This window comes from Haemorhous mexicanus, chromosome 1 (genome assembly GCF_027477595.1).
Source record: "Haemorhous mexicanus isolate bHaeMex1 chromosome 1, bHaeMex1.pri, whole genome shotgun sequence".
Classification (NCBI taxonomy): domain Eukaryota; kingdom Metazoa; phylum Chordata; class Aves; order Passeriformes; family Fringillidae; genus Haemorhous; species Haemorhous mexicanus.
In genome coordinates this window covers 48091762-48235940 of record NC_082341.1, presented here as the reverse complement: position 1 = coordinate 48235940, position 144179 = coordinate 48091762, and the positions used below count along the sequence as shown (strand labels likewise).

The 144179-nt window shown below is 40.4% G+C and overlaps 2 protein-coding genes across 3 annotated transcripts; both read right to left on the bottom strand.

Annotated features, from left to right (window-relative positions):
- Window positions 1-21031: 21031 nt before the first annotated feature.
- Window positions 21032-51615, bottom strand: DCLK3 (doublecortin like kinase 3). Its single transcript, XM_059849036.1, has 5 exons — window positions 51414-51615; window positions 36518-38406; window positions 28281-28413; window positions 27216-27383; window positions 21032-26263 (listed from the first exon to the last, which is right to left on the bottom strand). Exons 1-5 carry the CDS (start codon window positions 51472-51474, stop codon window positions 26067-26069), a joined length of 2448 nt encoding a protein of 815 aa, XP_059705019.1. The 5' UTR covers window positions 51475-51615; the 3' UTR covers window positions 21032-26066.
- Window positions 51616-76603: 24988 nt separating this feature from the next.
- TRANK1 (tetratricopeptide repeat and ankyrin repeat containing 1) lies at window positions 76604-127973 on the bottom strand. Of its 2 annotated transcripts, none has more exons than XM_059849015.1 (24): window positions 127708-127973; window positions 117823-117957; window positions 116662-116785; window positions 115346-115496; window positions 114248-114366; window positions 110742-110825; window positions 107382-107520; window positions 106807-106938; window positions 104912-105079; window positions 102986-103141; window positions 102366-102617; window positions 101316-101492; window positions 97067-99943; window positions 96268-96467; window positions 95656-95793; window positions 92696-92836; window positions 91813-91969; window positions 90873-90961; window positions 86882-86985; window positions 85148-85280; window positions 84158-84303; window positions 80079-83155; window positions 78411-78512; window positions 76604-77468 (listed from the first exon to the last, which is right to left on the bottom strand). In XM_059849015.1, exons 1-24 carry the CDS (start codon window positions 127956-127958, stop codon window positions 77356-77358), a joined length of 9165 nt encoding a protein of 3054 aa, XP_059704998.1. In that variant the 5' UTR covers window positions 127959-127973; the 3' UTR covers window positions 76604-77355. The 2 variants fall into 2 exon arrangements, with proteins under 2 accessions (XP_059704998.1, XP_059705007.1); XM_059849024.1 differs by lacking the exon at window positions 127708-127973 and adding an exon at window positions 127420-127580.
- Window positions 127974-144179: the final 16206 nt, after the last annotated feature.

Sequence of the window (144179 nt, the reverse complement as noted above, 5' to 3'; positions counted from 1 at the left end):
TTCCAATATGTTAATTAGAGCTGATGCTAACTGAGAAATTTATTGGAAAGGAAGAGGAAATACTTCAAATGAGCAAAAATTTGCAGCAGTTTAGAAAGCATGATCCTCAAATAAGGTTTTGAAAAGTAATGCCACTATTTCACATTTTCCCAACTGGCTAGGGCATGAGGGTTTCAAAACATTTCTAACCATTAAGATCTACAGGAAAATTAAAACTGAACTGTCAGGAAATATCTAGGACACTGTACGGAAAACTGCGTTTAAAGCAAGTTGCTGTGCTCTCCCTGAGATTCCTGTGAGGGCAGAAAAGCCATTACAGAAAACAAAGAAAAATAATAAAGAGGCCCAGCCCAGATTTAACAGAGCAGAGATTATATGCTTGTATATTATTCTTGTATTATGCTTCACATATCTGCTGCAGATATTACAAGTAGAGCAAATCATCCTCCTTTAGAGGGCCATGGCATTTTGGCCATGGGTGGCATCACTGGACCAATCTTGTACCTCAAGAACTTTGCCTCTACCATGCTTTGCCCAGGGCAGTGGAAGAAGGCTGCAGCACACTCTCGATTACCAAAGCTCTTTACTCTTCCTTCTTGACCCCTTTTTCCTCCCTTCTTTCCTTTTTTGTGTCTTGTCAGTCCCTTTTCACTCCCTACTACAGACTGCAGTGCTGTGCCAACCCCTTCCCACTCACAGGTTTTTTTGGGGGCTAACATATCATCACTGCCTTCCACAGGGCAAATTTTTACTCCTGGGGTTGAAGAGCAAAGGAGGAGGAAACTAAACACAGCCTCTGATGGTCACACACTGGAACAGGCCTCAGGCTTCCCTGGTGGTTTAACTTTAGAATTGTGCCTGGCAGGTCCAGGAGCAGCCAAGGAAAACAATGGAGGCTTTTCCTAAACATCAATAAAAATGCATCAGCTTCTTAAAAAAACATTTTGGAAGATTTTGTTGCTCTGCAGCCCTTGTGGCAAATATAATATTGCTGTTTAATGCACACATAGCTTGCTAAGAACCACACCACTTTTGATGGTCATGAAATTAGGTCCTTCCAGAATTTTTCTTTGAAATATTTTGTGTTTGTTCAAATAATTAAAAAGGTTATAGCCGTTGTAATAATTATCTCAAACAGAGGCATTAATGAATCATTCATCAAAAGGAAGGGAACAAGTCTTATAAAAAATGCTCTAGAAAACTTGCCTTTGTTCCAGTAATTTAGCAGCTGGCAGCTGCCTCATCTTTATACACACACACACAGAGGGATTAAAATAACAAGAGAAAAAATGGACTTAGAGGTTTAGAGGTATCATGGACAAAGGCTAAGGAGTTAAATTTTCAAAAGACTCTGTGTGGTTTACACATTCATATCCTACCCAAGAGCACAACTTTGAATTTCCACAACACTTTTCTTGCAAAATTGTTGGCACTGCAGCCCCAAGGCACAAGGGATACAGGGGCATCCCCATCCACAACCATGCTACACTGGCCCAGGAATATGGGACCTTCTCAGAGACTGGTCCCTACAGAGAAAGACCACTGTGACTGCTGTATTGCACTAAATAGTTATTTAGCACAAAAGCACCCCATGGCCACAGCTGCTTCTCCAGGCTGAATGTGAGAGAATTTCAATCCGATACTGCAGCTGAAATGCTCCTTCTGCCAAAGGGTCAAAGCTGTCCGCTTATCCAGTCACGTTTCTTGCTTCATACCTGTGCTTTATCATCATTAGCTGGTTAAACAGAAGGCAGATGGCTGCCATTGTGCTGGGCTGGGGATTTTTCCATTTCTCTCCTAAGTGTGATGGGTAGTGTGTTATTGAATAAACAGACAAGACAGAGCCTGGGAAAGGTCAGAACTCATTATGAGCAAGAGGAAACAACTTATCCCCCACATGCATCTAATTGGGCCTGACTTCCATTAACACCAGGCAAACAGGCAGCTCCCAACTGGGTACCTCGAGGCAGTGCTCTAAAAATAGCTGCAGGCTCGATCAAGTTTATTCAGACAGGAGTGAAGGCTAACACAATAGCTAACAGGGAACCACAAAGGAGATTAGGAAGATGTGCAAAGCAGACTGCAGGTGATTGCCTGCACCCCACACAAATATTTTCTCCATTTTTGAGCCCCCCATTCATTGCTAAGTCCCCCAGCTCAGTCTGGAAGGAACAAAACTTGGAATCTTCCAGCTATTTTCACCACATCTTTTGTGAAGATCTGATACTGAAACAGTATCTTTTGTGAAGATCTTTTGTGATACTGAAGCAGTATTACTTCTTCTTGCTAATACCCACACGTTTTTGACGTTATTCTTTCCCTGCTGTTAGTTTTCAGACAGCCAGAGTCCAATTCAGTAGTCAGTATCCCAGGAGGATCAGCTGGTGAGATGCCTGTTGGCTTTTGGAGAGCAGGAGCACCAGCATGATTGATGCTACAGCCAACCTTCCACTCTGGTGGGGCAAAGGCAGTTGTAACTGATGCCTCCCAAAAGTTAATTGAAGTCCTAGGATGCCCCTGGGGAAGATAGATGATGGCAATGTTTCACCAGCATATTTCTGCTTTGAACTGAGACAAAAGGGAGTGAAACTCAGGCATGACTCACCACAGAGTTTGCAACGTACCCAAATCCAGCTCAGATCAGGCTAAATGCACTATTTTAATTCCCAGGATAAACAGCTTCACCTGCTTAAGCTGTTTTGATTTAAGTTTGCTCAGCAGATGTTTCAAAACAGTGCAAGCACTCTGTATAGTCAAATCAGCCTGGCTTTGTACCAACACATCAGAACCATTCTCACCGAGAGTTATTCATGGGAGGACAGGGAAACTCAGTGTCAAAGGTCTGGGCTTTTCCTGGCATTCTCAAAATCTCTTCTGCCTCTCCACTGATTTAATTTGGACAAGGACAAATGCAGTAGACTGGATTTTACTCTGCATGAGTCAGAGGCACTGCAGCTATTGTGATGTGATATTGTGGGAATTGTAAGATCACCCACTTCCCTGGGCATAGAAGTGGCACCATTGGAAAGTGGAGGCACTAATCAATTTGCAAGACTGGTAATTACAATTGATAAAGAGGGTGATAAAATGATGGGAATAACATAAAAGTCGTGACTCCTATCTTAGATACTAAAGGGAAGATTCCCAGCATTGAGAAAGCCAGATGAGAGCTTCCTGCAGGTTTCTTACTGATAATAGAACTGGTAGGTTGGAGAAAAAAAAGTGTGTGTGTATATATATGTACATATTATACATATGTACATATATATGTATACGTACATATATATATATAAAATATTTCAATAATAATATATTTTTAAGACATATATACATATGTACTATATATATATGTACATATATATATATATATCTGTCTTACAAAAATATCATAAGAAATCCAACACAATAGTCTGCCAATGGTAATTGATTTGAAATATTACTCTGCCCTCCAAAGCACTTAGGTAGCTTTCCCAAGAGAGCTGTGATTTTTTTTTAATCTTTAATGACTCTCAAGTCACATAACAGGCAGTGCATGTAATTCATTAAGTTACATTGCTGCTTGTCTTGCCAGCAGCAAGCAGAAAAACACAGGCTTGCCCTTGCTCCATTTCTGTGCCTATTGATTATATCATTAGGTAAGCAAATTGGTTACCTCACTTCAGACTTGATGCTAAATTACAGTCACTGAGGTTTGCTATCACCTTAATAGGGTATTGACTGCCATGAAAGTAAAATGTTGAAAATCTCTGCATCCCAGGAGAAGTGATTGTGAAGGATGCTCCAAGCTCAGATACACTCTCCAGCATGACACACATTGTGATAAGTTGTCATTTATATCAAGGTCAAAATTCAAGTCATTGTATTTACTGCAAGTATTCATTTTAACAGATCAAGTAAGCTACCCATCAAATAGAGATTTCCCTAATTTCCCTTAGTTAAATGGCTCTGCCAATGGACAGGACACTGGCCTCTCTGCAGACAGAAGCTCTCACAATGTGCTAGTGATGGCTGAACATTCCAAGAGACAGAGATATGGCAGATTTATGGGAGCCTCCATCTGCAGGGATGCTTCTCTGATCCTGCAAGTCTGACTCCTGGGTTTTATCTCCAGCTCTGCCACTCCCTTTACTGAGGATTTTCAGCTCTGTTCACCTCTGTCCTGGTGAGACAAGGGGACTGTACTGCTTTCACCCACCTGTGAAACAGTCCCAGTGAGGGGAAAAATTGGTCAAAGCGACTAAACCTTTCTTAGAGGAGTAGCCTAACCCCAAGTCTGGCTCTTCCTCCTTACAGAGTGCATGCTTTGAGCTGGAGATATAGCCAGCAAATAATCAACTCCAACCAGTCCTCAGACCCAGTTTTCACCTTATAGCACGGATATAATGGGACCTTTTGGTTTTGGGTTTTTTTCTAGTTTGAGTTGCTTAAAATCCTTTAGCAGCCCCAGAAGGATACAGCAATTCTGGGCTGAAAGCACATCCTGACTTCAGCCTCAGGAAAAGCACATTGTCATTGCTCTGCAGAATGCCCCAGCCTGTACTAAAGGGACAAAGTCACAAGGCCAGTTTGTTCAGGTTCTGAAAGAAGAAAGATGGGCAGAGATGGCTTTTGCTTGGGCCATAATGATACCCGCACCCCAGAGGTAATGAATGTCTCCATCCAATGCAAACACACACCCTTCTTCTACTGGGCTCATGGTGAGTGAAAAAGTAGAAAGTCTTCTGTGAGGACCTCTCTGTTAGTCACAGAAAGTGTTCATTGATTTCCATCAGCTTCTAGATTAGGCCCTTAATTATTATTAACTTTGGCTGGGGATTGCAAAGCAACTTAGCACAGCAGCTTAGCAGCAAAAAGGCTGGCAAATACTCAAACTGCCCTGTCCCTTCATGTTAGGCTCAGTTCAAGTTTGGGGCAAACATACAGGTTATCACCTGCTTAACCTAAAGAAAACAGGTTGTCTGCTTTCTGGCTCTGTTGTGTAAAAAAATCAGCATTCTTTCTCCATGTACATATCCATGTACAGTTTTCCTGGAGTTTTGCTGTACAAGGGAGTTAGCCATTGAGTTGTTTGCATTTCCCAAGAAGCAGCATCAACAGATTGTAAACAGTGACACTCCTGCCTTCATCCTGTGATTACAGTGCATCCCTGAAGGCTACACAAGCAGGTCATATGCCACAAACCCCACAGAGAAAGCAAGATGTAGAGGAAAGAGGTGGACATGGAGAACTTTGCACAGCTGTGCTACTAAGCCTGGAGGAAAACAGCCCCTTTGCCATTCTCCAGGATCTCAGCTTCCTTTTTTTCCAAGAAAGAAGCAAAGATGTGATTTTGCCCATGCAATTAGAAAAATTGATGGAAGACAACAAACAAGGAGCTCCCACCATGGGAGAGGCCACATGTCCAAGGCAGGATGTTGAAATGAATATACCAGGGAGGTGCCTCATCCCCTGCAGCTTCTCCCCAAGCTCAGAACAGACATTAGGAAAATCCATCAAGGAAGGGCCTTATCACAACTACATAACCCCTGAGTAGCTTATTGCAGGATAAATATATCCTTGGCTCTCTGAAGCACAGAAACTGGATGATTATAAGTATAGTTTCTTTGTAAAGGTATTAAAAACTCTTATCATCATCTCAGGCATTGAATCCAATGAAAGATTCGCTCAAGCACCAACAAAATTCTAAAAAGCTTCAAGGAAAATAGATAATTTAGAAGACCTGACCTGGACCACAAGAATTTAAGAGTTTGAGGCCTATTTATTAGTGGAACATATACTCCCAAAAAAGTAACCTAATGTTTATTGAACTTGTGTCTAAATAGCTTTATCAATACTGGGTGTATTTAATGGATATCTTTTATGATTAAATTTCCAGGCAAGGATCCTGTCAGAAAACAATTCTGCATGTCAAGCTGACACATATCAGATGTGCTTATTTCCCTGACATTTGAATTTCAAAGGAAATTTATTTTACTGCTCTTCATTTTGTTTGTTTCCATATTCCCAAGAAGTTGCAAAGCTCAGTGCTTTTTCAGGCAGGGCGACAGCCCAGAGCAGGGAGAGTGACCTTCATGCAGTCTAGAAAGGAAAATTGCAGATTGTCTGTGCAGACAAGAACACCTGCACAGACAATCTGCAAATACTAACTTCTCTCTTAAAATATAGCAGGAGACAGCAATTGTAAGAAACGTGTTGCTGCCTGGGGACCTGATTGTTCCTCAGGCTCTGTGCCTGAGCCTGAGTGGTTTTGTAAGGAAGCCATCTCACTCACAGCTCTTGCTGCCCTGAGGAAGATTGCAAGGACACTTAACCCACTAATTGGGCACTAGCATGAGCAATTCATCCCTGCAGGAATGTGGGCCAAGGCTCCCTGTGTGCATGAGTGGTCATTCTGCCACCTGAAACAGTGGTTTGCATGAGCCATCAGTGGTCTCCATGAATCCCTGTTTGCAGTGAGGAAACTCCTTCCCCAGCTCCAGCCACAGGACAATGCTCAGCTCTGGCCAGGCTGAGCTGCTTGTCTTCCAAGCGCAACCTCTTTACATTCCTGTGTCAAATGCTCTAGGATCCAACATGTGCAGTGGGCTGATGGGCCCACAGCTGAGCTTACAAGACCTGAAGCTGCACATTCTTCATGTATGCTGAAGAGTTCACAGCATTTTTCACTCCAGGTGCTCTTTGCTGAAAGAGTCCTTAGAAAAAACCAGTCAGCAGCTTTCTCAATAGCATCTTGGGATGTTGAGTCCTAGTTTCACAAAGTGACATGATTTGATGAGTCTAGGCACTTTAGGTGTTTTAGAATTCTACATCAGGAGATCTTTTTTTGCTTCCAGTTTTAGAAAGAAGCAGAAATCACAGCAGCATGCCCCTGAATAACAAGGAGTGATGTGAAAAGGATGCAGGAGTAAACAGTGCTTGCAAGTAAAATCCTGAGAACCCTGTGCTGACACAAAACTCACATTCCCAGGAGATAATTAACTAGAGTTCACAGAGTTTGCCCAAGACCACCATCAGATGGATCAAACAGAAATGGATGGGGAATTCTGTAGATACTTGAGGAAAGGCATCAGCTTAGAATCAACTGTGAAAGATTCATGAAAATTTGCAGGACTGGGGAGAGAATGGTAACAGCAGCAGGCAAACCTCAGTTCAGCATTGCCAGAAAGTTACAAGGGTTCATTATAAGAGGAAGTTTAGGCACTTTTAGACTCTAATTAGCATCTTGAAAGTATCTAGTCTCATGGTTTACCTGTTGTAAACCTGCTGATACTAATGCCCACCAATTGTTGGTTTACTAAATAACTATCAGTGCTTTGATCCTGATTTGTTTTAAACCATGTGACCTAAACAGTTGTTCCCTACAACACACCTGAAACTTTCCTGACTGCAGGGGATAGCATAAGAGGAGGACCAGGCTTCTGGGTCCAAATTCCAAATCCTTAATAATTTCTGAAAACATGACTCACCCAGCAGTAATTGTCCCCATCATCTGGAGGTTTAGAGCACCATTTCAGTGCTTCATGGAGTGCTTTGAGATAAAAGATGCCATATAAAAATATTTATGTTTAACACTTTGGCAAGTGTGACATTCCATCTCATAAAGGATAATCAGAGTGGTATGCATGATAACATATTACAATTTTACCTTATGAGTCACCCAATCAGAATTCAAGTGCTTATCTAGCAAATAGGATAGAGCAAAACCAGAAACAACCCAGAAAGGTTTTTTTTTAATGTTATATATAATTCCCTTTCAAACCCACTTTTTAATTATTTTTTAAGAGCTGAAAGAATATGATATGTAGAATAGATATGCAAACTCAGATGTTTTTTCAAATGTGAGCAGATAAATTCAGAGCTCAAATTTTAAAACCTACAAAAACGTTAGGGGTTTCTGGAGCTTCAAGTAGAACCATATCGCCATTTATGCTCCATTCATGGCAAGACAGATGCAGTCCCAAACCCAAAAAGGCTTGGATAACACAGATTGCTCCCATTCAGACATTTTCTGGACTTGTGCTATCAGCTGTTTCTCTAACAGAAACTACTTGGCAGCCTTTTTTAACACACATAAATGACCCAATCCTGAAATTTTATTCTTGTGAACTTGTGAGTATGGCTGATCTCAAGCTTCATGACTATGTGTTGAGATTCTTTTCCTTCAGTTAGTTTCTTACTCTCAATATTTTGGGTGGGTTTTTTTTTTTTTTTTGTTAGGGTGTATTGTTTTGGTTTTCTTTCCAGGGGATTTATAAAACTAGCATTAAAAAAAATAAGGAAGAGAGAAATTTGTACACATAAGGCAGTGTATCCACTAACTGTCCACCCAGATTTAAAATGTGGTGGGAACCAGTAATATCTGCAGGTTTTTCTCTGTTGGAAACAAACTACAGGAGAAACCTGGCTCAAAGCAATGTCTGCAACACAGGGGCAGGGATAAACATTGGGAAAGCACAGGAGCCTCTGGTTTGTCTTCTGAAGTTTCTCTATCTCCTTCGAGGATGTAACCAGGCCGCAGATAATGGACTGCAACAAAATTTGTTTGTTCCCACAATTCTTTCTTAAATTAAGGCCAAAAGCTCTACAGTCTTGGATGCACTTCCATTGAAAAAAAACAAAGCGTCTTTCCAAAGGCTTCCCTCCAAAATGTCTTCCTTGGCTTCTTACACAACTGAATGTTATGCATGGTCTATAAAGCTGGATATCAAACCCACCTCTCAGTGGAGAACAAAAGGAGCAGACCCCCTACTTGCTCACAGATCATGTATGTACACAAATGCTCAACGCATTGCCAAACCCAGTACAGACTCAGGGCCTGAGGCATGAGCACTTCCCAGTGTCCTGCAGGGCACTCAGGACTCTGTCCTTCAGACACTGCCAGTGCAACAAGGGCTCCAACTTCCACCTACAGGTGAGAAAACATAAAGAAAATTAATTTCCATTTTACTTGATGCTTTCATAGAACTTCATCTCCCCTTGCTTACCCCTTATTTTTGAGACAAGTATGTTCACAAGAAAAAGAACTACCCATAAGGAGTGTTAGAGACCATGGTCCACCTCAGGTCACAATTCCCTGCCTCTGACTTCTTCACTCCTACATCAGACCCCTTCCTAGTGCAGGGTTTCCACCAGAAATGTTGATAGTTCAGGGTCTTGAGTTCTGCTTTTTGGCACATGCTAGAGCCAGCAGCAAAGCACTAGGCAGAGAGATGCTGAAAAAGCAAGCAGTGTATTTGAAACTGCTTACAACCCAAACAAGTTCCAGCTGCTGCATAGCCAGCAACACTGTCGTTTTGGTAGTTCAAGTTTGTGGGAATAAGGCTTTTTGTTTTTATTACTGTTGTTTCTGTTGTTGTTGCAACAGAACAGTACACTTAACCCCAAGAACTGGAAATTTTTCATCTCCTATAAGAAGGAGAGGGTCTAGCAGATCCCATAACCTATTTTCTTTCCAAGCATGATCACTTCAATTCCATTTGATTCTGAAATCTAACAATTCTAACAGTATATGTTGCTAGAAGAGATGGTCTATGAAAAGAAAAAAAAAAAAAATCAGAGTAATGTACACATTTTCACTGTCCCAGTCTGGCACAATTTTATGTATCCAAAGGATTAAAAAAATAATAATAATAATCTGCAGAGGGGCTGCCTCATAGCTGAACTTTTTCTCAGCAAATTCATCTCTCCTGAGCTTTGGAAGACAACAGAGAGACCTCTTGTGAAAGAAGGATGTACTGCAAGCACACATGCCACACCTTCTAGGCAACTTCGTTGTCTTTTCCCTCTTTCCTTACTAATGGGTTCTTTAAGTGAACAACCCACCACAGTCTTGTCCTCAAATTACAGAAGGAAAAAACCTCCTGCTTCTCCCTGTCCTGCCCATTTGTTAGGACATCCCTGGAGGATGGTCAGTTTAACTCAAGAAGGAGAATGGAGTTTCATCCATCATAAAAATTTAGACTTATTTCAACAGACTTGAAATCAGATCCACGTACGTTTGTAAAGTGCACCCTGCCAAGCCCAATGAGGCCATTTCTGATACAGACTCAAACCCTGGATTCAAGAGCACTCAGTGTGGGACAGGGACCTGCAGTCTGTCCCTCAGTTCTGCCCTGGAGCAGCAGTAGAACAGCTGGAATCCATAACTTGGGTGATCAGGTCCCAAAACTTTGGCTAAAATAACGCAGCACAATTCCTGACATGGTCCAAATAATCAGGAGCCAGAGGTGGCTGTAACTGTTTTACTGGACATTGCAAGGGAAATGTGCATGCCTGAGGCTCCCCAAATACACTCTGGAAATAAAGAAATAAATTTGTTGTCAGACTCTGGCTGTACATCAGTTAAGAGCACTGATGAGCCATTAAAGGATGGCTTCACACAGATGGTTTAGTGTTTCATGCTGCTGTCTTGTTTGGTTTTGTTAGCATCACCTGTTACAACACTAACACCAGTGACTGATTGGTGTGGTTTGGTTTTTGGTTTTTGTTTGTTTGTTGGTTTTTTTTTTAATATAGGGGCAGCTGCTTCCTCCAGTAATTTGGAGAGGCCAGTGCTGTTACAGCACCTGTGGCATGCCCAAAATGAAAGGTAGTGACCACATACTGGGCTGCCAGCAGGAAGAGAATTGCTCACCAGCACATCAGAAGGTTTTGCTCTGCCTCACCTTCTTGTGAGGGTGCTGGAGGCTGTAAGAAGAAACTGAGTAACTTGAGAGGAACTTGAAGAAGCAAAGGGCTATAAAAATTCAGTATTTCCCCCTCGGAGAAGTAAAACATCAGGTGAAAAAAAGAAAAAAAAAAATAGCTGAGGAAAGGGAGGTGGTTGCTGAGGTCCCAAGTCCTGCTCTGACACTCTGCCTGTCAACAAGCCCCCATTTCAGCTGACTCCTGCCTATCCCAGCAGTTTCAGCTGCTAGGGAATGGCTGGTCAAGAACCAGCGTCTGAGCTCCAGCAGCAGAGGTCAGCTTTAGTATAGAGGAACAAAACTCCTCAGCTCTGACTCAGAGGAAAGCAAACAGCCCACACTGCTCAGTAAGACAGAGAACAAAATAACACATTTTATCTCCAGCATCTCCATCCACCCTCAATCTATTTGTCACTTGGGGACATGACTTACAAGACCGTCCCCTGTTCATCTCCGCTTGGATCCTTCTTTGCATCCGACAGTGTCAGATGGCACATCAGTGACAACAGCCCTACTCATCTCAGCCATAGGCACGAATCTTGGATTTCATCTCCAAAACAGACAAGCTGAATGGGAGGTGAGAGCAAAACAGTGGCCAAAACAGCCAACTCTTCAAATTGTGAAAAACACAGGGTGCCATTTGCTGCCAAAGGGTGACTGCTACAGGAACGGTTTGCAATGGGAAGCCGTTACAGAAAAAAAAAAAAAAAAAAAAAAAAAAAAAAAAAAAAGGGATGTAGAGTTTTCCAGCAGGGAAGACTTAAAGAACTCTCAGTAGGAAAAGGAGAGAAGACTACCTTCATTCAAGGTGTCAGCCCAGCTCCCACAAAGGCAGTCAAGGGCTGTAACAATGCTGAGCAATGGCTGTTGGGACAGCTGAGTCATCCCTGCTCGGAGCTCCCCCAGGGCAGACCCTTGGAACCAGAACACGAGAGAGCTTTCCCAGGGAAGCAGGCAGAAGGAAGACATCTTTGCAGTTTTCCCCTGGGGAGATTTAAAAAAAAAAAACACCAAATTTTCACACCTACTGCCCACGGCAGCTATGGTACACAAGACAAAAGCTATGCTAGCACAACTGATCTCCCAGACTTCTCTTGTGCACAAGCCAAGGCATCATCAGAGCCATCCTCTGGACCACACTCTTTGCTTAGGGGGTGTCAAGAAGATTCCCATTTCAAAACTTGTGGGTTTTTTTCCCCTTTGGGAGACATGGTAACAAGATGTCTAAATTTAAAATGTTTTTCCTGGACTAATTTCAAAATCGGGAAACTTTTGTGCATCCTGGAGAGGAACAGCTGTTGGTGTCGAAGTTCATTTGTAAATTTTTTTTTCAGCCAAGCCCAAATCTTCGCACGGAGCTCAACGCCGTGTGGAGAGCATTATCCCGGGCTCCCTATTTCTGTGCCAAGAGCACCACCCGGTGGCCTCCCCGGCCACGGCTCTCTACCTCAGAAACCGTGATAAAACTGAAACATTTGAAGGGGAAGGAAAAATCAGAAGCCTATAGCTGCACAGAGAGCTGTATGGATTAGGTGGGTATAAACCCTGGTGTGTTTATTGAATGGAACCCAGCCAGTATAAGAGCAAATTAAAAAATCCTGCATTACAAGTGTCTTGAAGAAGAGGAAAGAGTCACAGGGTGGGTTTTGCTGGGACCAGGTGAATGTGCAGAGCTGCAGAGGCTTTGAGAGAGCAAGCCTGCTATGGCTGGCACTTACCTCCTCCTCCTCCAGCACCTCCCCAGACAGCAGCCCTGCTGCTCGTGGGGGGCAAGTACCAGCACCCCAAAGGTGCTGCATTGTGCAGCTGCTGTCCCTGCTCCCTGCACACCTCCGTGCACCCTCAGCAAGCCACAACAGCTCTGGGATTGCTGACCTGGGCAATGATGGGCCACCACCTCCCCTTTCCTACCCTCCCTTCACTATCAGATTACTTCTACCCAGTGTGTCTAACAGGGTCACATCAAGTTTTTGTGAAGCCTTGATGACACTGAGGCCTAAAAGAGAGGATTTAACACATGTTCATGAGTAATTTTCCATATACTGCTCACAGGCTTTGGCTGCAGTTGTGCACTCATTGGGTTCCCTGGGGCATGCTCACCAGAGAAGACCTCCCTGAGCACTGTGGGATTTCTGTGTGCATCCTCCTGCTGCCTGGAGCAGGAATGCATTAATTAATTCAGTTCTGGCAAGGAAGACAGCCCTGTGGGAAACAATTTATAAAAGGGTTATTGGCTGTTAATGGGAATCTTTGGGAAGAAAATGTACACTTCTATTTAGATGAAAAAGGAGCATGTCCATTTAACAAATAATTCCCAGTAACTATGCCTTGAGGCCCATGTGCGAAGGATAAGAAAGGTCCATTGCTTTTAGTACTCTGTTCTGAAGGTTTTATATAAGAGTTGAATGGATCAGAGGGAAAATTAAAGAGTGTTGAAAAAAGTCATGTTCTGCCTGGCACTAGAGACCTTATCAAGCAGGCCAGTGAACTCACCAGCTACCTGAAGTATTAACAAATAAAAAGAGCTCACAACAACATGAGCAAGAAGGAGGCAAGAGTTCAGACATGTCTAATTTGAGAATGAGCAGCCTACACCAAAAGCCTGTGGGCCCAGCCTGGCAGTACAGCCCAATGTGTAGGATTGGTCACCCAAGGCACCTTTAGCTCGCAGGTCAAAATCCTCCTGTCAGCTAAGACAATCCTTCACCTCTCTTCCTGCTCTAATTTCTTTTTGCTTTCCTGTCCTTTCTACTTTCATTTTCCTCATGAGTTTAGGAAGAGCACTTTGTCGCCTCTGCAGACAGACCAGCTGGCAGGTCACACAGCCGTGGCTATGACAAATACTCCAAATGTGGGATGAATACATTCAGCATATACTTGTCCTGCTTATCTTCTGCATGTCACTTTGTCTAAAAACAGCTGCATCAAGAGAGGTGTTTTCTTGCTAAAATATCAAAACTGCTTTAGTAAAGACAGAATTGCCAAAAAGTCTTTTCACTTCCAGAGACACTTCAAGACCCCACAGCACTGTAAACCTTTATCATTTTAATAGAAAAATCTTCTCAATTGCTGTGTACTGTGAGTGGTATATTTTCTGGGACAAGTCAGCATCACTGGAAAAAATGAGGTAAGTACACATGCATGAAGATTGTTGTGTAACAAAATGTAGTGTCACTTTAATTTCCTAAAATTGCAAGGGCCCAATTTTATTGAGAGACACTGGAAATTAAAGCCCACACTAATTAGAAATCCAGAGTGATATTGCCTGTGTACATACTTTTTTCCAGGTTTACCAGATGTTTGATGAACATTATCTAAATTATCTGTCTTATGCTTAAAGCTCTTTGGAAATGTATTCAATTATTTTGTTTAACCACCCTTCCTTTGTTCATAAGAAATGGGTTAACACAAAAGGAACATCTGTGTATAAAACATAGTAACATTATTGGATTTTACTTTGACATAAAGATTCTTAAAGTTACAATACGCAAAGCTGCATTTTTCACCTGTTAATACAGCTTAATGGGTCATGTCCTATTGTAGACATCCTCTTTCAAATTTTTTCTTTCCATCTGAAATGAATTTCATGTTGCAATCCTTGTCAGCTTGAAACTACAGCCATATCTTTTTCAAAGCTGTTTGCAGATTGCAGGAAGGGGTGCAGGCAAGAAGGTTTCTCTGCAGCACTTGCAAAAAATTACCTGCTGTCTACTTTCACTATGGATTTCTACAAGAATTGCTTTCAGTAGTGAAATTTTGAAGAATGGCATTGGATTTTTTTTTTTAATTGCTTCCTTTCTAAGCTGCTTTTTAGATTCTACTTCTACATCCCCCACCACAACAAAGGAGGTCTCTGGATGCTTCTCCACAGAAGGTATTTTAAACAGTCTTTGTTAGACCTCCTTATTCTTAAACCTTATAGCACTCATCTAAGAAAAGTAGCTAAAGTATTCATAGTAAGTACCACTAAACTCAGTTCGCAGAAGTATTTCTCCAGCAGCAATATCCCAAGCTATAAAGGTTTGCTTGTGCTGAAACCACACAGAAAGGAATGAGACTGGTGAGAAATAGGAGGAAAGACCAGATCTGGAAAGTGTTTGTAGCTTACACACAGCTCTGTAATGAGGCACAGACAGTGAAGAAGGATGAAACACGAATTCCAGCATAGACAGCAGTCCCACTGCTGCCTTGATAGACACAAGCCATTGTTGATAACTGAGAAGAGGACAGGATCCTTTTCCTTAAGCTTTTGAAGATCAGGCTTGCCAGTGGCCATAAGGAATGCCGCAGGAATCTTACATTGGCAGAAGATAGAGGTGTGACTCCCTAAAACACTTTCTAGTCCCCTGAAGTGTCACAGAAAATGCCTGGAGGAGACCATAGCACAAAAGGAGATCACTGCACAACACCTCTTTGAGCCTGAGGGTTTCCCTTTGCATCACCAGTCAGCTCAGGTCTCCCATTTGCAACTTTTTCCCCTCTCCACACGCCCATGGCAATGTGGGCCTGCAGCACATTTAGACACTAACTAACAATACCACAGTAAGAAGTGTTGTTATAATCATAGAATGGTTTGGGTCAGAAGGGACCTCTAAAAATCATCTAGCTTCAAAATGCCAGCCGCCTGCAAGGTGCAGAGGGGAGCTGTCATTCTCTAGACAAAGTGCAGATGTGAGAGTGGGAACTCATGCACAGAGTAGCATCCCTCAGTGCCTCACTGCTCTCCTTGATTCTGCAACTCATTGCTGCTACTAGGGATTTTCTCTTTGAATTTCTCCTTTTGAAACCAACCCATTTACAAAGACTGACTGTTTAATTCTAGGTTATTCGAGCCTCTTTGAAAATACTTTGCAGCAATGAAAAAATAGCTCCTGTCTCCCCAGCTGCTTTTAAAACCACCACTGACAGTTGCCTTTCCTTGGCTGAGGATTTCCTCTTGCAATGTTTTTCTCCCTGCATAATTGTCTTCCCCAGGCTAAACTTTCTTAAACAGAACTTACTTGAGGGAATCTACCCAATTAGACATTTAAATCAATTAGGCTGATTGACAGGAGGATTAAGTCTAGCATATTCTTGATTGCAGACACAAACACTCAGCTGGAAGAAATACCTGCCTCATAAGGACTTGCTGAGGCCTAATTAGTTAATGTTTGTGAAGAGCTTTGAACACATTAAATGCTTTCCCTGCTTTCCCTGCTATGTTCCTAGTAATGGAGACTTCAAATTTGGACGTGGCAAAAACAAGGATGGAAAGAGGAACCTTGACCCAATGCCACTGGGGACCACAGCTGCAGGAGAGGACAGTGATGTCTGGCAGGGCTTTGCTCTAACTTAAACTTCTCTGCTGCTCTGTGCTCAGGAAGCCTCTCTCATTTCTCTGCAGGATGACAGCAGCTCCTGACCTCCAGACCTCACATCAGGACTTTCCCCCACACTGGAACAACACCAGCATCAGATCAACAGACAGGGCATGAGTGAATTCTAGATCTCAGTTGTTCTGCATCCTATTCTCCAGCACTCTTTCCAGGAGGAAATTCAGGTTGTCTGTGCTTTTAAAGTGTCATTCACTAAGGCATCAAGGCACTCACTCAAATAAACAAGAGCTCAAGTTTGTGGAGGCCTTTGAGGCTGCCCAAAAGCAGCACTGGTATTATTGCCTGCTAACACACACCTAGGAAATCGTCACATTTACAGAAAACCTCCACACACCTCAGCAATACAAAAGATCTCTTTTCAAAGAAGCATACATAAAGTGTCACCCTGAAAACCTAAATTTCTCTGATTATATGGGGTTAAATAGAGATTCCATTTTGCAAGTTGTATGCTTCACCAAAAAAGACTACACCTGAAAATCAGTAATATAACTAAGTAAACTAATTAATATACCAATGTGTCCTAGGGTGACTGTTATCCCCATTCGTGTGTGTGTAATTTATGCTGGATATTATGTTCTGTGCCTTTAAGACTGGTGGAGTGAAGGTTTTGTTTTGGCCTCTTATCAGCCACTCGGCGGGACATCCAGATAGCACCAGTGCATGTTGCTGCTTTTTGCTTCTTGCCGCTGCTTTTGCTCTTCGCTCTTGCTTCTGCTTCGCTTCTGCTTTGCTTGCTCTTGCTTTCTTTCCCCCTGCCATTAGTTAATTTAGCTAAACAGTCCAAATTCCTTTCTGGACTGTTCCCCCCACCCCGTTGGACCTGTCATCTGCTCCGGACTGGGATTTGGAACACGGAGAGAGAGAGTTTACACCTTGTGACTGCAGCAGCTGCCTCAGCGCCGGAGGGACTGATAACAGAGCAAACCCCCAGGAGAGACTTTTCTGAATTTGTCATCTTTGTCAGAGCAGTGGAAGAGTGGTGTCATCTGGTACTGTTCATTGTGTGTGCTGGGGGGTGCTGTGCTTATAAAATAAACAGGTTCTTTCCACTTCTCTCCGAGGAATTCTTCCTGAACCGGTTGGGGGAGGGGCGTGTGGGTTTGTTTTTTTGGAGAAGCCCTTTTTGGGGATTCTCTCCCAAATTTGCCCTAAACCAGGACACAATGCAAATAAGTAGTTTTTTCAGCCCACACAGAACTGTCTTACTCTAATTGCAAATGTGTATGCAACTGAAAATTTTAAGTTTGGGACTCACAAAATATAGTTTGGACTGGCATTAAAATAAATCCTCAGAATCCAACCATTGTAGCATGCCAGTAAGGAGGTTTCCATCTAAAATACAAAGCTGTCCCATCCTTACCCTTTCTCCGTCAGCCCATTTGATATTGAAAACAAATTGAACAACAGTCAGTCCTGGTGCTTTACCTTGCCAGAATGAAGCTGCTGAATTCTTTGTCTGTTCTCCTCCTAGAATCCCTTGTATAGGTGTGGCATTCACATTCTCTGAAAAATCCCTTTGCCCAGGATTTTTCTCCTGGGAAGCTGAGAAGCCTCAGAGGAAAAGAAAACAATTCTTATCTCATTTGCTTCTCCTCTGTTTTGCTCATGTGGAATGTGTTTGGAGATTGTTTACCAAGAGATGATTGTTTCATTGGTGTGAGTTGTTTTGGCTCTTTGGCCTATCAGGGCCAAGCTGTGTCAAGACTCTGGAAAGAGTCAAGAGTTTTTAGTATTATCTTTTTAGCATTCAGTATCATTTCTGTATTCTTTAGTATAGTTTAGTACAGTATTCTTTAATATAATATAGAATCATAAAGTAATAAATTAGCCTTCTGAGAACATGGAGTCAGATGCATAATTCCTGTCTTCATCAGGGCATTCCCAGAAAATACAATATACAGGATCTGTCCAAAAGTTCATCCAAAGTCCCCCTGATGAAGGCTGTTTAGGTTTGGGTAGAATTCATAGCAGTCCCATCACTGATTCATTAAAACAATGACCTGAAGACACTATCTTTGCCAGCGCATTTTGAATAATTGCTGAGGATTTTTTCTGCTGTGAGAAGAAGTAGTAAGGCTGGCAGATAGTCCCAAGAACCAACACAAAAGAGGGCATGCACAGAATTCACATTTATACTATTAAAACACGTGTGCACACATACAAGCTGTAAACCTGAAAAGCCTCAAGCAATTATTATTTCCAACTAAGGGAAAAAAGTCTCCATCACCAGCTCTAATCAATTTAAACAGAGGAACGCCCTCAGAAACACCAGCAAATGCTTTAATGTCAAAACATACATTTTTGAAGATGCTCATGAAGGAATCTTTGCTACTGGCAAGTACATAGGAACTAAGTTTAGTGTCACAGAAATACATCACTAAATGTTTGTTTTCCTTAAAACCTGGATTAGCAAGCAGCAGAAAATATTCTAAACAAGGGTGGCATTTTCAAGGCAAAAGCATAAATTGCACCATTGTTTCACAGGAAACGATAATCTAAACCCCATGTTTGTCTTTTAAGATTCCCACCATCAAAGCTTAAAAAAAATACTAAAATAAATATTCTATCATAAAAGAAATACAGGTTCATTTTCAGCAACCATCACACTCAGTGGTTTCTTCTGAAGTTTAGAGGACAAATTGTTTTTCCTGGTCATTAAGGGATTTATCTGAACACCTTTGTACCAGTTTTCCTGCTATAGCCTGCTGCCTTTCCCCAGGTAAGTCTGCACCTAAACACAGGTTTTGGAATATTCTGATTTTGTAAGTTTACCAGTTATCAGCCAATAATTCATGTAAGGGTTCAGCTGTTAGGAGGAGTTTATTACTGTCACATTCTAACATCCACCCCTAACTTCTGTCCCTTCAACATTAACTGTGTGAGTTATGAAAGCTGTAAAAATAAACTTGCATAAAATTCTCCTGCAGATGAATAATTGCTCAAATTTACTTACATGGTGGAGCAGTTTTGCTCTCATTTCTTTTAAGGTATTCATCTCCTATCCTGTCATTAGAAAATTATGATCCAGGCGAGATAATCCAGTGGTTGCCATAGTATCTGCTTGGAATCAGCTATTCCCAGACACACAGAAGTAACTGGGGCACCACCACAGAAATGTCACACACCAACAAGGTAGACATATTTTATTTCACTCATGAAGCTCTGGTAGATTTTTCTAGAGCATTGATTTACTTCAGAAAATAAAACATTTTAGAAAAAAGTTATGTTTTCCTTCAGCTTTTCCTCCTGTTTTATTTTTCAGTCCTTTCTTTCAGAATCTTGCATGCTTCAAATCACAAGGGACTATTTAATATGGTGTCTGTCCCTCTTTCTTTATTTGAAGAAATACCTTAACAGGACACATGCTGGCTGTTAGCCAAACAGCCAACATGCTCCCATTTTCAAGAACAATTTTATGCTTTCATTGGAAACACTGGCCAATAATACATTTTTCATCATCACTCACCATGTGAACAATATTTTGGCCAGTATGTTTCCAGGCAAGCTGAAATTATTAAGATGTATTCAACCCGTTTAGTTCTGCCCTCATGCTAGGCACAAAAGTTTCTTCTGAGCTGTTAAATAATACATTTTTATGCTGTAGCAGTGCAGTATCATTGAAACTCTCAACATTGCAAGCTGGGTAGTTGCAAATACTTAGGTTCACAAAATTGAACTCTTCTTGAAAATCCAGCAATAAGGTTTTCTTGACAATTTACCATAGCAGTTAACAATCACACACTTCTATTTCTAGGCAAATTATCTTCATTGCTGAAATCCTTTATGTTAAACACTATCTAAAATGTTTTATGCTGCAATTCTTCATGGGAAATGCCTTCTTACAGTACAATGCTTGTCACTGAAATTTAGAAAGCTTTAAAAAGACAGCAATGACAATGCAGGATTAATCTTTTATGTGATTCAATACATTTTTCCAGTGGTTATAAGGAGCACCCCTTTTTCAGACCTACACTCATCCAGCAATCTCACACAGCTTCAGTCGCAGCACTTGCTCAGCCCTACCAAGGTACTTCATAATCTCACTGCACCAAATATTCTTATTTCTTTAATTGCTGAAACCCTTTGGGAATAATTCCTGTATTTCTCTGGTTTTTAAAATGCTTCCACAGTGCTTCATATCAGTTTCTGAATTTGGAAAACAAAATATATTTCCAATGACACTTTAAGGTTGTTAGCTTTACTTCTTCTGATTTTCCAATTGCTACTTTGTCAAAACAGTTCTAATTAAAAAAAAAAAAACTGCAAGAATACAACATCTGATTTTTATGATAATCGCACAAATTTGTTGCACTGTGGGACTCTGCCTTCAACTACCTCTGACAAAGAAAACACATCTGAATCCCACTCCTAACAGCAAAGCATTAAATCAGATTTAATTAGCTGCCTATACAAATTGTTAAAATGAAGTGCAATAAATTTGTGTGATTATCATAAAAGTCAGTCATTCCAAAGAGTTTACTGTTATTCTTAGAGTAATGAAGAGGCTGCAATGTCTTTAAGGACCAATATGCAATAAAATTTTCTCACTGGCAGCCACTTTGTCACACATGCTCACATGCAGAGAAGGTAGCTTCTTCAGAAACACCATCAATATCCAAGACACAGTTTTATTTCCACTGCTTCAGGAGATGCTGCAGGTGTTCCATTTTTAATAACAGAACTGAAATATACACAGGCTACTAAGAAACAGTCTCCTTTGAAAAAGCCACTATTTGCAAGCAACTCAATTTCAAATAGAATGCCTGTTTCCACAAAGAAAGCAAACCTTTTTCTAAACAAACTTGAATTTTACAGAAAAAGATTAAATGATGGGAGAAATCAGTCCTGTGTGCATTAAGCATAAATGAATCTAAGTCTGCTTGTCATGATGGCTCTAAGAACACAGCACATATGAATAAGACAATATGGGGCAAAAAATGGTGGTAGGATAAATCTCAACTCCAGTTCTGCAAAGATTTGTGTCGGTTTTAATGGGATTACATGCAGCAGCAAAGAAAAACACAGCTGTAAGTATTCAAAGGACTGCAGCATTAAAACGGGTTCTGCTACTCACAAATGAAGGTATACACAATACTTACTGAAATTGCAAACCTTTTAAAACAAGCATTTCCAAATAGATACATTGCCAGAAGGTTAAAAAAAAAATAAAAATACTTGGCCACACAATTGTTTCCCAATTTATCGAAAAGAACTAGAACATTATGTTTACTGTATAATTTACTTTTATTGGAAGAACAGGGGGAGGAATAACAACTTTTCTGCTGAAGTCTACAATGTATTTCAATTTAGAAAATTCCACCTTCAGCCAAGTTACAAATAAACCATATTGTAGAACAAACAGTGCCACTATACACTGTCAGCCCAGTTAAAGTGCCCATAATTCCTTCCAGGAACAAGAATGTCAACAGTGAAGTATTACTCGTGGACTTAAAAAAGACAGAAAAATGCATGCCCAGAAACATAAAAAGCATTTTCCTTACATTGCTTAAATTAAAAGAAATCCAGGTGACAGAAGAAATTATAGGAAAAATATTTAAGAGTGATATGTATGTGTCTTTGGGAAAATCACTTTATAAGCACAGCAAATTTACTATAATTTCAAGCAGATTGAATACCTCCCCAAATCTGGGTACTTGCCAAAAAAGCAAGCAGTTGACTCCTTAAAGTTCAGTTTAACAAGAAGACCAAACCCCAAGAGGCCTAAGCTCAGGGGATAACATCCCACTATCCCTCCATCACCCTACAGCCAAAAATTGCAGTAACAGAGATGCAGGAAATCCACCTATAATTCCAGTCAGAAGCAAGGTGGCCAATTTGATGGTGTTTGAGTCCAGCTATTCCACACAGCTGTTAAACAATCTTAGATTAAGAAGGTCCCTGAATAAAAGTCTGTGTCTCAGAGGAAACAGTCTCTGCTGCACTGCCAAGCTTCAATTACAGGTCTCCTGGGCACACATTTTTAAATATTAGGAGACTAAATATATGAGCAATGACCAAATTTCCATTGTTCATTATCAGGAAGTTATGCACCATGCAGTGTGAAGCACCAGTCTTTTGCTCAGTTTCACATGCCTAAACACTTCCAAAATTTTTTGCTCATTCCCATTTTTAATGCCAGAATATCCTGAAGAAAAACATATTAACATGTGAAGATTTCACCATGTTTCAATAATGGGAGTGATCCAAGGGGATAAGAGGCCAACGACAGGAGGCAGATGACAGATGATAGAAAATATGTAGGTGAGGTCTAGGGCCAATGAAATGTAATAGCATACGGGAAAGTGAAGAAGCTGACCTTGGTTGCAAACGGAGGGGATATCCGGGGACCACTTTATCTTCAGGCAGCCGAAAAGCTAAAAAAGCAGCTCTGTCTATTAGGCATGGGTTTTACTACAAAATGAAACACTGATGACTCAATTCTATATGACTGGATCTTTGTGCTTGCTTCAAGTCTGAAGACATGAAAATATGCAATCATGCTTAAAGGCTGCAACCAACTGAAGAAGAGCTAAGTCAATGGTTAAAGATGATGGAGAGTCTCTGGTTTCTAAAATGAGAATATTTTTTGAATAGTCAATACCAGACAGCAAAGAAATAACCCTAGAATAACTTGATCAGGATCTCCATTATGACCTAGGAACCAAACAATACCTTTTGAGAGGCATGAAAGGATTCCTACTCAGCTATTTGCTAAAGCTTGCAGCAAACAAACAGGTTTTTGCCTTCTATTGCCTTAGACCCTGCAAATCCTCAGGAAGTAGAACTTTCCTGTTGAAGTCTGCAATATTATTAACTAATATTGTGCACTTAGATCTTGGGGGGAGGGTTGTTTTTTTTGGTGATATATTCAGACTCTCTTCATTGTTAGTATTTAAAGACATGAGGACACCAAAACTTGTTTTATTTTCAGTGGAATATAAAGCCATATGAGAATCTAATCCACAAAGACTTAAGGAAGGGGGCAAGAAGGGATATTTCTTCTTCCTGTCAATCAGCAAGAATTTGCTCTGAGTCTATAATCTCCCCCAGCTTTGAGCTTCCTCAGACATGATTTAGAGAAAGGAACCAATCAAGAAATGAAAATATTAAGGGGAAGATGACTCCAGAAACCAAGGAGACAATATACATTAGAAAAACCTCAGGAAAGGAAGAACAGTGATAATCCTCAATCACAGAGTGTGAACATGGTTCATATATTAGAAACCCTCTTACAGAGCATAAAGATCAGGTCTGCATTGGAATGTCACACAGAGCTAAAAGAAAAGCCTGACAAAAGACTGGAGGAGATGAGAGGGGATTTTCACCATTTCTTTTCTTAGTCCTGCCTAATATTACTTTCAACATCAGCAAGCAAAGCTTGAGGCGGAGCCCTCCAAAACCATATGGGATTTCATTGCTACAAGTAAATTAAAACATAATGTTTGGGGACCTGGACTCCCTTCGACAGTACAGAGACAGAGCAAAAACACTGGAAGCAACAAGAGAAAAGGAATAATGAAGTAGGAGAGAAAGAAAGAAGTAAAAACCCTGAGAAGCACCTGGAAGCTTTTTCAGCCTCCAACCTGAAGGAGGGAGGGCCTAATGCCACACATCTTGTAGCAACAGTGACAAACCTGTGCCTAAGCACTGCCACAGCAGCATCTGTACTTACAGGTGCCATGCAGTGACCACCTAGCACAGTCCATGTTTAGCCTGTCTGGAACACAGAGAACGTGAAAGAAAAACAAAATAATTGAAAAAATAATTACTTTTATAATTTTACAAGCAAATTCTTCATCTTCTGCACTATGAATAAGGCTGCAGACAGGTTCTTAAAGGTGCAAAAGACAACTTGTAACACAATCTCCAAACTTTCAGATTCACTGTTGATTAAATATTTTTGTCACTTCAGACTTTATTCCTAAACAACTATATTAAAAATAAGATAATTACAAAATATAGTATTGCACATCAGAAGCTATTTTTCCACAGTTTCCTATCCAAAATAGACTTAAATTAACAGAGGATACATTATTACTAGTACTCAAATACGATGGAATGCTTTTATAATATTAGGTTACATTAGGTTCCCTTAACTCAGGGAAGCACTTAAATCCATTCTTTTTTTCAGGAAAAGAAAAAGTCTTCCTGACTCAGACTCCAAAGCAGAAGTATGACATATCACAGAGCTACTACTTGGGCATACAGTAAAGATTTGATTGGTTTGTTTCACCAATTCTTGAACTCCACAGCAAGTCTTATTCCAGTAAGTATAAGAAATAAGCTAATTCAATTTAAAGTGCAATTCTTCTTTAAGAGTCAAGTGATCTCTACTTTTATACATAATTCTTGCAGAAAAACAGTCACAAGAAGAAACAGAAACATGATGACAAGAACTCTACACTTTTTGGTTATTCAGCAAGTTCACACAAAATATTAGCACTCACCAAAAAATAATATTCTGGTTCATATAGTTGTGAAAATGTTTCACTGATTCTGAAATGCTTCTGACATTCCTCACTATGAAATACATAGGCAGAGCAGAGGCTCTCCAAGTGTAAAACACCCTCCTTCATTTCTACAGGCTGTGTATTCAGTGCCAACACCACTGACATTCTAACACCAATATTATTTGCTAGCACATAGAACTTGAGGACAAAGAATTATAAAATGGAAAACTCAAGTGCTTTTTGTATTTAATTAATTAATCAAAAGTTCTGAGATTCAAAAGTTCTGAGATTCAAAAGCTGGTCTAGGTCATGTCCCTCTCTCTGGGCTGTAATTTTCCCTCACAGGATTTCCTTAAAACTGCATCCAATAAAAATTTTAAAAACCACATGCAATAGAGCATCTGACGCTTCCCCTGGGAGACCTTTCCGCAGGCAACAAATTGTTTTTCCTCAAGTTGGGATTTTCATTTCATTTCATCCCATTGCCTATTCTCATGGAAGCAAGGAGAAAAGGTCACAGCGAGGGCAAGAGATGGAAAAACCCAACCAAACAAAACAATCGCTAAACTACACTGAAAAAGTATGTTGATGAAAGGGAAACTGTCAAGGCAAGGGTTAACTTTAGTCACAATTTCCAAGCTTTTTCTTCTCCATTGGCATGGAAAAGTCACAGATGCACATGGATGTCTCCAAGAGGGGAAAAAACTGAATATTGAAAAATGACTGAAAAATTACCACTCCATAATTATGATTTTGGGATAAAAAGCAAAGCGCCATTGGAACTGCTTAACTTCCTACTGCCCAGAGGAGGAAGAAAACCTCTTTGAATCTTGTTATTATTTGAATCTTGAAAAGGTATCAGCCATATCTTCCACCTTCTAAAAACAAATGAAACCTACATAGTACACAGCACCACCTTCTTGTAACAGGAACATCGCACCATCTCTTACCCTGAAAAACCAATGAAAGATGTCGCCAAGGGAGATATCATAAAATATCAGATTTAGTCAATAAGTGTTTGTATTCCCTCACAACCTAATAAATACAGTATCTGGCTGTTTATTTCATATATCCTACAGCTAAACATTTTATTTACCTTTTATTCTTCCTTCTCTGTGGCTAGAAGGAATTAGTGAAAAGACTCTTTAAAAAATTAGTGTAAGACGTGTATGCAGACAGCTATTTTGAAAACATTACAAACACAAAACTCCTGTAGAATATCATACAAAAAGGATGAGAGAAGACTCACCACTAGTGTGAGTCACAGAAGCAAACATTTGTAAAAGATGTAAAAGTCCAAATCAGTACTTAAAGAAAAAGAATAGACACCTTCTAGAATTTATCTAGTCCCCACTGCTTTCAACAAAGAGACTGCCAAGTAACATCAGAAGAGGTGAATGTGAATTTGATCTCAGTCCTTCAGAATCTCAGAATCAAAAAAAAGGCATGGCAATAGCCACCAACAGCTACACATTAAATTCCCAATTCATTTAGAAAAGAAAACATAACTGATTTGTTAATCAACAAAAAAGAAGACAAAATGAGCTTGAAAGATTTCATGTGCCCTCATCAACAACTTCCTTTCGGCGCTGGGCCCGGAAATGGCGCTCGATGTTTATTGTCACTTCCCTCTGCAGATTCCGGCTGTTAGTTTTCCCAGCTGTTCTGATCCAAGGGTGTTGAAGTACCTGACGTGCTGTGTAGCGCTTCTGGGGATCCACTATCAACAGCCTGGTGATGAGGTCTTTTGCTGCTATTATGGAAGAAAGGAAAGGAGAGAGGGATGAAGCACAGTGGTGTGCAACATGCTCTCGGATGTGCAATCCTGTGCAATGTGCTCTAGCACAACCCTGCTTGAGCAGGGTATTTGAAACACATCACCTACCATGACCATTTCCAACCTTACCCATTCTGTATGGTGACAGTTATACCTGCACAAAATGCCCTTCTTAGAACTTTTTTCATTAGTTTTACCATGGTTTTTGTAACTATCCCCAGGAGTTATTCTAACAACTGCAGTTAGAGTTAGTGACAGAAAATATTAAATCTCCATGACTGATGTCATTCTCCCCTTCAGAAACAGAGGAGAAAGTGAAGGGAATTTAATCTCAAAAGTGTGCTGGAGGCATTGGGCTGTGTTCACATTCATAGGAATGAGCACTGGATATCATCTTATCTCTTATGAGGCATAAATGTTGTAAAATGCTGTGGAACAAGTCCTTTAAAAGACAGTATAGGGATTAAAGGAGTTCTAGGGTTTCTGATTTTGAAGAGTGCACAAAAGACACTGAACTAGCCTGTGAGAAAGAAAAAACTACTACGTGCCGACCCCACTGTCAATAGGAAATTGACACTGTGTTCTGCAGGGCAAGGATTTCATTCTCAGCTTTTGAGATTTTTTTTTATAGCATCTTTGCAATCTAACATAGCCCTTGAGATTATTTTGACACCTTTTTCTGCAGAGACACATAAACAAGATGAGAAAAATCCTTGCTTTTGCTTACAAAGGGAGGAATTGAGGACTCCATTAAAGCATTCTGAACTTTTGACAGCCGTTGATAGTACCAGTGCACTAAATTCACATTTAAAGCACAGATTCTCACAGGAGAGACCCATAAAACACCCCAAGTTGATCAAGCTCACTGCCCTGAAAAAGGGGAAGAAGACTGCCACTTCTCAGATCTACTGTAAGTGCAGAATCTTACCTGCAGAAATATTGTCCCAGTAAGGGGACAGGAACTCGTAGTGACCCAGCTGTATGATCTGAAACAGCTCCTCTTGATCACGGTCCTGACTGCGGAAAGGGGGAAAACCGCAGAGCAGGATGTAAAGAATCACACCAGCTGCCCACATGTCTACTTCAAGGCCATAGCCTAAGGAAGAAGGGACAAACCATGTCTTGTTTTAGAAAGAAAACTCACAACTGCAAGGAAACTGTTTCTTGGAAACAGAATGAAAAAGAAACACAGAATCTCTGCTCAGTTCCTCAAAGAGATGAGGTGAGCAAAAGAATGAGTGGCTGGTACACCATGCTTACAAGCTGCCTGTTAGCTACAGCTCTCACAGAGTCTCTCTTTTCCGAAACATCTTTCACAAACACTGTCTCACAAGGCCAGTTTCAACTGGAGACTAATTGGGAAAACAGGGCACGTATTTCTAAAATAGTAATCCTCAGATTCCCTTCAAAAAAGAACTAGGAGTGCCAAGTTTCCATTGAAATTGGATATAACTGGAGACGTGCAACCCAGCTCCACAGAACAAAAGCCAGAAATAGATTTGTTTGAGTCACCAACAAAACTCACTTCTCTCCAGGTTTTTGGAGATGAAATCTTCAAAATTCCTTGTGATGCAAAACATGTTTTGAAATGTTAAATAGTTTTAATGTACATGTTCACAATGATTTTGCATCATCAGGGGATTTGGAAAGTTGTTTGGATTACAGTAATGAAATGGGGCTGGCTACTCTTACGTTGTAATATGAACTTTTGGTCATTTGCCCCCCTTCAGCTATTATTATCTATGATATTTTATGGCTTATCTGCTTGGAAGTCAGTGATGTATTAGCACAGACACTAATAATGCAAATATAACTGATGTCACGCTCGTGTTTGTTAAAAACTAAGAGGTTTCCTTTCCCAAATTACACTGCTAGCCAACCTCCTACCCTGAAAAGATATTTCAGTATGTTGAAACATTCTGGACTACTTCCATTATTAGAAAGTTCAGCATAATTGAAGGATTTATGAGAAATTAAAAATATATACACTCACCCTTCTCAGCAAGTATTTCAGGAGCAACATACGTTGGTGTTCCACAGACAGTAAATATGGGTTTTGTAACCTGCTTAGCAAGGCCAAAGTCTGCCAGTTTCAGTGTAGTAGATTTATCTGCATTGTGCTGAACCTATATCCAAACAAAATACATATATATGTTCAGTCCAGATGCATTTTATAACAACAAAATATAAAGGAAGCAGAAAATTAAACAGGAGGAAGTTCTAATAATAGTACTAATAATGGAAACAGTCTTCAGAACATGGCTCTTTTCCCCCATACACAAAGAGGATGCATTTATTTAAGAGGATAAGCAATTATGGAAAAAAGAAAACTTTGCTCTACAAACTCTGGCGGACTGCAATTCCCAAGAAAATAATAGAAGGAACACAAAAAATAACCAAGAGTCAATTAAATACTATTATTTCCTCTTGAGAAAATAAACTGTTCTTTTTCCCTGGGAAAGCAAAGAAGAATGCTGTGGACTTCAATGCAATGAGCCCATGTAAGCTACTGATTTTGTGTTTTAGCTCCAGATAGCAACTAAGTACCACACAACTGTTCAGTCACTCATCCCCCATCTGCCCACAGTGGGATGGGAAGGAGAACCCAAAAAGCAGTGGGATGAGATAAGAAAAATTTAATAACTGAAATTATTAAAGTATAATAATAACAATTTATTAAAGTATAATAATAACAGTAGGAATGTCAACAACTAATAATAATGAGAAGGGGGGACAGGGAGAGAGAACAAGAGCAAGAGCAAGAGAAAGGAATAAAACCCAAGAAAAACAAATGCTGCACAATACAATTGCTCATTGCTCACTGATGCCCAGCCCATCCCCCAGCACAACCCAGCAACTCCTGGCCAACTCTCCTCAGTTTATTTACTGAGCATAATGTTCCATGGCATGGAATATGCTTTTGGGTCAGCTGCCCTGGCCATGCTCCCTCTCAACTTTTGGTACACCTGCTACCTGGCAGAACATGGGACACTGAAAATTCCTTGACTTAGGATAAGCAATGCTGAGCAACAACCAAAACATCAGTGTGTTATCAATGTTATCCTCATACTAAATCTAAAATACAGCACTGCACCAGCTAAAACCAGGACACATGGAAAGTGTATCTCCATCATAGTGGTCTAACAACAAAATAGAAACCAATAAAAGCTTTATGTTCTTTCCAAATTACTCTGCTACTCTACCTGCTGCCCTGAAACTAGGTTATTAATGGTCACCATACAGCGAGAGTTACAGAAATAGGTTCATGCAGACTGACCTTCGAATTGGGTCTTTTCAGCAGTTCCCATCTCCTACATCCACCTGGCAAGTAGTCAAAACACCTTCTCCAATTCTAATTTTGTATGCACTGGTCTTTAGTATTACTTTATAGGCAGTTAATGAAGGGTTATTTTAAGAAATGCAATGTTAATGACATAGACAGTGGGATTGAGCACACCCTCAGCCAGCTGGCAAGCAACACCAGGCTGAGTGATGAGTTTGACATGTCTGGAGGATGGGATGTCATCCTGAACAAGCACCTGAACAAGCTCAAGAAGGTTGAGCCTTGTGAGGTTCAGCAAGGACAAGTGCAGGATCCTACACCTGAGCTGAGGCAATCCCTGGTATCAATACAGACTGGGTTATGGATTGAGAGCAGCCCTGAGAAGAGCAATTTTGGGTAGCTGGTGGATGAAAAACTGGAATGAGCTGGCAATGTGCAGTTGCAGTCTAGAAAGCCAACCATATATCCTGGGCTGCATCCAAAGCAGTATGGCCAGCAGGCCAAGGGAGGGGATTCTGTCCCTCTGCTCTGCTCTGGTGAGACCTCAACAGGAGAGCCACGTCCAGCTCTGGGGTCCCAGCACAGGAAAGACATGGACCTGTTGCAGTGAAACCAGGGGAAGGCCAGGAAAGAGGGATGGAGCACCCCTCCTGTGAGGAAAGGCTGCAAGAGTTGTGGTTGTTCAGCCTGAAGAAAAGAACGTTCCAGACAGACCTTACTGTGGCCTTTCAATAACTAAAGGGGGCTTAAAAGTAAGATGGGGACAGGCTTTTTAGCAGGGCCTGTAGCAATAAGACAAGGGACAGTAACTTTAAACTGAAGGAGAGTAGATTTGGACAAGATACTAAAAAGAAATATTTTATGATGAGGGTAGCAAAATACCAGAATAGGATGCCCACAGAGGTGGTAGGTACTCTATCCCTGAGAACACTCCAAGTCAGGCTGGACAGGGTTCTGAGCAATCTGCTCTAGTTGAGATGTCCCTGCTCATTACAAGGGCTTGGGCCAGATGACCTTTAAAGGTCTCTTCCAACTCAAGCCATTCTAAGATTCCATATTCAAAGGCAAAGTCATAAACAATGAAGCAGTATAATTAAATAAATCACTATGCTTAAAACTAGTGACTGACACTCAAATATTCTTTGAGAAGTAAAAAAAGTCATTAATTTCCTTTAAATGAAAAATTGTTTGTCCCTGGAATTATGGGGAACAGATCAGCAGCTAAAATGTCTACAAAAAAGGCAAGTAAACCTGGACTCGGTTTTGAATGGACAAACTGGAATATAATGTGACAGGTATACTCCGTGCTTTAATATCTCATACTTCACCATCCTGAATTAAGAAAGCCATGATGGCTTTCTTAATTCAGGATGGTCTCTATTACCAGATAACTAAAGACACAGATGTGACAACATTTGCTCTTATACATTGCAGTTGACTAATCTTTATGGAAACTGTAAGCATGCATTCAATTTTGATTAAGCAAAATGGGTTCAGTTCCAACTTTGGTGGGTTTTTTCTTCTTCTTTTTAAGAGACAAAAAAGGATTGCACTACAAAATAATACAGTAAAGCCTACTAATCCCTTTTAACCTTTTTTCTTTTTAAATGCACAAAACTGGGAGGAGTGACGGATGCCCCAGAATGTTATGTGGCCATTTAGAAGGGTCTCAACAGATCTGAGAGACAGGCAGGGCAAAACCTTTTGAAATTTAACAAAGACAAGTGCAGGCTCCAAAACCTGGGCAGGAATAACCCATGCATCAGTACAGGCAGGGAGCTGACCAGCTGGAAAGCAGCTCTGCAGAGAAGGAGCTGGGGGTCCTTGGGGACAAGAAGTTTTCCATGAACCAGCAGTGCCCTTGTGCACGCTTCTAGTTTTGATTAAGCAAAGTATTTTGGCCTTTTTTTTTTTTCTGCTCTTCCATGTAAAAATATTTTTACTTGAAAAAGTAAACTTTTTCAAAGTTTACTACAACCATGCAGTCAAAACTTCTGCAAGAAGCAGCTAAAATGCCACAGCCATTTTCTCTATTATATTAGGCAACTATGTAACAATCTTTTGCTATCATACACTGTGGACACAAACTGACAAAAATGACAAAAAAATTATAAAAATAACACTTGTTTTGTAGAACAACATCTATCTATAGAATTTATATTCTACCAATAGGGGTAATTGTAGTAAGATGTTCCAAAAATTCACAACTGAAATGCTCAATTTTATATGCAATACAAAAATAGGAGCATGAATGTATTTTCCTATTCTATATATATATATATTTTTTTTTTTTTAATTCTATAAGAAAAGCATGTCACATGGAATTTCAACTACACTGCATGCTACTGTACTAAGACAAACGATACTGAAACTGTTTATATATATTTTTAGAAAACAGCAGGGTGGTGGGAAGGGTGGAGAACACAATGGTCTTAATCCCAAAATCTTCACAATTTTGCTTTGTAAAATGCACTGTTGCACTTTTTCTTTTCTAAAGATGCCAGACTCCTAATCTCCCATTACAGCACAAGGTGGCAACACAGCACCATCTGTTCTTTCAGGACAAAACCACTGAGCTCCCACTTTACTTAACAAGGGAGCAGGTAGGAACAGCAGGCACGGTGGGTAAATTTTCACAACTTTGTGACAATCACTTCAGAGACAACATGTAGCCTGTCAGCAAGCCTGAAAATCTCACCCCAGAACTCAGCAGCTTCACTAACACTGTGCTCAGAACAACACAGTCAGCTCAGAGAATTCCCTTCATCCCCAACTTCCTACTGTCTGGTCTACCTTTCCATCAGCTGACATCATCTTGAGTATGCAAGTATGCTTCACTGTAGAAACAAAAGCTTCTCAGATTCTTTTTCATCATTCCCAAGGCCAGGCTACTACCTCATAGAAGTATTACAGAAATGCACAACCTGCTCAAGAGAAATCAAACCTCTGACATCCACAGCATGTATTCCATGCAATGGTGAGAACAAAGCAAAAAAAATGCTGCCTGCCTATAGACTAAATTGAGGTAAGAAGGACCAGTACACTTCATACACTTGCTATAGACAGACAACTTAGGCCATAGAAATACAGCGTCTGGTGGCCTTGGACTAAAGGCAGTCAAGTCAATTGCACACTACTTACTCAAATATAGATGATGTCAGAATATTTAATATTGCCTGAGGATTTCTAGCTATGCCAGCCATACAACCAGAAGATTATAATATAAGGGCAAATTCATTTTCAAAGGGAAAAAAAAAAAAATCTGTCTCCTTCTGTCCTGTCTGTGGATGACTCCCAGTAATTAATGGTCTTGTTTGATTTCATATTTACCTTGTAAAATCCATCAGTGTGCTTAGATAATGATTTAAGACATTAATAGTTCTCTGTACGCACATGTATATAGCAGTACAGATTCTTGTTATGTTCATCATGAAAGCCAGTTAACCCATGTGACATTTTGTATATGGGAAACAGATAGAGCTTAAGAAAAATTACTGCTTACACATTTGAGTTTCAGACATCCCTTGCTGCTAGCTAGAAGAATCTCTATGAAAAATCTTACAGAAAATTCTGAAAGTTATGACAGGTAAGCGGTTAAACAGGAGTTTGACTCACATGCACTCAGGAAACTGGCAGTGCTTTGTATAAATGTAAATAGTGTTGGAAAATGGACAGTCCTTTGTATATATGTAAATAGTGTCACAAAGTTCAAGGGCAGAAAGGCTATACTTGAAGTTCTCACACATATACAAAAACTTGAGAGACAGAAAAAGAAGCAGGGGGGGAATCTCAAATGCATAAAAAACTATAACATTTATGAAGTTGACAGTTGAAGAACTAGCACATTAGCATGCGAGGGAAATGTACAATGAGATGAGTACACAATGACAAATACAGCCCTCTCCCTTACCCCTAAAAAGGGGTGACTTTATGTCTTTTACAGCTACAACATGGAAAAACAACTCCACATTTTGGGCATTAATTTCTCACTCAAAAGTGAAGAAATGCCAGCAGCTGTAGAATTAAACAGTCCCTTAACTAAAAACCTTGCCAGAAAATCTTGCTCCATGAGGTAGCATGAAAGAAGTGACTGGCTTCACTTGTGAGACCAAACACACCACATTGCCCATCCTTGGCAGCAAAGGTTTTCTTGCTGAACACCTAGTCCTAGATGAGGTGATTCTGTTAGCAGATGGGAGGGAGTCGTAGCAGCTGTCTTCACACCAGCTGTCAAACAGATTTTGTTTTTGTAGCGCAAGTCATCACCCTTCTGCCTCTCAGCTATGCTGCGAGGAGCCTGATCAATGCAGGCAGACACAGTAGTGAAAGAGGGAGGGGAAAAAGCAGGAAGGATGATGGTGGCCTGGCACAGAAGTTTATAACTAGAGAACAGTTCCATAAGAGAAACTGAAGTGCAGTGAAGTAATAGCTACATCAGGTTTCCAACTTTCTCTTGTGCCAATAATTTTACAAGTTACTAGACATCAAAGTATATTTCTATCTTTTCCTCTGTGAGGACAGAAACTGTTTTCCTTCTTTCCCTAATGGCTTATTTTCATGAAATACTTTTTCCCAGACTGCTGCTTGTCATCTCTTATGACAATTAGCCAATATGTTTAAAAGTCATTAGGAACAGGGTTAGATTCTCACACAAAGCAGGTTCAGAATAGACATACACATTTCCTTAGTAAAATAGACCAAGGATCCTTACTCTTCCACTTCCCATTTTCTTGAAGGGGAAAAACAGTAGATAAAGATTAGAAGATCACCTGACTAAAAGATGACCCAAAATAGGACAAAAAAGTCAACAGCCTAAAAGTACATATTTATATTTTGACATTTGTGTAAAAAGTCTAGGAAGACTAATTCAGATTTAAACATCCTCAGTGTAAAAAGAGATATCCCACAAACAGGGACATCTCTGCAGGATGCTGGAACTTGAAGCACTTTGCTTCATCTCCTGATGCTCCGGCTCCACCAACAGTCAATGAACCCATGAAATTGCTTCAATGCTGTTTGTTACTGTTCAGTACTGGCTGATGGAAAGATTAGTGGCAGCTCTCCTTCCAACTTTGCTGCACCAGGCACTCTAAGGACACAGAGGCAGCACACTAAAAAGACAGAAACCCCAGAATCTTGCTCAAATGGCCTGTCTTCATAGGAATACTTATTAGATAGCAGGTGACCTATTCAATACTATCAGGAGCATGGTTGAATAGACTTGCTTTTCAAAAGTGTACTTTGTGTACATGGTATCTAATACAGGTGCGCACAGAAAATTAACAGCAAGTTGAAACTAGAAGAGGTAAAATTTTATTTCCTTCAGTGTTTAGGTAACACTGTTCTTGTACCAAAAAATACCTACAGTCTGGGAGCTGCTCTGTCCTTGAAAATTGTATTCTGACTTTCAGAAGGGGCAACACGATTATTTCAGAGCTACACAATGCTGCCACTGCCCAGCATTCTCTGTTTTGCAGTTTTGTGAACTAAATGTGAAAACAATCGGAGCAGACCTTTATCTTGCCCTTCTTTGCTTATCTACATCACTGTGATGATTATGTATTAGGGAGGAAAATGAAGCATCAGATCTCAGGTGTTTCACTGAGCACTAGCTTATTTTCAGCAAATAGGAAAGAGCAGGACCTGGTTCATAATGGAAAATCAGCTTCTGAAAAAAGCCATGCAGTTCTATGTGAAGTTTTGTTCAACTTTGTACAAATGAAACACAAAGTCAGGGCCCACAAGCCCACTTCTTCCTGCAAACAAGCCAGTTGCATTCACTGCATTCAGAGTTGCATTCATTCCTTAATTTACACAGAGATCACACACAAAGATTTACATTACACACCAAAGATTTTCATTAAACTAAGCAGGATTCATAGCAGGACCTAATAAAGATGCTATTGCTAGTTTAAAGGTTTGGGAGCAAACTGTTCCAGCCCAGCCTTTTGCAGCCTCTGCATTATCCTTGAGGCTACACTGCTGCTTTTCTCCAGAAATTCACACTGATCCCTGTGCAAAATTAATTTTCTTAAAAGCACTGAATGGCCCATAGGACTAAATCTATTATTTTGTTTGGCTAACCTTGAACTTCCAAAAAGCTGATAAAATCCAATTTATTAGAGACTGGCAAATACTTGTTATTTATCTGTTTATCAGGAAATTTGGAACCCTAAAACAAAAGCATAACACACACTTAGCAAGGGAGAGTTGTTTACTGTTACAGTCTACAATGTGAAGTTCTGTAATTGTGAAGTGTCAATATTACAAACATTTCTATGCGTATTCACACATGTCAATAACTCTATTGACTTCAGTGCTGGATGCAAAGAATACAGCCTCAGAAAGGTGATGGAAAAAAGAATTTTTCTCTTTGGCATGAAGTTACTATTTGAGCTGACTTTAATGCTGTATTCACCAAAACATCTTACTGTCCGATTATTTCCATCAACTGCATAATATTTCTGTTTCTAAGCAAAGAAATTGTCACAAGATAGAAATCACTATATTAGAGGACTAGCACACTAGTCTGCAAGATATACAAATGCAGTGGACATAAAGTCCAACAAATAAATAAGATAATTTAGCAATTTTAATAACCTTTAGTATGCAAGGAAGATGCTTTATGATTCATCCTTGGATGCCTAAAAGTCAGATGCTAAGTAACAGATTTGACTTCTGAAAAATACAAATGCTCACTACCTGAACATCTGATGATTTTTACTTTAATTCCTTTCTACAACCACTGCTATCTGCAATGCACAGCAGATCTATGTAAAACAAACTGCAATTGTAATTTCACTCCAAAATTGTACCCATTTTTTCAAGCAGTCCTGCCACAGTACATTATTTCTGTATGGGATTTGCTTAAAACAATTCAAAGAACTGTAATTGGAAGGAAAATAAATTCAATTCCTGCACAAATGCAAATGTTTGACAATACTTACCAAGAGATTCTCTGGTTTGAGGTCCCTGTGGACAATATTCTTGCTGTGAATATAAACCAGGGCTTCACACAGGTCAGCGATCATGACAGCAGCATCATGCTCTGTGAACTTCACACTTTCTATAATTGCATCAAATAAGTCCCCTCCTGGAACATACTCTAAGATTAAGTAGATCTCAGCTTCTGTCTCATACACCTCAATTAAGCTTACTATATTGGGATGAGAGAGACTCCGAATAATGAGGATTTCACTTTCCATCATGTCCTCCTTCCCCATCAGCTTGGATTTATCAACAATTTTCATTGCATAGATCTGATTGGAATCACAGTGGCGACATTCCTTCACCACTGCAAAGTTCCCATCCCCAATAGTTCTGCCAATCTCATAGTGTTTTTCCACATCAGTTCTGCTTTTAATGGCATGCCTCCGGCTTGTGCTTTCCAATCCCTGAGTTTTGTTGTCTTCTTTATTCACTCTGCGCTCCCCTGTTTTTTCTCGTCGCGTCATGTCACTCTCTCTACATGTGCCATTCCCCTCTCTTCTGGCAGTTTCCTCTTTAGCCCTTTGTCCCTCTCTGCCCTCTCTATGTGTTTTAGACATTTTCTCAGCATCCCTCAGAGTGTCTTTCTTTAGCCAACCACTTTGGTTCATTACACAGCTACTTCCATTATCTTCCTTCACTTCATAAGATAGCTGGAGCCCTTCTACAGCATTCTTCCTGATTTTTACTACTTCCTTCCCATGGTTTTCATGCTTCTCCACATCCCTTTCTTTCTCAGTGTTCCTTTTTTGCTTCTCCAGCCCTTCATTAACAATCCTATGTAGCGGCTTCCACATCCTCCTACCGCAATTATCTTTCCAGCCAACTTCCTCACCCTCCAGACATGTGTCAGGAGACTTTCGGTTGTTCCTGACTTTTGTATTTCTTTCTACGTGGTACCTCTGACACATGCCTGTGTTCAAGTCTCTATTCTCAAACGAGGCCTCAGCCTGCCTTTCCCTCCGTAACTTTTCTCTGGCCTGCCTTTCCTGTTCGCATTTCTCACACCTCGGCACCTCCTCAGAACTCTCTTCTAAGCCGTCCTCAGAACTCCTCTCATGCTTAAGGTACCTTTCACTTTCCCGTGTGTTCCTAGAAGGTTTCACTCCATGCTCACCACCCCAGCTCTCTCTAGTCCACTTTTTTTTGGTTCTCATTTTTTCCTCTTGTTTTGTCTTGGCTTGACTTTTTCCTTCATGTCCACCTACCAGCTGGGAAGACAAGCCATCGCTGCAGTTCTTGGTCATTTCTGTCTCATCAAAGCCACTGTCTACTTTCGAGGCCTTGTCATACAGCCTGCTCTTCAGTTTTTGGGACTGCTCCTCATTTGTCTGAATGGCAGCAGTGGGAGCATAAGGATTTTCAGGATAAAGTTCTTGTAATACCACCTCCAGGTCCTTCAAAGTGAGGGGCTCCTTCCCCATAGCAATGAACGCATCACCTTCCCTGAAGAACTCAGAAACACTTCGGATCTCTCTGCCTCTCAGATTGTATAGCTTTCTCACACGGTCATTCTTCCAACGAGGAAATCCCAGAGCTTCTGAAATGTCAGCCATCAGCTGCTCAAAGGTCTGGACTGATCTCCTGTTGAGAAGCAAGGTTATCCTCCGGAGCGTGCGTCCCCCAGGTTTCACCACTGTAATTATCCTTGGCTTCACAGGACTGTGCTCTGAATGTATCGTGTGAAAACCATTGTGGGGACTGAAAAATGAGGACCTGTGGCTGCTTTCACCCAAACATGGTTTTTCATAGTTTCCACGACCAACAGGAGGACAAGTCCCATGCAGTTTCCTCTCTTTTACTTTTGAGCCTGCTTTGCGTGGCGAATGGTCCAATAAGCCTTGGCGTCCTAAGGCAAACAAAAAGCAGGAATATTTATCATTTTGCATCAACAGACCTCTTGCAGCAATAGTTTTCTATGTGTCAGTGCATGTGATCTCAGAGAGTAAGGGTAGGTGACTTCAAGGTTTATAAAGAACTTTTAATTACCACTAAGGAGTATCTCTACATAGTGTAATTCCGGCATTGTCAGTTTGTGAGAAAATCTAAATTCATTTTGTGACAGGGGAATGTCATAAAAAAAATAATAATATTGAACAGAAATAGGTATTTCTTCTAAATCCTCACATCTTTTAGAAATCCTCAAAGAACAGCAGAATTGCATCCAGATTGATTAGTATTCTTTTATTAATACATCTTCCATAAACTCACTCAATTCCTTTCTGAACCCAATTGCAATTTTGGCCTCTGTAAACCCTGTGGCAACAAGCTGCAGAACTACACTGCATGAGTAAGATAAACTAATTACTTGTGTTTTAAAATTACTACCAGATGGCACTCTATATGCAACCTTACATTTTTACAAATAATTATCTCCTCTTCATCTTCCCTGGACCTTCTATAACAAGTTAAATAAATTCTTTTTAAAAAAACTTACTTTTGCTATAATTTTTACTGTAATTTTATAGGTCATCTAATAGCAATGTAATTTAGTCTTTTGCCTTAAAGAAAGGCCATCTTATTTTGGTTTGATAATTGGAGTCATGGTTTTCAATATTTTGGGTTGACTTTTTTAGTCTAAAAATTATGTGAAGTCACACAAAGTTCTGAGTATTCTCTGGGGATAGCGACATTTCATCTTAGAACATCATCAAAGAAAACGGCACCATTTGTTACGCATAATTGCGAAACAGAAGAACTGAAAACATAACATATGGTTATGGACAAACCAAGCTATAACACAATTCCCTGCCTATCAACAATAAGCTCATGTCCCCCAAAAGTATTCTGAGCTGCTGTACTTGCTAGGATTAAAACCTGCTTACAATGCATTTATTTTCAGCCTCAAGAAATGTACTTTCAGAATGAGATTGCAGAGTGTTTCTGCCTCCATTTAATAGCCTTGCTCTTCAGCTGGGAATAAACATTCAATATATACAAGCTAATATGACCAGGACAAAAGGATGGTTAACGAATCATTACAAGGAAATTTCTGTACACCAATGGCTTATCCCCCAGAAAATCAGGTCCATTTTCACAATTACTGTGATTTCATAGTCACGGTGCAGTGGCCAAATCCTCAAAGGAAAATCTGCACGTATCAGCATTTCTCTTGGTGTTAGGCTCATGCCTACTACATTTTGGGTTTCAAGTGTGAGAAGCCATTTTGGGTATTCCATGCTGCATATTTTTATTTGTCCTTTCCATCAAGGCATAATAGAGTGAAGAAGAAATACAACTCCTTTCCTAGAACAACAAACAAAAGGGAAAACTGCAGACATGCTGCAGCAGAGCATCCACTTGCTCTGCCTCAAGAAGTACCCAACAGGCCAGGGTCTAAGTGTGGAAAGCACAGGAAGAGACACAGCTATGGAACCCACTCTGCTGTTGCCTCTGCTTGGTGCAGGATGATGGACGCTTCTTGGTTGTAATACTCTCACCAGCTAAGCACTGGGCGCCCCCCAGCATGTCCCTTAACTCTTGGCTTCATTTTCTTCCCCTGACAAATGAGATAGATGCTTCTTCTGCAAACAAATATTACAAAGAAGCCCAGCTGCCAGCATGCTGACTGAAGACGTAAGCATTATATAAGAGCTACGTGTGACTAATGCTTGGTGGTTGTACAGGTTATTTCTGTCTTCATTCTGCTTTTTAAGGATGATCTCTTGTTATCAAAAGATGACTACGTACGTGCTAGTGATTTCTCAACATTCACATACTTACATTCCACCCAGAATAAAGCTTGCTGTGAATGGAGGGAAAAAAAAAATCAGCTGTAATAACAGTTCTCTGAAATCTAAATCAACTCCACAACATGTTAGTTACCAGGAACTGAGGAAGCTCTGAATTTAATCAACATTTCCAGGTTCTTGCATACCCACTGTCATCAAAGCTTTATCTTGCTAATGGGAACTGTGAGTGACATTTTTACTGCTTATAATCTTGGTACAACATAAAAACAGTGGTGCACCAATAATGACTTTTCCCACAGATTATGTTCCTCCCTGTTATGCTGCTATTATCATATCTTTCAATAAACCATTGATTTTAAGTGCTTGGTTGTAGTGTTGATTGTTTCAATTACCCAAGCATCAATTATGTTTCCTTTCTTCACTAAATTGGCTAAGCCTCAAGGAGAAGACGAGCTTATTTTTTAATTCTGTAACTAATGGAAAAAGAGCAGTTTTATGTCATTATTAAGAACAATACAGGAATGCTTTGTTCTTTCTAAACTAACTTGATTCCTAGCCAAAAAAACTTTGACAAAGGCTTGATATATAACAATGTTCCTTATAAGGGTACAATTGCATATTCTTCTACTATGAGAAAGGCAATAACTGCTTAAATCATTGCATGACAGAATCTTCTAATATTTTGCAAGAAAAGGGGAAGTGTCAAATTTTGTCAAAGTGGTGGTCACAATGACTACATATTACATACAATTAAAAATTCACTTCAGTTGCCTGTTACAACTATTTCAGTCATAATTTCTGTTATTTTCCAGTTATGCTATATTTAACTGATACACAAGAAGCAAGCCTCAATCAGTCAGGAAAGTGCATATGCTTAAAGCAGTAACAAGCATTTCTAGAAAGCTTTCAAAGGTCACACACATACCCAAATCCTATAGCTACAATTTATATTGCTTCAAAATCTTGTTTCCATATTTATATCCAAGTGGGAGAAGGAGGAAGAAGGAGGTGGTATGAGAAACACACTTCAGTGAGTTCAAGCACAGGCAAATTATACCTCTGTGAATAAAATGTGCTTTTTCTTTTGCTGTCCTCCTGAGAGCTAACGATTATTAAATATAATTATTCCTCAGAAATGTTAAGATGGATTGACGAGTGTGTCTGATTTTATGTGCATACATATCTATCCATATATTCTAGTGTATTATGGATTATCAGTGGTGCAGCATGGCCAAGGAGGATGCTGAGGCTGCTGCTGTGGACAGGCGGGGCCAAGGCAACACAGGTGGTCAATGTCACCCTGCGCACCACCTAAACTGTGCACATGGGCACAGGAAAACCAAAACTAGAACCCATGGAGCAATACAGAGCTCCATATGATGAAGACATGATGGTCTTGCAGGGCAAACACCGACACCAACTCTCTAGAGAAACATGGAGGATGGAACAAACTGGGATTTGGGGGCTCAAACAGCAGAAACAAGAAATTTAGCACCTATGACCAAAGCACAGATGCTCTCTACTGAGAAAATGTGTACCCCTGCAGGGAGCACAGCTTCTGTGACTCATTTTTAAAATTTACAAATCATTTGTGATCACCTCAGTCCATCCCACTGTGGGGGTGGGGAGGGTGGGAAAACACAGGGAGAAATCACAAAAATTCCTCTAGAAGACATTTCCTCAGAGTGTTTTGGATCATATTCTGGACATGGAGAAAAATTAAATGAATTCTGAAGACTTAAGCTCCAAAGTTGTGTATACATCAACATCTATATCTTAAGGAATTGCCTGGCTACACCAGCTAAAACAGCAGAGTAACAGGGTTTGCCAGAGGTCACCCACTGCAACTAAATATGTATTGCTGCCATTTGTCTTTCAGAACTTATCCTTTCCCTTGGCCAGTCCATAAGCTTTTGTTCATTAATTAAAATATTGCCCCTCAGCTTGCATTCTTCTTGGCTCTCCTGCTGGAGATCCCAGTTTCAGTAATTAACTGAATGGTTCACCATTCTGCTATAAAGTCACAGGTTGAACGGAAATTAAATTTTTACAAAGAGTTTTACAACACAAAACAGAAGACAGCAGTGGAAAAGGATCTAGGCATGGCATTCCTGTGAATAAGATGGTGTTATCTGAGCCCTCCAATTTTTTTACAAGGCTTCCACTTACAAAGCAATTATGAAAATGCCCCAAAACATTAGCAGCAACTAAACTTGCACATGACAGAAACCATGTATCTGGGATCTATTTTGATACACTGGTCTCAATACAGGATAAACAAAACACTGTTTAAGTGGGCAGAGAAAGGACAGCAGTACAAATGCCTGTTTTTTCCTTAAGAAAATTCCTGCTGAGGGCATGTAAAACAAAGACCATAGGGGGAAAAAAAGAGAATGATCTTACTTGGTACAGAAAACATTTGATTCATTTCACAGTACTAATCTTCAAGTACTTGAGTATGAAGAATGTCTCTGGCACTGAACTCGGAGCAGCCGAGTACGTAGCTCACACAGGTTACCAGTGTGCATCAGCAGCCAGCTCCAGGATGCAATCCAAGTCCTCTAGAAATGTGCCATCTTTATCTCCTCTCTTGCTGTAAATTATTTAAAGTTGCAACTTCCAGGGCTAGTGCACACTCTTAGTGCCCAAGACTGAAGCAGTAACATGGCAAGTCTTAGTTCACGAGATCAGATGCACAAAAACAAAACATGATCACAGGCATCCTTTTACAGCAAGTAAATTTTACATTATCTACAGCCCCACTGTTGGAAACACTACTGGTGAACTTCTCTCTGAAGAGCCATATCCTCTCTTTCCTCCCCTGCCATGTTTTACATCGTTTTAGGACAGAGATTTTGTTTGAGTCAGGACTGGTGGTTATTTCAGCAACAACACTGCAGGCAGACACACTGCATCAGTTTTGACCAGATAAAACCCTGAGTAGAAAAAGAAAGTCAAATTTCACAAGGGCTGGATGAAGACAGTGTCATATGTCTTGTTACTGTTGCTGTTAGTTGGACAGTTGCTGTTAGTTCCAGCCTGAGCAAGCTCCAAATACTCACTCAGCTCAGAGGTATGGAATTGAAAATGGAAAAGGAAACCTAGTGAAGAACTGGACTGTGAGGATAAGAGCAAAGAGGAATCGTGACAGACTGCAGAGAAGGAAGCCAATAGTGCTATAGTCAGGTACTGTCTGACACACAGCAGTTCCTACAAACTTTTATACCTGCTGATAGAAATTCCCCTGGCCTTTACTGACACAGTTGAAGCAGATGGAGACTGTAATAGGGAAGCAGTAAAACATAAGAATAAGAGTGGATCAAGAAGTCAGGTAGAATGCCAAACTTAGACAAAGAGATGGGACTGGAAGTCAGCAATAGAACTATCCTCACATGGTCTCCTTCTCTGCAATTCTCAATAAAGAACATCTACCTGCTTTTGTTGTCACTTGCCATATTAGCTTACATTGATTTATATTTTTTTAAAATAACAGGAAGAACTACATACACAGAAAGAGGGGAATACATTAACAGAACATTAGCAAGGTCCTCAGTGAGACAGGAGAAAATTAAGAGTTATCATTCACATCCTGCATCCCATCAAAAGCAGCGAGGCCAGCAAGTGAAGGGAGGTGGTTCTCCCCTACTTTTCCATTCTCATGAGACCTGGAGCGCTTCACACAGCTCTGGGGCCCTTGACATATGAAGGATGTGGACCTGCTGAAGCAACTCCAGTGGAGGGCATGATGTTGATCAAAGGGCTGGAGTACCCCTCCTGCGAAGACAGAGGTGGGGTTGCTCAGTCTGGAGAAGGCAGCAGCTCTGGGAATAGCCTTTAGAATGGCCTTCAGAATGGCCTTTTAGTACCTAAAGGGACCTAGGAGAGAGCTGTAGAAAGATTTTTACAAGGGCATGGAGTGATAGGACAAGGGGGAATGGCCTTAAACTGAAAGAGGAGAGATATAAGGTATAAGATTCCCCGGCTTGTAGTAGAAGGCTTGGAACTTAGATGATCTAGGAGTGACTTCCAAAGCAAATAATTTCTTTTGTGAATTCACTTCCTCCCTGCATACAAGACAGTTTAGATATATACACAGTTTTTCTTATGCCCACCCCAGGGTACATTGGACCCTCTTTTTCAGGCAAACTGGATGAAGGACTGTGTTGTAGAGAAATATATGTAACCAGGAGAACTGAAACGTTTGTGAAAAAATAGAGGAAGATCAGTTTCTCTACTTTAGGCACTGCAGCCCTGAAGAACTGGATTTTGTCTCAAACAATTCCATTGAGTTTCAAAGCAATCAACTTAATCTATACTTTCCAGAGAGGATCAGAGTCTGGTAGTCAAAACAACATTCTGAGACCTGGTCCACAAACCTGCTCAGTGCTCACATCTGCAAGGGCATATACTGGAAGAGGTACTTCAGACCACAAGATAATAAAACACAACACAAAGTCATCCCAAAATTCAGGACCTAAGCATCTCAAGCTGCTTTCTTGCCCAGATTAAAGTACTTTTGACTTTATTTTCTGCACCTTGGCTGCCACTGAATGCAGTACAAGCCTTCCCTTTGGAGGTATCACAGATATGCTGATTCGTATTTGTTACTCTAGAAACAACTATGACAGAAAAGCCCAGAAGCTAATAAGCCTGTATTAACAGCAGGGCTCAAAAAACACACAGCAGAAGGCATGAAGAGCCAGGGTAAACAGTAGAGTAGAGGCTCATTAGGAAAGCTTTGTCCATCACATACACTGATGGAGACAGATTCCCTGGGGATAAAAAAAAAGCAGCATCTGATAATGCAGTAATGCATATATCTTAATGCACAGGAACACAGGTTGGGGGAGCAGCAGTTCTAATCAATAGTCATAAAAGCTTAACTTTTTAACCTGCATAATATTAGATTTTACCTACCTGGCCTCATAGAAATAGATTTTTTAATACACTGAAGAAATACATCAAATAAGCCCTACATGCTCAGAATACATTTGATGGTAAGGCAGTTATAAACTATACTAGGCAATAAAATATTATTGTAAAGCATATGGTATTATAACCATGGTTTACAAAACAAAATAAAAGAAGCACAACACAATAAAAGAACAAAAATTTTTTAAAAGTCTTTTTAGACAACCAAAGTGCATTTTATTCAACTACATTAACTGAATTTGAAAACAAAACAAACAAACAAAAAACAAAAACGAAAAAAACCCCACAACCAAACTCAATGGTATTTGCACTAATTCTTATCTGCATTTGCTACTAAAGCAGAAGGAAAACAAAACCATGTTAAATATCATTTATCATCTGGATTCGTTCAAAAACAATTTTAATACTAAAACAATGAAAAAAAAAAGGGGGGGGGGGGAGAGAGGGATCAGATTAATTTCTATAACATCCCTTCTGCTCCCCTAATGGGCCTTTCCAGTCATACTAACGCCAGCACTTCCATGTGTGATATGCACCAGTATAGGGGAGATCAATCACTGACCCAGTCTAACCCAATTTGTAGAAAATGAAAATCACTCAGCAGTTCAGACAGTGTTCTAAGTTCACTGAAGAAAAACTAATTTGGGCTCACATACAAAAAGAAAAAAAAAAAAATCAGAATAATATCCCAGTCTCATAAATATACAGTCTTAGCCCTAAAAGATCATATAAAATTAATATGATGGGATTCCAAGTTCTTTATCTTTCACAATTTCACATCAAGCATGCTTAAATTCGCATGCAATAGTATTTTTCCTTTAACTGTCAGCGCTGCAAACTCAGCTATATGTCAAGTTGGGTTCCTTCTGTCCCACACGTCACCAACAGAACTAAAGTTTCTCCCGGCCAAACGTGTCTGCTCCCATTAGGTGAGTTTCCAAAGCGTCAGCTGCAAAGAAAGAAAATGTTCTTAGTGGCTACACCTGGACTGCAGGACCATGGGAGACATGCACCTCTGGACCCACTCTGTGGCCTCATGAGGGCAAGCAAGAAGACTTCAAAACTTTGCATTGTACACCTTATCTTCAACACATCTGCTTTTTATTTTAAGAACAAACACACATTGTGTTATGCAAACTGCAAACCAGAAATCCCCAAATCTTTCAGTCCCATAAGTGTCTGTTCTCATTCTTCCCCAGTCTCTCACACTAGAAAGAAAGAAGTGAGACTACTCTCTTCCCCCAGGTCATTTATCTCACTCCCTTTTTGGGACACAGACCTCAGAGTTAATGGGAGACCCTACAGAACAAAGAGCACCAGAGCAGCTAAAAATCAGGTAGATGTTGCAGCAAAGAAGTTCCTAAGATGAGAAGGACTGTGTAGAATGACAGTCTGATGGAAAAACTTTGCAGCTGGCTGGACTTCAGCAGAGGGAGGGAGCCTGAGGGATGTCCACATTGGAAAACCCTCCCTTGTGGCTAAGGGAGCTCTGGACTTTTCCATTCTGAGAATGGATGGTGCCTCTGTGACACCCTCAGCCCCAGTGTGAGTGTCATCCCACAGCAAAACACTTGTGGGAGGCTCAGCATGCTACGACATGTGACCATATTTACTGTATGAGAATCACGATGGATCAGTGACATTTAGCAACCATCTTTCCTTATTTCTCCTCAAAGATAAACTTAGAGTTGGCTTTGCCTTAGTTCCCCCCCCCCACCCCCTTCTCCTTCACTAAATGTTCAGAGCCCCTTTGCAGTCTGTGCTGGTGTTCTACTGTCCAGCTCCTCCAAGAAGGGAGCATCAGGGACTGGACTGCTGCAGGGCAGCCTGGGTTGCTCTCTGTGCTCTCCTCCTTCCAACACTGTCTCTGTGCTTGGGCAAAAATTATCTCTTCAGGTGCTTATCTTCTTCCCCTGCAGGCCCACAACCACCCCACTGTACTGCTGCAGGTTTTCTAAATCAAGCCATTTGTAATTAAAAAATAAAATATTTACAGCAAACACAGATGGTTACTGCCATGTGTTAGTGTTAAACTGAGCTGAATCACACCCAGAGCAACAGATGAAGGTAAAGATTTCATGGAGACTGGTAATGACTCACAAGTGCCATCATATTTACTTTTTTTTTTGGAGCAGAACCCCACTTTCATTATCTTCTTTCTGACATTTTAAGGGTAGCAAATTAAAAGGCGAGCATAAAGAGAAGTCTTGTAGAGAAGTATACAGATGCATAATCTGTAAAGAGCTATGTGAAATGTAAGACTGCACGTGAAATGAATCAGTGCCTTTGGAGGTGTGAGGCTTGGTTTAAGCTGCATAAAACCAAAAAAAGAATATTATGAAACTGCTCATTTATTTAATTTCTTTCAAAGATGACAGGCTGTGTATTTTATTGGGAACAGCCATGGCTGCTTTCTGCAGTTTTCCTGCTTTAGGGTCTGCCCCAGTAACCAGGGAAGTCACCTCTGCAGCCCCAGACTTTGCATCAAGGATCTTTCAGGAGAGGGATAGAACTGACAGAGTGAAACAAAAACATCTTACACAACTGTGGCATTTGCCAGAATCCATCTGGCAAAGCCCTCCATGTGCTTCTTAAGGCTCACTGTACAGGGAGCTCTTGACTGTTGATGTTCTTGACTCCTGAAGTACCATATATTTCAAATTAATTATTCATGTTTCATTACAAAGTAAGCTTTCAACTGCTTTTTAGTCCTCTTAGCCAACAATGCTTCAGTCAAAGGAGCAGGATTCTGTTTCTTCTTGTGCGAGACATTATTCACATTGCTTCCTAAATCTCAACTTGATGACTAATCAGTTGCAACTGAGCAAACACAGTGAAAATAAGAGCCTGCAGAGGTGTCACTGAGAGTTTAATTAAGCTTCCAGATCCTTTACTACCAATAACCTCGTTGCATAACTAAAGGAAAGACTCGCCAGAGTCTGATTCTCCATCTGGTTTGCAAAAGGGGAAATCACACAGAAGTTTTATTTGTAAATATAGCACATTTAAGAGACGTTAACTCACATACAAAAGCAGAATTCCCAGCCCCATTATTACAGAACTACTTTTTCAGAAGATTCATATACTGGAGGCAACACTGCAAAACCAATTGTTTCACAGGACTTACAAAGGAAGATGGATTTCTCAGGGAAAACTGTAAGCCAGCACTAATTAGACTCAAAAGCATGATGTCAAGCAGATCATGATTTTCACATCACCAGACATTTCCCAGCATTTCCATTAACTACATTATTTGGAGTGATGAAAAAACTAAAACCTGGAGAATACGTGCAGGCTAGCACTATTGATGGAGTGGGAGATGGTGTTTTCAGAAGGTCTGCTGAGAGCTTCCTCCACGAATACGTGGCATAATTGTTTTGCATTCTTACAATAATTAGACTGTGTAAACAATGCTAGCAACAGAGAGAAGATGGTAAACACACCTGACTTTCATTTGCAGTGAAAGCCAACTACTGCTAGGTAAGATGGACAATGTGCAAGCATTACCAAAACTCCAAATTTACATCAGAATCAATCAAGGCAGTAACTCCCACTCTTTCCTGATTGGTTCCAGAATCTAGTGAACGCTCCAAAAGGACAGAGCCCATACCCTGAAATTGAGAAAAACATGGAAAACAGTATACTGTTATGAAGAGAAATGTCACATTCACCTCTTCAACTACCATATTTTCAGCTTTGATCCAAATTGCAATGAAGCTAATTAAAAGTTTCACATTAGCTTCAGTGAGATCTGAGGCAGCTGAAATCACCATACTGTTCTGATTCTAATTATATTTACAAGAAAGATTCTAATTTTATTTACAAGAAAATCTATGTAACACTAATTTCAAATGTTGTTAAATGTCAAGGAATCATTAACTTAAAGGAAATGAGAAAATCAGTGACAGAAACCAACTCAATTCACCCTAGAGCTGTTGGAAGAGAAGGAAGGACCACAAACCTCCCTTATTTTTACAAAACTATAGTTGTTTCTGCAGAAAACAAACCAAGCTAGGTAATCCTGGAAATAGGGAAATGAATCCCACACAACTTCCCTTAGTCACTAAACACTGTAAGTCCAGCTGGTGCCAAAATCATGACGCTTTGAGGAACATGACCAGAAAAAGCAGCAGTGAAAACAGATACAAAGCTGGTAGTGACACTACCAGATAAAGGTACATTCAAAAGTCAGGCTAGCATGCCCAAGGTAATTAACTTGAGTATTAAAAAAACCCAATCTAGACAAGGTAACTTAAGCATCGCTCAAACTCAGGGGTTTGAACAGCTGCCACTAACTTGAATTAAACCAAGTTATCTTATCTTTGCTGACAGTTTAAGTGCAATTAACCAATTCAGGATAATAAGCCACAGATGGAGATTCATCAGAAGCTAACTCCCAGCTGATGTGCCTGAACAGCCTACAAAAATTTTCATGGAAAAGGTCATGCTATTTCAGAAGATCCACACCCATTATACTACAAGAAAAGAACTCACTCAGCAGGATCAGTTTTATCTGAGGAGCTGAAGGGTGGCATCCTGAGATATAAAATTCAGTTACCTCTTGAGAAGAGCATGAGTTGCTATAATAACTGTACTTCTACTACATAAAGCAGCTGTAATATGTTTTGTAAGCTTCATTTCACTTCCTGACTGTTTTGGGAGTCTGCTGAGTTATCAACATTTCAAAGGGTCAAAACTACATTCAGGTCACAGAAAAAAAACACAAGAAGCATCAAGACAAAACAAGAAGGGCTAGAAGAAAAGGAAACAAGGAGGTGGGAAGACAATATATGTTGCATATATGCACGTTTTCATGTCTCTATAAAGTTAATATCAAAAGCATGCATAACAAATTATCAGATTCAAGGATAAACTCTCAGTTTATACCCTCACACAGGATGGGTTTCAATCTTAACGCTCAGAGCAAGGAGCTAGAAACTTTTTACACTATTGCAAGTCATTGGGATTTTTTGTTGGCTTTGGGTTTGTTCTTTTTTGAAAAAGGAAACCTTTTAGTACTCAGTGCAGGAGAAGTTTCAGTTTATGGGGCTCTTCTCAAACACTGTGTCTCACAACATGAAAACTGCTCCATTAGCTCAAACCAGTGGCCCGTCCAGTCCTGCTGACATTGCATACTGAATGTACCCTGAGGAAGGCAGAAAATAATGCTGCACAGGGAAAAGTTATGCAGTAGTTCTCGAATAAATATCTGCTCAGCTATTAAACAGAAGCAAAGACAACTGATATAACTACAGAAACCAGGGGCTGCAAAGGCACAGCCAGCATTCTTCCCAATAGAGGTCTGGCTACCACACGTCACAGCACCTCCATCTGACACAAGAGCCCTTCCCACTCTGAGCCCCTGCCTGTAACCCGTATACCTCCAGCCGTTGTGATTCCCCAGCTGCGGGAAGATTCATCAGCCTCAAGTGTGTTTTAACACACAGTTGTGCAATGGTTTAAAACCCTTACACTGCATTCGATTCACTTTTCTTTGCAGAGCCATCAGTGTGCTCTGAGCAGCCCACAAGCATTCGCTCCCAGCGAAGTACTCTCATGCCAACTATTAAGAGTGCAAGTTACTTCAAATCCTCGATTTCCATGGGAGCACAGATGACACCGTGCCTGCCTTTCCGAGCGGCAAACGCTGAGTTTGCACTCAGCCTCCAAAGCTTGCCCCAGTATCGGCGGGCTGCCGCGGGGCCGCTCAGCCTGGAGCAGGGGCGGCGCGACCCGCGGCCAGCGCCAGGGACAGGCTCTCCGCGCTGCGGCAGCGCCTTGCTCTGCTTCCCAAAGCAACCCACTTCCCAGAGAGTCCACTTGCTAGTCTCCCCTACAGCACAAAACTGTGGGGGCGAAGGGGCCTCTTCAATTCAAAATACAGGCAATTAAAGGAGCACGGTGAAATAACCGCCCCAACTCCGGACCTTCGGGGACCTCTCTCCCCTCCCAAAGCTCTCGGGCCGAGAGGCAACGTACATTCCTTCCTCCGTCAGTCTCCAGCCCTATTTTCCAGCCCAAACGCCCGCGAAAGCTTCCCCCGCTACCCGCAAGGACCTGGGCAGGAACTTTCGCGGCCTCCGCCCCGCGTCCCCCCCAGCCAGGGCGCCGCGCCGCCAGCTCGCCCCCTCCTCCCGAAACGAGCCCCAGCTGGCGGCCTGACGGAGCAGGGTCCTGCTGGGGTGGCGCGGGGGGTGCCTGCGGGGAAGGGGCAGAGGGAAGGGGCACTCACCCTGGCAGTGGCAGCAGGCGCCTGCCGCGGGGTGGAGCGGGGGCGGCGCGGCGGCCGGCATGATGCGGGGGCTCGGCTCGGCTCCGGCCAGGGGCTGCCCGCACACCACCGCACGCTCCCTCTGCGCCGCCTCCCGCCTGCGAGGGCAGTCAGGGAGCTGAGCGGGAGAGAAGGAGGGAACCCGGCGGAGAGGCGGCGCCGCTCACCGGCCACACCGGCGGTCACACCCCCGCACCCCTTCCCGGGCTGCCCGCCCTCCCCGGGGCTGCCCCGCCGGCGGCACCGCCCCGCCGCCTCAGCGCCCGCCCGCCCCCGCACCGCTGCTCGCCCGCCTCCCGCCTTTCCCCAGCGCCCGGCTCGGCCCCAACCGCCGGGGTGTCCTCGTCTGCCCCCCAGCCGGGCGCCCGCCGGCCGGGTACGGGTGTTGGTTTCATGCCCGGGGGGCTCGGTGTATTCCCGCGGGTGTCCCCAGGTGGCAGGATGCGGGGCATTGCTTCCAACCCGCTCACGAGTGAAAACGTTTTTATTGTCGCCCTGTAGAAGCCAAGTAGACTTGGTAAATCATTCACAGAATCACAGACTATGCTGAGTTGGAGGGGATCTTCAAGTATCATCAAGTCCAACTCCTGGCCCTGCACATCACCATCCCCAAGAGTCGCTATGTGCCAGAGAGCATTGTCCAAATGCTCTTGAGCTCTGCCAGGCTGGTGCTGTGACCACTTCCCTGGGGAGCCTGTTCAGTGCCCAACCACCCTCTGGGGCAAGAACCTTTTCCTTATACCCAACCTAAACCTCCCCTGACACAACTTCAATTTTGCTTGGATTAAAAAAGACAAGCGCTAAGCAATGTTAATAAAGTGCACACTGGATGCGTAAATAACTGCTTGCCCAACACCTACGTAAAATATGAGAAAGGAGTTTATTTCATCCAGACTGCCCATGGGATGCTGGCTACATGGCCAGCACACCCGAAAAATATGCAAGTGAACTGATGAGCTACAAAGCTGGTTTAAGGGTTGTGTAAATAGAGCTCGGTCCCCATACCATGCTACAAAAGGAGATGCAACTTGATAATAGCACATACGTACCTTCATAGGGGAAAATACCACAAACTAAAAGGCCCTTGAACTTTGTAGTTGAAATGGATAAGAAAGTCAATGTCTGGAAGTTGAAGGCGTGTAAATTCAAATAAGAAATGTTATTGATGGGAGTGAATAATCACTGGCACAAATTGTGGAGGGAAGCTGTATTTTATTCTTTGGAAATCTCCTAATAACACAAGATGTCTCTGTGGAAAATAATATGTAAATCCTGTATGAATAACTGGTAAATACAGTATCCCAACAAGAAGTTGGACTTACATGCAAACTTTAGTGGCCTAAGATATCTAAAAGATGTGTTATGTCATTCTGGCTTCAAACTGTTTGAACAGGACAAAGCAGAACATGCTAAACATTTTTCTTATACTCTTATTTTTGCCATTTACTGAAAGTATTGTCAAGCTGCCCCGTTATTAGAATGTAAATCCCAATATTGCAGAGTGGAGTGTGCCTGGGCTCATCCGGCCTTGGTGCACTGAACCAAAGGTATCAGCTGTGGTTTTTCACCTCAGAGACGCCTTTAGCTGGCTGGCAGGCACTCAGAATGAGTCCAAGCAAAGTAGAAACTCAGTTACCTCTAATGGAAAAGGTTCAGGCGATGGTGAAGAGAAAGAGAGCGGATTCCGCCGGAGGGTTAAATCCAGAGTTTATTCCAGGGTCACAGAGCCCTGAATCTTGGTAACAACTCCAACAGAACCCAACCAGATGGCTTCAGTGCCTTTTAAGCCCACAGGGAGGGGGGAGGGAGAGGATAGGTGAGCCACCAACCAGGTGGGAGGGGGAGGGTCTCAAGGGACAGGCCAATGACCCCAGGTCTGAGAAGCATCTTTTGAACTTCTGCCAATCACACGACGCCCTTACTGGAATGTGGAACTTGACAGACAGCACTTAGAAGGAAGAGAAGGGGGCAGGGGGAGGGGAAGGAATAAGCTGGCACGCCTGAGAGACAGGATATAGCTTCACACCACAACACTCTGTTTAATAGCTTGTCTTCTATGATTTTACTTCCAGGGTATTTCATCATTTTGATGGCAACAGAGTCTAACAAAAACATCTTTTTAGAAGTAGATCTTGAACAATATTTTCCCTGAAATGTATTTCACTGTGCTTATAAAGAAATGGGTATAAAGCTGAAATATCTTTACTCACTCTTTGGCATGGAGAATTAGTATTTGGATAGACCATGTAGTGAGTGAAACTATGTAAAATAAAAGCACAGACAAAAGCTGTCTTATAAACAAGTCAAAACTCAGGTTGTCAAAACCCTGCAGCACATTATAATACCAAAAAGTTAGCATAACTTCACCATCTTTTGAAATCTTCTTATTTGTTTAAAACCTCAGAAACTTTCAAATCCCATATTTATTTTCTTATTTTTGCCTTACTCCTTTATCTAGAGCTTGTTGCTTGCTACAGCCCTGCAATCATCATTATCATTTTAGTTTTGAACAAAAGATCTTCAGGATTAGAGCTGCCTGGAGGAGCACAACTAAGGTGTTGCTTTTCAGTCATTTTCACACGTGCAGTTTGTGTTGTGTCACAACACAAACCTCTTCTGACACCTCTTCTGACACACGCCATGCCCATGTGTAATCCTGGCTGTAGTAAAGGCAATGGCAGGTGTCTTCTGCTATTCCCCATCTTTCACCCAGTCCTTTAAGCAGTGTTACAACTGATTTCTGCAGTTGTTGGTGTCTCAATTATTAACCCTGTCTTAAGAAATCAGGGACTGTGTTCAGTTCCTGTCTCTAGGACTCCTCCACCAGGTCATTCCACTTTTCTGTGTGTGACCTTTTCAATGTGAAAGTCAAACACAACATCAGTTAAAGGGATTCGCTGTTGATGGATGCAAAATCCTTAGAACAGCTAAGTATCACTCTGCAGTTTGCTTCAAAAATAAGAATGCAACATAACCCAAAAATAAACGCTAGATCAGGGGTACCCTCATTTCTTATCCTAAAATGAAAAACAGTTGAGGAGTGAATACAGACTTCTGAAGACACCTCATTTCTACTTACCTCTGGAAAATTGTCATCTCTGCCTTCATCAGTTAGTGAAGTGGTTTTTCCTTTAATCCACTTTTTAACCAGCCAGTGACCTCAACCACTCCATACCTCTGTTAAACTATCTGCTACTTCCTTGCCATTTTTTAATAAGTATAATCAAGAACCACAAGATTTGCTTCTCAATGATGCCTTTTCAACCTGTAAGAAAGCTGAATTTCACAGACAAATCAGCAGGAAGTTGCCAAATACATGTCTCTGTGTTTTACACACCAAGTTCATACATAGTATCTACAGATGGCTATTACTGACAATAGATCTGTTAATACACCCTTGGAAATGGGATGTTCTGTCTCTTTTAGTAAAAAATCCTGCTTTCTTTTGGCCTTGTCCTAAAATCGGCAATTTTCTTCTGCCTTAGAAACAACCTCTTTGTCTCCCTTTTCCCATCCCTTGAGAACCAGGATTCAGCTGGCACCTGTTCTCTTTCAAGGGCTGTACTTAAATTAAAGGAGATATGTAAAACAAAATTTCCACCTGATCTTCTTGAGGAATTATTCTCTCTAGGTGATCATGCTTGGAAATTGCATTTTGTTTGTTTCTTGTCATATTCTTAAAAATATATCACTAAAAATAAATCCCATTTTTTTCATGGTGGACCTATTAACCAGATAGCATCATCTGGTTATACCCCAGATAGGATCATCTCTTCTGCTATCACAATACATTGCTTTGAAAGTAATAAATCACCTATACACACCATGCCAAGCGAGGAAGAAGTAGCAAGAGCTACTGTATATATTTATTTGTCACTGTTTTTCATAATTTAAAAGAAATTACAATTGCTTTGTGACAAGAAAAAATCAGCTACTTTAAACTTAATCAGTTTATTCAGAAAGTCAGATGAGACCTGTCTTCCAAATGTCCAGAAATCTAATCTAGAATATTGAATAAATCAGCATAGAAATATCAGTTTCACAATGTGGTTTCAATAACAAAAATGTTAGTCTATCATTTTTATGTGAGAGTCATTCATACACAAGTGGTTTTCCAATTTGCTAATAGTCCCTGAGGTGGCAAATTAGTCTTGAAGTCTCAGAGCCCACTCCTATAATGCAATTTTTCCTTCGTTTAGAAAGAAAAGTGTGTGCATTATTTTCAGACTATATGAATATACCATGGCACTGGGATATTCCAAACACCCAGGAGCCAATGGTTGCTTGGGGCACATTAAACTTTGTCACACGTGGTGTAAAGCAGCTTGCACTGACAAGAGGCTGAAATACAGAGGCTGAAATGCTGTGACAGGCAACCTGACACTGCTGCTTCTGGCAGAACTATCAGGGATTATTTCATATTTGCAAAAAATACCTAGATTGTAAATAAGACAGCAGTTAATATGGCTCCTTAAAAAAAAAAATAATTAATCCCAGTGCATTTAATATAAGAATGAAAGACAAAAAAAAACCCTGACCTTTACAGAGGACTAAAAATAATACTGAGTTCTCTCTAAACCACATTTCTATCTCATCTTCTATGGCTTGAGTATATGAAATACAAGGAGCAAAAGATGAAGGAATTAATCTAAATGAAGCTGATGGTAGCTAGCAGTCTGCTGCTTTTAGAGCTCCATAAACTAATATTTCAGACCTCTTCAGTAAGAAATCAAAAGCCATCAGTAAAATACCAAAAAATGACAGGCATTATTTAAATCACAAAAAACAAATGCCAAGCTATATGTGAACAACACAGGATTTACCCTCCACCCTCAAAAATAAATAAAAGAAAAAATCAGTTTATATCCATGCTCCTCCCTAAATGTCATGAAGGAAAGAGTTCCCAATAGAAACCAAATTCTAATACCAGAGTGGAATCAAGACAATGTAGAATTTTTCCAGAACAGTGATATTACAGGCATTTATATAACAACAGCACTGAACAAATTCACAAGATCAAATAAAAAACTCAGGACCCAAAGCTTCCTCAGTCACAGGCCAGCAGATATCCAAAGTGAAAACCAGACTTTGGAAAATTATTACCTAACCAAGAAAGAAGATAATGAACATAATTGACTACTTCTTTCCAGAATTAACTTTTTATTTAAAGGGCATATTTAGAAAAGAGCATTGTATTCTCACCAAAGTAAGGTCTGTTATCTTCCTCAAACATGTTCCCTTATTTCAGCTTCTAAGTCATGATCAGTGTCAAATTCAGATAATTAGAAACTGCAATGGAAAAGCGCATTGATAATAGGTGTATTATAAATGGCAGTGTTTTGATGATGTAGGATAATTCTCCATGACTTGTTTTGGAAAGTGCTCATGTATTAAAGAGACACTCATTGGTATCAAATGAGTAGAAATTGTGACCGCCTGACATCCCCTGACACTCCAGATTTCAGTTTTACCTGTGCTAAGCAATACATACAGAATTATGACTTTGATTAAGACTCGCAGAATGGTATGCTTATCATTAGGACACTTCTCTAAGAAGACATTTTATATTTTATTTATATTTTACATTTAATGATGTCTTTCATTCAGGTATTGCAAAGGTCATCAACATTCAGTGAAACCTTGCACAATGCACAATAAGGCACGTAGGAACTTCATTAATAGATGACCTGATCGAAACCTAGAGCTGGAGAGAAACAGTGAAGGTGCATAAACTGTATTTAGGTATCTTAAATGAATATTAAAAGCAAGACATTTCAAACATGGAGACACTCAATGAGGGTCACACAGCAAGTCACAGAAGTAGAATCCAAACCTCAACTGCCTGACTTCGAGTGCCTCAGTATTTGCCATTGTTATTACAATATTTGATGCCCTAGGTATTTACACACCTATGTAAGCTGTCTTTGGATTTTTTAGAAGCTGTATCCCCTGGCTGACAGTATAGTTTTAAAAATACACTCCTCTCCTTGCTTAGAAGTTACTCTCCCTTCCTTGCTATGAAGTTTTGAACCTGATTCCTGCTGTGAATACTTCTATTTGCTACATATCAGCTTATTTCATGCCTCATGTAAAGTGAAGAGGAACCTTAGCTTCTTGGAGACACTGGTTTTCACTGCCACTGATGGCTCAGGCAACAGAAAATTTATCTGCAAACAGTGTGAGACAGTGTTTGTACCGATACATTTTTAAATGACACAATTCATAGTGTTTGGAAGCAGGCAGTTCATACTTACTAATTATGTCTGCATTGTTACTGTAGAAATGGAACACTACCAGAAAAATAGAGATGGATGGGAAAAACAGACCAGTAAACCAGAAATGGCAATACCAATCTGACATTATCTTTTACCCCAAGGTCATTTAATCTAGCACTGGTCAGTACTGATGAACAGGCGGATCTTATGAGTGACACCAGAGCAAAGAGGCTGTACTGGGAAAGGCAAGAGAGGCATCACTGATTTTCAGGGCACCTCTTCAGGTAAACTGAGGGGCTATATATGTTTCTCTCCCCATGCTCAGGAGCTGGGCTTAATGAATAAATTCAATTCCTCATTTCTGCACTAAATTAAAAGGCTGGAGCAAGGAATGTGTTTCTGTTTTTCATGAGGGGGTGAGCAGGACTCAAGTTGCCCAGCCTTTGCTGCATCTTTGGGAAATGTGGCCACAACCTGTCATGTTCATGCATGAGGGAGGAGCCAAGGTACTGCAGTCAGTCTTCTAAGTAATATAGCTGTAGATCTTCCTTAAATTCTTGCTCACTTCTCTTTTGAAATAAGGACTTCTCACTCAAGCAATGCCTCTGGTTGGTGGGAAAAGAAAGAATTTGAAAACTGTAGATTTTATCTGAGAAACTTCCCAAATAATACAAAATGTGGACTTTAGCATCGTTTTAAGAAACATCATCTTCTATGCTTTCCTTAAGAATACCTGAAAATTGTCTTTTGTGAGAGCTCCAGTCTGATTAATAATGCTTATGATTCTTAGGAAAAATGGATAAAGGATCCAAATTTTCCTTATCACTCTTGAATACATTCCACTGTAATTAAAGTTTCAGACAGCAAACAGGGCACTATCACCTCTACTTTCTGCTTGCTTGCAGCATCACTTTTGCATTTCTTAACCAGGACAGAATTTATTTTTCTTGCCCAAGCTTTTGCAAAGTCAGCCACAATGGCGTTCCTGATGGCCTTCTCCATCTCACCATAAAAAGCCCACATGACATGGAGGGAATTCCAGGACACAGGGATTTGGCCTTTTGAAACTTTTCCCCATGGAGAATTCATGGGGAAAACCTACACAGGTGATAATCTCATGGACAGAGACCTCAGTGGGACTCCTAAGCAATCACATCAGGCAGGTCAAACCATCTGGAAAGATAGGATCAGAATGAAGAGAGACAGATCTCTCCCTCTATATGGAAATATAAAGTCCCTGCAAAAGGGCTTCATACTCAACAGGGAGAAGAATTTATTGCATGTAGCTTACCTTCCCTTTTATTACACTAACGCCCAAAAGACTGCCTTGCAATCCCGGTTATTCAATCCATTATTGTCATAGCACAGTGATATTAAGAGGTGGCAATGTAAAGTGGCACCTGAAATTAAATTAATGCATTGCAACATACAGTTCTGACAGTCTGATGAGCTGGGTCCTTCAATTAATTGATGATTGTCACTTACAACAGGAAGAAAGTACAAGGTTAAGCCACATGGAATAAGAATGTTTCTGATGGATTACAGCACACACAAGATGTTAACATGTTTTTGTTTGTATGATTCATAACCCCTTTCACATCCACAAGAACCTGCATTTGGCTATTTAGTTCAGAAGAATAGGGAAATGAAGACCATTTGTGATCCAAGTCAGTAACAAAGAAGCCTTCTACAAAATGGAAAAGTATATTAAAGAACAGAATGTGTTGGGGAAAAAAACTTGTCACTTTGACAAGGCCAAGAGACAAGACAAGCCTGTGCATGGTAAATGCATGGAGTGTTCCCACATTTATGCTAATGACAATGTAAACACAAATGTATTTATTAGGAATGTAATTTTCATGAGAAGTCATGGCTGAATGACAAATCATAAGTGTCTGAAACGCACACAATGAAGCAGAATCCTTGAAAACAAATTACTTTCCCAACCCCCTTGTCTCAATAAAGATTTTAACAACCTTGCATTAAAGTGAATGAATACTGCTCAGCTGTACTCAGAGTATTTCAAGTGTCTTGAAGAATTGTCTATATTTATGAAGTTTTTATAATGTTTCCTTACAACTTTTGAGTTTTGTAACATCGTATTAGAAATGCAGCGCTTTAGCTGGGACCTTGAGATGCAGCCAGGGAATCCAGGGAAGAGACTGCCATTGGGCAGCAGGAGACTGAGCTCTATTCTCAGCACACACAACACTGATCTGCTCTGGAGTCTGGCACAAGGCCCCTCATTTTGTGGCACCTGCCTTTCCTCTTCCTAATTAGCTGTGATATTTTGGAGGAAAGGGATAGAGGGAAACTGAGGACAGGACTGTCTCCTACAGCATTGTAAATCCAAAAAATTGTACCTTCAGGCTCCACTTTCAGCTAGGACACCTTGGTATTCCTGAGGTCTAAATAAAAATATCACATTGCAAAGCACCCTCTAATATTTAGAGGAAGATTTTGTGTGAAAACAGTCACCAGCTGTTCCTTCTCTGCATGCTTAGTACAACTGGTGCCACTGGTGCCATAACTTTTGGGAGCCCCAGTTAGAATTAGCTATTTCTTCTGGACTTTGATGAACGAGATATGAAACAAGCTGGAGAACCAAAACCGGAGAAGCTGTTCTAGTTACTTTTTGTATTTCATTAATCTCACAATCTAACAACTATTTTTTTTTAAGCCTCAGCTACAGTTATATGAGAATTTGCATTACCATAAAAAAATGCTTGGCCCTCTTGAATGAGAAAGGGTATCTTGAAAACACCAGCATTACCAGTTAAAGAAGCAGCAGACAAATATGCAATACTGGCATTAACTGTTTCAGGCCTGAATTTAGAAGCCGTGATTTTCTCTTCAATTTCTCATTTGTCTCTTTCCCCCTCTTTGCCCAATAATTTTGACAGCACTGACTGATTTCTACCCAAATTGACAAGAGAGAAGATATTTTAAATATAAATGCCTTGTATACATTTTGAGAAAACTTTAAGCTGGCTAGCACACAGGGAGCCAAACTATTTTCCCTCACAAGAGCAAAGCAACCAGGATGTAGCTGCTCTTCACATATGCAGCTGCTGACAACTGGCAGTAGAACATGTGTAACCATACATGGGCAGCCTCACATTAGCCCTGGCCCTGATTTTCTGGGATACCATTGACAGCTGCTGCATCAACAGCACATAGTGGAGTGGTGACATTATTCAAATTCAGGGAAAGCATAAAGGAAGAGATAACAGACTGGAGGCAAAGGACAATTCATAGGAAACCAGGATTGATTACTCCCCCTAATCACAGAAAAACTCACTTAAATCTCACTGGCTTTTGCATAGGGACCATAGACACACTGTCAATCTTAGGACAACACAGTAAAATGAACACACGGCATTAATTTTGACTCATCAGAAAAGCATTTTAAAAGCCTTGTCACCTTTTTTTGATAGCACTTTCTTTGCCTCCTAGGCCAATATGATGTAATATATTATTTATAAGCTTTTGAGCTCTTTATGCAATAATTTCACTGCTTTCCTGACTTAGTCTTCAAAACAAGAGTGCAAGAGATACACATAACTGGACAAGGTGAAAATTCATGAGAAAGTGTGCGGTTTTCCATTTGCTCTAATGAACCCCAGAGAAAGCAGAACTACTAAAAGTGCTTCTATGTAGCTGGCAGTATACTCATACCCAAGTAAAGGAGAAAGATGTAAAAGGCAGGAACAGGCCGTTAAATGGGTTATTAGGATTTTTGATGGATATGGTGCTTTAGCACACAGTCACATGGCAGAAAGATAATTTTTTTCTGGCTTTCTCTCTCCTCATGATGTGGTTAAAGTGGAGAAAAACTTGAGGGGCATCTCAAACCATGCTTACTCAGATAAGAGGACTCTGCCTAGTATAACCTTTCCTCTGACATGTATCCTTCAGACACATAATGAGCCACACATCAAATGGTGTGGGCACAGTCCTTCATTCCACCTCTCAGTTCAGGCAGATCAGAGCTGCCCCTATCTTAGAGACATTTCTTGGAACAGAACTTGGCATAAGATGTTCTGTTAAAATTTTCTGTCCCTCCTTCCCTAAGATTTGTGGTTCCAGCCCATTCTCTACTGCTCTACCCAATGCTATTTTTGATGTCCTGCTTTGACAGGAGATTCAAACTGAAACAGTTCATGGAGGTGCACCATTGCAGAAATTGCCTATTACAGTGTTAAATTAGCCATTTTGCAAGAGATGAAAACCATCTTTCTACCAAAACTCCAGAGACTAGACAATCTTCCTCCTGCTAAAAGGGATGAAATTCTTCTGTACATGCAGAATAATGAGGAATAGTGCATTGACATGAACACTTTTTCAGTCTTCTCAGGCAGCAAACATGGATGAAGCACTAACTGTACAAAGATATTTATTGTTGTGGTTACAGATGTTTACAACCTTTAATTTATACTTTTCTAATTTTCCAGTGTTCCTGACACTCTCTGTCTAAACCAAGGAAAAAGAGACTTGACATTTTAATGGTGAAAAGGTGAGAAAAGAAAAACATGTTGCAATTTCCATCTGAGAAAATTCAGTCTCTCTAAAGCCATCTTAGATCCACTGCAGATCACTTCCCAAAAGCCCATGTGCCACCTCGCTTCAAGCAAAGGCACAGCAATGCAGTGAGCACCTGTTGTCTGCATCACTTCATCTAGTTAAGCAGTAGTTTGTCTAAAACAACATGCAAAGTCCCCAGAAATTGAAGTTCACTTCTAAATTGTCACCTGCAAATAAGTTTTCCCTCCCTTAAATGATCCATAAATCTCTGTCAAGCAAGGAAGCAGAAGGAAGCAGTTCAAAGCAAGCAATCACTTTCTAATCCCTCTATGTTTATTAGAAACAGGCCTGCAGTACTGTACTTGCTCTCAGCCTGGGAACCTGGGGACAATACTCTGCTACCCAGGCAACTTCTTCACATCACCAGTAAAGCCCTGTGGATAGTATGTGCCAGCTAATCTGAATGAGAAATCCTACATCTCACCAGCTATGTGTTTTATTTACTTAACAAGATACAAATACGGCATCTGTCTTATGGGTTTTGTAGAGAAAGGAGTGAAGAGTACAATGAAAACTTGATCAGAGTTGTTAGCCAGGCTTTATCCTCCCATGCCTGTGCTGAAGGACTGTGAAACACACTCCAAAGATGCATTTCCCTTACTGGTGCTGAAATGTGGCATACATAAGACACTTTTCTGAAACTGCAGATGTAGATCAATATTCCGTCTTTGTATCTGAGGAATTAGAATTATCTGCTGAATTTTCCATCAAATATGAACAAAAGAGAGAGTCGGCCTTAACTAAAGATATAAAAACTCCCAGTCTGTCTGCTTAAACCATGCAGAAGAGAATCTTTCATGGATAATTTTCCTCATTTTAGGGGCAAATGCAGAGACTCTACTCTTTAAAGAGAAAATGGGTATTCCATGTGTGATTTCACCTACTTCAAGTAACTGGTTGAGAATATCTGAAGTTTCAGATGTTTTTAAATACAGATCTACATACATAGATCATACATGTGCCAATGCACACATTGGTTATACATCAGTACTGTCCAATGTGTGACAAATTCCTAAGAAGTGGAGATGAGGAACTGAAATCACTCTGTGCAGAACCATTTTTAATATTATGTTTTGAAAAGAGTGCAGACTGGCTGTTCCCCTGTCCTTTCCACTGAAAGAGGTAGGGAATCTACACCCATTATTTATTTTTACTCAGTGCTTCATGTCCTGTGGTGAGTGTAAACTCCACTTGAAAATCAAGATTGCAGCAAAAAATTACCTCCCCAGTGAGCTGATAAGGAAAAGAGCAGCAGAATGCCAAACAATTCTTGCTTTATATTTTAAATTGGGGGGGGGGGGGGGGGCTTAAGGCGGTTTTGTGAACTAATTTTATTTAGACAGAACAAAAAATTAAGGTTTTGATCCCATATCTGTATTACAATTATACAAGCAACTATATTGTAAGGGCATAGAAAATTTCTGGAGGCAATATTACCAGCTTATTAGTTTTGAATGCTCAGCAAGCACCCCAAAGGAGGACAATTTAGAGAGAATCATGCTGGGGTAAATACTGAAAGTTTTCAGTAAGAATTCTTTCAGATTAGAGTCTGTCTCAGCCTAGGATGTTTTATGGCCACTTTTCCAAGGGAGAATTTAAAGGAAAGCTGAATCACTGTTAAAAAGTCCATGAGTGGGTGCTGTTAATAACTCCAGTGGGTTGGGGATGATTGCACATGACTTGCAGTTTTGTTTATTCACTGAATATTAGATGACATGGCATAAATCCAAAGGGAAACAATTAGTGTTCATGTGCTGAGAAACAAAGCGGAGCTGGTTCTTTTACTTCTAAACTCTCAGAGGAGTGACCAAGGAGTAGATTTATGAAAGAGCTGAAAGTCACAAAAATGAGACTTAAGTTCAGCAAACCAAAATCACTCTCTTAGGCATATCCCCCTGCCCCAACCATGTCTAAGTTCTGTCAGCACATTTGTTTTATCCAGAAGGTGTTTAGTGCAGAATTCATAACCACAGAGAGTTGCCACTACCTCCTTGTAACCAAAACCCTGGGCAGCAAGATCTTGGTCCCTGGACCCCCTGACTTTCTCACCCAGGAAGTCTCTTAATGACTGTTTACATGGAAGGACCAGGCTTAAGAGGGAACCTTGCCTCCAGTTTGGCTTTGTGCTATGATCTCAGAGTGGCAGGTAGTGATGATCTGAATACTCTGGGTGGGAAAAGGCTCTCTGTGCTACCATTTTGTTTACAAATGCTCCCACCATTTTGCTTTTGTCTTCAAGATGGACCTCTAGGAAGTGTCTCAGGGAGATGAATCCCATGTAGACACCAGAGCACCTTCAGGCAGAGATTCATTTTGGTCTCCATTATTTCCACATGACTAGCTTGAGACAGCTGTACATTTTAGCTGATCTCATAAAATAAGTGTAATGGCTGCACTGGAAGTGCATCCTTAAGAGTTTTATTCTCTACATGAATGGTATACATTTCTGAACAGAAGATTTTGGATTTCATTGTGGAGTCAAGCACCAGGCATTTGAGTGCCTAACACATTTACTGAACACATTTGCCTTAATGTGCTTTCACTAAAAAGGAAAGATGCACATCATTTGAGTTCATCTATTAATTGTTCATTACTCAATTGATACCAAAAAGAAAACCTAAAATTTAAAAAAAAAAAAAAAAGCCCTCACAAATGCAGCTATCATCAAATGCACAGAAATCCTACAAGAGCTCAAAGAGAAAGGTAACATATGGGTAAGGCTGGAAAAGCTAATTTTAACATGATTTAGTTCAGCGAAGAACATATCCTGATTTAAAATGTGGTTTTATTCTTATCCCACATTGGTTAAACTTAGTTATTTTTCTGAAGATTGATTCTCACTTTTAGCAATTATTAAGGCATGCTATTTTGCAAGTAAGTGAGGCGTTTTTACTAAATTTGATACCTTTTCTTTGGTAACTAGAAGAAAGTATATCAGTGTTCTGATTTAGGGCAAATTTAGGAAGGAAATTTCTGAAGGGGTCCCTCTAGAAAGCAAATTCAAGAGGCCCCTCCCCCACCCAGTTCAGGAGAAAAAAATCTCCTTTGAGAAAAGTGGAAAAAAACCTGTTTATTTAACAAGCAAAGCATTCACAAGCATGAAGAAATTAATATTAAACGATAAAACCTCTTGCTGTTCTGAAGAGATGGCAAATTCAGGAAGTCCTTGTCCCGGGGTGTAGCTCGGCTCACTCAGTCTCTTATCAGCCCCTCCCACCCTGGAAAATGCCACATCCCGGGCCCCGGGGGCCACAGGTGGGAGCTCCTGGTGTTTTTCTGGATTTTCAGTCTAAAGCAGCGACGATTAGTTCCAAGAAAAACAATAGTCACAGTCCGGGGAACTTCACTGCCTCAGCTAGCTAAAAAAAACTAATTAAAAAGCAAAGGAGAGCTCTGTCCTGCTGTCTGTTTGTGCTGCAGACAACACAGTCCAGGAGCAGGATGCGGGGGAGCAAGTGCAGTTTCTGATAACAAACTCCGTGCTTCTTTCCCCCACTTTGCTCTCAGAACCTGTCTTAAACTGGTGCAGAACTTAATATCCAGCATGAACACAACAGATGATTGGGTATACAAGCATCATAAAGTCACCTGAGGACAATTAGGTAACATAACTGTTATTCTATTAGAACTGTAGTCTCTTAGAAAAAGGCAGATAATTCTTTTTGTTTCTAAGGGGATTCCTTTCTAGTCATGATTTGGGTAAAGCTAATTTGGATGGAACTATCAATCATATATAATATGCAAATCTTGATTACTTTAAGTAAATAAATACAATTACATTGAATACTTTGAATAATAACAACACATTATTGAATTATATTTTGAAGTTAAAACTATTTGAATAAGGACTTCTTTGTAGTCATATGTTCTTCAAGACATCTAGAATCAGAGGAGGTTAACTCCTCCCCTTCAAGGTTTGTCATTAGGTCGTGAATTCTCTTCAACCCAGGTTTCAATACCCAATCAACTTATCAAGTTCTAACGGTCCTTGTATTGTATTAAGCTTTTCATGCAGAAAAAAGCATATAATTTATTCCTTCAGCAAATCCCCTGCACCAAATCATGGGAGGTGATTTCACCTATTACACTGACTGGACTTCTGTGACTGACAGCAAATACGTATATTTTCCTTGGTGTGATTTACAAGGATTTTGTAAATAACTCTAATCTGCAATATACATTTTCATGGCAATATTCAGAACATAAGCAGTAAACACATTTTAGTAGAAAATATTCATGACAGTGGGCCCAGTTGCATGCCTTTTTTTGAAGCCACTGTTGTTTTATTCTGTCTTTTCATACCAAGGCAGAAAAAGAAACCAGCAAACATACATTTTAGTTTCTTTGTTAACCTACTCATAACTTAGTCTGGAAATGGGTCAGTTAATGCTCTTTCATTCTGCTTAAGATATTTTTCTGATACATGAAGCAAAATAATTCTCTATCAATGTTTATAAGGCTGGCTTTGCTCAAGGCTCTTTTTCTTGTCATATCAATCAGCCAAGGCTAATATGTGTGACAGAAAGTAGGACAGAGATCCCCAAGGAGGGACGAAGAAATGAAATGACATTAAATAAGCTGGAAAAGATGGGGGGTCATTTCCCTTTCAGCCTCAGTGAAATACCTTGCTTTATGAGTCAGCACTGAAGATATATATAGTTTGCAATGATATAAATAGTTTGCAATAACAAATATAGTCAGATGATGAATTATATGATGAACATAGTCAGACATTAGCAGAATGTATTTTGTTACCTCAGTTTAGCAAGGCAGGAACAAACAGGACTGATTGATCTGAGATACCACAGTTGAAAACCATAAACCCAGGGGATGAATCCATGTTTTGGTTACCTAATCAATCAGCCAGAATACCAGGCCATTGTGCAATGGAGGCAGAATCACCTCACGAAGGCTGAAAAACAGCAGTTAGAGAACATCAGCTTAGGAAATCCTCCTATGTACAGAGACACCTTTCCCAGCCACAGCAATAAACACTTTCTAGAACCTGAGAAAGCAAACAAGAGGCTCATTGTCCTGCAGCCTTCTATTCAATAGTATTGACATCCAGTCCAATTGGCAAGAGAACATCCCTGTTTTGATTTCTGACTAGATGAACAGGTCAGAAGGTCAGAGTAGTTCAGAAAGTACACGTCAGCTTGTACTTTGAGACCCGACTGCCCTTGCACCTGAAGAATCTGACTCTGGTTTTGCTTGTTTTCTCTTTATGGCAATGAAAGTAATCTGATTTTTACCAGGTTTACTCCACTTTGACCTAAGTATAAATAAGATTAAGATGTGTTTGGAAGCATTTATGCTGGGTACAAATAAAGTTCCTTTGAGTGCAGGGGCAGCAGAACCTACAGCTCTCTCTGAGCTCATGTTTAAACATTTCACCCAAATGCATATATCTTCATGTAACCACAGTTTTGACCTTGTTTTATAACAGAAGCACTTTTTTAAGGAAATTTGGAAAGTTAATTAATTTATATTGCAACAAATTACCAGAGATGATTTTTCTCTACCCCTCCCCCCTACTTAAAACAAATGTTGAGGGAGGAATAAGTAAAATTTTGCAGGTGGAAACAGTACACATACTCTCACTTCGTGATTCTCTCCCTGCCATTTTCAGATGAGTAGATTTGCTTTCCAGGAGAGTTTTAAAGTCATCAGTTCTAATGAAAATGACAGGTAAATTGAGCCTGATCATGGAAAGTAAATGGCAGTGTATTCCAGGGGGAGGCTGGGTCAGGCAGAATTGTTCATGCTAATCCAGGCAGCTAATCAAAATCTGAACAACACACAGGGCATGACATCCTGTACTGGAAGCCTGCTGAAGATGACAGTAGCATGAAGTCCAGCTCTACAAGCCAATATTCTTTTGCACCTAAATCTTGTCAGCACTCTCCATTCCTGAATTTCTTCATCTCTAGATAGGAATGATCAATACCTGTCCACTGGGATATCACAAAGCTCAGCTGTCCAGTGTTTGTAAAGCATTTTGACAGTCCCAGATGGAAGATGCTCCATGGAGAGTCGCCTCTACCTCCTTGTTGCTGCTACACTTTTTAATCCACCCTTTTATCAACTGGTATTTCATGCACTCTCCCTTGCAGACGAAGCAGTGAGCGAACAGAAATGACAAAATGCACTTCCAAACTTCCCTCCCACTCACCTCTCCTCCATCTGTTGGAGAGAGAGATTTTATTTGCTGCAGAACTGCTGTCTGGCTAAAAATGTGAGCACTTTTTACAGCATGATCCCACTCTCTCCTCCACACACACCCACTACCCAAGTGCTTCATTTTGAAATATGACATGCTCCTTAGCTAATCCCCTGTGTAAGAAGAGGCTTCTACAGCCCATTTTATTAGGTGGTGACTAAAAAGCTGCTGTAGAATCCCACATGGTGTTAACTGCTGATCACCTCCACCCTACCTATTAGGAACGGAAAGAAACAGAGGATATCTGACAATAAAGACTATTTTTCTTCCTCTTTTCCCTGTCACAAACAGTCCAATTCAGTCTTATGCCTCATTATTTCCAAATTTTGAGGTTTAATCCTGAGTCTTATGGCAAATTGGTATTTATCTTTAATACCTAACTCCTGGGAGGAAGTTGTCACTTTAGATTTTCTTTTTCTCTTAAAGGAAGCGGTAAGTGAAGTATTCCTGGATAGGGAGGAAAACTAGGTTTGGCTGAAGACAGTTGAAAAGACTCAGGAAATAAAGGTATATAAGAAAACATCATATTTCAATAAACACACAATGAAATCCTATGGCTTCAAGTCCACAACTGTGCAACAATTCTAAATTGTGGATCTGGCAATATGAGGAGTGGGGGGGAAGTTTGTGGTCATGGAATACAAAATTGTCCACCATGTGTAATTAAGCAGAATATCAAAACCTGCTTTCAGACAGTATTTTAGTCCAGATTCCAAGGTCTGGACTTGAGATTCTGCTGAAAGAGAAAACACAAGATAAATTAGACAAAAAAAAAAGACATTGTCTAATTTATCATTGAGGTAAAACCTCTTAACTTCAAAAACCTCCCAACTTCATTCTTACTCTGGATATTGTGGTTTTCATAAAGAGAAAGGTTTGTATGGTTTCAGATTTTTTCAGTTTTCATGGTTAAAGGAACTGTTTTTCCCCCAAGTATTTATAGTGGTCTATCTATCAATCAAACTAGGTAGGCAGATAATCTTATTCCACATTTTCAGGTAATTTTTTTAGTAATCTTTGCAGAACAAGTTGCAAAATGGGGGTGACTGTGATGTCCAGGCATTAGAAAGGCAAGTTACTTTTTGGTGGAATTGCCTTGTTAAGATTTAGGGCTTGAACATTTCAATGATCTCAGGGGAGAAGGATGTATTACTATAATAGACAAAAGGAATGCAGAATTTACAGGCCACAAGGACATTTGGAAAAACTCCCACGATAAGGAAAAAACTAACAAGCCAATTCAATCAATTTTGCTGAAATCAGCTCTGAGTGGGAAAAGGTAATTCTGGCAGGGGGAGTTCATGACCACTGACTCAAGAAACCCACTGACAGAAGAGAAAATTGAACATGTGGACTAATCAGCATAAGAAGAGAGGGACTCAACCAATAGAAGACAGAATACTAATTAGTAAGAGAATTGTGTAACTTGAAGCAAGTGAACATTATTGCCTTGCTTGCTAAAATGTATAAATAGTGAAAGGTTTTGATAGCCATTGTGATGATTTTGTGGATTTGCCACCTAGCACCTGTTTTTGTGCAGAACTATAAATAAATACCTCGACTCTGCATGTGGAATGAAGTGGTGCATGCTGGGTTAAAGAACCATATTTTGGGACAACATTTGGAAGATAAGCATCAGAAAAGACATGGCATTTTCTCTACTTTCTCACCCCAATCTGGTTAGAAGTAGTATGGGAATGGAGGTCCATACTACAACTTTGAACCTGTAAAGACTGTGTCCCTTTTTCCATAAGGACACAACTTCTTCAGATTGTCCTCTAGCAATTTCAATCAAAAGGCTTCAGTCAGACAAACAGATGCATCATTGTTTCCAATTAGAGGCCCAGGGTAAATTACTTGGTGATGAGCTCCTATTAAAACTCATTAAAGTCCAGTTAGCAATTTATTAACTAGGCAATACAAAGTGGGCAAGGTGAGACCATAAAGAAGGACTCATGTCTTTAGGCAGGTGGTGGAAATAGAAAAAAATCCCCACTCCATATCAATATTTACTGATCAGTAAAAAACATTAACCAAATTTTAATTCACAATGCAAAACATACTCCACAAAACAACCAAAACCTTTTCTTTGCCCCTGCAACCAGACTGCTGCAGAGCTATAAATACCCCAGCTCACAGGTACAGTTCATTGTACTACAAGTTTATTCCTTTTTTAAACATCAGACTCCTCCAGCAAAAGTAAAGAATGGTGACAAAATGTGAATGTAACATCAGGAAATTCATTCCTATTAGCTGTTGTTTAATCTTGTCTGAGTAACACTGGATTGAACAGGAGTGGCTTTAAAGTGATAAGGTCAAGAAAAAGTGAGTAAATCCAGGCATGTTATTTACAGAGACAAGCAGAGCAACTTGGTAACTGGTTTTTGGCACTTATTTATTTCAGCTTGATCTTTCTGTTCTTTATACAGGTCTCTAGCCAAGACTTCCTTGTTAACTGCTCAAAGTGCATCTCTTAGGGAAACTTGACCATGTTCTATCTATCAACTGTAGAAAACATGGTTCTGCATTTTTTGTTAAAACTAAGTATTTAAGTGCTTTATATCTGGCCAATAATCATGGTTCAAATACATTCAATAGCAGTGCTAACTTACTCCAGTGAAAGGCTGCAAAGCACCAGTTGCTCTAAGATCTCCCAATTCCAAAACTGATGGAGTTATGCGAGCAATGTTAGTATCTGCATTTAAGGGACACAAGGGCAGGAGTAGCCTCATCAGTATGGGGATGGCCATCAGTATGGGAATGAGGAAGGTAATGTCAGTTTGACCTTGAACCTCCACAGCAGCAGACTGACTGGGGGAAGGAAAGGGCTTCAGAAGAAAATGTGTGGGATTAGCTAGTGGGCAGTATCAAACCCAAGATACTGGTCTGCACCATGCTTGGTTTGACCCTGTACCTCTATTACATGCCCAGAACTGCCATATTTTGACAAACACAGTAGTTCAGCATGTCACCTACCCCCCAAGTCCAACCAGTATCCAGAAAATAGCCAGCTCTTTCTCATCATCTTCTTCAGTTCAGTAAAGCACACCCTAAGGTTCTTGCATAAAAAACCTACTATTGACTAGCTCCTGAATCGGAGTGTTCTCCCAGGGAACAGGAAATCCAGGCTTAACACCACATCCACTTATCACTCAACAGTGATGAGCCTGGTTGGGGGGCTGCTGGTAATCCCACCTCTCCTACTGAAACTTCCACTGCACAATGAATTCAGCAGTCATTTATCAAAGAAAGGGTACTCAACCCTGCCCTGGAAATCAAGCACCACCAGTACTGGAGGTGCAGGTCCCTCTCCAATATCTGGTGGATCTCTTTCACATGTAGGACTGCTGTGTTGACACCTGCAACTCAAATGCATGTATTCTCTTCCTGAATGGGTTCCACTTCCACCCTCTCTCTGGCTCCAAAACATCCTGAATTCGGCACCTTCAGCAGCAGCTGCAGTGAATGTTTTCTAGACAATCTGGCACCTGATGGCTCAGAGCATCCTCCTGGAAGGGCTGAGTTTGAAACTTGGCCATCTCAGCAGCCTAGAGAAGCATTCCAGCCACTTAGCGGTTACATAAGTATCCATCATCACATATTCCCCCAAGCAAAATTTTCTATCTGTCTCCTGGTGAAAGTGAAGAAGTCTGATCTATTCTTTTGACAGGCAGGTGCTCGAAAGGTTTCCATGCTCTACACTTCACACACTCCTTCACCCAGACTTCCCCAGTCAAAGCTCCAGTGAAACCAAGGGTCTGTAACTCACCTGTATTCAGCAGTTCCCTTTCTGCACATCTGACATCTGAAACACCATTTTAGATCACCAGCACATTTCAGCTCAGTGCTCTTTTGCTTTTGTAAACCATGAGGTAACCAACTTTCTCCATAGAAATTAGGCACCTCAATTATTCTGCTTCAGCATCTTGTCAAGATACTCCGTGTTCAAGGGCTCTTCTACATATACAGAGCCTGCCCATAACTACTATTAATGTAGTACAAGACCAGCTAATTCTATAATGAATAGTACAGAGAGATATATAGCACCAGACTCATGTAATGTAGCTTCAGTGAAGATCTTCTCACCCCTTCACAAGAGAGAATTGCAAGGATTTACTTCCACAAGACCTAATGAATACTACTTTAGGGTATCACTATTATTTATTTGAGAATTTTGACATTTGCAGAATGTTGAATTCTGTCAATTGTTTGCCAAAGTTTCGGTGTTGGTTTACATATGACAGTTTAAAAACCAGTTTTTAAACTGGTTTCAGAAGACCATTGAAAGTAACTTCTAAATATCTAGATATGGCCATTATTTAAATCACTAGCAACTACACCTTTAAACCATGAAACTCTGTGTGTGGCCTAACCAGAAGATGGGCTGTAGGAAGAATATCCTACCAATCTCTTTCCAAAGAAATTGCAACTATTTCCATAGACCAAGCAGCACAGAATGACCACACAGGCTTCCAAGCCACTGTAACCCATCCTCTTGCAACAAGGCAGGATGAACACAGCGAAGAGTATGAACACACACTACCTGTGAACATGCACATACCATGCTCATATGACAGGCTGAAAACAGTTATGAAGTCCATGTCAGAAAACTGAAAAAAATGTTCCAATTCTCAGAATACTTATTTGTGATGGTTATTAACCTGACAATTCAACTGCTTTGATGTTAAGGCCTTTAAGTATTTCACACTGATGCTGAGTACGTGTACAGTCAGAAACCCTGGTGTACGAATGTAGTTATGAAAACTACAAAATAAAGTATGCAAACTCCTCCATTCCCCACCACACCAGCTTGTAGAGCGCTAGGGAAGATCCTCAAAATTTCTGCCATCTGCCACACCAAGATAAAGAGCAAGGGTGTTGCCTAGTACTTTGCTAATACATTTCTGAGTTATGAGCTAACAGAAAGACATGCCATAAATCTAATACCAAGGTGTCTCTGGGTCTTGATGTGGAAGTGTAGATGTGAAGAGTTTAATGAAAACTGAATTATTGAATAGTTTGGATTGGAAGGGACCTCAAAGATCATGTTGTTCCAACCTCCCTGCCATAGACAGGGACACCTTACCCTAGACCAGCTTGTTCACGGTCCCATCCAACCTGGCCATGAACACTTCCAGGGATGGGGCATCTACAGCCTCTCTGGGCAACTTGTTCCAGTTCCTTATCACCCCCACAGCAAAGAATTTCTTCTTAATCTCTAATCTAAACCTACTCTCTCTCAGTTAAAAGCATTTCCCCCTTGTCCTATACATGTCCTTATAAAATGTCCCTCTCCAGCTCTGTTGTAGGATACCTTTAGGTAGTAGAAGATACTCTAAGGGGTCTCTGGAGCCTTCTCTTCTCCATGCTGTCCTTCCTGTGTTGATCAACAATAACCATTTCAGAGACACTAAAAGTGATAGGGTCAGATACAGATACAGTAGTGTGTCGCTGTCTATCATATTTTTGTTACCACTTTGTTATTGCTGGTTCTATTTTTTTTAGCTCCTCTTTTCTGTATTTAACTTTCTGAATGCTCCAACAAAAAAGGCTGAAGCTCAGTAGCAACAGCTGTGATCCCTTTCATGCAAAGAAGGGTGCTTGCTAATTGGTTTTCAGTAAATACTGTCACAGGGGCTTCTGGTAGGAAAACCTTTTGATTCATTTACAGAAATAAGACAATTTCTTTCTTCCTATGTTTTCAGTAAGTACAGAAGTAAAAGGCTTCCCTTTAGGAATGACAGCAAATGCTTAAAAAATGGCAAGTGTTTAAATTATTTGCTGAGTCAGAGTTTGTAACAGCTGACTTTTAGGCAAGTGTTTTGGAATAAAACTGTGGGCAGTATAATGAAAAAGTGTTTTTAAGGGAAATAAAGGGAAAAGTTGAAAAGTACACATCATTTACCACACAGTTTGTATTAACATGAAGTTCAAGAAAGCAAGAGATTTTTTTTTCTTGGGAAGTCTGAAATTTGGAGACTTGTCATGTTTAGGACCACACACTGCATCTTCCAACTGCAGCAAATAGTTCTTCTTTTTCATATAGGTGTAATTTTTGTTTCACCAGGGAGAGAGATTTTAAGTCACCAGCTTCTGAGCTTTTGAAGCCTTTTCAAAATTCTTTTCAACATGGCTAAGACAGGCAGAAGTGGGTGGATTAGCTCGACAGCCTGCATCCACTGCTGAGTTCCAAGGTTTCAGTGCAATATGCATCTCACACATACCAAGGCACCTGTCGTGGGTCTTAAGCCCTTTGAGTCATAGGCGTTAGCTGGTGCCAGAACACTGGGGCTTCCACCAGAGGTGAGAAACATTTTTTAAAAAATAAGGAAAAAAAACAGAACCAAAAAAAAAATCCCACGACCTAAGGGTATATTATATATGAGCAAACTCATTTTGGTAATGTAATATGTAAATAGGATTAATGCACTGAGATCGCTATTATCTGAGGAGACTGCCATGGAAAAGGAAGATTCATGTTTATTTATGGAGACCAGCATAGGGGGAAAAGCCCTTAAAGTAGTGACATTGGTCTGGAGATCCTGGTAGACTTCCCATCTCTGCTTGAACATTACTGAAATCTTGACCTAATCCATCCCTGAAACTGTAAGTTCTGAAATTTGAATTGCCATTATTTTTGTCTAGCAGTCAGTATTTCATGTTATTGAAATAGGTTCCATCTGGGAGTGCTGATTCAAAGTCAGAGAAAAACCACTGGGTTGCGTGGAACCACATCAAGAATCACAGGTTCCTGAGTTTAAGTTCTTGGTAACTTCTGTTGTTATTTCTTTTTCTTTGTTTCCTTTGTTTCCCCTTTGCTTGGTATTTTGTGATAATGTTTAAGTTGGTTTTTTTTCATAAAGAGAAAGAAAAAGTACAGTAATTCAGTCTTTAAAATGTGGCCAGCAAGGATTTTGAAATTGTAACTGTTCTTAAAAAGTTTAGGTAGTGTTTACTGCCACAAATGTAAACAGTGAAGCTAAGAAACTAATCAGGAAAGCTTCTGCAAAATACCCATCAATACAGAAACAAAGCCAAATAATTTACATTAATGATCCAGCTTTCTTAATTCTTGACTTCTATACAGTGCAAGTGACTTGCATTACATTTCATCAGTGTATATTTCCAAACTATCTTCTAGCTCCTTGCTTAATGAATAAGACTTCTTTAAGAAGAAACACCTGGAAAGAGACTTTTAAAATGCAATAGAAAATTATTACTGCTACCCACATAGCTCCATTCTATAGCAGCATTTCATTTTTTACCCATTTAAAATGTCCCATTTCCACAATACTGAGCATAATAGTAAGTGATTAAGTTGGGTTTTTTTTAAAGGTAAACATTGAAGCAATTTGTTACATATACAAAGACAAACCTTTTTAAGGGCAAAATATTTCAACAACTAAATAACACTAATTATGTTTAACACACAAGTGTTTTAATTAAAAAGGTTACTAAAGGACACTACATATGTGGTTTAACCCCAGCCAGCTACTAATTACCACCCAGCTGCTCACTCACCCTCCAACCTTCCCTGTGGGATGGGGAGGAGAATTAGAAAAGGTAAAACCTGTGGGTTGAGATAAGAACAGTTTAATAACTGAAATTAAGTCAAATGCAGTAATAATGACAACAACAACAACAACAATAATAATTTCAATGAAAAAGGAGGTAAAAAAGAGATGGTGGAATAAAACCCAAGAAAAACAGCAATGCACAACACAACTGCTCACTCCCCTGACCAATGCTCAGCCCCTACCCAGCAGTGATCAGCCCCTCCTGTGCACCTCCTCCCAGTTTGTATGCTGAGATGTTTCAGGCTATGGAATGTCCCTTTGGCCACCTGGGGTCAGCTGTCCTGGCCCTTGACCTACAGTAAGCACTGCTCAGCAACAACCAAAACATCAACGTGCTGTCAACATTATTCTCAACTTAAATTCAAATACACAGCACTGTACAACCTATTAAGAAGAAAATTAACTCTATCCCAGCCTAAACCAGGACACTACAGTATCCTGGACACACTGAGATTCCATCAGAATGAAGTGACACTCTGGACCCAATTTACAAATCTCACTCATGCAAGCACATACAGCTTTCAGAAAGCATTCAAAAAATCAGACAAGATCAAGTGATTTTAAATATTTTACAGGTTTTATAAAATCATTATACATTACAAAAACGTATCAAAAACTGCCTTATAATTAAACCTTACAAAGCACGTAAAATGTGTAGCATTCTTTAAAATTAGGATTATCCATTTTTTCAATAGGTACAGGTAGAAGTTTATATCTAAACTTTATAAAATAAAAGACAACTCCTAGCTTTCATACCTATCTAATCAGAAGAATATACATTGTCAGAAATATTAATATGCTTAGAGATTTCATGTCTATAAAAATAGAAAAGAGGGATGCTGTGAATATCTCACTTGAAGACTCAAAAAGTTCTAAACATACAAAGACTCTTAAAATCAGAGAAATTATCAATCTATTTTTCTGAGGATTCCAGCTCAGAAGAATGATGATGCAAGGAAGAAAAAAAAAGACTGAGTGGAAAAACACCCCTGAGATAAATCAGAACATGAACATTTTTTTCTACTTTCTTGTTTCTTTGGCTTTTGTTACTTTTAAGCTATCACATAGGTTTGAAAGGAAATTGGTCCAGTCATAGCTTTTAACAACTACATTATCATAACACAGGTAATTATTCTGACACAATACAAGCAATAAAAAAACCCAAAATAAAACACAACATAAGTTGCTCTTTTTCTTCAGACTCTTCTGATTTCTGATCCCATCCCTCTATTTTTTAATTTTTTTTTTTTCATTCTAAACATAGATTATTAAGCGGGTAAAATAGTAATCTGGAATAATTTTTCAAATTATAGTTTCCCATGCCTTCCTTTTTTCCTTGAGAGTTTTTTATGGACAAGTTCTTCAAAAGCCATAATTTCATCTTCCACTTCATTTTTCAAGTCTTTATCATGCACCAAGCCTATATTAAAAACAATAAATTAATGCAGAATGGAAAACCCCAACACCTTTTTCTCTTAACAGCATGACAAGCTATGTCACTGCTATTTTATATGTCAGCAATATACCTTCATATGTGCATAATCATGTTTAAGAAGTATTAAGCATAATATGACAATGTGCTTAAAATTTAAGACCTCTGCAGTGAAGCAGCAACCTCTAAGCCACTTGCTGCACTAGTAATTAATTTTCACACTGAAAATCTGTTTCTATTGTTATTTCCTTAGACTTTTCTAAGAAGTCTGTCTCAAGATTCAGTTTCAGCCGACACTACATTTCCTTGCTGACTTCCAAGACAGACTATAAAGTTCCTTTTGAGACTACAAGAGCACACCCTCTCCTATTAACTGTATCTGCTGGAATAGGAAGAGGCTGCCCAAGGCTTTATCACAACCAATTTTTTCTAAAATTGAGACACTTTAATGCTTTACATACAGTCCATTTTGTAAGTCTAACCACTTCACTGCAGCCAACTGTTGCAATGCCACCACCTAAATGTATGTTTAAACACGAGCATTCAGGGAGGCACAATGAAGTCTTAAACTTGCCCTCAGAGATCTGTGATGCCATAGTCTGCATCAATGTATGCTACTTTTTGTGTGAAATCAAGAGAAATGGAAGTGAAAATAAAAGAAACAAATACAAGCATCCTTTATCAGGCTGGGATCCACTGAAGGCTAGGGAGAAGTCTTGCTCCACTCTGGCCACCCTGCATCCAGCTGCTCAGCTTTGAAGAGCCACTGAGGGAAAGCCTGGTTATCTCATGTTTTCCAGAGTGCCTCCATGGGAGTGCCTCTTAAAGGTCAGTGAATATTCACGCTGCTGAGTGTGAGACTGTAGTGATGCTTAGAGACCACTACTGGACAGCAGTGGGCTCAGAAAGCTGTGCAATTTTAAAACATACCTTCTTCTGTTATCCTGTGAAAGTCCATTTGCTTCAGCCACTTACGAGCGTCATCAATGGTGTCAACCAATTTGGTGGCATGTCTGGTTATTAGTTCTTCAGCTGAAATGGAGCACAGTTAACATTCTGTGAAAACGCTTAGCTGAGAAATGGACAGCAGCTCAAAGTCAAGCACAAAATGAAGTTACACAGAGCCATGTGGGATGACGATACTGCAAACCCAGAAGTCATGGTCACCAGGATAATTCTCGAATGGGGATGAAGATGATGTATGTATTACTCCCCATTCTAATTAACATTACTAGCACTATCAGAACAGAAGTTCTACATCCTTGTGCTGCCCCTTTTGAGTTACATCTGAATCCTGAAAACATCCTACTTTATTTTTGGGTTATAAAGTTCCTGACTCTCATTATCTCTCTGAAATTATACGAACCAAAGTCAAACATGTACCTAAAATGGTGCAGTCTTTGCTGAACTGCATCATTAAGAACCTGAAAAATGCCTGTCATAAAGAGAGGGAAAAGTAGTCTCAGAAAAAAATAATTTCTCTCTATAGATTTTCACTGAGTAGAATAACAAGATAACATTCACCAAGCAATTGTCATAATGAAATCCACTATTACCTAATTAAGCCTACTGTTTTCATCTTATTCATCACTATCATGGTTCACTGAGCAGGAAGTCAAGTAAACAATAAGCTAAACTTCATGGACTTCATCCATATGTGAAACTTTCCACTAGGAGTAAAGATAAAGCTTACATGTGAAGAGCACAACCTAACATTTAGTTACAAATTTAACATATTTCACTGATCAGAGCTGATGAACATATCAAGTACTACAGTTTTTCACTACTGTCAGACATCAAAGGCAAAATGACAGTTTGACAGGATTGGTGGATTTCTACCAGTGAAACCAATAACAATGTTAAGATTTAAGCTGTCGCTTTCCCAAAGCAAGTATACTAAACAATTTTGCTTCTAGGCCACTCATTCACTAATTCAATTTTGCTTGCAAAAATCAGCATAGAATAATGCTTTAAGCATATAAGGGGGTGGGGAATCTAATATCAAAATATGTCTCTCAAGCACCATAAATTACTAAACTTTTTAATACCAATGTTGCCTTTGAGTACCTGACACAGCACAGATTTGTGTTAAAGTATCCACTTTTGCTCAGCCCAAGCAAAATTACCAGTTCAAGGGCAGAATAATCAGCGGTATCCTTAGTCAAAAACTCCAAGTACTCCTACCAGGCTACCCCTGTGATTCCAAATTACTATGGCTAGCAGAAGTAAAAAGGAAACAGCAGAAACAATAGAAAAATTAGTAAAGATGACAAAGTTGCAAAGTTGCTGTAAAACTGTGTAAGTTCAGAGAACATAGTACATCATGACCATGTAAAATTCAATTTACTATCTATAAAAATTCAATACCATTCACTTTTCCTCTACTATGTAATTCATTAAGTTGGAAGAGTTTAGAATGTATTTTGAATATTTCCAGGTCTCTCAGTTCTTCTTTTTATCAGCTACCTGAAATACCTGGAAATACCTTTCTCTTGACTACATTAAGATTTTCAGATGGAGCTTTGCCAGGTCTAGCAGTTTGGCAAAACACTGACACTGACATATTAAATTGTTTAAAGAAAACTGGAAAGGTCCTACCTCTAGCCCAGGCTTTTTTCTCATAGATTTCCTCTATTGCATCTGAAATTTTTTTAATATTCTCTTTGATTTTCCTCTGGCGTAAGTTGGAACCTTCTTTATATGCTAAATGGTCACGGGTGTAATCCCTTTCTGTAATGGCCTCCACTACTTCCAGTCCATCATGAATTACTGGATCTATGCTTCTTCTGAAAAACTCAGCATAGTGTCTGTAGGCAGCATGGTTATTCGTGTGTTCTTCTGTGTTTCTGTGCTCCATATAGGCCTCACTGGCCACAGAAATTGCATTTCCTTCTGCGTGCAACTTTTCCTCCCCACTGCTCTCAGCTGGGGTCAGAGGTTCAGAAGTGTCTGCCTCCATGCTCTCTGACCGGCTGAAATAGTTCTCAGAGCTTTGGATGAATCTGACTCCACAGAGGTCACACTGGGTTTGATCAATATCTGCTCTTTTGAATATCTCTGACAAAAATTCCTCTTCTTTCATTGCAACAGGATGAACTCTGGAGCGGGCCTTCCTTTTCCACTTCACATACAGGGAAATTAAATGGAACACACGATACAGCTGGCGTCGAGCTGATGCTTTCTGCTCTTGCTTCTGTTGCTTGCTGAGTGCAATGACTTCCAGGGGATCCTTTTGGTCCTCTAAGCAATGAACCTCTTCAAATTCCTCTTCCAGCTCATCAGCATATTCCATTTCATCCAAAGAGGTTAAAAATCTGTCAAGGTTTACGCGTTCATACTGGATGCCCCGTATGGGTGGATGCCCCTGAGTGTAGGCAGTGTCCCACTTCCAACGGCAGTCAACCAAGTGCTCTTCATCTCTCTCTGTCAGCAGCTCTTGCAGGCTTGCAGCAACTTCTCTTACGTGTGTAGCATTACCCACTTGTTCCACAACCCTCAGCAATCTTTCAGGTATTTTAGAGGGAGTGTCTTTTCTCATCGATTCCAGCATGGCCTTGATTTCAGGAAAGAGGCGGCGTAAGAAGGATCTATCTTTAGAACTCTGCACCTGGTCAGCATTCAGTAACATCACCAAGCACAGCACTACTGTCCGCTCAGCCTCCCCTGAAGTTATGCAGTCGGGATCCCCAAACGCATCCAGAAGGACATTGAACCTCCCATGAACACCACACAAGACTTCTGCTAGATAACAGAGATGAGATCTGAAATAGTATACAGCTGCATTTGTGTCCTGCGGTCTATACTCCTGTATAATAGAAAATGTGTCTTTAAGTTCTTTGTAATGGTCCTTGTGTCTGAACAAAAACTCCCAGTAATGAAGGAGAGCAATGTAACTCTTTGGAAGGCAGAGAGTAATGTTTTTGGCGAGACGCATCAGGACAGCACAACACAGAATATACTGGAATTCCAGCAACATCACCGTGTTTCCTATGCTTGGAATCAGGTACCTTGTGCATTTCTTGATCAGGACATTCATGAAACGGAAAAAAAATCTTTTACAGTTTTCTGGGTTCTTATGTACATAGAATTGCTCAAGCGAATTTTCAAGAAGCCGAATGAAGCACAAGTGTGTTCTTCCTGCATTTTCGGCATTCTTGTCAGGTAGCAACATACCATGTCTGCCCTCTATTCCTTTGGTCTTTTCTTCCTGGCCTTTATTCCTTGGGGAACTTTTTGCCTTCGCCAAAGCAAACATTAGCTCTTTGTTATAATTATCCTCTTCTTTAAAAAGAAGTTTCTCAAATTCTTCAGGGTATCCTGAAGATAAGATAAGGACCTTCATGGCACTTAGCCACAAGTCAGTTGATTCTCTTCTGGCTGCAATGTCTTCATTATTAAACTTAAACATGATGTACTTCCTCAACATCTCTCTACAAGGTTTGGAAATAACACTACTGAATTGCAGTATTTCTTTGCATGCTCTTGGGTTCTCAGACAGTATTCTCAAATGAAAATGATTAGGAAAAAACATTCCTAGGAGGGCTTTACATGATGCATATTTGTCAGAAGTCAAAATGTCCTCAAAGCTTTTGCACTGATTCAGTAACTCTTTAGGGAAAGTGCACGTGGCTTCCAACAACAGTCCATTTATTGCCACCAGATGCATTTTACACTGAAATATTGTCCTTGCTTCATGACGCAACAAGGGTCTGTGGTAACCCTCACAGGTTTTATCTTCACAGTTCAAACCTGCAATGAACTTCATACAAATATCAGGGTACTTCTTGCTCAGTAACTCACGGGTGATAAAACACAACCTGCTTAACAAGTGCTGCTTCAAAGCTGATTTTACTTTCTCTGTGCTTACTGAGAAATCACCTTTTGCCTTCCTCTCTTTTAGACTTTGCTTGTCTAACAAAAACTTGATAATGGGTTCAGCTTCATTTTGAGACACCTGGCAACTGTCACCTGTTGGGACAATGCCAAAATAGGCAAAGCATAACTTCACCATATCTTTCTCTGCATTGGTGGCTGCTTTCTTCAGACCACTAACAAGACTCAGAAGAGCCATTAAGCCACGTGTTGCCATGAAGAGGATGTTGTGGCTAGGAGTGCTGCAGCGACATAACGCAAAGAGAGCTTCAACTGCACCAGCAGAATGATTCAGAGATAGGAACTGACAGTACGCGTTGCTCAGCTTCGTGAAGTCTTCTTTCAGAGCTCCCTGCAAAAACACAGCCTCAGCAATACCAGACTTCTGCCCAGTTTGTTCACAAAGCTCAAGGGCTTCTCTTAGGATGCTCTCCACATTCCCCAGGTGTGGTTCTGAACTGCGACTCAGCCTGGCACGAGCTTCAGCAAGCAAACACGATGCGCGGAACTCTTTTACAGCTGTCAGGTTGGCTGCTTCCAGGGCAAAGCCGTGCTGTTTCATTAACTTCGCAGCCTCCTCCTGGCGATCCTTCCTTTTCAGTAAGTCTGCTGTTTGGTGCAAACATCCACGAGACTTCAGAAACTCAAGCTGATCCTCTATATCCAGTTTTGAGAGGACTTGCATCATTTCCTCAGTCCTGTTCATACTCAGGTATTTTGCAGCTGCTTCTAAATACAGCTGATTTGCTGTACAGGAGAGTTTGGAAGACATTTGTCCTTTTGCATTCAACATATCTTCATATCTGAAATAATAGATACATCAATTTACTGACACAGATTACAAATCAAGACAAAAAAAAGTACTGCAATAAAAAAAAACCCAACAAAACCATTAAACAAAGAGCTTCCCCTAGAAACCCTTTCTACAAAAAGGCCAACTGTTTCGTGCGATATGCCTGTCAGGTGAAAGACCATCACATCATCTTAAAAGATCTACAGAAAGAAACTACTTACAACAAGAGGCTGTCAGAATCAAGAGTATTAAAACTTTTGGTACAAACAAAATCACAAGGTTTACAACATTAGTGAAGCATTCTCCACACTGTCAAATTAATGCACAAATAATTTTAACACATTTTATTAGCATTAATCTTCTATTTATATAAAAAAATATGATTTTCAGTGAATCCTCCAAGGATCAATACACAATATTCTGTAAAATTTACATAAACTTGTCAGTTTACAGAGAATTGTTTCAAGTCTCTGTATGTATCTGCATATACTTTGTAGCTTATTGAGTGTCTGAGCAAAACACCTGGTTGCATCTTTCATAACATGCACTTCAGAATATTCAGTAATTAATTATTAATGGCTGATGTAAAATTATTGATGTATCCCCTAAGCCAGTGTTATGAAAAGTTATCTCCTGCATGCTGAGTATGAGTAACTTTTTCCTGTTGGATTCGTAAATTATCATCAGTTTTTTGTTATCATCTTTCTCATGATAAGTGTGGTAGTGCAGATTTTTTGTGTCTATGCTGATAAATTTCCAGTAATGTTTTGGGGGGATTATTTAAAAACTTGTTTGTTGGTAAAGTGACTTTAATGCTTCAATGTTTTGATCAAACAATCTCTACATATTAAAGAAGTTTTAATCATTCAAAACAGCAGTACCATTATGAAAGGTAATGTAAACAAAGCCAGTAGACAAAATCCTTCTGAAAATTTTTGAATGAACCATCTGCATTATATGGAATTTGGAAATGTAACAGAGTTTTATTCCAATACCATTTTGCAAGACATACCTTTCAACTGCCTTTGCTGCTTCTTCATAGAGTTCTTCCTGACAATACATTTTAATGGCCAGATCAAACTCTTCAATTAGTTCGTAACATTCAGATGCTTCTCTGTAACATTGGCTTTTCTGATAGTAAACTGCAGCATCTTTCATCTGCAATGCAGAAGTCAATAATGAAACTGAAGTGCTGTAAACAGTCAAAACTACATGCATAGAATAAATCTTGTAATTCCATCATGTGTCTCATAAAGATGCACACTTTAATAAAATGTAATTAAAGTACCTGAATAAAATCAAATAGATATTAAAGTAACCATCACTAAAACTGAAGAGATTGTTTAAAAAAACTTCAGAATATTTGTGTCTGAAAAACTAGAGTATAAAATGAAAGGTATTATATAAGGTTTTCAAAATAATTTTATCACCCAGCTCTGTCTGTTGCTAGAAAACACTACACACACTTCTGCTGATTTACAGATTTCTTAGAATGAATAGTATTAAATTAAAACAGTTATGGATGCAGAGTGAGAACACAAACGTTGTATCTTAAACTTCAAATATTTGGGAACAATCACTTTACATTCTTTTAGTAGAAACACACTGAAAATAAAAATATTACATATTGTTAGCACACTGCTTTAACCCTTCCAAGTTTTAAGGTTCCATTTAAATGGTTGTTATCAATGAAGTTTCAGGATCATCAGAGTACTGAATGAAGCAACGGCTTAAGTTTCATTACATCAGTCATTCACTAATTTTTGACTGCAAATGACTGATAATGACATTTGAGGAAAGCCAAAGAAATAAAACCAGCCTGCTCCACTTCATTTCTCTTCTGCCTGTTCTCTGACAAATTACTCCTTTTAAACAGCCCAGCTTAAAGAGCTTGTTTAGTTTTGCTATTACCATGACACAAAAACATATTATTACTTTCTGAGTAATATGAGAGGAAAAAATTCTGTAGGAAAAGGAAAGTGATATGGTGAGGATTTAATACCTTTCCTAATTTTTTACACAGTTCTGCACAAAGACGGAACTCCTTTGATTGAATCAGACATTTTAGTGATAGTTTTGGTTCTCCACATTCCAAGTAAGTTTTAGCCAATGTCATATATTCCATCTGTTTTTCCCTGTAGAAAGTAAGAGAAAATTACCACTAACATCCAAATTGAGTTTAGGATCATGTGAACTGTCACTGAATCCAACCAACACTGACGTGACACATTATTCTTAATACATTACCCCATGAGTTATGATCTTACAATTAATTATATTTTGTGCTGACACTGCTCTGTCCAGAGGTCTGTTCCAAAATATGATAGCTCTGACAGTCAAAAAATTCTTCTTTTTTTTAACTAATATATTACTATACTGTGATATACTGTACTGTACTGTATTATTGTGATTCTGTACTGCTTCTCTTTCCTTAACTTGTTCTCTCCTTTCTGCTCTTTAGCACCAGTGTCATTAGAGACACAAACAAACGTGTTCTCAGCTTTGTTTTGTCTGACCAAACAATCCCAGCCTTCCAGGTATCACTGCAGCATGATCTAGATTGAATTGATGATTCTCAAGCCTAGAGAATCAGAACTGTAAAGAACATTTCATATAGAATACATTAAAAGCTTTTTACACCAGCATTAATACCTCTATTAAAAAAAAAAATTCAACTTTGGCAGCTTCTTTGTTACATATGTTCAGTCAACATATTCTAATACACCAAATTCCTTCTCAAATTTTGTGTAAGCTTTTGACAAGCACAGTGAACTGAGAAAAAGTTTTATCAGTCCCATCAACAATTTCTCTGTAATTATTAAATTTTGTGAGCATCCTTATGCTTCTAAACAGGGCCACTAATATAAAGCAGGTAATTAAAAAAGATAAAATCTCAACTTACTCCAGTAATAGCATTTCTTTAGATCTTCCCTCTTCTCCCTTGTGTGCCAGCTTCCTCTGATCTAGTCATTCTTTTCCCATTCTGCTATCATTGCTAGCTTCTGGTCTCCCCAGCATGAACAGGAACTGATTCACTTAGGTTTAGATCTTTCTCCATTAAGGTTTTTCCTGTCTTACTTGAGATGAGTCCCAAAGAGTTTCCAAGCCTCTTCAGGAAACTGCAAACTCTCTCCCCTGTCAAACTCTTGAGCTATTTTACTCAGCCGAAATCATGAACTATATGATTCATCTCAAAATCTGTTCCTTTAAAACCATCCTTTGGTTCAGATCTGGTCCTGCTTGTTTAGTTTAAAATTACTGTAACATTAATTTTACTCCAAAACTCACTTTTTCCTAGCAGCTTTTCTGCCCCAATGCACACCACCATTCCCTCCCCTTTGGTGAGTGAATATGCAGTGGGATTAGCATATTCACTCAACAAAGTGAGTTGCCATCATCACTGCTGATGGCATATGTTCTCCTATCTATATCTATGGATGTAAAGCCTCTTGATGTAATGCAAATCCTGCTGCTTTTCTCTCACAGAACCAGTAAGCCCTTGCAAGGGCCAACTTCATTTGGACAGCCCTTCCACTACTCCCTAGAGGGAGCAGTGCCCCGGATCCTACAGTGCTAGACCTTCCAACTCCTTAAATCTCTTTTGCCAACCACAAACACACAAAGACACCCCTCCTGCACTGCTCTCCAGCGTCTCCAGTCAGGTCCCAGAGCTGTGGTGTGAATCTCACCCTCTGCTCCACAAAGTGACACTCACTCAGCTGCACTGATACCCTACCTTGGGCTGCTTTTCTTTGCATGCACTTTGAGAACAGCGTCGTGTGTCAGGGCCAGTTTTGACTTCTCAGCTGCTCCTCCCTTTTGGTAACATTTGGCAGCCACCTGGGGTGAAATCACACACAGCATTCACAGATGTGCATCCAGCCCATGGCTTATCACATAAAAGCAATACTTAATTTTACAGTCACTGGAATGGAAAGCAGAAAGATTGGCAGGGTGCCTGGAAAAAGGAAAAGGTAAAACACTGTGGTATATTTTTAGGACAAAAAGAAAAGCTTTAAAATCAGCCCACATGCAACTACCAAAATTAGAATATTAATTACAATATTACATGGAAGTAGTGAAAGCAAAATTCCTGGTAAGCTGATAGAAAAATTAGCATATGCGATCTGAATGATAAACTAAATCATTAACTGGTAAGTGACCAGGCATCTATAACATATTACTAAAAGGGAGGAAGACCAATATGTGCAAAGTGAAATCAAAAAGCAAGGAACATTTACTCAATACTTTTATCATACCAGGCTCTTTCTCTGAAAAATAACCATAAACACCAGGAAATATCATGCTCCTAGAAAGGTCGTCTTCATTACCACCCTGCTTATTCTGCAACACCATGATTTCTTTATTCTAGCCATTAATTTAGTGTTGTTCTTGTTTGGAAATTGCACACTGCAAGCCATTCTTGGAACTGCCAAAGCCACCAGATAATGTCATCTTAAGGAAGCACTGATTAGCAAAGATCAGCGTTAAAAAGAAAACAGATTTGCAGATAATATAGTTAATACATTTCAGATCTCAAGATGATTTTGTTTTAACTGTGTGGGGTTTTTATCTCAACTCTTTTCTGTCCATTTAGAAAACTACCTTTTATTTTCAAGGGTGGATAAAGACTATCTGAATACTGGCAACCGATTACTTTGGGTTTTTGTCTTGTTAAAAATATTAATTTTCCCTTCAAAGAATTTTATGTTGTTACCTGCAAAACACAGAAACTTTCCCTCTGCCATGATCAAAAAACTATTTGAAGCTTTATTTTATAGTATCACAGAACATCTCAAATTGAAAGGGACTTATAAGGATAACAAAGGCAAACCTACTGCTCCCTGCAGGACTACCTAAAACAAACCCACACGACTAAGAATGTCATCCAGATGCTTCTTGAACTCTGAACTCATGGCTTAATGCCATGACCACTTTCGTGGGGTGCCTGTGGCAGACCACCTTCTCACTGAAGAGCCTTTTCTATGACCAATCTGATCTTTTTCTGATCCAACTTCATTCCATTTCCCCATGTCCTATCACTGCTAACTAGAGAGAGGAGATCAGGACCTCCCTTTGAGGAGGTAGTAGACTGTGATAAGGTTACCCCTCAGCCATCTCTTCTCCAAGCTGAACAAGACAAGCGGCTTCAGCTGCTCTTCTTAAGACAGGTCCTCTAGAGCTGCCCGTGGCAATGGCAGGGGGGTTGGGACTGGAATGAGCCTGGAGGTCTCTTCAAAAATATTTTGAAGAGACCATTCTGTGATTCTATGCCTTTTCATTATCTTGGTCACCTTCCTCTGGACACACTCTAATAGTCTGTTGCCCTTCTTATATTTTGGTGCCCAAAACTGCACAGAGGTGAGTGGTCCAAAACTACTCTAGGTGAGTCTGTACCAGCACAGAGCAGAGCAGGACAATCACCTCGTTTGACTGGCTCACAATGCTGTATTTGATGCACCCAGGACACCGTCTGCCTTTTTGGTTGCCAAGGCATCTTCAACTTGCCATCAACCCAAACTCCCACATCTCTTTTCATGGGGCTGCTCTCCAGTCTCTCATTCCCTAATTTGAATGTATAACCAGGAGTACTCCACCCTAGGTGCAGAATCTGGCACTTGCCCTTGTTAAATCTCATACAGTTGGTGATAGCCCACTAGGTTATCAAGGTCTCTCTGCAGGACCTCTCTACCCTTAAGGGAATCAATAGCTCTTCCCAGTTTAGTGTCCTCCTGGTTTAGTACTGTTGCAAACATATTTAGTGTACACTCCTTTCTGGTGTCCAATTTATTTATAAAAACATTTGCCCATAAATTGAGCACTGGGGAATCCAATAAGTAATGGGCCACCAGCCTGATATAACCCCATTTACTATAACTCTTTGAAGCACGACTTGACAACCAGTTTCTCACCTAATGTATTATGGACTTGTCTAGCTGTGTCCTGCAATTCCATCCAGAATAAAGAGACTGTGAAAGAAACTATAAAATCTTTGCTAAAACCAAAATATACCACATCTACTGGCCTCTTGGTCAACTAGATGAGTGACCTTGTCACAAAAGGAAATTAAGTTGGTTAAGTAGGACTGTCCCATAGTGAACCCATGCTGCCTATGACTAATGAGCTCATTGTCACTCAAATGTTATTTTCAGTAACTCCCAGAATAACCTTCTCCATAATTTTACCAGGCACCAAAGAGAGACTGAAAGGCCTGTAATTACCAGGGTCTTCCTTTTTACCCTTCTTGAAAACTGGGACATTTGCCAACTTCCAATTGACTGGGACCTCTCCAGACTACCAAGACCTGAAAAATAATGGAAAGGGACCCCACAATAAAACGGGCCAGCTCATTCAGTACCTGGAATGAATCCCATCAAGCCAAATATATTTATGTGCATCCAGCTGCAGCAGCAAGTCTCAAACTAGTGCAAAGTCAGCTGGGAGTTTATCATCCCCCAAGTCACAGTATTCCAGCCCATCATCAATGTTAAAGACAGATGTGAAGAAGGCATTAAATGTCTCTGCTTTGCCTATATCCCTATTTGTGAGGTAAATGAACCTATCAAGTAATGGACCGATGTTATGTCCAATCCTTCTTTTGCTCTTAATGTGTTTTAAAGTGACCTTTTTGTTGTCCTTCACAGTGCTGGATAGCTTGAACTCTACTCGAGCTTTGGCCACATGAATTTTCTCCCTACAGTGACAAACAGCATCTCTGCTGTCCTCCTCTGTCACCTCCCCTTGTTCCAATGTCCACACACTTTCCCTTTTCCCTAAGTTCAAGAAGAAGATGCCTGTTCAGCCAAACCAGACTCTGCCCCACTTGCTTGACTGCTGACCCTTTGGAATTTCCTGCTTCTGCACATGTCAGAGATAGCCCTTAAAAAGTGCCTGTCATTCATGAATTCCCAAGGGACCTTACTAAATGCAGCCTAAGTCTGCTCTCCCCATATCCAGGGTCAAAGGACTTTTTCTTCTACAGTCAACAACTTGAAACTCCATGAATCCCCACTTCACTCCACTCACAAATTCTCCTCTGTTTATTAGGAGGTCACCTTTCCCTAGTCAGCTCCCCGAGTACCTGCACCCAGAAGTTATCTTCCACATGCTCCAGAAAATGTCTGGAAAGTTAAAATCACCCAAAAAGACAAAAGCATTTGATCTAGATACCCTGGAGAACATTTCTTTGATGTTGTCATCCTGGCTGAGTTTTGCATCGATGCCATTAACTGTCATCCTGTATCTGGACTGTATTAACTAGGAAGCTAGGAAACAAAAGACTGTAAAATCTCTATGTTTTTTAAACACAAAGGGAATGGAACCATCATTTTCCTACCCAAATTAATACACTTCCAATAAATGCTTTCATTTTTCTACAGTATGTGCAATGATACTGTCAAGAACATGGTTTAGATTCACACATAGCAGTCAATTCTGATGGATGCTAATAATTGTTTTTCCAACTGTCTTTCATTTGTGTGCATTAAAATGTATTTCCCTCATGAGACTGCAAATTTCTGGGCAGTGAATTTAAGATTACAAAAAAAAGGCTTGCTCTCCTTGCTCACTTCTAGTAAGTCATTTACAAGTAGACACACAGCTACAAACCATAAAGACAGACTGCTACAGAGCAACTGGAAGTTTACAGATGGTTTTATAGATACAGAGAAAAGAAAAGGCTTCAGAATAAGCAAGAATCCTCATTTCAGATAAACATATGTTCCTACCTCCCAGAACTGGTGTTTGGCATAGTAGTCTCCCTGTGCAATCCATTCTTCTGGAGTTGAAGTTTTAGCAAACATGCTGTCATCTAAGTCTACAAGGGCAGGGGTGACCATTTTATGTTAGAATGGATAAACCACAAAAACCACTTATCATGTACCAAAACTAAGCATTATCTCAAAATGTTCCAAGCTTTCTGCTTATATTAGTAATGGTAACTATGAGTCAAGTGTGGTAATACTGTTGTGTGAAGCTACCAGTGAGAATACAAAAACCCCCAGAGCTTGGCTGGAGACTGGACTGGTAAGTGGCTGAAACTGCATTAACACAGCAGAAAATCTGACTACAAATTGACCACTTTAAGCTATAAATATCTGCAGCCATCAGGATCCATTGAGCTCTCTCCACTGTAACTGACTGAGCAGCAGTGACCTGATCTCCCTTGATGTAGGAGCACCTCTTAAGGTCACCCCTCGAGGCTAAGGGATCCTTTGCTCAACACCAGACATCAATGGGCCGGTAAATTACATTTTTGCATGTGTGTAATATTTAATATAGGTATAGAAAGCTTATGTAAAAAGTAGAATATTGACCACCAATCCATGCATACTTACTGAATATTTTACATATCTGAATTTACTGGTTAGAACTCAATAAACTAATTGCAAGATCAGATCTGTCTAAGGGATCACTGACTCTCCTCCTGTGGCAGCAAGAAAACTTTAACTAGTGAATTAGCAATAAAGTTATACTTTAGCATATTCAACTGATCTTTAGAGACAAAAGAATTAAGACCCACTGAAATAAGTGGAAATTTGCAAGGATAGTTATCAATGCATACTCTTAGAAGGACATTTAACCTTCTTTATTATAAAGCCTAAAAGCAAGAAAACATGAGTTTTGACTGTTTGACAGTCTTTTAAGAAAGTTTTAGGACAACTTTACCTTTCTTTTCATCTGTTTTGACAACCTTAACAAATTTTCTTTTGATGAAATACTTAAAAGCTGGAGCCCGTTTATCACGGTCTTCATCAAAGATCCAAAGATTGACTCTGGCTCTTGTAATTGCAGTATACAATTGCTTGAGCTCTCCATTCAGCATCTGAAGCAGAACAAAAAAAATTGAATTACATAAATGAAATGCCAGCTGAGCTAAATTGTTAGAAAGAAACATACTTTGCAGTTATAAGAAAACAGAGAATTTATACAGAATGAATAACAAGAGCAAGAAAGTGCTTTTAAGTAAGCAAGTCTAAATCTTAAATATGGGACTCCAGTTACATAAGCGATTATCCATCTAACTTATAAGCAACTAGTACTACAAATCAGCTGTAGGAATGACAGGCTATTTTCCTATTAATCACTTGCACATACAACTATTAATTTACCATACAATCCTGAAAATATCTGACTCACCATATTCTAAACTTCCTTAATTTCAAGGTAGTGACACCAATCAGAAACCAGACTATAGGAATAATGAATACTGAAAAGCCGAATTGCCATTTGCTTTAACCACAGCTGTTCTGTAAATATACCCAAAAGTCTGACACAAGTTCTGTTCTCTAATCAAATTACATTTGCAAACAATCGCTTATCTTTTAAAATCAGTATTATATGTATTATATTACATTGTATATTATTATATTATATGACAATATATTATATTATAATATATTATATTATACAAATGTGAACAACTATAGAAGGTAAAGCAACCATGATAAACATGGAACTAACAGGATGAAAGGATTTAAGAAATTTCCCTGCTTTAAAGATTCATGAATTTAATTTGTCCTTCCTATTCCTAATGTTACAAAAAACTCACCTTGTACATTTCTACATTAAATGGAGTCCTTTCCTGCACATCAGTGGCATCCTCTAATGGCACTTCAATTAGCAAGTTGCTTCCCACTTGCACATCCGGATCAGGACTATAAGAAGAAATTATCTTCCATTCTTTGCTAGCCTGAATATCAAGAGAATAAGGTTTATTTGTATGTACTAACTACTACTGCCTACATATGCACAAGATAAGGTTGTATGGTGTGACCTATTCATCCCTACAAGGGAAGAAGGCTCAGAGGAGAAGACTGGGGGAGAAAATTATCTCAGGGAAGAATGTAAAGAATATCAGCAATTTTCAATGAGAAAGCTGAACTTCATCTCAACAGAGCCTTTGCTTGAGATACTTGTCTGTACCAGGTAGTCATAAAGGCATATAAACAACTTTCCCTAAAACAGCTAATAGAGAGTTAGACCTTCCTGAGCTGCCCAGGCAAAAGCAAAGATGTGCCTCAGCCCAACAGACTGCAGGAAATCTGAGGAGCAAAGAAAACAAACCTTTCAGAGTGCAACTGGCTTGAGCTGGCTACAAGTTGCATGTTACTTTTCAGGGACTGGGGAAGGCCAGCATCATGATGGAGAAGCCAATGGGAATACATACATACATACATACATACATACACACACATATATGTATACACAGGGAGCACTAATGGGAGTCACATCTGTACTGTAATTCCTATGCATATTGCCATTGTTATATTATGCTTGCCTTAGGATTTCAGGATAGTGCTATATCACTCTTCTAGATCCAAATTATAAGCAATGCTCAATATATCAAATAAGAAATTTGATATTAAACATGAAAACCTCCTTGGGTGGACTATACATTTTCAGCTAAACACCCTTACAATGATCCTTCTGTGGAGGAAGTCAGGTTACCTTCACTATGGAGGAGGGTCAAGTTTTAGTCCTAGGAACAAGGATTTCCTATAAACCCCCAATACCACCAAACTCACTGAGGGGGGGTGTGCCAACTGCTGGGGCAGGCAGCTCCCTGCCAGCTTGGGGCAGAATGAAAGGTAAATGGGGGTGGGATAACACTCACAAGCTGCAATTTGTCATACTAAAATCTACTGTCTAAAACATATTGGAGAGATCTTGGCCTGCAGGTTAGGAAGGGCAGCAACTAAGTCTCCTTGACTCTACAAAACTGACAAGCTCAGTGAGCTGGACCCACACATATCCCATGCTGGTATATATTCTCATCCTCAGGGTTCCCAGAAAAGATCTGGCTGGTCATTCATGTGATGAATGTATTAAGCTTCGTGTTGAACACCAGTAACTGCTAGTGCTGGTCTCAGCCAGGGGGTGGAATGGCACCTGCCAACACCTCCTCTTGTAAGAACACTCAGAGGTGAGCAAAAAAAAACCCACTCATGGGGAAAGTCTAAAAAAGCGTGGTCAGAAAATATTGGACTCCAACACAGAGACATGTGAAAGATGTCTATAAATATGCACAGGCACTCCGAACTATAAGTTAAGTGCGGCAGCAGATCACTGCTGTGCACTCTCATGCCATGTAGGAAATGCCAGCTCCTGGTCACACTGTTCTGCAGGCTCCTGATCCCCTGCAAAACTAATAACCTTAAAATCGTGACTACATTCTAAGTGATGTTCATTTTTCCCTTTTGGTATTGAAAATTCCATTTAATCGAAATGTGATTAAATACCGCCAAGTTTCTGGAACAAAATGAAAAATACTCATAATAAGGCTGAAATAACATTTTTACAATCTATATATTTCTGAGCTTTCAGCAACACAAAGCAAGTTAACTGTCTTCCCATGGGGGAAAAAAGCAGGAAACCTTTCATGCAATACGTATTTTGAAGTTAAGATTTCAAAAAATCATCAATGAAGATATTCCTAAACCGGTCATATATTGTAACACGATAACCAGCTAAAGGTATCAGTTTGGTCAAGAGCTTGCTGAGTTTTGGGGGCTTGGCTTTTTTAGATTTTTCTAGATTTTTCATTCACATCTGCTTCCTGAAGCAAGACTCTTCTTAAATCCCATTTTCAAGAGAAATAAAAAGAAAACGCAACACTTTACGAAGTGCGCATGGCCACACTGCTGTGTTTACAACGGTTCAGAGATTCTGCTTTTCTAAATTAGAAAACCCCAGGGTGAGCTGTTTTCTTGCCTGCTTGTTTAGCTGCTCAAATCAACTCAATTACTCATGACTCACAGAAACATGGAAGAATTGTATGAAAACAGTTCTCCAGGCCTGACATACATTAGTCTAAGCTAAAATGCTCCACACAACTCAACTCTGCCAAACTGATTCTGCTAAATCCTGATAAATGGCTTGCTGTTTTCCTGATTACAACTTGCATCACCAGAAACAAATCAACTTTGAGAAATCTACCGTGACAGCCAGTATTTACCTCAAGCTCCTTCCTTCTGCCCTCATCACATAACATTCACTAACCTCTGTGAAGAGCCACCAGTAAGCTGCCCTCAGTTTTCTTGTGGTTTTCATCTGCTGAAAACCACATGAGACACTGTTTGGAGGGGTAGAGGCAGAGGACATCTGCAACAGGGCTGTTCACAGTGAATGTTTAATCACAGAGTAACTCAGTCATGGGTACAGTCATGGAGTGTCTGCAGGCATGTTCAGTAAGGAATACTTGGAATACTTGCCTGGCTGGGGTCAGAGGAGTAGTCTTGGTGTGCAGCAGAAGTGTGTGTGTGTGTGTGTGTGTGTGTGTTTACAATGCGGTGTGTGCCCCAAGGTTCTCCCTTAAATTTTAACAGTAAACCTGAAGGAAAATGCAGCACTTAACGAAAGACCTTCTCAATTAATAACCCTATGACTTCTCTGTTTTCTACTGTGATAAAACCACTCATCTTCAGAGAAAAGAGGGAATCCCTTCCCAGCTGAACCACAAATTAGATCACAAGAAAGATGGACTTCAGGAAAAGGATAAGAATTAAATACCTCTGAGTCTGTGAAAAAGTTGTAAAGGAGGACATCATCAAATTCCAAGCCCTTTGCTTCATAAATTGTCAGTACAAGTGCCAAACTAAGTTCCTCAGGTATCTTCTCCTTTGCAGTTTCATTTGCCACTAATACCACCTGCCATAAAATACATTATAAAAAACATTAGAAAGCAAAAAAGAGGAAAAAAAAGTAATAGTTGCATAGAGAAAGACAAACATGATGATAATGTAAGAGCCTTCTAAAAACTAGACAACATTTCACAAAGACATTCCAGCACACTCCACAAAAAAGGTCACAAAGCTGTAACTAGAAGACTGACAAATGCGTGGTATGTGCAGACCAGTTTTAGATCTGGTGTAAGAAGAATTGGAGTTAGAAAGGAACAGGTCAGACAATACCTCACACAATACCTCACACCAAAAAAAGAACAGAAAGAGCCAGACATATTAAGAAGAAAAAGAAACCAACACAATAAAGGTTTCTAAGCTTGAAATGCCTAATTTATCAGTGAGACAAGGGCTTAAAAAAGAAAGTTGTGGGCAGTTCATACAAGACTATTATTTAGCAACAGAACTGGCAGAATCTGCAAAAAGCCTAAGAAAAGCAAACCTGATGTGCTCCAAATTCTATGGGTTGTGTTTTCCTTTTGTTGCCCCTCAGCAGAATTGCTAGGTCACTAACACTGCAGGACTCCAAGACCATAGGTTTTGGCCCATCAAAGAGACCACGGTCCTGAGGAAGGCGATCAAAGGATTCTGGAAAATAATGCTGGAGCAAATCAACCACTCCAGATGCTAAACAGAGAATACCTGCAAAAAGAAGAATACAGGTTTTAAACTTCATCCTGAAGTCCCTGCAAACACACTTTTGAAAGGTTCTGCTAGAAATTTGGACTCAAGAAATATAATGACAAAAACACTATCAGGGAAGGCTGAAGCTGTAAGCTTCAATTTATGTTTCTGCCAATTTGAGTGGATGTCATTCTTGGGCCTCTAAGGATCAGAAAACATGCTACAGTGACTTGGCAGCATTGTCACAAAATAAAGATCACAAATGGGGAAAAAGTAAGAAAACCAGAAGCAGCATACCAATGCTGCAAAATCTAGTGCTTTGGGGGATAGGACAACAGAAATGAGAATGATAATTTCTTAAATTTTCCCTCAAACACAGCCAAAGCAACCAGTAAGCATGAGAGTTCGAAAAATTACAATTTTAAAAACATTCATGTTTCGTTTTCCAGTTGAGCTGTCAAAAAACAGAATTGATATATCAGAAAAAGCTGTCCATCTGATCTTTTTGAAAAAAAAGCCACATAGAGACTGGCTTTCAACTGGCCAGCAGAAAACTTCAATTATTAGTGACATCTGAAGACCACAGGCTCTGATCATAAATAAATTTTTTACTCTACCTGAATGGGACCTGTAGTTCTGGTACAAGTGATAAATCCTTTTCGGTTTCCTAACACGCTGCTTCTTGTTCACAGAGCTCTTGCTTGCGTAATGAAACAGCGACCTCAGGTCACTAAAACGAAAAGCAACTCCTTTTATGATGCTCTGGGCAGTGTCACCGGTCAGAAACATGGCATTGGGGTCATTGATGCATTTCATTAACAGGGCTAGCTCAGCTTGCGTGAAATCCTGTATCTCATCACCATAAAACTCATGGATGGACCACGGCAGCTCCCTGAGCTTCGAAAGTCTTTGAGATAAATTATACAGCAAATCTTCTTCATCAAAGTAACCCCTCTGTGATCGTATCTGCTGATAAAGACAGAAGAGGTAATAGATCTCACTCCTGTCTTCTGTGAAGTTTGGTGATCTCTTTCGGCCTAGCTTTTTGTACTGCTCCTCAGTAAGCTTGCCCCCAAAGCAACTCAGTGCCTCAAAAGAGCCTTTCAGAAATGATTTGATTTCTTTCCAAACCAGTGCTGGATTGTACAAGCTTTTACCTTTTATCATTTTTGGCCATATTTCATTTGCAAATACATTGTAAGTCACAAAAGTCCAAGGATCGCTTTCCTTAGAGCACGCATCTACAGCTCCTCCATCATCACCATGTTCTGATTCAAGATAACCTTCTTCATCCTCATCCTGCCAATTTGGTACAACCAAGTCTTCCTGAGGACTCCAACCAACAATTACTCTTTTAAGACTTCCATCTTCATTTCTTGGAAAAAATGGGTCGGGCATGGATGCATCAAGTAGCAGCAACAACTGCTTGGAGGTGACAAACAGTGGAAAATTTTCATCTTTAATGTCTTGTAGCCGGTGAATATTTGGGTCCAGAGGTTTGAAGTGACTGGTCACCTTGGAAGACTTGCTAAGTTCAATGAAATTCTTCTGAACTTCTCGGCACAAAACAGGATTTTTTGTTACAAAGATCTGGTGCAGGTGCTCCAGTTCGTTTGATGCTTCTGAATTACATGTTTGGTCTTCTTCATGGTCACTGCATGAATTAATTTCTGCACCAGCCATGCCCCCGGGAACCTTTTCATCCTCGCTGTCTTCGTTTCGCTCATCACTCACCTGCTCCTCACTTGAATAATCACTCTCATGTTTCAGTTCACTCTCTTCCTTCCCTGAACTAGCTTTTTCAACCTCACTGCACTGTCTCTGCTGCCATGTCTGCCTCTCCAACAGAGGTCCATCTGCCAAGGTGGATTTTTCCCAGTATGAATAGAATTTCTTCCAGAGCCTATACAAGCAGCAAGTTGTCTTCCCTGTCCCACTTCGCCCAATTAAAATGATTGGTTCCATAGGCTTTGGATTGAGATCAATCACTGCGTACTCCAACTCCCCAACACGGAAAGGGTAATCAACAGAAGACTGCACATCATTTATAATGTTAAGTGCCATGTTAGTACTGAAGCTGTGAAATTTCATTATATTGTATTCCAGTTCTGCTGCACTAGCTGGAGGGAAATACTCAGGCATGGTATGTTCTTTTGATTTTTCTGCCTCCATGTCTTCAACGTAACAACGTGGAACACGCTTCTGTGTTGTCACACTGTGGTTCTGATGCCCTTCGTTTATACCCTTGAGCTTTTTCCTCAAAATGCAGGATAAGCCACGGTTGTAGGAAATGCATATATTTTCTAAGGCACGGTTCAGCTTGCAGTGGTCAAGAACAATGGCCCAAATTCTAATTATTTCTGTGTAAACTCTACCTGATTTTTCTAGATGACTTTTTGTCTGTTCTGTCTCCATGATCTTTTCTGGACTCTCACTGCAACGAGGAGAAAAGTCAATGGCAAGTTCCCATAGCATTCTTGCACCTTTGCCCAGTTTGGCTTCATATAGCTGGATATCAGCTTTCAAGTGTTTCAGTGGCTTCTGGAGGCCCCTAGACCATTCCCCATTGCCAAGGCGCTTAATTGTCATGATGGTTTTAGCTTTCAGATAATGAGGCACAGCTTTACTGCTCAAAGTCTTTAGCATTTCAGGAGTGCACTCTATTTCCCAAGTCATGTTATCAAACTCCTGCACATATGCCTCAATATCCAGACTCTTCCCTTTTCCTTCCTCTAGTTCTTCCTTCTCTCCATTAGGCAGGGCCATACTAAATTCCCCTGCTCCCTTTTTCTCCCAGTTATCCCCTTTTCTTTCAGGCTGAGCTATGCTTTCACAAGGTTGTAAGGAACTCCTTCCCTCTTCCAAATTAGTCTGGGCTGAAGATGGCTTTTGTACCAGAGGATGATCCTTTTTCAGGGTGTCGCTCACTTTCAATTGCTGAATTAAAGCTGTGATTGCCTGTACTAGACTTTCCTGCAGTGTTAAGGGGCTGTTTATTCCTTCTGTTTCCTGCTTTGCCAACTGACCCTTTTTTGTTTTCATGGAACATGGGGCTTTTAAATCATTATGCACTGCGTTGCCAGATGGTGCCTTTAATGAGAACCCAGATGAAGAATGCCCCGTGCTCTTTGACTGTGAAATCTCAGAGGCTGCAATGGGTTTAGATATTTTAACCAACTGCCCTGCTCTGTCTTGGCGGTGCCTCTTCTTCTCCTGCGTGGTGGCATTATTCCAGACTTCTAGCAGTGGATCTCTCTTCTTAATTCTATGCATCACATCTTTTCCTGATTTGTTTTTTATGTTGAAGTTAATGTCAAATTTTGCCAATAACTCCACTATTCTCTTAGTCTGCTTTGAAAATCCTCTCTGGAAAACAATATGCATCACTGTATTTCCAGTGTCATCTTGTATGTTTGGATTAAGATACGGAAAGTCAGATGGTCTTGAAGCAAAGAGGTCAAGTAGATAATTTAGGATGTTTAAACCAGTGCCATCTGAAAGTGAAATAAACAGAAAATAAACTCACTCGCTTTACAAGTCTGCATTGTATGCCAACAATTTCAATACTTTTTTTTCCTGCTGCTAGTAAATGAAAATCAGTTACTTTTAAAAAGAAAAACAAAATCTACATTTCATGTTTATAAAATATACTCACCTGAAAAAGCTCAAAGCTGAGCTTTCCCAAGTTTCAGGAAAAAGGCAGCAAAGCTTTAGAAATTCCTAGTGCTGCAATTATTCCCATAGCATCAGTCAATTTCATTCCTTTCTAACCTCTGGGTACAGACAGATTTGTTCATTTTCCAACATCAACCCGGACTGCTTCCCAAAGGACACTGGTGCCCTGTCATCCAGACAAGCAGCAGCTGAAGACAGTGCTCTGGGGTCATTTGGTTCACTTTAATAAGGCATCCAGAAGTAATTTGCTGCAGATAACTTTGCTTTACTAAAATAACCTGCAGGAAATCCCAATTATTTCCTGATATTTGAGGTCCCTGGAGCAACTACCTACAAAATAAGATTAGTTACCTCCCCGGGGGGGAAAAAAATACATATATATTCTACAACTTTTTAGATTTCATCCAGATAATAGATGTGATTTAAATGAGACAATATATGTGAAACATTTCTATTCTAGCTGTAAAATAGTGGCATGCCAAAATCAGTGTAAAGAAATTGCACATTATAAACTTTGCATGGTGAAAAATATTTCAGAGAACATTTTGTCATGGGACTTCTTAATTTTTGATTTTAAAATGACAACTGCCATTATCTATGATTTTAATTTCTCTAAAGCCATTCAATAAAATATTTATGCTTTAAAAATTAATATATTCAATATTTTAAATCATTTTAATCCTTCAACTCAAAAATGCATTTTTTTCTTAACCTAAAATCAAACCTGATTTAGGGGATCAATTCCACAGTTTATCCTAGCTTTTTATATTTTTACATAAGCCCTGCAGTTCTTTCACTTACTTCTCCCCCAAACAAAACTTTACTTGATTTATGACTGAACAAAAACTGATAAACAGATTTCAGATGCCCCTGCAGGATTTCCTTCAAAGTCTGCTACTGTTGCTCTGACTTTACCTTTGTTTCTTCCAACCCACTCAGCACTCATTTTACAGGGTTTCAGAGAGGAGCCTTCCTTGATTACCCCACGTCACCTGAGCTGCCATTACCTTTCCTCACAGTCCCAGCCAGCAGAGACACAAAGCAGAACACATCAGCTTAACAGCTGTGTATCCTCTGGCCTGCAGACTTTGGGGGCTGAGTGAGACAGTCAGACATCCTGATCCACTGTCCCTGCAACAGCAGAACGGGCAGGTAAGGTACGGAGAATGTTTCCAACAGCAGAAGCCTTACCTTTTTTATCTAAACAGATGAAAACTGCAGCATGCAAAGGAGTATCTCCTTGTGTAACAGAGAGGTTTTGAGGGTCTGCGCCTTTGGTCAGCAGTAAATATGCCAGTTCAAAAGAATTCTTTCTGAGGCATATTTTCAGTGGTATTTCAGAGTTGGCTCCAAAACCATCAGGCAGAGCTAGTGTGAAGGACAGGAAAATATCAGGGTTTAAACCTAATACACCAATCTGCTAACCGCAGAAAGTTCTCAACAGATGCAACCAGATGCTGCTTGTCAGGCAGGTAAAAGGGGTATTTTTTTTTTTGTCAGCTTTTTACGTGTATCTGGTAAAACACTTTTTGACTAAGAAGATCTTCATCATTTCCCCTTATCTGCCATTAAACTGAACAACCAGTCCTCCTGTTGTGATAAGAAGACATAAAGGCCAGAACATATGTTCTCCAAGTCAGTCAGTCATTGACTGAAACAAGAGGCCTCCTTGCTCCTCTGACCTTCAAAGGCTTCAACAGGACTATGTGTCCATAACTTATAGCTAACATCAAGCTATACGATTAAACGAAATATGCCACAGGAATCATAGGAACAAGCGCATGCAAAACACAAAGTATGATGATGTCTACACTAGTTAAACAAAGAAAGACATCTGGTCATGCCTTTGAAATCAACGAAGTAGTCCGTTACTTGTAGCATAACAGCAGACTGAACTCAAAGACTGTGGCTTACACTTCCTACCAGGACAATATTGTGGTTGAAGACAGAGAAATTGAGGCCCAAAAGAAACTACAGGTGCAGGAGCAATGATAGTCCCTGGCCTTTTACTAATCCTAGGAGATAAATTTAATTTGATAAACATCTTCCACCCATGCACGCTTATTAGCTACGCCATGTCCCACACAGCAGATGCAGCCAATGCATTGCACTCCAACAAGCTGCTGCACATATACAGAGCCACAAAAACCCCATGTGTTGGTATTTCTGAGACTATCTTACTCCCAACATGTCAAATAACGTACTGCATATCTTATAGCACATTAATATCACAGTTTTCACCTCCTCGTTCAAGCAAGCATCTTATGAGGTGCACTTGTGCGTCTGATTTTTCACACTGTTGGATAATGTTGCCAATGTCGACATCTGAAAGACTGCAGGTTTTGAAGAGTCCTCCACCTGATGGATTTTCCCCATCAGCTTTCCCTGTTAGGAGCAGCAAAACTTTATGCCACATTTGCTTCCCCAGCAACTGTTTTATGAAGCTGTTAGCACAGGCACTGGAGATGTTGCATGAGATTTCTTCAGGGATTTCTGCAAGACAGTCAAGACAACTCACTCAACCACACATAATGAAATCCACCTCATTGTAAACTTGTTTCAGAACAATTAACTTGTTAAATTGAAAGTAAGGAACAGCAAAATATATCTTTCCATCCTTATGCTGTCAGCCAAGTCAGTTTGAACATTTTGATACATCATGAATTTCTGCGCATATTCCATTGGTTCTAAGTGCAAAACACAACATTAAATATAATTAAAAGCACATTGTTCCAGTCATAAAAGTTACAGAAACACATAACAGAAGGAAGGGTAAAAGGGCAGTAAGTTTATGTTAGCACCAAACACATTTTTCATGGCAATTAATTTTTGTGAAAGGGAGAACTGGGAACTCACTGCACCTTTCACAGAAGACAGCCATTTCAGAAATCGCTTAACTGCATCTTCCTTCAATACATTTTTACTATGGGCTCCATTTTCACACCTGTAGAACTGGACAAACTGTTCCAGGACATCCTGGAGAGAATCTGTATCAGCTGTGGCACTTTCATTCTCTCCTGCAAAACATTACAGAAATTGAAAATCCACTTCCCTGCCAGCATGTTTTCAGGGCAAGACTGTAATGCATTACATCCCAGGGCTCTAAGAAATGCGTAGTGACAGATTAAAAACAGATGGCTGAAACGCTTAGTGACAATGCCAGTCCTGTGATGGATTTCTGACCCCAAAGGAAATTTGATACTTTCATCAAATACTCTTGTTCTGGTTTTGCCTGGGATAGAGTTATTTTTCTTCTTGGTAAATGGTACAGTGCCATGCTTTGGATGTAGGACAAGGATACTGCTGATAGCACAGTGACGTTTTGGTTGTTGCTGAGCAGTGCTCACCCCGAGACAAGCACTTCTCCCTGTCCCATACTCTGCCAGCGAGCAGGTGCACAACAAGCTGGGAGGAAGCATGGCCAGGACAGCTAATCTGAACTGGCCAAAGGATATTCCATACCAAAGAATGTCATGTGCATTATATGAAGTATGGGAAATTGGCCATGAAGGGACCATTGCTGCTTGGGGATGAGCTGAGCATCAGTTAGTGGGGCATGAGCAATTGTACTGAGCAACATGTGTGTTTCCTGAGGTTTATTCCTCTCTCTTTCTCTTTTTCATGACTATAACAATAATAATAAGAGTGGTAGTAATTTACTTTATTTCAATTTTTAGACTGTTCTTAGCTCAAACCATGGGAGTGAAGGGGAAGTGAGTGAGCTGCTGCTTGGTACTTAGCTGGCAGCTGAGGTCAAACCATGACTCCATGTACCATAATTTACTAGGCTGAAAACTGTAATAGCTTCTGTATGCAGGCAGGAAAATGCTGCAATTATATAATTGTTCAGAATTTTTAGAGTAGATGACTAAACCCAGTAATGTTTGCTGCATACCCTTTTAATGAGCTTGTCTTATTCCCCAGTGCCATTTAAAGAATACAGCCATAAAATAATTTCTCCTCTTAAAATTAAAAAACAAAGCCAAAAATACACACCACACCATAATGTTACCTAAAAGTTTTAAGAGATATTCATGTAATGGGAAATAGCAGATTTTAAAGCAATGTTCCAATAAATGCCCTTAAACAAACACCAAAAAACTTGGCTTGAATTCCTAAATGCTTAAAAAAATTCAGATACATGAAAGACCAAATAAAACAGTAGCTTTATCTCTTAGGACAAAGAGAGAGACAACATTGGTCATCTTTTTCGAAAGAAGGACTAACCTCAGATTGTTACCTGTAAAGCTGAGGCTTATTCTCCAGCCTCCTATTTACACTAAGTTTATAAAACTTGCAGGCTTGCCCAAAAATTGTCAAAACCAAAAACCTTAGCCACAAAAGACAGTGCAACCTGAAATGCCAACCAAAACCATTATTACCACAGAGGTATTGGTGTTAACCTCCTAATAGAGAAACACTGTGCTAAAACGTTCAGAGCAGAGATCTCCACAGTAAAGAAAGAAAACCTCCTTTGTCAGGAGCTGTAAGATGCAAGCACAACGAAATCCACTGTTTTCCAATAAACTTATAAGCAATACACACATGAAAACTGAGATGTAGACTAAAAACTTTGCTTTATGCAAAGTTTGATCTGAAAAACACTTGGCCAGCAGTTGCTTTCAAGCAAGAACAAAATGTTCACTATTGACTAGCAGGAGATTACAGTGACAACTCACAGGGAAAGTTACATAAAACACACCCACAATAACTTATTTGAAATAAAACGATTTTGTACCTAAAGGTTATAATTTTAAAACAGGTAAAGCACACACTGCATGTAGTACCTGTCTGTTTCCCAGAAGAAGTGATTTTCTCAATCTGCTTGCTGACTTCTTTTACAGCATCAAAGTTTTTGCTCTTTTTCAAGATATCTATGACATATCTTGACCGTGCATCTGGAACAGTGGGATCAACCCCAAAATTCAGGAGCATGATCACATCTTCTGTTTGTCCTAGAAGGAATACATGGGAAAAAAAAAAAAAAAAAGGAAGAAAAATTAACATTTTTCAGAATTTTTTTTCTGTTTTCTTTTTTATTTTTAATTACTTGGCACAATTTCTAGCATAATTTTAACTTTAAAAAAATCTAAATTCTTTCAGTGTCATTAAGTTGACAGGGTGGAAGTCAAAGGTTGGACTTGAAGATCTCAGAGACCTTTTGCAAACTGAATGATTCTGTGATTTTATGATTTATAATATTTATTATATATAGCTATAAAGAAATAAACTTTAGTAGATACATATAAAAATACATGTTTTCTAATATAATAAATAATACATAAAAACATAAACATTAGTATATAAATACATATTTAAAATATGTGCTCTCTACGTAATAAATACCATATGAATACTACCAAATAAACTTTAAGCATCCAAAAGTCTGGAGTTACCTTGGCTGTGATGTTTGCTTCCTGTTGCCACCTCGTGGGCAGAGTAAGGAATACAAGGAAAAAAGCCACGGTAACATAAAATGAAATCCCACAGAAACTGTGAAGGAAAGCATTCATTTTGCCTCCTCTGACGAGGCACACTGCTATCTAGGCCTTCAATTTTCACCTATTTAAAAGAACAGGAGACGCCTGACAGCAAATTATAACTTAGTTTGCCAGGAATTTTGTGGTCCTTTAAAAATTTTGTAATGAACTATGTTTACTTAGCTAAGGAATGTTTGACTGTGTTACTTTAGCTGGTTTTAATTTAGATCTGCGTTGGCTGAGTGTCAGTAGAAGACCCTGAGAAATTACCTCACCAACCTGCAGAAAGGAACTCAATGGACCCATACCCCGTAGAGAACTTAATCAATAGCTAAAGAACCAAATTCAATAAAGGATTGTTTAATGCTGTCCTATAACTAGAGCTTAATTAAATACCACAGAACAAGAAAGATACCTTGAGAGAGTTAAGGAGTCAAAGCCCTATACACCCCAGAAAACTTGATTAGTACATTGCAGGTGCAGTAAAGGAGCCACTTTGTAGGCTTATACAGCCCAGACAACTTGATCAGTAGTAATTGTCTAACCAGGACAGCAAATGTAATAAAGCACTGTTTACCTGGATAAAACATGGGTTATTCATTTAAAAAAAAGATAGATGAGATGTTCTGGTGGTAATTAAGAAGAACAAAACACTTATACCATAATGCAATAAACTGGGGGGGTTTGGGAGTGTCTGTAAAAAAAAGTTTGATGCTATAGTGTATATAAATGACAGAAAATTTATTGTTTCTTTGAACATGTCTATGCCAAATGAATACCCAATATGTTCCCAATTTTGACTCAAAATTGTTACTAGGAATGTTCATCTCACAAGTTTTTGCTGTTAGATTTAAAACTCTTTGTTTCAGGCCTCCAGGTGGTCTAAAGTGATTTTAAGGGCACATCAAAATTTAAAAATTTTAACTTCTAGGATTCTAAAAACTGCCACGTACTTGTGAGAAAACCCTAACCAGACAAACCAAAGAGCAAAGAAAATGGTCACACATCAGGCATACAAATTTAAAAAGGAATTCTTGGAATGTTTAAACATCAGTTGCCACTACAAGTCTGCATTCAGATACTTTCTTATTTTCTTCCTTAGCGTGAAATATTTAACACCAGGATCTTAAACTTTCTTCCATTATAGATTTGTCCATATGAAAACAAAACAATACACACACACACACAAAAAGAGTATTTACTGCGTTTCTGTGAATATTCACTGGAAGAGGCCACAATATGCAGCAGGGTCTGTCCATCTCTGTCTTTCTGGTTGATCCTATCCTTCAGCTCTGGCCTCCAAGTCAGCAACCATCTGAAGAGATGGTTCTTCACTGAAATGATAAAAAAGCACACTTAAAGAAACAGATCCTGGGGTTTTTTCCCCTTTGCAGTGGCAAGATGCAAATCTAAGGTTGACTCATGACTCTACTACAGACAAAGAAAACTGCTGCTCCACACTGAGATGGGGGAAAGAAACACTGTACCTTTTTTAAAGCTGACATATTCAGGCTACAAAAGACCCATATCAATCACACTTTTGTTTCAAAACACAGAAAAGAACAATTATATTAGTTTTCTACCACTATGAGGCATGGGTGATCAAGGGGAATGTTTACAACATTTCTAAAAGAGTGCTTTATTGGCATGTGCAAGGTTATACCTAGATGACCTGACCTGAGCTGTTAGGACTTTTTTTTTAATTTAAAAAAGGTCCAGCGGTCAGTCCTCTCATAAAAGCCAGCATTGTTTTATTTTAGCTGCAGATGTCACTCACTTGCTTTGATGCACAGTCTGATAACAGCATGCAGCGGATACAGTCCGATGGACTCAGCCTTGGCCCCAATGGAAATCAGCCACTTGACTAACTCTGCTACTTCCTGCAGCTTCTCACCATGACCATATAACTCAGAAGTCTGGTAGCAAAGAGAAAAATTACAACATGTTATTTTTACATACACAAAAAGCATTTCTTTTTCAATACTTTCTATATTTTCATGACAAGAATCAGTAGCACAACAACAACCAAGCCATAGCCACTGTAAAATGGAACTATTTATTTATTTCATAGGCTTACACAGAATAGCTTGGGTTGGAAGGGACCTTAAATACTGTCCAGTTTCAACCCCCTGCCCCAGGCAGGGACACATTTCACTACACCAGGCTGCTCAGAACTCCATTCAACCTCAAACACTTCCAGGAATGGGGCATTCACAACTTTTCTGGGCAGCCTGTTACAGTGCTTCAGTACCCTCTGAGCAAAGAATTTCTTCTTGATATCTAAACCTGCTGTCTTTCACTCTGACCCTCGACCTGTCACCACGTGCTCTTGTAAAAAGTCTCTCCTCATCTTTTTTGTGGGCTCCCTTCAGGTACTGTAAGGCCACAATTAGGTCACCACAAAGTCTTCTCTTTCCCAGGCAGAAGAATTGCATTTCTTTCAGCCTTTCCTCACAGGAGAGGTGCTCCATTCCCATAATCATCTTGGTGGCCTCCTCTGGTGGCCTCAGTCCCAACAAACATGTCAGGAATGGTGTGGCCTTCAGGACCAGGGTGGTAATGGTCCCTCTGCACTTGGCACTGGTAATGCCACACCACAAGTCCTGTGTTCTGTTCTGAACCACTCACTACAGGAACAACATTGCAGCGCTGGAGTGCGTCCAGAAAAAGGCAATGGAGCACAGGTCTGATTGGGAGAGGCTGAAGGAACTGGGATTGTTTAGCCTGGAGAAAAGGAGGCTAAGGAGACACCTCACTGTTCTCTACAGCTTCCTTTCAGGAAGCTGTAGCCAGCTGGGGGTTGGTCTCTCACCACCTTCCAGGTGAAAGAAGGAGGAGAAATGGCTTTAAGTTGGGTCAGCAGAGGTTCAGATCTGATATTAGGAAAAAAAATTGTCTATAAGAGTGGTTAGGCACTGGAATAAGCTGCCCAGGGAGGTGGTGGAGTCACCAACTCAGGGAGTGTTCGAAAGACATCTGGATGTGGCAATTGGAGTTTAAGGATCATTATAGTGCTGTTGTGTTGATTGTGAAGGTCTCTTCTAATCTCGATGATTCTGAGAAACTACACAGCCTGAGCAAAAGCCAGCTGAACTTTAAAAGTACGCTCTAGCAAGGACTTAATGAACATGAAGCACAGCCTACAAGGGGTATAGCAATATAGGATACTCTGGAGGTGTGCAGCAGAAGCTAAGATGAAAATTGAGACAATATGCCAGAAGGATCAGGACATGAGGAGGTGGTCGGAAACAGTGTTCAGACAAAACTTCTCCATTTGTGCCAGTCATCTTTTTAAATAGCAGCCTTCACACATGCTTCCAACATTTACAAATAAATCTTTTTTTCTAATACTTCATGCCAAATTTTAACTGGCAAGAATTACTCTTTGAGCACAGTTATCAAACTAAAATACAACAGATTATAGGGAGAATGTAGGAGCAGCAGGGGAAGTCTGAGTTGTCAGAAAGCCTCATTTTCTAATTTTTGCAAAGGAGGATAGGGATTTTTCATCTTGATTCTTTTAGCCTTCCATGTGTACAACAAACCCACTAAAACAGGTAAGATTGGTTGGGCAATTCAACGAAAAAAGGGCTGCACTATTTGTAAAGCCTGCCATTTTTCCTGTCTCAATGAGGCATTTTGCTTTGCTGGAAGATACTTTGCTAATACTCTGCATGGGTCTTCAGCTGTGTTTCCAGGCTTCACTGCCAGCATGGAGTTACTGTGCTAGCATTGCCACAGCACACCTGCCTAATGATACCCAACTAAGACATGCTTGTATATATCCATTCACTAATTCTTCCACTATCTCTAAAAACAAGCCTGTGAGGAGATGTGAATTTATTTCCCTTGCATTACCCAGGCATTGTCCTGGGGAAGGCTATGAGAAGTTCAGAGAAAAGAATGATAAACAATTCTTATCTTCATTTGCTGCACCTGTTGTGAACACGTGGAATGTGTTATGGAGATTTGTTTACCAAAGGGTGGTTTCTTAATTGGCCAGTGGTGATGGTGTTTGGATTCAAGGACCAGCTGGGTCCACCTGCATCGTGACTGTCTGTAAGGGCAATGGGTTTCTTAGTAAGTATAGAATAATGAAGTGATTGATCAGCCTTCTGAGAAGCATAGAGTCAATGCTAATTATTACCTGGCTGGAGGCCTGCAGTGACATAAACCTTTGTGAGAAACAGCAAAGCCTGATACTGAGAAAATTCTTGGGAAGCATGAGAGAAAGTACACACTATCTGAGAACAGGAAAGGCTTCCTGTTTCTTCAAAGCCTGTAAACCTTGAGGAAACCAACAAACTGTCGGGCTGACAGATTTATTACAGGCCTGCAGCTGGGTTGCATGCGAAGGACTGAACAAAGATTCTCACAATAAGTGTATAAATACTGTCTTAACTATTCAATAAACAGATTCATTTTTCCCTCAGCTTGAGTCTCGCATTCATACATCACCAAACCTTTCCAGACAGTTAACAGCAAGCAGAGATAATACAGTTACTACAGCTAATGTCTTCTAAAGTTCCTCTCAGGAAAGAAACTGTAAGAAATATAGAAATTCTTTACTGTGAGTGTGGTAAGGCACTGGAACAGGTTGCCCAGAGAAGCTATGGGTGCCCAATCCTGGCAGCATTCAAAGCCAGCTTGGATGGGGCATTGAGCAACCTGGTCTAGGGGAAGGTGTCCCTGCCCATGACAGCGGGGTGGAATTAGACAATCTTTAACATCCCTTTCAACCCAAATCATTCTAGGAGTCTATGGTAAAGCCAAGTGGAATTTCTCAATTTCTCACAAACACTGTGAGATGCCGTTAGAAAGCTGGTATGTCTCTGCTATGGAAACTGGCTGCTCCTGAGCTGCAGAGCTGGTGAACTCCCAGCAGCTCCTGGCTCACAGACAGCTTCCAACTACACCTTTGTAATACTAATACACCTTGGAAATAATTAATTTTATTCAGACTATTACATTACATGAAGTTAAATTTTCAAACAAATAGATGATAAAATATAATACTATAACATCCATGTATTATTTTTCATTTTATTTTTCTTGGTTCAACGTGGAAAATCTCTCACTAAAGTTATTATAAAGAAAAGAAATAGATACAAGGAAAAAATAAAAAACATCAACTTACCTCAAAGAGATTCTTCAGAGATACCTGGTTAACTCTGAGATCACGGGGCAACTCTTGCTTCTCAGACAACAACAAGAGACAAGACTGGAAAAAAAAAACCCAATCGTTAATGCTCTTATAAGCACACTTAAAACTTTGTTTTTCACTGCCTCATCAGATCTTGTCAGAAAGTCAACACAGGCTAACAATATTTCAGATCTTTTTGTAATATCACAACTGAATCTCAGTTTCTAATTTTCAACTGAATTAATGTAATATACAATGGAGTGTAGGAAGTTATGAGTTATGAGTGATGAAAGTTTCCTCAGGAATAAAAACATGCTAAAAAAGTTAGGCCCTAAAAGATTCTCCAATACTTGGAATGCTTCCAGTGCTTGGAAGTAACCCTTTGCTTTAGGAATGGACCTTTACACTGGGGACAAGACTGTCCAGCTAACACCAACATCCCAAGCAAAAAGCAAAAAATGAATACTGTATCTTCTTCTGCTTTCTTCCATTTTCTCAGTTTCTCTAAAATACTTTGCCTTGCTCCTTGAAAACCCACCTAGCTTTACCAGAAGACAAGGGGAGGACTATGGATGCCATCTACCTGGACTTCTGTAAGGCCTTCAGTACAGTGCGCCACAAGAGTCTTAGCTCTAAATTGGGGTGATACCAGTTCAATGAATGGACTGCTGGATGGATAAGGAATTGGCAGAATGGCTGTATCCAAAGAGCTGTAGTCAATGGCTAAGTGTCCAAGTTGAAACCAGTAAGGAGTGGTATCCCTCCAGTGCCTGTAGTAGGACCAGTACATTCACTGCCTTCATTAGTGACATTGCCAGTGGGACTGTGAGGTGCCTTCGATCGCTCAGTGAGTTTGCAGATGGCACCAAGCAATGTAATGCAGTTGGTAATGCTCAAGGGAAGGACTGACATAGAGAGGGACTCCGACAGGCTTGAGGAGCAGGCCCATGGGAAGCCCAGGAAGTTCAACAAGGCCAAGCGCAAGGTCTTCCACCTGGGTCAGGGCAATCCCTAGTATCAATACAGACTGAGGAAAAAGGACTTGTGGGATAATGGTGGATGAAAAATAGGATAAAAGCCAGCAATGTGCACTCACAGCCCAGAAAACAAACAGGATCCTGAGCTGCATGAAAAGTAGCATGGTCAGCAGGTCAAGGGAGGTGACTCCACCTCTCTGCTCCACTGAGACCAACCTGGAATGTTACATCCAGCCCTGAGGTCCCCAATACAGAAAAGACATGGACCTGTTGGAATGAGTCCAGAGGAGAGCCACAAAGTGGAGCAACTCTCCATCCCCCAATTAGATGGGGATGGAGCAACTCTCCTGTGATGAGAGGAAGCTGCGGTTATTCAGCTGAGGAAGCTGGGGTTATTCAGCCTGGAGAAGATTTCAGGGAAAACTTACTGCAATAACATCAATATAAAAAAGGGGACTTTAAAAAAAGATTTTTTAACAAGGCCTTTGTGACAGAACAAGTGGCAACAGTTTTAACCTCAAAGAGCGTTTGCTCTCATTGGACATAAGGAAAAAATTCTTTATGATACAGGTGGTGAGGCACTGGAACAGGCTGCCCAGTGAAGCTCTGAATGCCCCATCCTTAAGAGTGTTGAAGGTCAGGTTTGGCCAGCCTTTCAGAAATATGATCTAATGAGAGATGTCCCTGCCCAGAGTAAGGGCTTGTGGGGCTCCAGTGAGTTCATAGCTCCAGTGTGAGTCCTCAATGGGCTGTGGTTACTGTCAGAAGCCTGTTCCTTCATGGTCTCTCCACAAGCTACTCTGCCTAAGAAGAGTGGCAGTAAAGTGGTGGTAAAACAGCTTGAACTTTACCTTATTTGTAAAAGTTATAAATGACAGATAGAGAAGGGAAGGTCACACTGCTTATGGTCTTGAAGAATGCTGAGACCAGCCTGACCCATCAATCCCAGAGTTACACATTCTGAGGATGTGAAAAACAGTGTTTCCTGACAGAAACTGGTACGGTGACAACACAGCAAAGTTCCTGATAAAGGAACCAACAGGTGATACTACTGATAACTTATCTAAAGCTGCTAAGCTGACACAGCCAGCCTAGAAATACATGACTGACAGTGCTTTTATTTGACAAAAGCACAGTCACACTTTTTAAAAGCAGGGTCTTCTAACATATCCTTTCCTGTATGTGTGCAGAGATTCCTCCCCTGAGTGGAGATTCCCATCAAGGTTACTCCTGGAGGCTGAGCAAAAAGAGGTTTGCCCATGGCCACTGGCCTGGGTGAGTAACATCAATCTCTACTTAATAACAATTTTGCTATCTTTAATACCAATGCTTTACTATTGCTTCAATAAACAGTACACTATTATATTGTATATACATTATTATATAATATTTACAATTGGTATAACTATCTGTACCATGTAGTAAATAATTCTGATTAAAGTATTTTAGTCTGATCATTATCATAAATTTAAATAAGATATTAGTTTTATTAATATGTACACATTTGGTTTGCCAGCCTTAATCCTGTGGGACAAAGTCATATAAAGGCTCAATTACACATATATTATCCTTTAAACATCTGCCATTCACCAAGTCTGGGAGGAGGATTGGATCAAACAGCATCTAGGCACCTCTCTGAGGAGTTTAGAAAGCCAGTGGGTCCTGTCTGAACCTTATGACTCAACAGGAGGGTTTCCCTGATAAACCTCAACTGAAGCTTCCATTTTGCCTGTGACAGGCTGCAAAGGAGCACCTTGCTCAGGCCTGGAGCACCTCCTCGTTCTCTGCCACTGGGTCTTGCAGGGTTGTTTCTCTCACTCTTTCTCCCTCACTTTCGCAGGCAGGGTTTGGCCCTTTTTAAAACACACTTTCTCTGAGGCACCACCACCTTGGCTGAGCCATGCCCTAAAATAGGGCTGTTGGAGCCAGCTGGAAGTAATGCAGGTCCAGCCACTCCTCACAGGTGCCCTGCTGGCCCTACTGCCAGCACCTCACCAACAACATCCCATACAGGTGTAACTGTGATCAATTTTTTCCACAGTTCAGAGAGGACTAAAATAATTTCATATGATCCACCTTCTGATTTTTCTAAATTATGTGGTTTTGCTCAACAACCATGTATGAGATGCTCCTTTATTGTGGGTCTTTCACAGACAGTTTCAAAAATCCAGCTTGTCATACAGAAGGAAAAGTAAAAGAGACCACAAATAAATTTGTAGTTTTTCCCCCCTAATTTGAATATTATTGAATTGAATAGTGACTCTAGGTGGTACTAGAAGAGAGACAACAGACAGCAACAAGAAACAAGCAGGATTTCAAGTCCATCATATCCCTTTCAGAAAGGAGTTTCAGAAATTATTTATCACTAAAAGTATTTTTCCAAGTCTTAAAAATCAAGACATTTGAACCAGGCAGCAATATATATTCACAGTTTTGGCTTTTAAAGGTAACACAAACTTATGCTGAAGTGGTAAGAAATGAGTGCCCAACATGAAGTGGGAGGTGACGCGGTGACACACTTACCCGCCACTTCCCTTTCTGGGCCAGCCTTTCTATCACTGCTTGCCAAATCTGTGCATTGAAATGTGCACTGAAGATATAATCATACGCAGGGTAGAAAGTCGGTGGCAAGATTTGTTCATCTGCAAGAATAAACAACAGAGAAGAATATTTGTAATACACAGCACTTCAAAGGTCGGAGTGTCCAACTAAATTACTCCATTGCACAGCAATCATTTTAGCACTGGTTAATACCCCGGTGATTGCCCAGTGAGGGCTTAAGAAACACTGGTCACCCAACTGATTCAGCACCCTGTTTATCAGTGGCCAGATTTCATTAAACAAGGGAGAAAAAAATAATCCCTGCTCTCAAGAAACACCTCAAAGCCCCAAGGCACTGTGAACCTCATGGCAATTCTTCCACTTATGGGTCAATCAGCTACTGACTCTGCAACCATGAATTAAGGACCTTAGTCTGGGGCTACAAGCTCAAGGAAACGCAGCAGAGGCACAACCTGAAATCTCCCGGCACGCCTGTAGGCCCATCAGACAAAAGCATGTTAAACAGACTGAAAAATAAGTAGAGGAGGAGAGACTGAGGAGAGAGGGCAAGGAGACAGATGATGGATATTGCTGAAAAACACCCATACAATGCCACGGGAAGGCCAGATTTCCTCTTTTCATTGCTGTCCATTACTAGCTGGGGGAGAGTCCTCCACACTGAAATTGTAACAAGGTTTAAACTCTCTATCTTCTAATTATTTTCAAACCTACCTGGCTAAAAGAAAAACAGCGTGGTCTGGACAAAACCCACTTAAAGCCTCTGGAATCTGGAGCTCCAAATCTCCATTCCTGTCTTCCTGACTGTAAATTTTGACCTTTTCTAACTATTCCATAATTGACATATTCCTGTAAGACAACTCACTCCCCTGCACTGTTTTGAGATTGCTGGTGTCTGCTTTATGCAAACTGGACCAAGTTCACCACATCCTCAGTATATTCATAATCCTCAAACAGGCCTGACACCCTGAAGGATCAAAGGAATGATCTCATGAAGGACATGCTACTAAGTGTCATTATCACTACTGAAAGGTCTTAAAAAAGTTAAGTTTTTGAGTTTACCATTGACACTTATGAAGATTCCTGCTATAAACTCAGCAATTTGAGTTTGATCTGAAGAAGAATTCAATAGAGCCAGACCTCTGTGGAACATAGAAACCGCCTCATTATACTTTGATAACATGATGAATGAGTGGCCAGCTCTATAATAAGCCTGAAAAAAAAAGGAGAAAAAAACGATGTTGGGAAAATATTCCGAGACATTTACTACAAAAACAAAAAAAAAAGTTGCTTTTTTTTTTTTTAATTCTCACATTATATTATAAAAATGTCATGTAGTACTATTTCTACAGCTTCTTATACATAGATCAAAAAAAAAGTGAAATAAACTATGTTATTCTAATTCCATGAAATTCACAATATATTACTGATATTATCATGGATACTTAAAGTGCAATCCTGAAATTCAAAGCTTGGAAAATAACAATAGGATGAAAGGCCTACTCTCAGCAGCTGTATGTTAACCTCCCCTGGACAATACTGGGGATTTTTTGTGTCACAAGGTCCAGAACATATATTTATGTTTCCACATCACAGCATTTTGCAGTGTTTCTTTCCCACAATGCATATATTCTTCAGCCAACAGCACATGAACATGTTTATATTCACCCTGAATTAGATTGTACCTGCTCAGAGTCACAATGGAGTTAATTTGTTCAAATCAGATAACTGGCATGTTGCAACACAGCACAAGTTAAATGGGCATTTGGATGCAATTTTACCATATCTAAATCAAAAACATTCTACTAAAGGCTCCAGGAGTCTTAAGTGGTTTAGACCAGAAGACTGTTTATTGCACATAAAAGCCAACCAAAGAGTAGACTCTGTATCATAAATACTGTACAACTCCTACTTATTCCTAGCTACTTGAGTCAAGGTGTACTTAATCAATGTGTATTTAATCACAAGCCAAGTGTAATGTATTGTTCTGTCCACTGAAAATACAATACGACCCCGGTCACCAAGTACCACTCCCAGGAACTGGGGACTCATTAACTGTAACCCTTGTTTGGGATATTGGTAGTTACATTTCTTGAAAGCATTGGTACCTCCCTCATTGGGACCCAGAGAGAACCAGCATCACCTGGTGCAAAAGGGAGCTGCATCATTTCATAAAAATACTATTACAGCTGTGAATCTGATACTTATGTGTAGAATCAAACATTGATTCTGGAATTTTATGCCATATTTACTCATCATGCCCCAAAGCAAATACACAATAAAAAGAAGATCATGACACCATTATTAAATAAAAAATAAAATAAAATTAAAAAAGCAAGGAGGGTATGTAAAAACTGCCAGCTTAAGCATCTGGATACCTTAACATACTCCGGATCCCACTGTAAGCTTTGGTGGGCTAAAACCATTGAATCCTTCCATTTGCCCAGGCAGTACAAGGCAGTTGATTTGTTGCACAACAACACAGCTATGTCCCGGGAACACCTAAAGATATGGTTTTAGCATTACTGTTTATTCACTTGAAGAAGGAACACACTTTATAGTTAGTGATATGAATGAATTTAAAAACTGACACATATCACCCACCTGACAAAATCAGAGGTAAAAAATCTAGTTGTAGATAATAAAGATCATTTGAATGAATATTGGCTCTAAAATGCCTTAGAGACATCCTAATGATACCTTAGTGATACCCATAGTGATAACCTGGTGTCTTCTGCAGCAGAAAACCAAGCCAGTGGAATAATGAAGTATGAGGATTTAGCAAGAGTTCGGATGACCTTGATACACCTACATATGGCTCAGTGAAAGCCAGCAGCCAGGAATGGGGGAAAACAGACCCATGAACGGAAGCTGTAGGATGGAAAGAGTACTAAACACATTTTGGTCACCAAAAAAACAACCTCAATGCCTTTTAGTCACCATGTGGTGAAGTCAACAGAAAAAGCCACATTTAAAATAAATGAGTGGCTGGTGTTAAATTAGGGTGACAGCAGTGTTAATATACAGGAGTAATGAATATTTAATAGTTAACATAATACTCAACGATTTAATCCTTAATAACATTACCAACTTACGTTAACTGATGAAAAGCACTTAAAAGTGCATCTGGAAAGAAATACCCAAAGAAATCTTCTGCTGAAAACTATTTTTAACAAGTCACAGAATACCGAGAATGACCCAATAACAAGAACAAAGTAACCTGCATGAATAATTTTACAGATAATCAGATAATTCATTAAGCAACAGGCCAGGACATGGCAAAATTGCAGCATTTGAGCTTTAATTTATAATTGATATTTATGTAAAAATATTCAGATTTAAGTCACTAATTAATCTCTCACATAAATGTAAGGAAGAGAATAACTATAAAACTGGTACACTAAAGAGTGTGAAAAAAGATACAAGAAAATCAAGTGTTAGGTGAAAAAACAGAGTTTTGAATTAACTGTGCAACTGTACATATTTACATATTTCAGGTTTGTCTTATGGTTTACATCTCATAATTCAAGAATACTTACGGGACCCATTGCATTAAATAACCAAGTGTTTGTAGAGCTTCATCATAGTTTTTGATGGCCAAAGAGTAATTTCCATTTTTAAAATCCTGGTTCCCAGCTTGCCTCTTCAACTGTGCGTATGTCATGGGATCCATGCTAAGGAAAGCAAAAAAAAGAAAGAAAAAAAATTAATCAAATAAAAGCACTGACTTATGAGACATTTCTTTCCCTAAAATTGACTGAAATTTTCATCCTAGTTTTTGCATATTTGAAAAGGAGGACAAAAAACCACATCTTGTTTCCTGCAGTTGGACTAGTAAAATAGAGCTCTGGTGACAGCCTCATTTTTGCTGTTGATGCCTCCTCAACTTTTCATCTACTTTTTAATAAACTTCAGCTAACCAGATCTACCACTGGTATGCATTTTTGTTTCAATTTTTATCCTCAGGTCTTAAACTGTATCTTTTAAATTAGGATTCCAAATTATTTCAATGTGTGAGCATATACTCAATGCAGGGGGAAATATCTGAGAAACACAGTATTTATATGCTTAAGAAATACATGAAGCTATACATTTCAATTAATTAAACACAAAACTCATTTACTTGCTTTTTATTTATGAGTTTTTTATCTAGGTCCTCTGTCTAGATACTCAACAATCCAATGCATACAGCACTGCTTAGAAACTTAATTACTGTAAGAAAATATTGTAACATAGTATGGTAATAATGCTTGAGGACCTTGAATCAGACTTAAGACAGTTATTAAAATGAAAACAGGAAGTGGCCAGAGAAAACAAAGTTTGAAACTAGCATCAGCTGTAACTTACTGAAAAAATATTTCATCATTAAAATTCTAAAATCAGCATCATTAAAGAAAGCTAATCACATGGTCAAGCAGCTAGATGAAAGAAACAAATGCAAGAGGAAAAGCAGCTGCACTTATGAGAAACGGCACACAAGAAACAAACAAGAGAAATATCCAATGCTAAACTGCTGTGTAGAATCATTCTTCATAGATTGATTTTATGATTAAAAGCGTTTCCATTACCTGCAAAAACCTGTATGAATCCCACAAATCTCAGTGCAATTAAGTAAGATTAATTCACCAAATAGGAATGCAGAGATTTACTTATTATTCAGGTAATAACAGGCCTACAACAAAACTCAAAAAATCTGCAACCTTTGCTACCTGCCAACATGATGTCAAGGTTTTGTCTGGCAGGCAGCTAAACACCACACAAACCTCAGCTCACTCCCCCATTCCCTGAATGGATGGGGGAGAGAATTAGGGAAAAAAAGTAAAATTTGTGTGTTGACATAAAGACAGCTTAACATCACAGAAAAAGAAGGGAAAATACTAATACTGATACTACTAATAATATATGTAGATTATACAAAACAATTAATGCTCAGTGTAATTGCTCACCACCCACTGACCAATGTCCAGCCAGTTCTTGAGGAGCAGCCCCTGGCCCATTTTCCCTCCTAATTTATACACATGACATTCTTTAGAAGAGAATATCCATTTGGCCAGCTCAGGTCAGCTGTCCTGGCTGTGTCCCCTCCCAGTTTCCTGTGCTTCCCTGCAGCTGACAAGGAAGCATCAGAAGCTGAGAAGTCCTTGACTTAGGGCAAACACAGCTCAGCAACTACTAAAACATCACGGGGTTATCAACATTATCCTCATACAGAATCCAACACACAGCACTGTATCAGCTACTGAATAGAAAATTATCCCAGCTGAAAGCAGGACTAAAATATGTGCAAGATCTCTTGGCTACAGAGCAAACTAGATATTTTTAAGTATACGAATTTACAGACAAAGCAAGAAACATTACTGATGTATTTTCCCTGTAGTACTCCTCAGGATGAGATTGAAACAGCAAGAGTCAGCAGTGTCTTTTGAGCACAGAGGTACGGTGAGCACACTACAGATTGCAGTGTGCCTTTGCATTTATCCAAGCACAAAAAGCACTCATCAGGCTCACAAGTGCACTAAGCAGATGGGAGAGCAGCAGCCCACAACTCTGAGAAGGCAACAGGAGAAAAATCAGGTGAAAACCATAAAGTTCAGATCTGCACTGCTTCAGACTGACTGGGAAATGACCTGTCAGTTACATCTTAACTAAGCAAATAAACACTCCCTGATGATGTCTGTAATTGAACCATCAGCTTGCTAATTCCAGGGAAGCACCAAGAACAGATGAAATACTGGATAAAAACTAAACTCAAGAGAAAGAGGTCCCAGCCACTTGGGGGAGGCACGACAACCGGTCATGCTAGAGGGGTAATTTTTACATTTATCCCAAGCAAATCAAATAATCACTTTATTGAGCAATGTACATACAGTATATACTTTAAAAATACTACTTCCCCAGACAGCAAATCAAGTGTACTTAAAGATATATAGGATTTCCTTTACACTGCATGGTATGAGCATTATTAAGGTGAAAAAAGGAAAATAATAGAGCAACAGAACAAAGAAAAAACCAAATGCTAAAAGATGGTTCTACCTCATCTTTCACATAATTCTTTCAGATTTCAATTCTTCATTATCAGGAAGTTTGACAAATTATTTTCTCAAAAATAATACCAAAATAGGTCATCTACACAGGAGTTTTTTCACATAGGAATATACATGAACTAGTGGTTTTCCAAATTACAGCTTAATTTCAGGTTTTTTTCTTTTTTTAAAAGAAAAAGTGCTTCTACTCAGTGTAATATTTTTCTACAGAATTATATTTTTGTCTTACTTTTCTTTGGAAAATACTATAAGTACAAATAAAAGGTATTCACAATATTTAAAATATTTTTTTTCCCACGGTACAGCAGAAGCAGCAACGAGCATTTTAAAAGGACTTTCCAACGTGTCCTGTGCTGATAAATTTTGGAACTGAACTCCCTGTTTCAGATCAGAAGGCAGCATGCCCTCCCCTTTCCAGGTAGCAGGAATTTTCACCAGAACACAAGTTCTCATCCTTTTCCAAAACTGGAGTTTCCCAGCCAAAATTTCAAACTGTAGATCATATAAATAACTGGGGTTTCTGCTGTGGGCTTCAGCAACTATACCCAAGTTTGCAGACCAGAGAGATACTCTGGGCATGCAGATCTGACATCTAAGTTAATGATCCAAAAGAACTGCTGTGCAGATTAGCACAGCATGTCTTGCTATTGCCCAACATCTTCCTGCAGCATAAACAATTTTAACTCAAAACCAATGGACTAACTGAGGGCCTATTATGTAAGGTCTGTCAAGCGTGAGGATCATTAAACAAAACTGTTGTCTATTACTCTGCCTGAACTGGCACAGGTAAAAGACACAGCTGTATCTGGATACAACTACAGAAAGATTTTTTGGGGGTTGAGTGCAGTGGGCTAACCCCAGTAGGAAGCTAAGTGCTTGCATGCTCCCATCCCCAGTGGGATGGGAAAAGAGAAAAGGAAGAAGCAAAACCAAAAAAATTTGTAGATCAAGATAAAAATTGCTCAGTAACCAAGAGAAACCTGGAAGAAGAGGAAAAGATAACGAAAGTGATGGGAAGGCAATCATTAACCATCCCCTGGCATGGAAAAATGCCCATATTCCCAAGACAGGGAAGGCTACTCCCCCTAAGTCCCCTCCTCCCCATTACCATTGCTGAGCATGATGCCACATGGCATCCCTTCAGTCAGATTGGGTCATCTGCCCAGCTGTGCTCCCTCCCAACTTCTTGTGCATCCCAAACCTATTCACTGGGAGGCCAAGTGAGGAACAGAGAAGGCCTCAACACTGTGCAAACACTGCTCAGCAATAGCTAAAACATTACTGTGCCATCAGCATTGTTTTGCTCACAAATTTAAAGCACCATACCAGCTACTATGAAGAAAATTAACTCCATTGCAGCCACACATGTTGCCCTCGTGAAGCAGGGATTTCTCCTAAGCTATGGAGTCTATGAAACCCATAAAGGTGTGGGGACACCCTAAGGTCCAGGAGACCCTTCCCAGTGCATTGTTGAGACCTTATCATTCACAGAAATAAAACAGAAACAAAACAAACAAAAAATCAAACAGACAACATGATCCACTCTGTTTACTTTTTTTATGACTCTTGAGACCAGCATGAATGCAACAACCAACTCACAAGCATGAGTGTGGCAACAAAATGAAGCACATTAATTTTTATTCACAGAATTAAACCAAAACATTATACAGCTAAGTCAGAGACAATCTACTCCTAACCCTACTGCTGCCAGTGGTCAAAATTCCCATTTACTTTAGGTGTCATCAACTCTTGTGTTACTGTGCTGGTCAGTGTCCCACTGAACTCTTTCAGTCAGACTGCTGTCAGAAGCAGGGAGCTTTAGAGTGCTTACAATGCTAAGTTTTGATTTCTCTCTCTTCAGAAGATAATTTTGAAAACACACATGGAGACTGCCCAGAAAAGTTATTTGTCACTATTGAAAAATGTTGTGTTCCTTATGCCAGCTACGGGTCCCAAGAGGCCAGCTTGTGCTTTCTGAACATCTGAAGCTGGCAGTGCTAAAAACTTTAGAAATCTGAGAGCAAACCCAACCCTCTGGTTTTTCTGTCTGCATCTGCTTTACACATTATAAAAAGAGAAACTGCATGACACTGTTTAATTCACAGGAAAAAAAAAAAAAAATAGAAGGCCTTCACAGCCATGCTTTTAATTATTTTTGATTCTGAAAGTTAAGCTTTAAGGATCCACCCCTATGGCATTACTCAGTGGTAGGATAATGTTTTTATTCTCCAGGCACAGCAGATTTCCATAATGCAAGGAACAAATTAAGTACAGCAATCTTAGGGGCTCTGCATCTGAATTAAAAGAATGGCAGACAAATAAGAATCCTCCTATTTTCAGGAAATCTGACTTCTAAAGATTGTGTTTTCCTCAGTCCTGTTAAACAGACAAATCACTCCTTCTTCCTTGTCAACCCAAGAGGCAGACATTACAAACTTGGTTGGAAAAGAAAAAGCCCAACAATGCATCTACACTATGGCTGAGTTACAACTAAATACATTTCATCAGCATTCAAATAATTCATGTTTTCTCAACAGGAAACCTCAGGGCTCCATTAGCTCTCCTTCAACAAAAGCATCCTGGCTCCAAGAGCATGATGCCAAGAAAGGACTGTCATGTCACCCCTTCTGTTACATCTGAGGGACCCCTGCAGCTGCATGCCCACCACTGGCACAATGTGTGTAGGAGCCCTGCAGTCAGTCAGCCACAGGACACTGCATTCAGGTCTTCCAAATGACATTTTCCTCGTGACCTGATACAGACATATGTGAATGTCAGGGCAGACCCAGTAAAAGAAGGAAAAACACAGGCCAAGAAGGCTGTACGTGGCTGTAACTATGGCAGTGCCCTGCCTGCTAGCCAGTTTTACTTGTTTTCCTGACAACAACAGCCAACAAAGACATATTTACAGAACACAGCCTCCCTTCAAGGTGCATAAGCCTAACCTTGACAGTGAAGAGCAGGGAAAAATTTACTTCTCTCAGTTTTCCACTACATGTTGAAAAGTCAAATGAGAAATCTGGAAATCACCTGTACTTTCAGAGGATGCCCTGAAGAAACAGCAGAGACAAAAATGAAGAGCTTATAATTGACCAGGCAACAAGCAGACACATTTGAAAATCTCATGAGCAAGAAAGGAAAGAAGCTTCGATTTAGACTTGGACATCCTCATGGATCTGTTTAGTCTGAAAAGGGTCTTAGTGGCATTTGTGACTACCTGAACAATATTTTAATTGAATGTTCAGACAACATCTCTCGTGAAGAGAGATATTGAAGAAGATGATGATGAACATGAAGCTCTCATATTCAGCACTTGTAAAATGTCAGCTCATGTTGGAGAAACTGGTCAGCTCAAATGAAGAACCTGTAATTAACACAGCTAGTCATCAGACATCCCTATCATTAGGGACATATTCAAATAGATAGACAGAGATAGCCTTTTCTATAGATAGATTCTCACTCAGTCATACAAAAAAAAAAAACCAAAATTCTCTAAGAAGTCAACTTGCTAGATTTATACCAGACCTTGGAATTTCCAAAGACCTTTAGCTCCCAGTAAAAGCCAGCACCACTTGGAAAATAATGAATGAGATTCTAGAGCAGATTTGGATTAGATTAGGGCAAGCAGAGCAGCATAGTGATAGCTTCTTATCAGAATGTTGTCCTGAACTCAGCACAAATTGGACCAAATGAAGTTTCTTTACTGCTTCTGGGCTCTACAGCCAGTCAGCGAGCTATACATCACAGAACTCTAAAGATAAAAACAGCATGCATTTCTGGAGCTGTGTGCCTCTAAAAGGACAAAACCATTTCCCAGGTAAGTGAATAGAGAGAACATTTAATCAGGTTGCTTCAGTCTGAACTGGAGACCTGTACACAACCTCCATCACTGGACAGAAGCAACCCTCAACACCACTTGCAGAATTTTGCTTCTCTAGATACTCTTCATTCCTAAGTGTTCAGGCAGAAGCACTACTAGGGGAATTTAGGCTACTCTTCTGTAGCTTCACCTATGCAGTACCACACTGATTCAGCACACCTTGACACCACAAAGGATCTCTCACTATTGAGAAGGAATTCTCACCTGACCTGGGTCTAGCGAGCAAGCATTATTTCTGTATTTTGGCAGTGAGGTGAGAGACTTCTAAGTTCTGGCTGTACTTTCAAAAGATGTTAAATGGCTGGGGTGAGAGAGCACAGAGTGAGACAGAACATACCAGGCAGCTCTTCATTTTATACCACGCTTTTCCTTGGAAATGTGCTCTGAAGTAAACTGATGATTGTGGGGCACAGACATTGTCAGAAACAAGACAAACACCCTTATCAACATTTGGCAAATGCAGCCCAGATGCAATTAGCGCAGATGTCTCAAAGGCCTGTTAACACCTCAAACACCACATACAAAGCAGACAGGGAAGATTTGTGCAAGGTCTGAAAGAAACAAGGGGTATAAGCAGAATACACCCAACAAGACTCTGGGCTAGGGCTCTGTTCTGGGCAGACCTGGTGTGAATGAACTCCCAGGGTCCTCTTTTTTGAAATTACCACTGTATGTTGCTTTTTGTTTGTGGAAACTTTCAGAAAGGAATTATTAACAACAAAGCCCAGCCACCACATGTCTCCAACCAAACTCACAGCTGAAACAGCTTGGCAGCTCAGTTCTTCTTCAGATGCAAGACCACCTAACAGGACTACAGAAACGGGACCCAAACACAGCCAGAAGTTGGGCCAGCCCTGCTGACAAGCAGAAATCCATGCAAAACCTCAAGAAGTGGACACTGAAATGTTACTAATCTTTAGAGCAGAGATTTGTGGTTCACTTTCACACAGGAAATGCACTAGGTAAGTGACAAGTACTGAGGAAGTGACATAGCAAGGAAATGAACATGGCACCAGGAACAAGACAACACCTTTCACAAAAAGAGATGGGTGCACACACCAGCTCTGTACCTACTTTAGACCCTGAGAAACAAGAGTTTCACACCCATGGACAGGGCAACAGAAACCTGACAGATTGATGTGACATTCCATGGTATGGAATATCCCTTTGGACAGTTTGGGTTAGCTGTCCCAACTGCATCCCCTCTCAGCTTTCTGTGCCCTCACCCAGCCTCCCCACCGGTGGGACAAGCTGAAAAACACTTGACTTAGGATAAGCACTGCTTAGCAACAGCAAAAACATCATTGTTTTGTCAACATTATTCTCATCCTAAATCCAAAGCACAGCACAGCACCAGCTACTAGGAAGAAGATTAACTCTATCCCAGCCAAAACCAGACAGCACCTCAGAACATCCTTCCTCCTTTCCTTGCAAGCTGAACTCAGGCCAAGCACATTTGACTAGCCTTCCCTGAAGACTGTTTCATAGCTTGCAGCAGCAACAGGTCTGGCCTTGCTCCACAGCACATCCTGTTTTGTTAACGGAAACAAAATGGGCTTCTTTGCCTTCAGCATCAAATGATTCTTCCCTCTTTGTAACCTACCAGTAACAAGTCATACCTAGGAAACTTACAGTTGAGCCATGTGTGGAGTTGCTTTTTCAAGAAACACACCTGTTTATACATACAAATACCTATGATTTCCAGTATATTAAGAAAAAGACTTGCATTTCCCATTTTATTTACAAAAAAATGATGCAAAAGCATGTTCAATATTCTGTTTGCACAGTGTCATTACTGTGTCAACACAAAAACCACCAAAACCTCACAACAGCAGGAAAAGCTAATCTTTCTGTTTCTCTCTGAAATAACAACACTCTTGAAATCCCTAATCTAGCCCAGCCATACAAGACCTAACTCAGTCCAAGAGGGAGTTGTTTACACTGCTGCAGTTGTTTGCTCAGCCTGGCAACGTTCCTGTCATCATTGTCCTGCTCTTCTTTGCACTGGTGTGGCCTCACCTTGAATACTACGTGCAGTTTTGGGCAACACGATATAAAAAAACACATTAAGCTGTTAGAGAGCATCCAAAGGAGACCACAAGGATGGTGAAGGGTCTGAAGAGGAACCTCTATGGGGAGCAGCTGAGGTCACTTGGTTCATTCAGCCTGAAGGAGACCAAGGAGAGATCTCTTTGCTCTCTGTGACTTCCCCATGAGGAAAGAGGAGGGGCAGGCACTGATCTCTTCACTCTCGTGACCAGCAACAGGACTCGACGAAAATGACTGAAGCTGAGTCAGGGAAGGTTTACACTGGATATCAGAAAGAGGCTCCTCAGGGAAGTGGTCACAGCACCAAGTCTGTCTGAATTAAGAAGCATTTGGACAACGCTCTCAGGCACATGGTGTGGTTATTAGTGCGGGCGTGCTGTGTGGAGCCGGGACTTGGACTCAACGATCCTGATAACTTTCTTCCAACTCAGCATTTCCTATGATTCTACGATCGAGTAAGAGAAACGGCAACAAACAGCATGCATATTTCCTTTGTATAGATTCACTCCAGAGGGTATTCACTCTGGAATGAGGAAAAAACAAACGAAAACCACCCCAAGACCAAAACACCAAGACTGCCCTAACATCAAGGTTTTCAAGCTTTTGCAGTTCACAGCCAATGCTTGACAAACTTAATTACATGTTGGTAAAAAAACACTGATAGGAAATACTCTCTCTGGCATGTTTTCACGGGAAAGCAAAGCCTCTTCCCCCCATTCGCAATAAATCTGAAGCTAATTCTCTGTAAATCGCTAAAAAGACCCACAAAAGCTGGTGAGAGATTCTTCTGCATTTATTCTCCTGCAATCCACACTGTGCTCAAACTCCTTTCCAGTTGAAAAAGTCTGTTTTGTTAGGTGACCACTCCACGACCTTGTGCAAGAGTTTTGCTTTTCAGGGAAAGAATCCAAAACCACTGAAAACAATGCTTCGCTCCGGGCTATGCTAAAAGAGTTTTCTCCCTCTTCTTTTCAAGCACTGACACGGCACCCCATCTCCCCCAGCTCCTCCGCGCAAACCATACCAGGCCAACATACACTCCCAGATGCCTGGCCGGAGCAAGAACGCACTCTTCTCCTTTTCCTTCAACCACCCCACACATTCCCTGGCAGGCTTCCCAACCAGCACAGCCAACCCCGCTGCCCACACGCCAAATCCCGCACCCACGCTCCTGGTCGGGGCAGCGCGTCCCCTCTCCGGAACTGCTCCAACACGCAGGAAGCTCCCAACAGCTCCACCGAGATGGGAATGGGAAGCCACCCCCAAGAGGCCGCGGCTGCCCCCGCGGCGCGCGAAGCATCGATGGAGCAGCGCGGGGAGCGCGGGCAGCTCAGCCCGCCGCACCCCGGCATCCCGCACGGAGCGGCGGGCGGCCGGCTGCCCTTACCGGGGAGGATCGGGGGGGGGGGGGGGGGGGTACAAGGGGTGGCCGAGGAAGGACATCTATCTACCTGCCTGCCCGTCCCCCGCCGCCGCCGGGGCGCGCTCCGCTTGTCGCCCTTAAACTCTCCGCCCCGCGTCCCGCCCCCGCCGCCCGCGTCACCGTGCGAGTGGGAGTGAGGGAATCGAAAAAAATCCACGGCGGCGGGAATCGAAACGAGACCGCCCCGGCCGTGGGGGACGTGTCCGTCCAGTCCCGACTCGCAGCAGGGAGCGTGGCGGCGGGGAGAGGTAGCGGGCGCCCATCTCCCCGCCGGAACATTCGGGAAGTTGGGATGGCTCTGGGCTCCCTCCTCAGCGGGAAGCGTATAGAGTGCCATTTTTTAAAATGACCTAGCGATGCCTTCAGGATACTTGGAAAACCGGCTTTGGTTCGCGCCAGGGGCCCCCCCGCGTCCTGAGGCGCCGTGCTGTCCCTCCGGCTTCTTACGGCAGCCCCTGCTCCGAGGAAGCTGTGGCTCCTTGGGACTTCCACTGTGCAATGATCACCTAGGGAGCGAAGGCTTCTCCTCCTGCGATGCAACTGTTCGCTAATTTATCCTTTCCCATGGTCTTTTCACACCATAAAAAGTGGATCAATGAGCCAAAGATGAGTACTTCACAGGATGTTGTTCAGAATTTCACCTCTTTGTTAACGACGTCTCTAATCAAGTTTTTCTCTGGCATTGAGTATTACCACTTGCACATCTTCCTCTGTATCCGGGCTGGCTGGGATGGAGTTAATTTCACTGCCAGCAGCTCCCACCGTGCTGTGCTTTGCTTTGGGAGCTAAAACCAACATTACATTCCTCCTTCACCAATAGCCTGGGGGTGGGCAAGATCTTGGGAGGGGACACAGCCAGGACAGCTGGCCAAAAGGATATACCAGAACATGTGACGCCTATTCAAATATAAAAGCTAATAGAAAGGAGTAGGAAGGTGAGGTATTCATTATTTACATTTGCCTTCCAGAGCAACCACTGCTCGTGCTGAAGCCCTGCTGCTTCCCAGATCATGGCCGGATGTTGTTTGCTGATGGGAGGTAGAGAACAATCTTTTGGAGTTTCTTACCATTGCTTAAGCTTCTGTTTTATTAAACTGCCTTTATGTTGATCCATGAAGGTTTTTTCCACCTTAGTTCCTTCCTTCTCCATCCTGTTGAGGAGGGGAGTGACAGAGCAGCTCTATGGCCTCTTGATTTCCAGACAGGGTGAACCCACCACAGTCCTTTTGATGCCAGTATGGGGTACAAGATAACAAAAGTTTTCTAAGAAATGTTCTATAGCTGCAGTGGTTATTCAGCATCAAGCTCCTATGCAGGTCACTGAGACTGTTGACTGCACTGCTTATCTCTTTATTTAGTTGAGCTTGAGAACATGTTAATAAAAGCAATGGCTCTGTCCTTTGCCCTGGCATTTCTGTCCTTGCTCTTCTGAGGGAAGTATCTTATGGTGAGCATGAGGAAATATATATCCCTCTCCACACCTGGGAATAATGATGATGGTTTTATTATGCAGGCCTCAGAGACGCTTGTTCATGCTTACATGAACTGTTTAATACTACTTATTAACACTGTTAGCATATTATGAGGTTTGTGGAATCCAGTGTCATCCTGATCTAGGAGAAGACAATTTTCAGATGAGGTGATACTGAAATGTGCCCTGGGACAGCTGGTCCTGGGGTGGCAGGGTGTGCGGAATAATTTGAGCAGGTTCCTGGGGCAGTTATTATCTACCAAATCCTGGAAATTCACACCTGAAGAGGCAGGTTACCCTGGCAAACTGACATGACACAAACTGATAGAAAGGTGCCTTGCCTATCCCAGGAAAACCAGCAGCTTCTAGCACTGTACTGGGTCCTGGCCTGTGCCTATGGAGCCACAGTTCAGTACTCTCTGAGGAACGTGATTGAGACAGGAACCCAAACAACAGCTACAATAATTCTCCCAGTACTGAGAAAAAAAGACAGTGGATGAAGAAAACAATGGATCCATATTGTCAATTAGTAAGGAGGAGGAAGAAGAAGAGGAAAGGTCTGAGCAAGAAGCAGATTCTTGACAAACAATAAAAAAAAATGGGCACTAATGTCTTCACAAATGACTTGATCTGAAAGATGGGGTTTGGGCTCTTCAGTGATGGTAGGAGACATAGTTTTAATGTCTTCACTAAGGCCTAGGTCTGAAAAACCAATCAGGTGTTGGAAGAACGGCTGTGGGGGTCTTTTGGAGAAGCAGGTGTTAGTGTCTTTGAAATGAGTCTAAAATCTCTATGAACATCAAGCCCTGCGAATTTATTACAGAGCCCAGGCAGTTTGACCCATACTGAACTTCTGAACTTTAGGGTAATTGGAGAAATGGGTCTGCAACAAGTCTGTTGCTAATCCCAGATAACTTGAGCTTCTAATGGGTCTGCAGAACCCAAACAACTTGAATCTCCAAACTCTAAGGGAAAATGACGATACAAGTTCAAGGGGGGAATATGTTCAGTACCACTGTACTTCAGCCACTGGTAAAAGAAGAGGGCAACCAGTGGTTGGGAGTTAAGGATTAGAGGAGGCTGCACCTTCAATACCTCAAGAAAGAGCCCAGGGAATATGGCCCACTCTCTCTTTATTCAAATAAAATTGCAAGACTCCTCTGTTTCCTTTGTGGACCCTAGCTTTTCACAGCATGCCTTTTCTGCACACAAATTGGAGAAAGGAGTCAGAGGATTCATACAGGAAGCAGAAACTACCCAGTCCCTGACTTTATCAGAATTTCAGGATATGTGGGAAGATCATAGCCACCAGACAAGTGAGCAGATTTCTGCCTGGCTGCTCCATTGCTGGGATAACAAGGGCAGCAGTCAGCACCCGGAGAGTAGGGAAATCCAAGAGCTGGGATCCTTCACTAGAAACTAGAGAATTGAGAGAATGGAATAGAGTCAGCAATTTACAGTCTTTGGAGATGGTTCCTCTCAAGTGTGAGAGCAGGGTACCCATTCAAGGAAGATCTTGTGAACTTGCCAGAGGAATGTGTACCTACCACAGACAAAGGAGAGAATTAGTGGGGATGAAAGTCATCTACACTGATCTAAACAGTTATGAGGTCTCCAAAGATCCAAAGGATGTCCTGTGCACACAGGCCATGTGGGGGAAGTGCTCCAGCTTCATATTCTAACAGTTTGGAAGTAATGTATTGCCCAGATATCAACACCTCCATTTTTGGAGTCAAGTCTTTTCCAAAACTTTGAAGGCCATCTCTATACATCTTCATCCTTATGGGTCAGCGCCTTGGCAGTTGGACATGCTGCAAGAAATTAGTCTTCTCCTGCCCTGGTCAGAGGGAAAGGGAGCTCCAGGCGTGTGCTGCATGGCACACTTTGTTTTTTCTCTGTGTGACCAGGAGGAGAAAAGGGATGGCCAGGCTTACTGAACCACGTAGATTCAATTGCCAGGCACAACTGACCCACAGAAGTAAAAATCCATGGTGTACAGTGTACTCTGGTGCCATCAGGCTGCAGGGGCGCAGAACACACTTGCATCTTTTCAGTCATAGAGGGGTGCCAAGAATTGTCTGTATTGGAGGCAGAGCAACCACTATGCATGTTAAAACCCTACTTCCCAGGAAGTGTCTGGGTATGGCCTGCTTGAATATAGAAAACAAATCTTTTGTTTTCCTTTGCTTCTGCACTCAGCCTTTGTTTTTGATTTATTAAACTGCCTTTGTCTTGACCCATGAGGGTTTTTTCCCACTTTATCCCTCCCCTCCATTCCTGCTGAGGACTTATAAAGTGGCTTTGATGGGCACCTGGTGTCAACCCATCCCATTCTCAAAAAAAAATGGACTTCCACTAAGCATCCATCTTCTGCATTGAGTTTTCACATAAATTATCCTGCTACCCATTTAGGGACTAGAGAAACAAAGTAATACTAATCTTGGCACGTATGGTTTTATATCATGGCTCCTAGTGGAGTACATTAAAATAATAGGCAATGCCACTTTTAAAGAAAGCAGTCAAAATACAGCCACAATTGTTTTGTAGCTTCATCCACATGAGGCGGGGAAATACAGTGTAATCTTGTTTCCTGAGTCACTTGAAGATATCAAAGTACATGGGTGGGATTTTAGAATTCTTATTCAGGCAAAAGTGCCTGAGTGAATCAACATGATATCAAGGTTGAGAGGAATGAGTGGCTGATGGATACTAATATATCTTGAATTTCATGTGGCCTCTGTAAGGCCCTCAAAAAACTTGCTTGACGAGACTTTTAGAAGGGCTTACAGTTGTTCGTATACTCTTGAGTTAGGGGAATGAGAGAAATACTGACAAGATATGCTCAAAAGGTGAAAACAACAAAAAAATCCCCTTTATCAGCATCTTTAGAAAATCAGACAACTTTAGCAAAATGTTTAGAGCAACATTCAATCAACATGAAACACTTCCCAAAGCATTAACTTGGTCCATTCAACTTAGCAAACTCTACATCCATTCAGTTTTAAGTTGCTCAAAAATTCCAAGAAGAGGAAATTAGAAGAATGAAAAAGAGAGAAAGACAGAAAATAAATAGAAAAAGACATATGCAGCTACCCACTACTGGGTTCCAGTGATAGTATAGGGATAAAGTGTTTCTAAAATCATGGGACATTCAGGGGAGTTGGAAAGAAAGGTTGGGCCTGGTAGGCTCTGGGAAAATGTTAGGGTAGGCCCTGGGAAAATGTTGTGCTTTACTGGATCATGCAAAACTGCACCTGTATAATCATTTAATGACTATGATAAATTATAAGATTGTTAAATGTGATGATTGTTTGGTAATGGGATATGATTATTGTTTAATTATAACAGGAATCATGAGAAACGATGTTTTGGGGGTTTGATGGCGATCACAAGAATCCTAGCTAGGATGAGATCAAAGTATACAATAGAACAAAGTAGTTTAATAATTAATATGTAGTTATAAAACAATGAGGGTATAAAAACGTTCATCCTGAACCCATGTCGGAGTCAGATTTAGGTCTGTGCTCCTGACACACAGAGCTCTTCAATAAAAGCACCTGCATATAATCATTCTGTGATTGTGTTCCTGATGGCTAACACCAGCAGTGTTCAGGTAAATGCTCCAAGAGGAGATAGGGTCAAGACAAATGCTTGCCTCATGTTCAGCCTTAAATACACCTTGGCCTCCTCGTCCATTCCCCCCATGGAGGACTTTTGGTCATTTAGCCACTCAGGAGCTGGGTTGGGGTCTCCAGAGGTGGGTGTGGAGCATTCCTCCTGGTGTGCCAGGGATTGGCAGCCACCACCAGGCTGGGATACAGGCCCTAAGGCAGGGGGAGTGTACAGGGCAGTGTACCACCTCGCCAGGACAAGGCCTGACCTGCCCCTTCCCCCATACACATGCACCCCAAAATGTCTCGAGACATCAATCTTTGCTATCTCTGACGCGTCCAAACTCCCCATCATTTGTGATTTAGGGATATTTCAGTGCAGCATAGAGAACCAAGGATCAGCCCACTTTAATACCGATGCAGAAAGTGGAACTCACTGCTTTTTGACTTAGAAGGGACTCTGACCTGTGTTGCTGGCACAACAATCTTTGCTACATCTGTTGGCATGCTATGGGTGTGTTTGTCAAAACACTCATGAGACAGAAAACAAAACTAGGTTTTTTTTTTTAATAACTCAGCTGTGAAAATGAAACTTGGCAGCTTGCAAGCCTTTCTCGGGTGTGCAGCAGGGCGTTTCCTTCTCATTGCAGCATGTCACATGTATTGCCAGTGAATTACTGAGTCTGCAAATTACTGCATTTCCTGATCTGTGTGAGTGGAGAAGCAACAGAAACTGAAAAAGGTAGACCCACTCGGGGAGACAGTACTGTTTGTAAGCAGTAAGGAGTTATGTGTACTGGTTGATAAGGGGTGCTCATAAAGGACAAAGAGCACTGGGAGGAGGTGCTCATAAAGCCCAATAAGGCAGCAGAAAATTATGTATAAAGCCATTTTTACATAGCTCCTAAATCCCTTCTGTTGTGACTATAGAGTACAGGTGTCTGTGTGGGTATATTTCCAAGGGAAAACATTTTTTTTGCATGGTAGATTGAGTAATAGATCCCTTTCATTCCTTGTCACTCGGCACATGTACCTGTACGTCAGAGCTCATGATGCAGGTACATCACTGCATGGAAGGATGGGTCTTGGCATAGTGCTAGCAATCCTTCTTTTTATCTCTACTTCTTTTTTAATTATGGGAAAACCTCACTTTGAGGAGGAGAACAGCCTTCATAACTCATCCAGGAAAGATAATTGCAGTGCATGTCACAGGCCTTGGGTCATGTTGAGATTGAGAGAGCTACTCCACCAACAGCTCTCACTCTCCTGTGCAGTCAGCATCTCCTGGCTCCTGAGAGTACAGTGCCAACCTGTGTCAGATACTGCTGCATCTTATCACATCACCTGCTGCAAGGCAGACTCAGCCCTGAAGGCAGTGCATCTATTGCAGTGGCAACATATGCCTGACACCAGCACAGCTGGAAATGGGGAACAAACATCACTCCCTCTCCCCTGAGGACAAACTACACCGTACATCAGGGCCTGGGGACATCCACCATCCTCAAGAGCCCTGACCAACCTCACCTGGGGCACCCTCCAGCCCCTGTTGTTCCCAAAAGGTTAATTCAATTTCTGTTGTAACTGTGAGCTGAAAGACACTGTAACAGTGAACTTTTAGCAGAGAAGACATTGTGTGTGCAGGCCTTTAGCAGAGAAGCAAGGCATGCAGAAATTATTCCCCATGCAAGGACATTAGAAGATAAAGAGGAGACATCTGGCTGAGGAATACAGCTACAGACGAAACAAGGACTAACTTTGGGAACCTGGGGGACATGGGCAGGGTTTTTATGGTAATAGACAAATCATAGTATGCATGTAGTCACTGTATATCAGCAACTCGCTTGTAACAGTCAGGGGGATGTTAGGAGGAGTGATCCCCCATACCTTCCAGGCACTTAAATAAATGATGCTCTGTTTAACACAGGAAAATTGGTGCTAAGGAGTCTTATTCTTGTTTTCAGAGATTGGGTAACACATGGGCCTGGCAATCACAGGGCTGAATCTGATCCTAGTTCCCCTCACCAAGCCTATTTCTGATCTATGCCAGCAGGCACACATCCCAGCCTGGTCTCAGCCCATGCCCATCCCCATGGGGCTGCCCGATGCCCTGACCAGGGGGCTGTGCTTGGCTTCCTCCCATTCTGCCAGCTCCCTCACTGAAGGCAGCAGAATAGATCCTGGCTGGGGAAGCCTCTGCTTAGCCTGTCTTCCAGGGATCTCCACATGTCCCCAGCCATTGGGAAGGAACTGGCTCCTGCTGCTCCCTGATACCATACACAGAAAAACATGTATTTCCTGGTATAACTGCCCCACACAAGACAGCTAGGCAACAAAAATATGCTGGCCATAAACAATAACTTTAGCTATTACAGCTATGAGGGCAAAAGTTTGTGGTATAGGTGTGGTTTTGAGGAAAGCTGCAGCTTCTATCAGCATGATTATTTCAGGATGTTTGACTTTAAAAGCCTATCTCCAACTGATGTAGTGATACTGGTGACGGACTTGTGTTTGCCCTGCTTTATTTCTGAGTCAAGAAACAGGTTTCAGAGAAACCAGGTGCTTTGGAATACCAGCTTTAAAAGAACATTTAATTAAGCACATAATAATTAAAGGACAGTGCAACCAATGGCAAATACATGCCTAATTTGTTATCCTGCTGCTAGTTGCCCTAATGCTGAAAAATCTCGTCACATCTTTCCTGTCTAATGCTTTTGCATATTATCCTTTTCTGTTGCTCTTTTTCCTTAAAGCCTGACTGCCTACCATGTCTGTCCCAGCATCATGTAGGCCAGTACACTCATAAACCACCTGAAGGACTACTTGTCCCCCATGAAGAAGTCTGTATGATTTTACAGTTGTCAGTGATGCACACACGATCTCTGGTGCTCTTTCCAAGACAAAGCTTTTTGTTCCTCTCATGTCTGCTACCAACACAGCTGTTCTCCAGTGGGATTCTTTACACACTTAAAACAGTTGTGGCACAGTGTGTCCTGAGTGAGGACTGGGGTCCTGTGACAGCAAGCACTGTGTATCCTGTTGGGAATGCAATATAATCTGTTGTGCATGGCAAGACTGCTCTAGCAATGTCTCTTAGCTAGGCTTTAACCCAGCTATTGATAGTAGCATTAAAACTGCACAAACATAAAAGTCACTTAGTATCACAAAAATAGTTACCTTTCTTTGCTGTTTTTATTTGTGGCTGCTAAACAATTTGGAATAACCCAGCCAGTTCAAGACTGCTTATAGAAAGTGCAGTCACTCCTGTGGGAGCAGTTAGAGTAATCTTACAGAGCCAAGCAAGGAATGAAGAATGGGCAAGGAGAGCAGTAAGTGTGACCAGGGCAAAGAAACCTGCTCCTTCTGTATCTGTCACCTCAACTTATTTGTTTTGAAGGCAAAAGAGCTGAGCAAGGAGGAGTGGAGGCAAAAGAAGAAAGTGAAGATGAGAGGGGATGGTGAAAGTTTAAGGAAAGGCACATCTTGAGGCTCTTTGTTGAGGGCTGGAACTGGCAAGTCTCCCTAGTAGTGGTGCCTGAAGGAATCTGGAGAATGGGCAACCAACAGCTGGCAGCAGCACAACAAACAAAAACATGAGGCTTGTGGTCACAGATGAGTCATCCTGGAAGAAACCTGAAATAATAATAAAACAAAGGTGTGCGGGTTTGCACTCTTTTGTTTTGAATTAGATGCATAAATTTTCCCCAGTTCTTGTTCAGGTAATTTTGGGTCAGTAACTTCAGATTCATGTCCTTGTTGCTTCCATCCCTGTATGTTCTAATGAGATGCAGACGCCTATGTGTGGTTTTTACAAACTGCTGCAGAAGGCAAGGGTAACCCAAGTTCTTGTTAATAGATCCCTTGGAGTGGATTGGAGTGAAAGCACTAAATAGTTGGTATATGTAAATATACATATCTAGGGTTTATTATAGTACAGTTTGGTTGCAAAGAAAAACAGGTATGTAGCAATTTTCGATGTTATTATTATCTACAGTTATATAACAACATGGAAACATTACAATATGAATGTGCAAAAACATCACCTATGGACATGCACAAGGGAAAAGAAAGAAATAAAGAGAGAGAAAGAACAAGAGGGTATAGATCTCAGCACCTGTAGGCTGAGGGACAAGACTTGGCTGCTGCAGTCTTGTTTGAATTCGTGGTTGCAGACCACCAATTCAAATTCAATTCCAGATCCATTGGGTGGGGGCGGAAGTCCCAAAGTAATGGTGGGGAAAAATCTCCAGGAGAAGAAGGAGCCCTACAACCCAGTGGTTTGTGCAAGGGAGGACAATATAGCATGACAAGAGACACCATCCAGTCTCCAAGGATTGTCTCCTAATTCACTCATAGCCCATCATTCACCCTCTATCTTATCAGATCAGAGATCAGCCACTACACACCCAAAAGCTCACCTCCTCCATTTCATCAAAGCACCCTGGCTTCTCCACTAATGGGGGAACGTTTGGTGTCATTATCTCTTAACAGTTCAGTCTCTCACAATGATGTAATCTACGAATGCCACCTCCCTGAGATCACTAAGACTGTATGAAGCCAATTCTGAAAATAACAGTAGTAGAGGGTTATCAGATGTTTTGGAGCATGATGACCAAGTTTTAACCAGCAAAGAACATGCCATCTACAACGCCAAGGACTGGACAGGATTTTAGCAAGAGAGAGTGGCATTGAGCTTTACTACATGAGAAACAGAGGTGACACAAAGGAAGATGATTGCTCCTAGGAAAAGATTCCCAAAGGTCAGGAGATGTTTATGTATCAGAAAACAAGTCAAGAATTTGTGCAAGTTTACTCGGACAACTAATTCAAATATATTCCAATCCAGATCTTAGCACTAGCATACTTCTGGCAGCACACCAGAAAAGATTGACAGGATTTTCTGTGTTTGTTTTTGTAATGAGTTCGTGCCAAGTTTTAAGCAGGAGGTATTTGTTTTTAGTGAATACAGTGGGCACCGCCATGGGTTCAGAAGTGCAAACAGGTTTTACAAATTTCACTTGTCCCCTTTTGTGATTCAAGCTCTCGAAACCAACCCATGACAGAGACTACTATAAAGGACACTACCTGCCACCCATCCTCCAGGACCTTCCAGTGGAGCCAATGTGATCCCCTCCACTCCAGGGGTACAGCATGGCTGACATGGCCATTTCTGTACAACTGAGCATCTGTGCAGGATATTTCCTCCAGCTGTAGGACTGCTTGTTTGGTCAGTATCTAAACTTTTGTCTTGTTCTGGAGATGCTGACAGGATTTACTCTTCCTGAATTATGTACTTTTTACCAAGCACTACACCCAATTCTCACAATCACATAGGAAGTGCCAAAAAAAATTGTTCATGTGTCCATTGCAGTTTGTCAAAGAAAGATCCTTTTCTGAAAAAAGGCACATCTATTTTACACAGTTACTGTCATACCACTAGAGGAAGACAAATATAGCTGTGATATACTCTGATTACCTTCAAAAATAGCAGGGATCTCTTTAATTTAGCATCTGATTGCTACTTATTCAAAGGTCTCAGAAAAATTTCCATAGTTCTTTTAACTCCTATAGGCTTACAAAATGGTTTCATTATATTTTTCATTAGAGCACAAGCAGGCAACCAATTCTGAATTACATGCTGCAGATAATATTATCTAAAATCCACAGAAATTTCTGTAGAATATGACACAAATTTTATGTGAATCTATAGCCTATATTGCAGTAAGGGATTTCCCTCTGTTTGAGTTTGTAGCTATTTGCTTTAGGCTTTCTTATTATTGGAGTATGGTGACTCCATACAAGAGAAATACAAAAGTGAAAATTTAGCAGAGCTGACTGAAGTTTGTGGTGCTTTTGCTACTCTTCATGTCCATTGAAAAGACATTAAATGCCCTGAGAAAAGTGGTGGTAAATTTTTTCCAGACCTTGCGCAGTATCTGAATCACCTATATCCTAAAATGTGACGTTGTTGCAGAAGTTCGAAAACTAAGAACATGGAGTCTGTGGGTATTTAAACAAAAGAACTGATCACTGCTGCATCCATATCCCAAATGTAACAACAGAGGTAGAGAAAGATATCTCCCAACTAGAAACAGTCGAATCTGGAACAAAAGAAATCGAAAAAGAGGCCCAGCACAATTGGATAGGAGCCTTGTTAGACTCAATGGGGCTTCAGGTTTCTGGTTGGATATCGTCAATGTTGCAATATGTACTGTTGTTTGTAATTGTACTAATAGTTGCTTGGATAGCATATAGATGTGTTTTAGGAATAATAACCAAAGAAACAAGACGAACCAAAAGATTGGTAAAAGCAATAGGAAGAAAGTACGGATTGGGAATTCCCCCACCTAAGTACGAAGAAGTGGCCCTTCCTGCCCTTCCTAGAAGAACTGAAGCTGAAGGCTGAGCATCCTTGCAGAAGATCTGAAGAATGCTCAAAAGGGGGGACTTGTTGCAGAAGTTCGAAAACTATTGAAAATCATATTCTAGTTAATAGATAGATGTCTAGATTAATGAAGCAATATAATAGTTAGCATGAGTAGCAGTAGTTATGCTAAGGCCGCAGTAGGCCTGGTAAACTTTGAGTGAACTTTAGTGCATGGTAGATCGAGAGGATGTATTATCTAGAGAATGTACCAAACCTTATCTATGGAATGCACCTTCTGGCTAAGTAACAAATGTCATGATGTACCTAATAAATCTCTGTATGCCTTTAAAGATGCTTAGCGATGCATATAGATTAAATGAAGCAATCATGTTAAGAAAAGTATATAAACCCTGCAGATTCTGTGGCAAAATGGGGCTCTGACTTTGGACGAAAGTCCTCAGGCTCCCGGGCCCTAATAAAGCACCTCATAAAGCAACTCCGGTTGTTTTGTGTTCTCTTCAGATTGGGCAACAACGTGTACATTTTAGAGTATGCAGATCACTGACTGGCTGTGAAAGAGTATGGCTTATCCCCACTGCACTTCTTTCTGGAAATTAAGCCTTTTTTTTTTTTTTTTTTTTCATTTATTTTACCTCAGAAGTTCAGTAAAATGGAAGTCTTTAGAGATTTCTTAGCTGAAGACTCAGATGACCCTCAAGAGCTAGTTCACCTATTACAGGAAAGGCCAAGGTATTGAAACTTCAGTACATGTATTTTGTCCATTCTTGTAATGTATTGAAGTTAAAGAGCAAAGTCAAAATGGGACTTAAATCACAATAAAAATTAGGTTAAAACACTGCCAGTGTTTACTGGCAATGAAAATATTAGAAAACATTTTTTTTTCCTGCAGTCCAGTCATGCAATAAACACAGAACCATGGAAGAGCTCAGGTTTGAAGGGGCTTCCAAAGTTCACCCAGTCCAATTTTTAGTGGGAAAGGGAGCCTTGATGACATTATCTAGCACTGTGTCCAGTTGCACTTTGGACCAGTGATCTTTCAGAATATACAAAGTCCCTGAGGAAAAAAACAGTAACAGAATACATACATTATGCAGAAGTATTACACCATCAGGACCTCACAAAATACTTCATAAAAGTAACTCTTACATGCTGAAGAATACACAGTCACTCAGGAAGTAAGTTACGAAAACAAAGGAATAAAACAGTCCTTTTGTTTCATACTTCCTGATTGGTCCAGAAGATGTTTTGTTTCAAAAGAAAATATAAGTAGGATCAAAAAAACTACCATCATCATGAACAGTAGCTCGGAAAAATTTAAACACTGTGGAACGATGCTGTTACTGTAACGGGTGGAAAAGTTGGTATATATCTGGTGTCAAAAATTCCATCTTTATACTATTTTAGGACCATGGAAAATGCTGCCTTCATAGTGACCTGATTAATTTGCATAAGCATTCTGCTTGTGACAGTTTTTAATGCCAGACAAAGACATAACAAGTAATGTTCTGGTAGAGTTGCAAAGACAAATACAAGCTGCCTTGCCTACAGCAATGTCCTCTCTAAGAATCAGGGCTCCACCAGCAGTCAAGTAAAGACCATTACTGCTACTGCAAATGAAAGCCTGAAGGATTTGCATCAGCTTGACAGGGTGGGGTCTCAGCACTTGTCTGGGTTATGTTAGCCCAAGCTGATTATGGTTGGTTTTAGCAGTGATGGTAACCACCCAATGGTCAGGTTGGGTTTAGGCTCCCTTTAGGTGATTATGACAAAAGGAAGTTATTTTCTGTTGACTGTGTTATCTATTATCCTTGAACAAAATTGAATGTAAAAGAAGCAAAAATGGGATGGTACCAGCGGTCCCAGGTGGTGAGGACAAACCACAGTGGTCATTACAGGAACAGAATCTTGTTAAACCAGTCCAGATATAAAAGAAAGAATAGAAATTTGAACATCTGAGAACAAATGGAGAGCAAGTTCCCATATGACAGTGCATTAAGGAACTCCATGTATTTAGTGCTCACCATTTTTTCCAGTAAGATTTGGAGTGTAACAAAACTTCAGCGTGTACAGCACAGTATTTCTTTTTCCCTAGGTGCTGCCTTAAACAGCTGGAACAGAGGCTAGACAGAGTTAAGGGGAATAAAAGAACATTTATTGAAGGGCCTTCATAGGCCACCCCGTGGCAGTACCAGAGCTACGGCTTTGGCTCTGCCCGGATGGCTCCAAGATGGAAGCAAAAGGGCTTGGTCAAAGGATCTCACATTTTTATAAGTTTTGGACCATCAGTGTATTGGAGCTAATTACAGCCCCAGTTCCATCCTTCTTGTTTCTTTCTTTCTTCAGTCCACGTTGTTTATACTCTTGGGCCTGAGGTTCGGATTGGCTGTCCTTGGGTCCCCAGCTAGAGAAGGAATTCTTGTGTCTAACTACTCTGTGAAGAGAACTTACTATCCTCATATATGAAAACCTACACCTTACTATCCTCTTATATGAAACCCAGACCCACAAAATAAAAAAAAAAAAAAAAATAGAAAGCTAAAACCCAAGGTTTCATAGGAAATGCAACTATGAGTGTTTTAGGATCTATAGAAATAAATGCCTATATTCTAGGTAGAGAAGTGATATTATGGTTAACATACTGACAAAAAAAGAACTATTCCAAATTCGTTCAGGCATGTCCTATAGGATCTTGCATGAATCATGCTGCTCATATAAGTGCTCCATGGCCATCTCAAGTGGACTTAATAATAACTCCTCACCTGACAGGACTGCACACATAGGGTGTGATGAGGGGATGCAAATACTTCAAAGTTATTTTCTCATCATGAGCTTCCAGAACATGCTTTCCTTCCGAACCCATAAAAATGCACTATAAACTAGGGTGAAAAAATTTTTATTGGGGCAATATTGTCCAGCAGAAACTCTTCTTGCTTCATGCAAATGCCTGAGGCTTTGTATAATAGCATTTGACATGTAGTCTGGAGCAGCTGTTCTACTCATAGAAGCACATTTTCACCAAATCCTGGACCATGAGTGACCAACTCAGAATAAAACTACTGCGGCTAAACAAGTGATCCTGTGTCAGGTACTGTCTTGAATTATATATGGGATAATCTGATTTCAGTGGAACATGAGTCTGAGACCTTTTCTTCTGTCATGAGATGGGGGAGGTTGTGGTGGGGGGTGGGGGGTTAGGTAGGCATTGCATCCACTCAAAGCAGCTCCTTCTCTGTAAATAGGTTTAGTAACACATCAGTACTGCCAGTACTATTTCTTCTGCTACTGATATACAGCCAACCTTTGTCACACAAATTTTGTGTTAATGTTTTATTCTACATCCTAAAGATGCAAGAAATTCACTGCAAGAAGAGTGGGTCTGTATTTGCAATGATAAGGGTTAAAAGTACTGCCTGGATACTATGGGTGCCTGTCAAGACAAGCTGAAAAGAAGCAGAGGTCTGTGAATCAAGGTTATTTGTTAGCATTCTTTCAGTTGTCTCTTCCCTGGCAACTAGAGACATTTTTAAGAAACTGTCATAAACTATGCTGCAGTTTGGCATTAAAAACTGTAAGAAGGGTGAACGATGCCATTTTCCACTAACATGCACATCATGGGAATTTATTCAAGGGCAAATGAGAAGACATTTCCAGATACAGGCATGTCACCTAAAAAAAAAAAAAGCAGCTGTTTTTTACAAGGAATTCTATTAAAGTGGTAGTTGGTAGTGTACTGGAATGCTGCTCAACTTGCTTCTCTTTAAAAACAAACAGAAAATCAAGCTTTTTTTTGTTCAAGCAATCCTCACCTTTTAAACTCCTATTCTGCTTAAGCTGCAGTCTAAAACCCAAATAATCCTAAACTTTCAAATAGATTTCATCAATCTTCAGTCCTTTCTTCAGTGTAACAGATCTCTGCCTTTTTTTCAGCCATGGCTCATGTTTCAGAATGTAGTCTTGGGTTCTAGTTTCACCCAGAAGACAGTGTTCTGCCTGATGCCTAACCAGCCAGGCTTTATTTGCTTCACCTGTGCTACAATCCCATGCTCCAATTCTTTCTTAAACCTTATTTACTATTTCTTAATACTCACTTTTAACCGCTCAAGGCAAATAAAGCAATGTTGAATTTGAAGGGGTCAATAACTACTTACAAATAAGTTTCAAAGATGTTTTCTGGGGTTCCTAATATATTTGAGTTGAAATAGTAAGTACACGCTGCAGGTAATGAGCGGCTAGGTCTTCAAAATGATATAAAGTATCATAGAATCAGAACAGTTTAGACTGGAAAGGACCTTTAAAAATCATTTAGCCCAACCCCCCTGCAATGAGCAGAGACATCTTCAACTAAACCAGGTTCCTCAGAGCCCCATCAACTTTCCTCTCTGGGATCCTAAAAAACACTAAGATTCCAACAGGCTCTTTCTGTTCATTCTTCACCACTTCTTTTGCTCTAACACCACTTCTGTGCTCTGGCATCAAAATACAGAGGTTATATCTTCCTAAATTATTTAAATTGAAATCTAGATATTTTGGGATTTATTTGCTTTAATAAAAACAAATTTATTTTTTAACACACTGTCACAGAAAACAATCCAAACTGGAATGGGTGAGAGCAAAGCTGGCAAGATATGAGCAAGCAGGGCTGACCTCCAGTTGGAGCAGTTGCAATGTAAATATGAAGAAATCTTTTGATGACTACTTGCAGCTAGAGAAATAGACTTTTTCACACCTGCTTCCACACAGAAATTAGGGTTTTGGCAAAAACAATACAAAAATTTTAAAGCTTCATGGAAGTGAAATCCAGTAAAACGAGCTGCATCTCTATGATACAAAATTTAACACAGGTAAAAGGAACAAACACGAAGATTTTCCTACAGGCTGGTTCAGGGCAGATACTGACAGCGCAAATAGCTGTCAGCAACAGCATGGACAAGGGAGAGTTGGAGAAAATGTCTTCTGTCCCAGATCAAATGCTGATCCAGCAGATTCCTGCTCCCATTTCCAGCTGCTCTGGGTGACACTTGTGGCTGTCCAAG

Coding starts and splice junctions, on each gene's coding strand:
- TRANK1 (XM_059849015.1), bottom strand. CDS start 127,958: ATGTTCCGGCGGGGAGATGGGCGCCCGCTACCTCTCCCCGCCGCCACG. Junction 114,367..115,345: donor AATCTTCATAAGTGTCAATG/GTAAACTCAAAA, acceptor TTATTCTTGCAG/ATGAACAAATCTTGCCACCG. Junction 91,970..92,695: donor TTAATGTAGAAATGTACAAG/GTGAGTTTTTTG, acceptor GTTCTGCTTCAG/ATGCTGAATGGAGAGCTCAA.
- DCLK3 (XM_059849036.1), bottom strand. CDS start 51,474: ATGCCGGCCGCCGCGCCGCCCCCGCTCCACCCCGCGGCAGGCGCCTGC. Junction 38,407..51,413: donor CGCCTGCTGCCACTGCCAGG/GTGAGTGCCCCT, acceptor TGTTTGCCTTAG/GACGCCAAGGCTTATTGGAC. Junction 27,384..28,280: donor TGAAATACTTGCTGAGAAGG/GTGAGTGTATAT, acceptor CTTCTTCCTTAG/GCTATGGCCTTGAAGTAGAC.